General features: G+C 41.1%; 2 protein-coding genes, 1 long non-coding RNA gene, 1 other non-coding gene and 1 pseudogene across 16 annotated transcripts; 3 read left to right on the top strand and 2 right to left on the bottom strand.

The window, feature by feature from the left end:
• Positions 1 to 3,911: 3,911 nt before the first annotated feature.
• Fam83a (family with sequence similarity 83 member A) lies at positions 3,912 to 22,498 on the bottom strand. Of its 2 annotated transcripts, XM_027946160.2 has the most exons (4): positions 21,986 to 22,498; positions 15,549 to 15,716; positions 13,527 to 13,651; positions 3,912 to 5,390 (listed from the first exon to the last, which is right to left on the bottom strand). In XM_027946160.2, exons 1-4 carry the CDS (start codon positions 22,463 to 22,465, stop codon positions 4,856 to 4,858), a joined length of 1,308 nt encoding a protein of 435 aa, XP_027801961.1. In that variant the 5' UTR covers positions 22,466 to 22,498; the 3' UTR covers positions 3,912 to 4,855. The 2 variants fall into 2 exon arrangements, with proteins under 2 accessions (XP_027801961.1, XP_071458509.1); XM_071602408.1 differs by lacking the exon at positions 15,549 to 15,716.
• Positions 22,499 to 40,686: 18,188 nt separating this feature from the next.
• Positions 40,687 to 46,316, top strand: LOC114104867 (uncharacterized). Of its 3 annotated transcripts, none has more exons than XR_011704712.1 (5): positions 40,687 to 40,829; positions 44,172 to 44,321; positions 44,884 to 44,991; positions 45,223 to 45,321; positions 45,831 to 46,316. It is a non-coding gene; the product is annotated as an uncharacterized lncRNA (long non-coding RNA). The 3 variants fall into 3 exon arrangements; XR_011704713.1 differs by lacking the exon at positions 40,687 to 40,829 and adding an exon at positions 43,556 to 43,634; XR_011704711.1 differs by lacking the exon at positions 40,687 to 40,829 and adding an exon at positions 43,726 to 43,858.
• Trnam-cau (transfer RNA methionine (anticodon CAU)) lies at positions 43,527 to 43,599 on the top strand. Its single transcript has one exon. It is a non-coding gene; the product is annotated as a tRNA-Met (tRNA).
• Positions 46,317 to 48,365: 2,049 nt separating the features above from the next.
• Tbc1d31 (TBC1 domain family member 31) lies at positions 48,366 to 115,938 on the bottom strand. 10 transcript variants are annotated; one of them, XM_027949656.2, is made up of 22 exons: positions 115,754 to 115,938; positions 110,156 to 110,302; positions 102,492 to 102,607; positions 100,052 to 100,230; positions 92,665 to 92,816; positions 89,881 to 90,040; positions 88,001 to 88,201; positions 84,101 to 84,277; positions 80,842 to 80,921; positions 80,605 to 80,751; positions 77,286 to 77,419; positions 71,968 to 72,101; positions 71,351 to 71,530; positions 69,811 to 70,043; positions 69,384 to 69,536; positions 68,111 to 68,246; positions 64,018 to 64,110; positions 59,361 to 59,501; positions 58,343 to 58,537; positions 55,324 to 55,462; positions 50,916 to 51,011; positions 48,366 to 48,711 (listed from the first exon to the last, which is right to left on the bottom strand). In XM_027949656.2, exons 1-22 carry the CDS (start codon positions 115,828 to 115,830, stop codon positions 48,578 to 48,580), a joined length of 3,204 nt encoding a protein of 1,067 aa, XP_027805457.2. In that variant the 5' UTR covers positions 115,831 to 115,938; the 3' UTR covers positions 48,366 to 48,577. The 10 variants fall into 10 exon arrangements, with proteins under 10 accessions (XP_027805457.2, XP_027805448.2, XP_027805462.2 ...); XM_027949647.2 differs by having other exon boundaries at positions 50,916 to 51,014; XM_027949661.2 differs by lacking the exon at positions 64,018 to 64,110.
• LOC114103831 (selenoprotein K-like) lies at positions 49,742 to 50,157 on the top strand (annotated as a pseudogene).
• Positions 115,939 to 136,288: the final 20,350 nt, after the last annotated feature.

Raw genomic sequence — 136,288 nt, forward strand, 5'->3', positions numbered from 1 at the left:
ACCTCAGGAAGCTGCCCTGGCCTTGAACCAAGGGCCACTGCATGCTGGAAGACCAGCCACCAGAAGTCACCCCTACTCTGCTAGTGGTGAAATAGGGCTGACCGTGAAGGCTCCATGGTCAGCTCTCCCCACATGGGGCTGGAGAGGGAGGGGTCTGCATCTGCTCAGGTGTTGTGGAGAAGTAGGGCAAGCTGGGTGGGAGGAGCAGCATGGGATGGACATCCAGGGCCCCTCTGGCATCTGAGCCTCTACGGAAGAGCTCCTGACAGGGCTAATTTGTGTGCCTGCCAAATTCACGTGGTGAAGTACTAAACCTAGCACCTCAGAAGGTGACTTTAGTAGGAGATACAGACTTTAATCCCTAGTACCGGATTCTGTATTAGAGTTCTCTGGGGTAAAAGAAACAATGAGATAGCTGAGGTGATAGATAGTTTGTGGGAGGCTGACATAGCATGTGGCCAGTGTTTGCTTCCCCTCCTGATCGGTGTGGCACTGTCATCACCTTGTGATCTGGTTGCTTAAGTAACTGAAGACGGTATCCCCGATCTTGAGGGTAGAGAAATCATAAATGTGTCTCCGTGCATGGATGTGCCTTCCTACAGCCAGCCCATGGGTCGAGCTACGCTCACCTGTTCCTTTGTGATATTACCCCTTGCTCTGTTTGGGATAGAATGTTCCATGAAAATGCCCTTTGTGTGTCCCTTCTCTTACTCTCCCTTGGGTGTGGCCTTCCTAGATGTCAGTCAGCCTGCTGACAGCAGACATCATGAAGCTAGACTTAACCCCTTGAAACCTGACCCCTTGCTTCATTTGAATGGCTTCTCAATAAAAACACTCACTTGCTGTCTCTTTCTGTGGACCCTTAAGGGCAGAGGAGCCACACAGCACCCCCAAAGAAAAAAGTATCTCTGTCTCTTATGTGGTTATTTCATGCAGCCCAGTTCCCCTGGAGTGACCGGGTGTGTTTTAGTCACGTGCAACGTGGCAGGTGGGAGGGCAGGTTTGAGTGTTTAAGTCGCCGGGAACTCGACAATAGTTGATAGATAGATGAGGAGGAATTGGCTCATGTGATTATGGAGGCTGTCTCAAGCTATCTAAGCTGGAGAAAAGGAAGCTCCTGGCATAGTCCCTGTCTGAAGGCTACAGGCTTAGGACTGGAAGAGCTGATGTTTCAGGTCAAGTCTGAAGGCGAGAGAAAAGAGCAGTGTTTTAGGTTGGTAGCCATCAGGCAGGAGGAATCCCTCTTGCCCACAGCAGAGTTGATCTTTTTATTCTATTCAGTCTTTCAGCTGACTGGATGAACCCACCTCTGTTGGGGAGGGCAATCCGCTTTCCCCAGTCTAGGAGCCAAATGTCAATGTCATCCAGAGACACCCTGAATAATGTCTGACCGGATATCTGGGCACAGTCAAATTGACACAAGTCCACTCTTGTCAGCTTGGCACCTGCACACTGCTCCTTATTCTCCTAATCCAATTTGGCTTAAGTGACAGGCTTACAAGAAGAGGAGAGGGGACACTCACGGACACGCATGTGAAGAGGCAGCAGGAAGGGGGCCACCTGCAAGCCAAGGAGAGGCATCCGAGGAGTGTACCCTGCCAGGACCTTGATCTTAGACGTCAGCCTCCAGAACTAGGAGGGAAAAAAAAATCCTGTTGTTCAAGCCGCCTTGTCTGTGGTATCTGGGTTCCAGCAGCTCCAGGAGCCCCCTGTCCCCTGAGGAGACACTCTTCCCTGGCTGCCCTCTTTCCTTGGTCTGTAGCAGATCCCGTGCCTCCAGGGCTTGCCTTGCCTTTTCCTCTTTGATCCTGGAAAGTCAAGGGAGAGGCCTTGCTTGTGTTTTTAGGTGGGACTGAGAGGGTGGGGTTCCAAGAGCTTGGTCTTCTTCATTAACTCCCCTTTCAGGGGAAGGTTCTAGAAATCTGCTCTCAAGCCAGGGCTCCCAGCCTGGGAGGTGTCTCTGCAAAGGGCACCCTGGCCTGTCTTGGGAGCAGCGCGGAGGAAGGCGATCTTGGCACACACCCTTGCAAGTGCCTTTGCCCTGGGTGTGCATCGGGCTGTGGCAGTCGCCTCTGGGCACACTGCCTCCTCATTAGCACATCCTCCTTCACCACCCCTGCTGAGGAAGGAAGGATGGGCACTCTGAGAAACAACACGTCTGTCTCAGAATACACTGAGCGGCCACAAAAAGGAGGTTGTCCATGTGTGTCTGCTATATTTACATTCCTGGTAGCAGTTTTCCTGACACACAGACGCTCTTCAGAAGGAAGCTGAGAAAGTGAGTGGCAGTTTCTCCGTGTCCAACAGTTTCTTGAATTGAGTCCAGAAAAGGAAATATTCAAAGAAGCTTCTCTGGCACTTTCACAGCTGGTCAGCACGAAACCCAAGTAAAGATGGGGCCCCTTCATGCCCTATCAAGGTGGTCCAGGGCTGTCAGAGCAAAGTCCTCACCACTGCTCCATCTGGGAGCCTCGATTGTGCGCTTGGGCCAGCCCTGCCCCATGTCTGGCCTTCTGGGGCCACAGCAGACTGTTGGCCCCTGGGGTCTTACAGTGGGGATGGAGAGACACACAGCCATTATCCTAGGAGGACCAACGAGTGCACAGTGCCCTGGAGAGGGGCTCAGTCTGGGAGCAGCCAACACTTTCAGTTGGTGCTGGCCCATTATCCTGGAAGGAGGCTCTGTGGTCCCCAGCCCTGGTATAGGGGACGCCTTTGCCATGAGTGAAGCACCCTTCCCTCAGGACAAAACCATCGTGCCATGCTGTTTCTTCCATTTTCTCTGGTTCTTTCTGATGGTGTTCATGTGTAGGTCCCTCCCAGCTGACATCATGTTCTTAGGACAGGGAGATGTGTCGCCCAGAGTTGATATGAGCTGGTGCTCAGGTGCCATTGTCGATTTCACATGGTAGAAGATGATATGTCTAAGGACGGCCTCCAGCAAGGCCCCCTGCCAAGGAGGTCCAGGGGCAATTATAACCCTGAGTAGAGTTAGAGATGGAAAGAGACCAGGTTTGTAGGATTTGAAGTTTGGTTAAGGTCTCATTCTGGTTTCCTGCTACTCCATTGCAGACGTGGAAAACCACTCCTGGTCCTCTGGTAGAAATGGGTCTTAGGAAATGAGCCCAAGGCATCCCAAAGGATGTCTCTGCCTTAGGGCAGTGGCCCTTAGAGTCAGCAAAACTGGGTCATGGTGCAAAAAAGAAACACCCATTTCTCAGTGGCTTAAATGACACAGGCTTATTTCTTGTTCCTACTACATATCTGGGTGTAGGATATGTAGTAGGATATGGTTGGGTGGCCATAGTGGTGTCTACTGATTGTGGCCTATTAGGCACCCAGGCTGGTGGGAGAGGGCTTCAGCTTGAGGGTTCCCTCTATGTGGGTCACTGCACCCAGGCTCCCCATGCCTCTGCCTGGAGGTGATTGTTAGACCAGGACGCAAGAAAAGACCAGGTTGGGTCTATCAGTGATCCCAGCACCTCCACTCACGTGTCACTAGCCAAAGTGAAGCACACCCACCTTCCCGGCCAGCAGGCTGTTGCCATGGTCCGAGGACTCAGGAGAGGTGGAATAGCGTATCTGTGAACAGCCCTAAGATGACAGATTGGCCATAGAGGGAAAATGGCTGGTGGGGAGAAGTCAGGATAGAGCTGGGTCTTCCCTTCCCCAGGGCTGAACCCAGCAGGGCGGGCCTTGGAGAGCTGGGCTCAGGACCTTCTGTCACCCAAGAAGCCTTCCCCTTCCCTCAGCTTTCTCAGTTGATGGCTCAGCCAGGCCTGGTAGTTCTACCCCCATCTCAGTCTTGCCTGGGAAACAGCAGCCGCAGGCTGGGGCTGAAATACCATTAGGAACCAAAGGTTTCTTGGTCTCTTTTTATTTTTTTAACTTTCTGGGCGGGGGGAGGGAAGAAGGAAAATGAGATAGGAATAGAATTAAAAAAAAATAAGATAGATGCCATCTGTCTAATTCACTGGGACCAAGGGTAGCCCAGTATTTCTAGGGAAGAGGAGTTTCTCTGACTCTCCCAGAAACATCCAGAATGTCCCCACATCCTCTCCTGACTCTTTCTTATCCAAATCTCCAGGCAGTGGACCGTTCCTGGGAAACAGAAGTACCTACCAGTCATCTACATGTTGGTACCTCAGTTTACCCATTAGTAAAACTTAAGCTGCATATGTGATGAGGACAAAGGGCAAATGCACCCCTAGATCTTGGCTCATGTGCCTCAGTTACCTCCTCAACAGTGGGCATCACTAGAGCTGGGGTGCATTCACGTAGCTCATCAGGGCCACATTCCTGAGCCCCCATCCTGTAAGCAGCCAGTAAAAATAGGCCCTTTTTTGTTCCAGCAAGCCAGCCTGACCTTCCTGTGGGAGCTGTGTCTCCCTTTCCAATTGAAGGCCCCAATAAAGGTTTTTCCTTAATTTTTGTGCTCGTAAGACTCAATTTCACTTCTGTGTGGTAGAGTCTAAAGTTCCCAGGTCTCACACCACATCTGCCCCTTTTTTACATCATGGAGACTTGGGGACTCCATTAACACTGAAGCTCTGGGTGATTTCGGAAGACAGGGGCTCGGTTGTCATGATCTTGTCCTCTAGTTCCCTGCTACCCCCGCCTTCCTGAAACCTTCTGGAAAGGGCTGCATAGGCCAAACCAGTGAGGGGCAACCCAGGGGCTGGTGGGGGTTGCAAGCAGATGGTTTTAGGCCTGGGAACATTCTGACATAGGCGATGATTTTGTCCAAGTGCCTTTGAAGGAATCAGGCTCAACACTCTTAGTTGTTGAGGTGGGGTCTATGAACCAACAAATTCAGAAGTGCCCTGACCTGGCCCTGGGAGCACAGCAGAGCCCTTCAGAAATGAGGTGAGGCCTGTAAAAAGGGTCTCCAGATGTGGGTCACTCTGGGGACTAGGCCAAGCTGCTCAAGCTGCAGCCTAGTGGGCCTGTAGGCATTGAGGTTGTTGTAGGGGGTGGGAGGGCCATCGTGAGGCCTGGGGGAGAAGAGGGCCTGTGGAGACGGGGCTCCCCAAGGCCCATGGTAAGGCTGAAACCTCGGGGGTGGGGGAGGGTTTGGGACCAGGGGACTGCCAGGCCCCGAGGACATGGACACACTCTGGTTGTGGGGGTTGCTGCCTGTCGACGGGCTGCTGAAGAGGTTGGAGGATGTGCGGTCACTGGCAGAGCAGCTGCTGCCACTCAGACGGCCGTTGGGGATGCTGGGACCCTCTCTGGGTTGCAGGAGTGTGGTCAGCCTCGGGGACTTCAGGCCCATCAGGGGCTTGGAGGAGGCGTAGAGGTGGCGGAACTCCTCATCAAACAGCTCTACTGCCTGGCCCGTGAACTTGGAGAGGATGTTCCGGTGGACGTGTCCACAGAGCCAGGAGAAGCTGAAGGACAAGAGGAGAGAGGGGGTGAGGAAGTGGGCGCGAGAGGCAGGACATGTCTGTGAACCAGGGACCTCTCAGGGCAGGAAGGGAGGGGTGCACATAAGGCCCCCAACTCCTGAGCAGGCTCATTTCATCCTGGCGGAAACCCTGTTGTCTGAACCCCCGACTAGCTGTCGTTTTCCCCCTTAACAGAGGCAGACATGGAGGCTCAGAGACCAGGACATGTTTGCAGATGAGCAATTATGAGGGCAATCGAGTCCCCAGCTGTAAGGCTCCCTCCTGGTGCTCAGATCAGGGCCCTTACATACTCCCTGGGGAGGCAGAAAGGAGCTGAGTGGCAGCTGAGTCCCAGCTGCCCCCACTCTGTGCTCAGAGGAGTCACTCAGCAGCTGAGGCCTCAGTCTCTTCACCTGTGAGGTGGGACACCTGCCTCTTGCCACCACTCAGGGGTCTGCAAAGAATGACTGCTAGAAGGTGGCTGCTCCTGGAATGGCCAGCTGTGTTTTTGCGATAATCTGAAGTGCTTGTGAAGAGGACCCAGCCCCATTTTCAAGTCAGGATCTGAGAGACGGGACAGGGAGCCCAGGGCACAGCCACAGGAAGCAAATGCAGACAGCTTGGGTTTATGCAAGAAAGTCATCTAAACACCATGGGAAGACGCCCTCAAAGTCTCGCCCTGGCCCTCCATTTAGAGGGCTTGGGTATTGTGTTTTGTGATTTTTCTGTTTTAAGCAAATTCTTTTCTATCTCTGATGAAAAACTTCTCTCAGCTCACCCCTACCCAAATCCTTAAAAATCCTGACAGCTCTGCCCGGAGGATCAAACAGGGTTACTGGGTCCCTACTCAGAGAGACCAGGTCCAGGTGGGGAGTGCCAAGGGAAGGACAGAGAGGACTTGGGTAACTAGTGGGGACAGTGCCAGAGCTAAACAGAAAGGGGCAACTAAGGATACGGTCTTCAGCTTCCAGCCCTAGTCTGCCTGTCTTGTACCCAAAGGCCTGGTCCCAGCCCTAGAATCCCTGCTCTGTCAGATAGTGTGGGCCCAAATGTGACCAGGATAATCCTGGGAACAAGAATAAGGTTTTGATTAAACCGTTCTCCCCTGCTCAGGAGCACCCACAGCCCCGGAGAGCTGGGTGCTGATGCTGAGCCAGAAGCCAGGCAGGTGATAGGGAAGAGGGCAGATACGGGGACAGTGGGGCTGGGCCGCACGAGAAACCAATCACACCTTGCTGTTCGCAACCAGGCCAGGTCAGGCCACATGGCTGGTGGCTCTGCTTAAAAAGCAGGTCCAAAGCATCCTGGCAACTTCTTAGGCCCCTGTGTTTCTGCATGCATGTGGCTCCCATTTCCCCATACTTATCTGTGACACCCTGGTTACCTCTGTGTGTCCCATTCATTCCCTGCATGCCCATATTTGCTCAGTACATCTGTTTATCACATGCTTTAGCTTTTACCCTCTTTCTTTCTTCCTTTTTTCCCTTTCTTTCTTTCTTCCTTCCTTCCTTCCTTCATTTCTTCTTTCTTTCTTTCTTTCCACAATCCATGGGGAGAAATATGCTTGATTTTTATTGTACATAGCATTCACTGAGTCATGATCTTTGGCTCGTGACTCATCCTCTTCATTGGCCTATTCAAGGCCCATGTTTTATTCATTTATCAATTTTATTAGGTTTTTTAAATAATGTCATCAGTGCCTATGAACCCCCACCTAAATAAAAGCTAGCCTCTTGACCATGACCGGCACCCAGCCACATGGGTGTCCCTGCAATCCATTCCTAGGATCCTAAACTTTAAAATATCAGCTTTGGGCTGGGGGTGTAGCTCAGTGGTAGAGCACTTGCCTAGCATGTGTGAGGTCTTGGGTTTAATCCTCAGCTCTGCAAAAAGAAATAGTGTAAAATAAAATAAATCAGCACCATGAACCCTCTGATCATAACTCCCTGTCTTTTCCTTTTCCATAATTAAAAGCGATGTATAATATACACTTTTTTTTTCCTAAACTGGGGTTGAACCCAGGGTGCTAACCACTGAACAATGCCCCCAGTCCTTTTTAGTTTTTATTTAGATACAGGATCTTGTTAAGTTGCTTAGGGCCTCACTAAGTTGCTGAAGCTGGCTTTGAACTTGAGATTCTCCAGCCTCAGCCTCCGGGGCTGCTGAGATTACAGACATGCCATCACACAATCCCGGCTATAATATACTCTTGAAAGTGAGTATTTTCACTTTAGTTCTTTTTAACATGCATCTAATCTTTGGGGATATTTTTCCACTTAACAGCACCTTGCTAAGGTGTGTTCATATTGTGGCTTGTTGCCACACACGGCACTTGGATTATTTCTGTCGTGAGCAGGGCCGCTGTGAACATTCTCACATGAGCCTTCCACCATGAGTGTGGCCACGTTTCCCTCAGGTGTTTATCTAGGAGTGGAACTGCCGGATCATAAAGGGTGAAGATTCAGCTTTAGGAGAAAATGCCAGACTCTCCAAAGTCATTGTCCCCACTTGCCATCCTATGAGCAATGTGTCTAAGATCCCGGAAATCCAACACTTGGTATTGTCAGTCTTTTTGTTTTTGTGTTGGTTGGAAAAGTATAAAATGTGACAAGAAGGGGAAAAAAAAAACAAAACCCAAACCTCTGAGAGTCTGGAGGAGAGGAGAGATGGGGGAGGTCAGTCAGTCAGCAGCCAGGGCAGAGGACCACGGCCTTTTCACATTGCTGATGTTTGGGGGACTCCCTATCTTGTGCCACCACAGCCTGCTCACACCCAGAAGCTTCCTCTGCGTCACCTCAGAGCCACTGCGGGTCCAGCGTGACCGCCGTGCCTCCCCGGCTTCCACTGGAAAGTGCTTCTCACTCCAGGTCCAGCCACGGACTTCAGCTTTCCTCTGTGTGCCGTTTATTTTTATTCTACTCTATTTCATGTTCACAGAATTCTGGACATCGTCCACTAAGTTGATTTCACACCCCACTAATGGATGGTGACACAGTTTGGAAGACTTTATTCCTTAAGCCACACGGGGTGGCAGGAACCCAACCTGCTTTTATTCACCATTCATTCAACAAAGATTTATGGGCACATGCAACGTGCCAGGAACACAATGGAGGAGGAAACAGAGCAGCCCCTCTCTGAACTCATAGTGTTTACAATTTTGGCCAAACAAGCCTGCACACAAATGATTACAAATTGCCACGAGTCTGAAGCCGGTGAGGGCCACAGGACTCTGGATGGGGTGATCAGAGAAGGTCTCTGAGGCACTGATCTGCAAGCTGCCAGGTCAGTGTCCTAAAGACGAGGGTTTAGCAGAGCAAATGAGCCTCAGCAGAGGCCCTGAGCAGCAAGAGCCAAGGTCTGGGGGTACCAAGGAGCGTGAGGACCTTAGGAGGAGTGGGTGTGGCTCCAACACGGAGGGACAGGAGACAGGCTGCCGAGAGGGAGGCCTGGTAAGGATGGGATTTATAATTTGTTTTCTAAGAACAGCGGCAAGAGTTGAAAGATTTTAAAGATGGGAATGATTTGATCTGGATCTTTCTGTCCCTGGGAGAGAAAAACCCATGGGTGGCATTGGGGTCAGGGCAGGGGCCAATTGGAAGTCCATGCCAGTGTCGTGCTGTTTCTCATGCTGTTCCTGATGCCTGACTTTGCCTACCTTCCCCTCACCCCATGAGAACTTCCTCATCATTCAAGGCCCAACTCTAAGCAATACTGTCAGCCTGCGAGAAGAAGGGCGGCCCCCTCTGGCCCGCCCCAGAGCACATGCTTACTCATGCTGACCTCACAGCACACGTGCCCTCCTCCATGACCACTTCTCCATGCCTCTTTGGATTTTTAAATTTTATTTTGAGACAGGGTCTTGCTAAATTACTGAGGCTGGCCTTGAACTTGGGACCCTCCACCTCAGCCTCCTGAGTAGCTAACTGGGATTAAAGGTGTGCACCACTGCACCTGACTTACATAAACATTTTTGGAGTGTATCTCGTGTGTCAGGTAGCTAAATATTTGCACTTGCTATTTTAGTTAATTCTCACAACAATCTTATAGAGTGTTTCCCATTTTGTTCTGATGAGGAAAACAGCCCAGAGAGAAAAAAATCAGAGAGCAGTTATGAACTAACAAATTCAAATGGTTATTCTCCTGGGGAAAAACATAATATATGATACTCTGTTTGGCTTTGTTCAGAAGTGAAAACAGTTACCAACTTTGGGATCAGAGGGTGAAAAGTTTCCCATTTTGACAAATTGAAGATGAACAGAGCTTTTGTCTCCCCGAGGTGCCTAAGGCAGGTTTATCAGGAGGAACACCCCCCCACCCAGGCCCGGATCTGATCTCCCTGAAATGATCCTTGGGTTCAAAATCTCTCCACCCCCTGAGCTCCCTCATTGGTTTTCACTCTGCACACAGATAACAGGCACTTGCTTCTCTGCATTTTCTTTTCAGCCCCTTGCATTAGTAGTCTCTCAGCAGCAGCGTTCCCAGGCCTCTCCAGTTCACGGAATGCAGAATGTAGATGGTAGCTTCTGGAGGTGCGCAATTGCTCAAAAGTAACAGTCTCCTCATCTTTAACTTTGGGGTGTGGTCTTATAAATAAGAGTTTCTGGGGGAAATCTTTTTTCTTTTAAATGTATCCAAGCTTTGATCTATTGAAAATAGATCATTTTAAAGTGAACTGTTTAGGGGCTGCTGCAGGGAGGGAGCTCAGGTGGCACCTGCTTTGATTTCTTTCCCAAGTTCCAGTCACTCTCAGCTCTTCCAGACATTGGCTCATCTCCTCCTTTCCCTCTGCTGAGGCAAAAACCTGAGTTCCAGAGGAGAAAGTGACTAGAAGTGGGGCTTCAGTCTCTGCAAGAATTCTTAGTCACCGTTCACAATCACCCAAGGGTAGAAATGACCCCTATGTCTATAAGTGGATCAATAGATGAACAAATTGTGGTTCATTCATATAATGGAAGATTGTTCAATAATAAAAAGGAATTAAGTACTGCGATTTGCTCAACTTGAGTGAACCTTGAAAACATCATGTTAAGTGGAAGGAGCCATTCACAAAATGCCATGTACCGTATGATTGTATTTATGTGAAACACCTAGAAAGGTAAACACATGGCAAATGCACATTGGGGAGTGGAGGGTTAGGAAACGACTGTTTAATGGGCATGGGGTTTCTTTTGGGGATGATGAAAATATTTCTGAACTAGGTGATGGTTGTACGATGTCTTGAATGTACTAAATGCCATTGAATGGTGTTTTTTGAAGTGGTTATATTTATGTTATATGAATACTAAAGTGATACTAAAGTGAGAGATAATTTCTCCACACAGACTCCTCACTCCAGTTTGGCTTCTGGGATCAGGGACAATTGCCAAAATCTAACAGAAAGTGTGAAAATAATAGTGCCATGATTTGAATATGGGTGTGCCCCCCAGAGTTCCGTATTGTTAAGGGCTTGGTCCCCAGGGTGGTGTTCTTGGGAGCTGGGGCCTAGGGAGAGGTCCTCAGTCTTTAGGCATGTCCTCAAAAGGGATGTAGGGACCCTGCTGTCCCCTCTCTGCTCTGATTTGAGATATGACCACTTGCTTCTACACACTCCTGCCATGGTGTGCTGCCCTCACCGGAAGTCAAACAAATGAAGTTGCCTGATCTTAGAATAAACCTCCCAAACTGTGAGCTAAATAAAACTTTTCTCTTTATAAAGTTACTTGCCTCAGAAGCAGGTATTTTGTTGAAGTAACACAAAGCTGACTAATGAAAATGGTATGGAAAAATATATATTTTGTGCTAAGTATTCGGTTTTATGTCTCCCAAAATTCAAATGTTGAAAGCCCTAATCCCCAATGAGGTGGTATTAGGAGGTGAGCCTTTGGAAGGTCATTAGTTATAAGGGTGGAGGCCTCATGAATGGGATTAGTGCCTTATAAAGGAGACCCTAGGGAGCTCCCTTATTCCTTTTGCCATAAAGGGGCAAAGACATGCTTTCACCATAAAGACAGTGAGAAGGCATGGGCCTATGAACCAGGCCGTAGACCTTCAGAACTGTGTGAAATCAATATCTGTAGTTCATAAGCCATCCAGTGATGGTATTTTGTTATAGCTGCCCAAATGGATGAAGACACTGTATAAATTTCTGTTTTCAACAGAAAACCAAAGGCGGAAATATTAATATCACAGAAAGTAGGATTTAAGCACAAAGGCATTAATAACCTGAAGAAAGATGGTGCACTTCAGATGTAAGCCTTTGTTTCCTTTTTCTCCCTCCCTTTATGCTCCTCCATCCCTGGATGGGGATTCTGCAGTTGCCTCCCTGTGGCTGTTGGATGGTGTATCGTGCTCTTGCTCTGGGGAAGGAGGGCATGCTGCAGGTCTCCCGATCCCCTGTCCTGCTGTGCTGTAAGCCTACTCTGCTCCCGTCTTTTCCCGGTGTTGTCTTCCTGCTTTTATTTTATTTTATTTTATGAGTTGCTCCTGGGCTCACAGTGTAATAAGGGAGATCCCCACTGCACTCTCTGCTACACTCCTGACCTTCTCAACTCAGTGTTCACAAATGGCCTCAGCTGTTCCTCCCTTCCATGACTGCACCCTCATTGCCTCCCTCCCTGAAACCCACTATCAAATCCCCAGTGCCACCACCAAGGACATTTAGCAGAATGTACTTTAGGATCTGAAGGTAGGTCTCAAAGAGAGACCCAAGCAAGGCAGCATTGTGGAATAAGTGGATGGTCAGACATTTGGATGCAGGGTCTTGATGTAAGTGGTAAAAACAAACATTTCTCCAGAGATGTTCCAAGGGCCAAGAGCACAAGACTTCAGCATCTTTAGCCTCAGAGATGCAAACCAAGCCCACAAAAAGATATCACTTCACACCGCCAGAATGGCTGTAACGACCAGCAACAAGCATTGCTTAGGATCAGAGAAATTGGAACTCTCAGACATTGCTGGGAGAAATGCAAATGATACAGCCACTTTGGAATAAAGAGCTGTCAGTTCCCTGAGAGGTTAAACACAGAATCACTCCATCGCCCAGCAATCCCAGGGAGGCACATACTGAATGAAGAGAGTTAAAAACCTAAGTTGAAGGGAATAGGAGCAGGGGATGGAGGGGGAAAGTGCTGGGGAGTGATAGAGGCCAAATTATATTGTTATATTTTGTATTGTGTGCGTGTACGAATATGTAACAATAAATCCCATATTCTCTACAACTATATGCACCAATTAAAAATGTGGCCAAAAGGGCTGGGGTTGTGGCTCATTGGTGGAGTGCTTGCCTCACACATGTGAGGCACTGGGTTCGATCCTCAGCACCACATTAAAAAAATAAATAAACAAAATAAAGATATTGTGTCCATGTATAACTAAGAAAATTTTTTTAATGTAGCAAAAAAAAAAAACACATAAGTTAACAAAAACATTTTATAGGAGTGTTCTTAGCAGAATTGTTCCCAAGAGTGGACATAGTACAAATGTCTATCAGTTGATGAATGGATAAATAAAATGTGGTGTGTCTCCCCAGTGGTGTGAATCTTGAAAACATTGTGTTGAGTGAAAGAAGACCACATATTATATGATTCTATTCATATGAAATGTCCAAATCAGGAAAAACCTATAGAAACAGGAAGTAGATTGGTGTTTACCTAGGGACCCTCTGTGCTGGGGCCATGGGGAGTGGCTGTGAATGGGCAGGGTGTATCCTTTTGGAGTGAGGATAATATTCTAATTTGGGGTGGTTGCACAACACTGTGCATATTAAAAACTGAATTGTATATTTAAGCAGGTGAACTGTTTGGTGTGTGAATTAATAAATCTTAATAAATTTGTTGTAGTAAAGTAATAAAAATGTAAAGATGAAACAGAGCACATGGGCACGCACAATAAAAGCACCTTGTAGACACACTGAAGAGATCTGAGAAGAGAAAAAGAGCAATCTATATCCTGTTGCAATATCAGGGGAAACTGAGGCACCTGGCAAGCCTTTTCTGCCCTGAATGGATACATATTTTGTGTCTCCCATCCCATCTATGTGATAAGACAAGACACCCTGGTTGCTGCTGGTGTGTGTGAGCAGCTAGATGCTGGTCTGTATCTCACCTGGCCCTTGGCACCGCAAAGTCCCAAAGCCTCACCAGGAGGGAACCCAGTGCTCACCTGTAGGATCCAGACAGGACAACTCTCCAGTCTGAGATGAGGAATTTCTCCTGGATTTGGCCAGCAAATTTCCTGCCTGATTTGGCACAGTACACCTCTCCTTCCACACTCCGGATGGCAATGTTCTGTTGGAAGGAAATATCAATGTGCCACTTAGAATTGCACATTTGCAGATATAGACTGACCTGTAGATTGAATGTGCCCCCCCTAATTCTGTTTAGAAACCTAATACCCAGTGTGATAGTATCAGGAGGTGGAGCCGTTGGGAAGTGATTAGGTCATGAGGGTGGAGCCCTAACCAAGGGGATTGGTGTCCTTTTAAAAGAGATACCAGAGAGCTCCTTCCTCCTTCTGCCAAGTCTCGGAAAAAGTGAGAAGACATCCCTTTATGAACAAGGCAGTGGTCCCGCACTGAACGCTGACCTGCTGGCACCTTCCTGTTGGACTTTCCTGTTTCCAGAACTGTGAGAAATAAATTTCCGCTGTTTATAAGACATCCACTCCATGGTATTCTGTTATAGCAGCATGAACAGACTAAGACAGTCTGAATAGGGAAAAGTCCGGAAGGATGGTCATCAAGTTGTAAACATGTGCTCTCAGGTGGGATTAGGGCCATTTTTTTCTTTTTGCTTGGCTAGACTTTCTAAGTTTTCCTCTTTGTCCTAGCATTAGCTGGCAATGAAAAAGGGATGGGGGGAGAGGGCAAAATTCAAACAAGACAAGGGCCTGACGCCTGTGGAGCCCTCAGCCTAGCTCTCCACAGGCCACAAGAAGTCTGTCACTTACTTAGGGGCAAGCCTCCTAACTGGTTTGGTGACATGTGTTCTTGACCGCAAGCTGGGGAGAGGTTCAGCCCAGAGCAGTCTAAGGGAGTGGTTTTGTGAAGTTCCCAGTGGATCCTGTATGGTCCAGAGAGGGTGTGACCTCTACCCAAATCCTGGCCCTACTTGTCCTTGGCCTCCCCAGCAGCCCCTGCTGCCCGGCCCTAGGTGGAACCCCTCAGAAGCCTGAAAGAAATGAAAAAGCAGGTGAAGCGTGGGGCTCTGTCTCAGGGTTAAGGCTGGGGAGGTGAAACACTGCCAGATGCCACCAATGTCGCCAGGCAGGCTCTGAGGGGCACACCCAGGCTCTCTGTGAGATGGTGGGAGGGGGACACATCCCACTGTCCTGTGGTGAGCAGACGACGGTCAGGTGTGGCCAGTGTGCACCACGGAAGCAAGGCTCGCCCTGACTCCCTTGACCTGATTCCGTGGCCTCCGCAAAGGAGGGATGACCAGGTAATGTCAGGCAGCACCGCCGTGGCACCATCAGCGTGGACAGGAGGGAGGGAGGGAGGAGGCTTCATCCTTGTCTGAGAGGCTCTCCCGGAGGCCAACCTGCCTGAGCTGAGGGGAGTCACCAAAGGAGTCCCGAGGACCACCCATCCTCTGTCCAGCTGAGCTACTCATGAAAGATGCGGGTGGTTTTCCCTATGATCTTGAACTCACTGCCCTCAAGTTTGCGTGGCCAATTAATTCTTGTCTCTGGGTTTCTTTCCCTCCTGCCAGAGACGGAAATGGGAGGCTCAGTGAAGTCCAAGAGCCTTAATTTCCTGTTGGGCCCAGGAGTTCTGCCCGTGTATCCGCAGGTGCTGAGGTTGCCCTGCCCTGGGAGGCACATCCGCTGGGCTCCCCAGCTGGGAGGAGGGGAGGGATACATAGAGAGGGACGCTCACCAGGCACGGCTCCCACTCACTCCAGGCCCAGGCATCCAGGCAGGGGCAATGGGTTACGAGTGCAAGTGATGGAAATCTCTTCTAGGTCAGATCCTAAGAACACCCTGCAGAATTCTCCTGCCATATTTTTTCCCTCTGTCCCTGCTGTTTTGGAGGCCATGTGTTCCTTATGGCGTAGTCACTAGATAGAGGGAGACCATCTGATCCATACAGGGATCATTAAATGGGGGGGCGGGTGTTACCATGGCAAAGCCCATTAGATCCTCACTGATACAAAGTTCCCTTAGGACTCTCATGGGGACCCCTACCTTGAGGTGACTGTCAGAGATCTGGATCTTGTCACACATCTCCTGGAAGAGCTTCACACCTCCCTGGTCCAAGAGCACACAGACGAACACGCCGCGCTTGTTGGCTGCCTCTAGAATGTCACAGAAGATCTCCACATCCGTGAACACATCCATCAGGATGGCCAGGACCTGGGCCAGGGCAGAGGGCTCAGTTACTGGGGAAGTTAGGGCCAGATGCTAACCAGTCTCAGCCAAATTTACTGAGGCCCCAATCCCTGAGAGGGCCAGGGGAGAGGGAAGCAGGGGGTAGGAGGAAGGGTGAGTGAGCAGGGTTCAAGGAGGGGAAAGAAAGAGCTAGAGTGGAGGTCTCTGTCCCTGTCCTGAACCCACCTCCCACTGCACTGTCTAGGTCCCCATGCCCATGTCGGACGAGAATGCAGAGGGGGACGGGGAGAAGGCTGGAAGGGGAGAACAGAGGGGCCAGGCACCTCATGGAGCTGGCTTTCTTCTCAGCCGCCATGGCTGTCTGGACAAGGAGGGAACTGCTCACCCTCCACCGGGTATCACAAAAGGAGTTCTAATAAGACCCATTAGAACTCAGCCCTGTTATCATAGGATTAGGTTTGCATACATTTAAGCTTACGGCACCAAAGATGGCCAGGGCCCTCTCTCTGTGCTGAAAGATAAATGCCTCCACTTCAGAGGTACTGACAAAAGAGACAGCCTCCACTCTGATAGCTCAGTGAATCCTTCCAGTTCTGTGCCCACGAGTCCCTGCTCCTTTGAGACAGCACTGGTGCAGAGATGGTTGACTAGAGACGGGGCAGGTTTGGAAATGACCTGGTGTTCTGATTTAAGAATGTTCAGAAATATGGGTGCACAGTATCTTGTCCTGTTGGCTTCCTGTGGGTTTTGGCTTTCAGCTGGGTTAATTTGAGGTCAATGACTGGTTTGAACTACTCTTTTTCAGTCCCTGGATGGGAGTGCCACCTTGGAGGGTGTAGCAGGATGAACTGTGCTCTCCCCAAATACAAGTCCACATCCTAACCACCACAATCTGTGGGTGAGACCTTATTTGGGAAAAGGTCTTTGCAGATGTAGTTACATAAAGGATCTCAAGGTGAGGTGACTCTGGATTACTCAGTGGGACCTAAGTCCAGTGACAAGCGTCCTTGTAAGAGGTACCAGAAGACTGTGTAAAGACAGAGGTGGAGATTGGAGTTGGGCAGACACAGGCCAAGAAATGCCTGGAGCCGCCAGAAACCAGGAGACTGAAGGAACCCTTGAGCCTTTGGAAGGAACACAGCCCAAATGACACTTTGATTGTGGACTTCTGACTTTTAGAACTGGGAGAGAATAAATTTCTCTTGTTGTAAACCAGCAAACATGTGCCAGTTTGCTCTGGTAGCCCCAGGAAACTAACACAGATGGGTAGTAAAGAGGAATAGAGATGCAGGAGGGATTAGGAAACTTTGACTCCAGTCTTGGAACTTCTGGAAACCAGCTGAATGACTACATAAGTCACTTGACCTCTCTGGGTCTCAGTTTCTTTGCCTAAAAAACACTCTTCAATAATGGAGTTTTAGCCATCATGCAATGTGGGTCTAACTATAACGTAGATAAAAGCTCCACACTCAAGTAAACATGGTTATTTTTACATGTTGTTAAATATGACTATCATTTTTTATATGCATTGTTCATAAGAAAGCACAGACAACGTTAGATAATAACACTGTGCAAGACTGTGGTCTTAACACACGTTATGGAAGAGGGTTAAAAGGACTGTTCATTCCTCTATGGGCATAAACGAAAGGGACGGGGTAGGCAGGGCTGGATCTGGATAGGGCCAATCAGAGGGACCAGCACAGGCAGGTGAGGCTGGCTGAGAAGGAGAAACAAGGAAGACCTTTGTATAACACCTTGCTGAAAGGGAAGAAGCTTTGGAAGCAGAGCCTGGTAGGCCAGCTCCAGGAGTCCACAGCTTCTGAGAGATGAGCCCAGGCAGGGGGTTGCTAGACTGATGGGGCAGACCCTGCACATGGGGCCAGCCTGTGGACGGGGAGCCAATCCTGACACATGGGAGCTCCTCAGGGGCTGGAGATCTGCTGCTTCTGGAAAGGCAGGGTGTGGGAAAGGAAATGGGATTTAGGTCCTGGTGTGACCACCCCCAGTGCTGGGGTCAGCCACTGGGGGCACTCAGCACCCCAACCCCCAATCTGTGCTCACTCCTGCTTTTCCTTTTTCTCTTCTATATTCTAATGTTCCTTTTGTTTTTGTCTTTATTTTGAAGGATGAGTAATAACAATAGCAAGGCTTTGTTATTGGCCTACTACCAGCAATAGGTCTATCTCATGAAATTTCCACAACCAGTCCCCCAGCCTCCCAGGAGAGGAGCCAGGGAACCTTCCCTAGCCAAATAGCTGGACTGGGGTAGACAAGCCCCAGACATCAGCCCAGAACTTGTGCCCCATTATTCTGCTCCAGGTCTATAAGAAGAGTTCTGATGTCTGTCTACATTAGATACAGCCTGAGGGAGAGAAAATGAAGGAGGAATAATCCAGAAAAAAAAAAATTCCAGTTTCCAAGTTCTCTGCCAGACAATATGATTCTATGTTGTCTCCACTCCAAATTCTCCAATGGCCTTAGGCTTGCCTAATAAACTTCCTAGGTTTATTGGTCTCAGGATCCCTTCCTTCTTCTCTTAAAAATCATCGACAATCTCAAAGAGCTTTTACTTATGTGGATTAAAGCTATCAATACTTAGCATATCAGAATCTAAGACTAAGAAATTTTGAATAGTTTTATTAATTATTTTAAGATATCAATAGGCGACCTATTATATATTAACATAAAATGACAGGCTTAATGAAAAGAACTGGCTCTAAGATGGGTGCAGTGGCACACACCTGTAATCCCAGCAGCTCTGGAGGCTGAGGCAGAAGGATCGTGGGTTCAAAGTCAGCCTCGGCAACTTAGTGAGGCCCTAAGCAACTCAGTGAGACTCTGTCTCTAAATAAAATATAAAAAAGGCCTGGGGATGTGGCTCAGTGGTTAATCACCCTGGGTTCAATCCCCAGTACAAAAAAAGAAAACAGAGAAAAAAGAACTAGCTCTAAAAATATGGCGAGAAGAGTGACCTTGTTTCACTTGTTTCACATTTTCACGTGCATATGGTGGAGCTGGGGATGGAACCCAAGGCCTTGTGCGGACTGAACACGTGCTCTACCATGGATCCGCTCTGGGATGCTGATTTCTGTGATGTTTGCCTTCACCAAGGAGTGTGGCTTCTTCTGTCTCCTGCATCAGTCTGCTAGATACCTGGCCTGGGTGGAAGTCTACGAAGATGATCCAGCTTCCCCTGGGTAAGCGGTGAGTAAGGAGAGGCTGGTCCTCAGGGAACCTGTGGAGGGCCTCCGCCTTCTGCAGGGACTGGTGACCACCCTAGGGAGCTGCTGTTCACACCCTTTGGCTCAACACAGAAGGCACAGCGCTGCTGCCCCACCTTCCTTGTCCCCACTGCTCACCCCTCCTCGAGGTCCCACATCCCCAAGCTCTACCCCTCCTCGAGGTCCCATATCCCCAAGCTCAGGTCCTACCAGGGTCCAATGGTGTCTGCCCACATTCAGGACACATGAGACTTTTCAGATACCTGGATGTTTGCATTTGACCCTCCCTAGGACTGGACTTCCTTTCCTCTCCTTCTCTGCCTGGCAAACTCTTACTCAGCTTTAGCGACTCAGCTCTGAGGCCACCTTTTTGGGAAGCCTGCCTTAGTCACCTTCTACCCACTTCCAGGCACTGAGGGCTGCCCAGGCCTGGGGCAGCTTCCTGAAATGTCGTCCGATCCTCTCCCTGCAAGGGGCAAGCGGACGGCAGAAGCTCCCCAAGGACAAGTGACCTCTCCTGTCCCACTCTGCCATCCTGTGCTTTGTGGAGTAAAGGGATTGGAAGGAAGGTGGCTCCTGCTTCTTGGGGAGTGGGAACTGCTCCAGAAGGGCCGGCTCCTCAGCTTGTCCCCTCTCTCCTCCTCTCCAGGGGGATGAGGCCACAGGGGAGGGGAGTTCAACCCACCTTTCCTCCCTCTCTCCTCCTTCTACTTCTGCAGACAGCCTGTGACCGGGCACCAACCCAACCTGCTGCCACAGCTCTGGGAACAGGCCATCCCCAAGCCCTCGCATGTGTGAGTGTGAGTGTGTGCGTGTGTGTGAGTGTGTGTGTGTGTGAGTGAGCATGTGAGTGTGAACGAGTCTATGTGTGTGTGTGTGTGACAGCGATATCACAAACAGCCTGCAGAAGCCTGGTTAGTGATAAACTGGTTGAAGGCCTTAGGGGCCCAAGACAACAGGGAGTAGTGGGGACTGTGTGGCAAAGAGGACCCAAGAGGTGACCACAGCTCAGCACCCTATCTGCCAAGGGGAGCTAGAAATTCTTACTTTTAGGTGAAATCTGCAGGTTTTAGTGTTGTCCTAAATTTATAACATGCTGAGTTGTTCAAAGGGACATGAACAGACCCTAGGGCCACACAGGTGGAGGGGGTGCCTTGTAAGCTGGGCAGTAGGAGGTGAGGGGCTCTAGCAGGGGCTGTGTCTCTCAGGCCCTGACTGGCCTCTTTCCAGGACTCTTGCTCTGCAGCTGCTGCTGTGATGGAGGGTCTCTCTGCGACTCTGGTCTCACCCCCAGAAGGGCACTGGACATCACCCCCAGAAGGGCACTGGACATCTGGCTCCCAAGGCCTGTTCCCAAGTGTGTGAACCCTGGGCTTGAGAAACACACTTGGGAACAGGCCTTGGGAGCCAGAAGGGACCTCTGTCTAGCATGCAGGCTGAGTGCCAGGAGTTCAGGGGACTTGAAAGAGGTGGCGCCGGTGGCCTCAGGCAGCCTAGGCTCCTGGCTGCCTGCCCAGACCTGTCTGTCAATCTGATGCCTCTCTGTCACAGAAACATGAAACACGCTCCAGAGCAGCCCAGTCACACGGAGCCACTCTGCCCATTGCTACCTTCCGTTTGAGTTTCCAGAATCTTCACTCTCCTCCCTTTCTGCATATAGCCTCCCCACCTTGGTGGCCTTCTCTAGAACCTCGAGATTCCACACAGTATTGACCCTGGGAGGGGATTCAGTCATGAAACTGGGACCCTAGCAAAAAATAAGCTAAAATATCAGCATGTATTTTTAAGAGTTTTTTTTTTTTAATTTTTTACTATAACAAAATAAATAGTTTTAGTTACAAAAAGAAAAATAAGACTTTTTTTTTTAAGCAATGAGGATTGAACCCCAGGGGCTCTGCCACTGAGCTACACCCCTGACCCTTTTCATTTTGGGTTTTCAGACAATATCTCCCTATATTGCCCAGGCCAGCCTCAAACTTGCAATCCTCTTGCTTCAGCCTCCCAAGTAGCTAGGATTCCAAATGTATCAACACATTTGGCAAAAATCAATCTCTACAGATGATGAATCTGTCAATCTTTACAGATGTCAGAATTCCTTCCTTAAAGTTTGTTCTTACTTCTGCCCCTCTGCAGCTTCTGGAGGGAGGAGAGGAGATCCATAGCCCTATGCTAAATAGTGCACCTGGGAAGGGTGAGGCCCCGAATGGCAAGTCCTTCCACTTATTCCCCTGCTGACGGAGGTACAGGGCTCTGGAGAACTCCTGGCCTGGCCTGACTGGGCCGATGCATGCTCTGTCTTAAGGACTTCCTATTCTAAAGTCTATATTGGTTAAAATATCAATATCCAGGGAGGGAGAAACTTTCCCTGCTGTGGGCCCCATCTTCTGCCTCTCCACTGGCTTGGTTCAGGTGCCATAGCAGCACCTGTGGGCAGGCAGGTCTAAGCAGGGTCTGAAAGGACCAGGGGCAAGGGTGTGCCTCAATGGAGAGGTCTCCCTCATTAGAGTGGGCTCCTAACCCAGCCTGGGGAATTCAGAACAGTCTTCCCCAAGAAGGAGTAGCATCAGGGACGGTGAGGGGCGCCCAGGCAGAGGGGCGGCATGCAAAGACCTGAAGGCAGAGCTTGGTGGGTGAAGAATCCACAGGGCCCACGGGGTTGAGTGGGAGGAGGTGATGGGGGCTGTGAGCCCCGAGAAGGACTTTGCTCCTCCCATCGTTGCAGACAGAGCTACAGATGGCACTAAACAGGGAAGGGGCCAAGTTAGACTCTCAGGGAAAGGGAAAGGGAAAGGCTCTGCTGCAGCACGGAGACTGGGTGGTTTGGGAACCAGATGGAAGAGCAGGGCCAGGGAGGAAGTGACTGCAAGAGTCCCAGTGATGGCTTTTGGAGGCTTGTGCCCAGGCTGTGACAGGTGACATTGGGAGGTCAGTGATCCACAGCAAGGCAGAGCACAATGTCCCCAACTCCATCCTAAACCCCAATTACCTGGATTCTGTCCCCGAGAGCAGGACACATCCCCTCTCCCTGCTCTACGTGCCATGGCCAAGGGGACACAGGCACCCCGTGAGTACCTGGTTGGTCCGGGTGATGCAGCGGCGTACGAGGTCTCTGATGTTGTTGTGCTTGTCCATCTGGAAGTACACAGTGGCACTGGACTTTTCCTTCAGGTAGGGCTTCTCAGCTGAGGCCCAGGTATGCAGCAGGTCTGGCTCGCTACCCTCTGAGGCCACAGGGAAGTAGGTTCCTGATGGCAGGGAACAGGAGTCGAGTCCCTTGGGGCCTGCTTCAGCCCCTCCTGCAAGATCCGGGGCACAGGGGGGCTCCTTGGCCTGGGTCTGGATGTACTGGGTTTCCACAGAGGACAGGAAGTCCACTTCACCTTCCTGACTGAGCGCTCGCCAATAGGCCTCAGGACCCCCATCCAAGAGGGCATCTGTGGCCAGCCGCACACTCTCGTTGTCACTGAAGTCAGCCCTGGCTGGTCGGACCCACTGGCTCTTGACATCTTCTAGACGTTTCCGGATCTTGCCCACATGCCTTGACCGACTCATGCTCCCCGTCCCTCAGTCGTGGAGGGAGAGGCAGACACTGGAGCTCTTCCAGATGTGGGGAGCACGGAACACACGGAGGAGTGGGGCTCCCGACACTCTTGGAGACCACCTGCTTCCTGGGCTGGGTGCAGGGTACCTGCCACCCCTCCTCTGGCTCAGAGAAGTGACTTACCTCTGTCCCTGAACAATGCTTCTCAGGGATCCTCACCTGCAGCTGAGGGATTGGCTTATCTCCGAGGGCCACCGCCCAGCCCGCAGGCCCGAGGGCTGGCTCAGTCTCCACCTTGGCACAGTCAGCCATGGGATATTTCCTCTCCTCCAGCTGCGGCTGAGCCGGCTCTCCCGCTCGGTTGCACAACTCACCAGGCTGGAGCCCCAGGCCTTTGTTACAAAGCTAGGAACAATTCCCAGCCCATGGACAAGTGGGCCTGAAGGAGGAGGGTACCAGGGCCATAAGGTACCCTCCTGTGCTCCTGGGTTCAAAGGCAAGAGGCAAGAATTTCCCTGGGAGACAGTACTGTGGCCATGGTGAGCCTTGGGAAAAGGAAGGAAAACCAGAATGCAGATTAGAGACCACCAGCCACCAGGGGCTCGATGCACCCCTCCCCGTGGTCCTGTGAATGAGCCCTCCTATCTCTGCTTTGGTTTGTCATTGTCCTGTTTGCAGAGTCCACAAAGAGGCTGAGCCAACACTGACCCATTGGTCTGGAGAAGAATCAGAGGCTGTGTCCTGGCTCAGGAATGGATGACATCTGTCCTGGGGCTGGAGGGCGGGGGGCAGTACTTACGAATGAATCATGTGAACTCAGTTCTGAAGGGAATAAGAATATTTTCCCCTCAGATCAGATCATGGCCTGCCAGTGGAACAGGATGTCTGGAACCTGACTGCCTTGGGTTCTGGAAACAGCTCTGAGACTTGGGTTTGAGCACAGGAACATTGGAAGGTGATTCTAAGAAGCAGGGGGTCGGGTGGATGGTGAGACAGAGGGGAGGAAGCCAGTCCAGGGCAAGTTCATGCGTAGGTTGTATCATGGCCATCTGGGGTTCACAGACATCCCTAGGGGCATCCAGTCCTGTGGGAACCTCTGGGTGATGTGGTAGAACACAACTCGGTTTCCTACCCAAAGGGGGAGAACGCTGCAGCCTCCCTTCCTCATCTGCAGCCTCCCTTCCTCTCTGGTGGAGGGCTGCCCTGGGCTGCTCCCCAGCACTCTGGCCTACCGTGTGATCTGCCCGGCAGCGCTGGAGCGAGCCTGAGGCAGGGAGAATGAGTTAGATGAAGCGGTGCTTCAGGAAGAGAGGAGTGTGACAGTGGGAGGTAGGAGGGACAAGAGCACAGTCCTGGGGCTGGGGCTGGGGCTCAGTGGTAGAGCACTCACCCAGGTTTGATTCTCAGCACTGCATGTAAATAAGTGAAAAAAATAAAGTTCCATCAACATCTAGTCTTCAAGAGCCAGTGTGCAGCAGAGCATGGGTCTCTCTGGGGCATTTCCACTTCTCAGAGGAAATAGCCCAGGGCCCCCAAAGCCCTAAGAAGCGGTGGCCCCCTGGCTTAGTCTGATAGTGTAGCAATGTAGCTTGAAATGCAATCCAAAGAGGAGAAGAGCAGTCTAAAGGGAATTTCTTTTTCTCTTTTGAAAAACATGGAAAGAATCCAGCTCACATTCTCAGGCTAGCTCCTTTTATTCCATGTTTCCTCCCTACAGTCCCTGGAGCCTCAAGGGGGAAAACCCCAACAATCCTTCTCCCTCTATCTCCTCTTTGGCTCTCTGCCCTCTCCCTCTGTCTTCTGCCAACTCCTGCTCATGGAGTTGACTCCATCTCGTCTCCCACAGCCTCCTCCCACTTCCCAACTCTGGTCTAGACTGTGTCCTCTTCAAACCAACCTCTGATTCTGCATCACGTAAGCCCAGTCCCTAGTCTAGTGAGACAGACCTGGGCCGGGAATAATCATCCATGGGATTTGTTCCAGTTTATTCCATGATTCAAGAGCTGTCTATGGTTCCCCACTGCCTGCCAAGTTAAGTACCAAGTCCTAAGCCCAGCTCTTGAGACCCTGCACAAAACGACCCCATCAACACTGCAGTCTGCCCTTCCCCACCCTTGGCCCTCATGGAGGACTCACGGCATGCTGGCTGCCTGCACCAAGGGTGAAATGGGTTACTTGGCTCTGAGTAACCTTTCCCGGATCACACGACTAGTAAATGGCACAGCTCAGGCCGGGAATTCCAGTGCTTCCCCATGCCAGGCTTCACCCTTCCTTCCCTCTCCTGCTTCCCTTTCTACTTCCAGAGCATTGCAAGTTCTCTTATTGGCTTTAGGATGTGTGTAGGGAAGGAAAAAAAGAGGTGGATGTTTATTTGGGGATGTTCCTCTCACCCGCCCTTAATTTTCTTGTTGGATGAATAAATGATGACTGCTCCCTGAGACAGTGGTGGGTCTTTGTCATATATAGGGAACATTTGCTCCCAGTCCTTTCACAGAACAGCTCTTAAAAAAAAAAAAATAAATAAACAAAAAAAACCACTTTGTGTGGAACTTTCCCTTTTGGAACTTGGCTTCTCCTATCCCCAGCTCCTGACCCTCACACAGACCCCAGAGACTTCTAGGATCCTTCAGAAGAGTCAGCAAATACACTATACAGTATTGATACCACCCACAGCTTCCACATCTGCACTCGTGGCAGACATTACTAGTTGATCATAGAACTCTTTCCCAATAAGCTGAAAACTATCCCTTCATTGCCCTTTCTAGGGATCAAAGAGAAGCCCTCACCTGGAATCTTGGCGGTACTACAAGCCTTTGGTTTACTGATGGTGAAACTGTAGCCCAGAAAGGAGTGACTGTCCTCGAGTCACCTGCTGGCCAGTGCTTGTCATCAGCTTAGCTCCTGTCTCTCCTCTGTGGCCCAACCTGGGAAATGTCGTCATTCTTGCTGGATCCGCTGCTGTAGTAACAAACTTCTTCACCTGGGATTGCACCACTGAACCAGGAAGTCTGACCCGTGGTGGACTGAGGTGGACTGAACACTCGTGCACCCAGGAGGCCTCGTCAAAGCCCTCGGCCGCAGGCACTGTGGGATCAGGAGGTCTTGGTGTCCCTGCCTTCTTCTTCCTGTGGGTGACTGAGGTGTAGCTGTGTCCTGCTCCTGGGGCCATCCTACAGTGAGGGAAAGAACGTGAAGCAAAGGCTGGTGCTGGGGCTTCCGGAGAATTCCATTTGTCTAGGGCAATGGTTCTCAACCGTGGGAGATTTTGGCCCAGGGGAGATTTTCCACCCAGGAGTGAGACGTGACTGGTTGTCATATGGGGGGAGGGTTTGCTGTCTGGCACCCTCCAGTGCACAGGTCAGCCCCAACAGCAGACTATCTGACCAGAATGCTGAGAGTGCCAAGGCTCAGGAGCACTGCTCTAGGGCCAGGCCTGTGGGTGACTGACCCTCACCCTGTGATGTCTGGCATGTGGGCGCTCCAGTCCTCTGCCATTGCTCATGCTGTTCCCTCTGCTGGCTCCACCATCACATCCTATTCAAGTCTCTCTCAGCATCCAAGGTCTGTCCCCGACCCCACCTATGCTAGGGAGCTTTTCTCAGCAAGTGCCACCGTCTGGAGTTGCTGCTCCTCTGAGACAGCCCAGAGCTGGGGAACTCGTCTCCATCAGCCTAGCACTAGCCCGGGGTGTCCTGCTTCATCTCCCCCTGCTTTTAGTGGGGGTCTTGGGAAAATACGTGAGCTTTGGAGTTGGGCACCGGTGGGCTCAGACTGTGCCAATGCTGCTGTGTGACCTTGTAGGTAACTTGGGTGACCTCACTGAGCTCCTCTTTCCTCATCCATCTGGTAACAGCTGACATTTCTAGAACACGAGCTGTGTGCTAGGCTCCATTTTAAGTCCTCACGATGCCTCCTCTGAGTAAGTGCTCTTCCCATGGGTGTTTCAGGGATGATGGGTATGGGACACGGAGTAACTGTGAGGGGCAGGGGGTCTGAGGGTGAGTTGTGGCAGACCCGTGATGGAAACTTGCTCTTTCTCTCTTTCCTAGCTCTTCTGCCTGAGACAGCACCAGAGTTTCTTTTTTGGGGGGGAGGGGAAGGGTACTGGGGATTGAACTCAGGGGCACTCGACCACTGAGCCACATCCCCAGCTCTATTTTGTATTTTTTTAGAGACAAAGTCTCACTGAGTTGCTTAGCATTTTGCCATTGCTGAGGTTGGCTTTGAACTTGAGATCCTCCTGCCTCAGGCTCCCGGGCCCCTGGGATAACAGGCATGTGCCACTGTGCCCGGCTCTTCTGAGCTTTTTACATCTTTGCTATTGGATTACATGTGCAATTTCATTTATTTGTTTATTTAGGTATTTACTCACAGTAGTTCTATGGTTGGTTCGGAGGACTCTGTGCCTACTAGGCGAGCACTCAACTGCTGAGCTACATTCCCAGCCCGAAATTTTATTTCTTGCCTTCTCTTTTGCCTTGTTAGTTTTCACATGATTAAAAATATGTACATGCTGGGCGTTCTGACACATGCCTATAATCCCAGCCACTTAGAAGGCTAGGAAGAAGAATTTCAAGTTCAAGGCAACTTGTAAGTCTCAGTAACTTAGCGAGACCTTGTCTAAAAATAAAACATAAAAAAGGCCGGGATGTAGCTCAGGGATAAAGTGACCCTGTGTTCAATCCCCAGTACCAAAACACACACGCGAAAAAGTGTCCACTTTCCCCCTTCATATCTCCGCGTCCCTTTTCTTCCTGAATGATTCAGTCCTAAAGCCACTAGAGTAGAGTGCTCACCTAGCAGCACAGAGCCCTGCGTATCAACCATAGACTACAGCGAGCCAGGTGGGCATCAGTGATGGGGAAGGGGCTTGGCAGCCTAGAGCAGATGTTGGAGCCCAAGTTGAGGGAAGGATATAGGAGAGAGAAGGACCAGGGAGTGTCTTTAAAGGGGACAGCTGAAATTCAAGCAGGGCAAGGAGGGCATCCACACAGGGAGGGGAGAGCCTGCAAAGCTTGAGCTAGAAGAGGTGGCTGGCACGACGGTAGACTGGTACATACAGGGCACTGAGCAAATAAACCAGTGTGCTGGGCAGGGGTACGCACCTGTAATCCCAGCGTGTGGGAAGGCTGAGGCAGGAAGATCACAAGTTCAAAGCCAGACTTAGAAATTGAGCGGGGCCCTAAGCAACTCAGTGAGACCCTGTCTTTAAATTAAAAAAATAATAATAAAAATAAAAAAGGGGCTAGGGATGTGGCTCAGTGGTTAAATATCCCCAGGTTCAACCTCCAATCCCCCCCCCAAAATTAAAATTAATTCTAATATAAATTATAAATAAATGTATTTGTAAATATATCAACTACACTATACAAAAATAAGAACACATGCTGTAAATATGTGGGTCCCCTAGCTGTGCCCGCTGACAGCCCTCTCCAACCACAAGGTGTACACCAGGGCCCAGGGCCTCCTGGGGGAACAGCCACTTTCATGTTCGGGGCCAGGAGAGAGCAAAACAATCCTGGAACCTCTTGTGCCAGAAAGCAAGAAAGAGCCAAACGAAGAAAGGAGGATGTGTCAAAGAGACTCAGAAGCCAACTTGAAAGGGCTCGCACCTGCCAAAACTGGGAAAACTTTTGCATCAAAATAATGGTATTAAAGGATGATAAAGCATTAAATAAAGTGAGAAACCATGATCATATCGATATAAATAAATAGATACCTTAAGAGTTTTAGGAGGAAGGGGACATTAAAATATTGTCAGATAAAAGTGAATCCCCAAAATACTTAGTGATTACAAAGGGGGAATAAAAAACTTCACGATGGAGAAGCTTCTCAGACACTACCCTGATCAAGTGATCAAAAGGACTCCCATCTTTAATGGGACATATTGAAATCTTGAGCCACGTGCTAAGGTGCAATGAGAAGACACCAGACTCTCTTCCATGACATTCCAGGCAAAGATGTGTGACCTGAATCCAATTATAAGAAAATATCAGACAGAGCCAAATGGAGGGACATTCTACAAAGTAACTGCCTCTTATCCTAAAAGTCATGAAAATCCAGGGACCTCTGGGACTGTTCCAGCCTGGAGACCAAAGAATCTTGCTAACTAAATGCAACCTGTGATTCTGAACTGGATTCTTTTGCTTATGAAACATGACTTACTGAGACTGTAGATTGTTGGCAAAATTCCCACAGGACCTGAGGATTAAAGGTAGCAATTTATCACTATTGATTTCCTGATTTTTCTTTTCTTGTTGACAGTACTGAGAGTAGAACCCAGGGGTGTTTACCCCTGAGCTGTATTTCCAACCACCACCACCCTTTTTTTCTGGAGATAGTCTTGCTATATTGCCAAGGCTGGCCTCAAATTTGTAATCCTCCTGCCTTAGCCTCTTGAGTTGCTGGGATTGCAGGCGTGTGTCACCAGGCCTGTCTTGAGTTCCTGATTTTGATGGTTGACCTGTAGTTTGCAGGAGAGAGTCCTAGCTTATAGGAAACAGAGAAAAAAATATTCAGAGGTGATGTGCACTTTGTGCACAGCTCATTCTTGATTGTTCAGAAAGAAGGAAATTCCGTGTACTGTGTTTCAATAACCTTTTGATTTAAAAAAAGTGTGTTTTAGTCAATTCTGTGAATAGGAAACAATCAGACAAACCCAGAATATGGGACCATCTACAAGACAAAGGGGCAACAGGACCACAGTGGGGACGAGGAGGAAGTGTCTAGTCTTGTGACATCTGCTCTGCCTCCTACCACAGCCCTGTCATGTTTCTGTAGATGAGGAAACTGAGGCCCAGTTCCTCAGGGACCAAAGGCAGATCCTGGATTGGGTTTATCCCTGGAGCCCTTGCACCTACGCACAACCAGATTCAGTCATTGCTAGTCTACGCCAGAATCCTCCCCTTCATATTGAGCAATTTGGGCTGGGAGTTGGGGGCAGGCAAAGTATGCCTTGGCTTCTTGGCACCCCAAGGGCCTACCCTAGTTAGTGGCTGGCACCACGGTGGTACTGAATCAATGCTTGTTGGGAGGATGAATGGCCAGGAGCTCTTGAGGGGGAGGCCAGCTCACATGGATAGAATGGACACACATAGGAGGCCTGGGCTTGTGCATGGGGCAGCCAGGGGCTGAAGGCTGTGGCCAGGACCCGGAGGCAAAGGGTGACCTCAGGAGCAGCTGCCACCTTCGCCCCTCTACCTCCCCATCAAGCCTGCAGCAGCAAGAAAATTGTACAGTCTCATTACCCAGTGACCTGAGAAGTGCAATTAAGTTGAAAATTAGTTGGCATAATTAATTAGACAGGTAAATAGCTCCCTGTCAACACCAATCAATCCTTTCTGCATAAAATCAGCTCCGTGAAGGCAGGGCAGGGCGACGAGCTTGGGCAGCTGCCGCATTGCTGGTGGACCAGGGCACAAGGGGTGGGGGCAGGAACAGGCCAGAGTTGTCTAGGTGCCCACCCACTCAGGGCCTCCCACAGCAGCTTTCCAGAGAAGCAGTTGCTCTGGATTCATCCCCATTGATTCCATCCATAGCACCCTATAGAATCACAGCTGGATTCCCAGGGGTCCACAGTTTGCCCTCTTAAAAATTTCTACTTCAGAACCCATTGCTGGAGATTTCTGATCTGCATGAAAAATGATGGGAGAACCTACTTTTTGGTTAGCAAATTTAGAGAAGCCTTTAAAAATTAAGGTACAACTTACTCCTGTCAATGTACAGCTCTGAGTGTGGAAAAATGTGGTCATGTGACCACCACCATCAAGGTACGGGTCACCCCATCACTGAAAAACTTCTGGCAACCTTTGGCAGACACTGCTGCTTCCTCTCCCCTGGTTGCTGGCAACCACTGCTCAGTTATCTGCCCCTTAAGTTTTGCCTGTCCCCAGATGTCACATAAATGGAATCACATAGGCGAAGCCTTCTGAGTCTGACTTCTTTTGCTCAGCATAGTCCCCTGGGGGTTCACCCAGCCTCTGTGTGTGTGTGTGTGTGTGTGTGTGTGTGTGCAGCTGCCATTGTTGTTGCTGAGCAGTATTTCATCACATGGCTGTACCACACTTTCTCTACTTCCTAAAGAAGACACTGGGCTCTTTCTTATTTTGGGTGTTTAACGGTAAAACCACTATAAATATTCATATACAGGTTTTTGCATGAACATAAGTTTACATTTCTCTTAGGTAAATACCTAGGAGTGAGATTGCTGAATCTTATGGTAGGTGTATAGATAACTTTGTAAGAAGCTACCAAACAGTTTTCTAAAGGGCCTGTACCATTTTGTATCCACATCAGCAGTGAACGAGACTTCCAGTTACTCTAAATCTTTGCTAGTGAACAAACTTTAAGAAATGAGGTTGGGCACAGTGGTGCATGCCACTTGGAAGGCTGAGGCAGGAGGATCACAAGTTCAAAGCCAGCCTCAGCAATTTAGCGAAGGCCCTAAGTAACTTAGTGAGAACCTGTCTCAAAATAAAAAGTGTGGAGATGTGGCGCAGTGGTTAAGCCTCTCTGGGTTCAATCCCTGGTACCAAAAAAAAAAAAAAAGAATAGCATGCATTGCTGGTAACTTCAAGACTGTTTACATAATTTGTGGGGCACAACACAAAATAAAAACATGAGGTCCCCCTTCAAAACATAAGGAAAGAAATACCACTAAAGTTACTAAACCAAAAAGCTCTTTTCTTTATTTTTTTTAAGTATTTATTTATTTTTTTAGTTGTAGTTGGACACAATACCTTTATTTATTTATTTGTTTTTATAAGGTGCTGAGGATGGAACCTGGTGCCTCATGCATGCTAGGCAAGCACTCTACCACGGAGCCACAAACCCTGCCCCTGCTCTTTATGTTTTAAGTAATGAAAAATTATAATTTGGAATCATTAGCATAAATTTTGCCATTCTTCTTTAGATTGTGCAATGTTATTTATTTATTTTTTTGTACTGGGGATTGAACCCAGGGGTGCTTTACTACTGAGCTATATCGCTGGTCCTTTTCATTTTACTTTTAAAAAATTTAAGACAAGATCTTACTAAGTTGCTGAGGCTGGCCTTGAACTTGCCCTTCCCCCTCCCCCAGTAGCTGGGACTGCAGGTGTGTGCCACCACACTCAGACTGTGCAATGTCATTTTAAATGCAAATAGGAGAGCATTGAACTTGTATGTAGAATCACTGAAATTGGTATTCCGATGGCCCATGCAGATGTGCTTCATTCTTACCAGAAGGTGGAAATGCTGTTCAAAGCCAGCTCAACTGTTTCTATTTCTCTTCTTGTGGGCTTTCCACCAACACTCCACCTCTGGCTTTATCTATGAATAAAGAAAGGCTGAAGGGAAAAGGAACTAGGGGCAGTCTTCTCTTTCCCTGTTCTTCTATGTTGTCATTTTGAGCACAATGTAACCAATTGGGCATTTCTTTTTTTAAAATATGTATTTATTTTTTTAGTTGTAGTTGCACACAATACCTTTATTTATATGTGGTGCTGAAGATCGAACCCAGGGCCTCACTACATGCTAGACGAGTGCTCTACCGCTGAGCCACAACCTCAGCCCTCCATTATTCTTTTTCTATATTTGAAACCAGTTTTGGTGTGAAGATAAAGTATGGCTTCTCAGTCCATTGGGACTCCCTTTGGTCACAGAGGTCAGACAGTTATACACATTGAGTCTCGGGTCCCAGAAATCAGTTCTCCAGGGCTGAATGGGAATGGGCTGGATCCGGAGGGTTCTGTAGACAGCACAGCACATGCCTCTACTGCCCATCCTGGACTCACAAAACCCAAGTTCAACCATCAACTCGCTGAGATTTTCAAGACACTGACAACAGGGCATTAAAATTAGTTTTCTGGCAGGTGTGATGGCACACACCTGTAATCCCAGTGGCTCTGGAGGCTGAGGCAGGAGGATCGCAAATTCAAAGCCAGCCTCAGCAATGATGAGGCACTAAGCAACTCAGTGAGACCCTGTCTCTAAATAAAATACAAAATAGGGCTGGGATGTGGCTCAGCGGTTGAGTGCTCCTGAGTTCAATCCTCTGTATCCCCCAATTCCCCCAAAAAAGTTTCCTGTAATAGAAAAACATTCAATCCCTGAAGTCTTATGTAATACATTCTTTGGGAAGAGTTTTCTGTTGATCTAACCTGTACTTTGTTTCTTGGTGAAACTGTCTAGATCAAGACTAAACTCTGTTCTTCCATGACCTGCACAGCCAACAGCCCAGGCCAAGGTCCCATGGGAGCTCGGATGATACTGACTGGTTTTCAAAGAGGCCACTAAAACTGCTTCTCTACCCACAGAATGCCTCCGACACCAAATGTGTGGGCTTCCCCACACCAAGCAACTCTCCAGTTCTCTGAAGACACCAAATGAGTGTCCTACAATTTCATTCAGTTCGGACACTATTACCTGGTGAAGGGCTCAGTCCCACAAGTCTGCCCACTTCAGACTCCAGCTGCAAGAGTGGGTCCCCAGGTTACCCCGACTTCTGCCCCACTTGGCTTCCAGTCAGGGCTTCCCTCAACCCCCTGTTCATATTTGATAATTTGCCATGATGCTCTTAGAGCTTGGAGAAACACTTTACTGACATTTCCCAGTGTGTTGTGAAGGATTCAAGTGAAGAACCAGAAGGTATCTAGGGCGAGGTTCAGAGGGACCCCAAACCCAGAAGCTTCTGCCCCCGTGGAGCTGGGCGCACGGCCCTCCCGGCATGTGGGTGTGCTCACCAACCTGCAACCTCTCCACAGTCCCTTAGGGTTTCTCTGGACCCTGATGATGAAATTCCAACCATCAAGATATGGTCCAACCAACAAGAAGAGACTCATCACTCTGGAGATTCCAGGGGACTTAGAAGCTCTGTGTCAGGAACCAGGAGCCCAGGACCAAGACCAAACATAGCGACAGAAGATGTTCCCCTCGTTGCTATCACCCAAGAAATTACAAGGATTTAGGAGTCTGTGCCGGCAACTGCAGACAGAAACCCAAATATGTCTTTTTTATTATATCACAATATCATACTTTCCTGGAACAATCTCTTTGTGCCACCCCAGCTTTGTGTAGGAGCTGGAGTGGGTGAATGAGAGCACTGAAGTTTACCACTCCCCGCCCCCCCCCCGCACACACACAGCTGGGGTCAGAAGGTTGAAGTTATCAGATGGTAAAGGAAGAAATGCCTAAGTAGTTCATATTGGAATCGCCTCTTAGAGAGGATTCTCATGAATGTTGCAATATTCTAGAAGATTCTGGCTTGTGCCCCTCCCTCTTTGGCTCTAGTGACTTAAAGGCTGCAAGAGTGAATCAGCTCATGAGGTCCCTGCTTCCATTCTATGAGCACAGGCTTGCTTTGGTGTGTGGTGTGTGTGTGTGTGTGTGTGTGTGTGTGTGTGTGTGTTGAGTGGAAACAGATTTCTAAATATAAAAAGGCTCAGGCTCAGGATAGCAAGGATTGGAACATTTCTTCACTTTACAAACCCTCAACTGGTGCCTACGTGGGAGTGCTGGAGTGGTTCTGCACCCCTAGAACAAATCTTGAGGGGATTAAACACCACTTTGTAATAAGACCTTCTCCCTGTTGCCTAAATTAATGGAAACCTCTAAGCCTTAAATCATAAGCCAGGTGGTGGAACTCTGTCATAGTGTGATTGTGCAATTTCAGCAACCAACTCAATGTTTGAACCCATGATGATAGAGTAGATTTTAGTGATATGATTTGAAAGGATTGGTGCTTAGGACCCAGCCCCTGTGAGCCTAGCTCTGACATATTAAAAACCACACACCCATGAGCTCTGCAAAGGAGGGGGCCTCATGGCTCTGTGCCCCAACATAGCCTTAGGTTACAGGACACACACGGTGACCCCTGCCATTGCGGTCATACCTGTTTCAACTGTGGGCAAAGCCACTGCCCTGCTCTGGGTCTGAACTTGGAAGGGGCAGGCCTGGATCCGCCTCCAGCTCCTGCTGAGACCACACCCCCCAATGCGGTCTTAAGCTGGGGCTTAAGGGTGGAGTGGGAGGGCCTGTTGTCAGCTGTGTGCTGTAACCCTTTCCTCTCCTCTGCCTAGGGGAGCTTGCTGTCCAACACACCCAGTTTCATGAAGGGAGGACAAAGGCCTATAGTCCATTCCTGGCTGGTTCCTGGAAAGCCCAACCTGGTTAGGGAAGCCAGAGCCTGCATAGCTTTGGAACGAAGTAATAAGTCTTGGTTCACACGGAGAGCTGAGGATACCTGGGTAGATCCCCAGCCCTTCCCTCCAGGGAAGACCAGCCTCTACAGCAAAGTGTGGAAATGTCCCTCACCATCCTGAAAAGTTCTAGGCCCACTGGAGGCTCTGCACAGGGGACACAGCCTGGCCCTGCTGAGGAGGTCCTGTGACCCCATGGAAAAGACAACCATTGAGAATCTACACACTGAGCTGTAACAAGCAGTAAGGCCAGGGACTGTGAGAGGGGAGTACAGAGCAGAGGACTTGGCCTAGTTCAGGGTCCGGGGGCCTCTCTGAGGTCATGGTGGAGACCAGGAGGACAGTAGGGACTAGCTGGGTGCAGCAGAAGGAAGGGGTGTAGGTGGGGGAGGGTGGTGGACAAGAAGAGCTCAGGAGGGCAGACCTGGGGGCACAGGAGGACTGGCCTTCATCTTGTGGACAGTGGGACCTGCTGAGGCTGCTCCTGGGGACACAGACAAGGTCAGCTAGTGGAGTGACAGCTCCTCTGGCCACATGGAGCTTCTCAGTGCACATCTGGAGGGCAGCCTTCTCAGCTCTGTCAACAGGGCTCAGAGAGATGCCTCTTGGAAGCTTCCAACAACAACATGCTGACTCACACCTCCGTGTCCACTCATCGAGTCAAGAATGGAGCTGGGAGGATGGTGGCCTTCTGCCTCCTTGGACAGATGACAAAGGAACAGGCTGCTTCCTGTGGGGCGTCTGAGGAAAGCTCTCCTCACCCACTCTTGGGCTCCCTGGGCCTCCCTCCACTTTCCCAACTGGCTGCTCCCTTCCCTCTGGCTTGTCACAGCTAGAATAATGAAATGAGACACTTGGGCACACGACCAAGTCCGGCCATGTTATCAAGCCCTGGCTGGGAAGGGAGCCAGGCGGGAACCTTGGCCATCTCCCAGAGTGCCAGAGCACAAGGGAAGCCCCACAGGGCTTGTCCTCGGCCCCTGCCCAGTGCTTGCCTCTCTCTCCAGTTAATTTTAGTTTTCCTTTAAGCAGAGAGGGCTGGGAAGGGGATGGAAGTCACAGTGTGCACAGATTTGCAAAGGCTGCCCCTGAAGTCCCGCCAGATGGAGTGGTCACAGCCTGTGTTGTGGCCAGGCCAGATGTGGCCCTCAAGCTGGTTGTGATCCTTGCCAAGCAGATGGGTGCAGTGACCTGGGGGTGGGAAGGAGGTGCAGGGAGAGGTCAGGGGTGGCAAGTCCTGACTGGTAGGTACCAGCTGAGTTCCTGGTCTGTGCCTTCGGGCGAGCGGAGACTTCTGCTAATGAGATCTCCCCAGAGTGCCCCAGCAGATCTGCCAGAGGCCAGGGAAGAACATTTTTGGTTTTGGGTTTTTGGTTGCCCACAAGCTTGTCAGACTTTTGTGATCCAAAACACATACAAGGATGTCCCCTGCAGTATTTGCTACAGTATTTGGGAAGAATTAGAAGTTCTAGAACTAGAAGACCCAGGGCAGCTCAGACTGCCGTAACCAAGAACCATAGACTGGGGGGTCTCAAGCCACAGACATTCCTTGGACAGCACTGGGACTTTCAAGATCAAGGTGGGGACGGGCTGGTGTCTTCAGAGGCCTCTCCTTGGCCTGCATCCTCACGTGTCTTCCTTCTGCACGTGTGGGTCCCCTTCCCCTCTTCTCAGACACTATGTGATTAGAAAGAATGAGGGAGATCTAAGCGCATGGGCAGGAAAAGAGTTCCATTGTTAAATGGAAAAAGTAGGTTGCAGAACTAAAATAAGCACAGTGTGATCCTACTTATGCACTTGAAAACCAAGTGTTTATTTTCATTTTTGTCCATAGAAGGGATACTCATGGTGGGTCCTTCTGGAGAGGGAACATAATTAGAGGTGAGGGTAGGGGAAGGAAATTTATACTTGTGTATGTGAGTATGTGTGGCACCTTGGATTTTGGTTCTCAACTCTTCCCTCCTTTCCTTTGCCTGAGATTCTGTAGTCCCTCCCACTGTGGGCCCAGTATGTCTCTCTGCCCCACTGATGTTGAACTTGGACTCTGTGACTTGCTTGGGCTATTGGATTTTTTTTTTTTTTTTTTTGTACCAGGGATTGAAACCAGGGGAACTTAAAACACTGAGCCACATCCCAACCTTTTTTATATTTTATTTTGAGACAGGGTCTTGCTGAGTTGCTTAGGGCCTACTAAATTGCTGAGGCTGGCTTTGAACTTGTGATCCTCCTGCCTTAGCCTCCCCAGCTGCTGGGATTACAGGTTTTGTGCCACCTTGCCTGGTGGGCTATTGGAATTTTGATGAACAGGCTTCCAAGCAGGTGTTCGATTCCTTGTGGTACCTGGGTATCTCTAATACCAGGGGCTGGGGAAGGGGGTGTGAGGAACTATTAATTAATAAGTATAGGGTTTTTCTGTTTGGGATGACAAAAAAGGTTTTGGAAATAAGTAATGGTTTCAGAACATTGAGAATGTGCTTAATACTACTGAATAATATGGTTTAAAATGGTAAAATTTTTTGTTACATATATTTATAACAACTGAAAAATAATCTAACATTCCCAAACTCATTCAAGGGCACAATTAAAATGGGCTAATTATACATATGTGAATTATATCTCAGTAAAACCTTTTTTAAATAAAGAAAAATGCATATTTATTATTTAAGCCATTAAGTTTTGGATTGTTTGTTAAGCAGCACTACGGTTTCATTAGCTGACTGATACAGTTTGTATGTATGTATATATTTTTATATTTTTTAATGAAAACATATTATTTGTGTAATAGAAAGTATGCAACCCCAGAATTTATCAGGTTCCCAGAAACAGACCTCTTTCCCATTGTCCTCCCTGATGGTGGCACCAGGATGTTTCTGGACATTGCTCATCCCGATCTGGAACAACTCTACCTTCTGCTGATAGTAGGCAAGACCCCAGTCCTGACCCCTGTGCCCACTTGGTGCCTCCTCTTTGTGTCTGCAACCATTTCCCAGGACACGTTCTCATTGCTTGGTGCTGGTGCCAGGACTGTGGTCAGCATTTCCCAGGTAGTCTCCCTGCCTGGGCCCATCCAACACAAAGAACAAATCACTCAACACGTTTCCATTCAGTTACCCTGCCCAGCCAGCCCTGAGCCAGCCTACACACACACACACACACACACACACACACACACACTCCACTTTGTGACATGAGCTTACAACAGCCTCCACTGCCTGTCAGGTCAAATCCAAACCCCATCAAATGCCATCTGGACGTGTACATGGAGCAATCCCACAGAGAGTGTTTCTGAAATTGGTGACCTGGAGAGAGTTGCTGGGGTCAGGCTACTGCTCTTTCCCCATCTACCCTTTTCACCCCCAGCGTCTTCCACCCTGCAGGATCTCAGTACAGACTGCGAAAACCTCCAGCACTGCAAACAAAAGCAATACGCAGAATGCTGGTTTAGAAGCTGGGAAAGTGAATGACTCTAGTGACAATCGTGACTTCCAGTTTAAAGCTGAAAGGGAACCCAGCAAGCTTCTAGACTGATGGAAATAATTTTTGATTATCGATTCTTAGGAAATAACTTGAAATGTATTTAAGGGGTAGAACTTTAGTGTTATAACAGCTTTAACAAAATTCTCTCCACCCCTTTTTACTTCTTCACAGGAACAACTTTCTCAGCCTGTACATTCTATAAATGTGAAAAACAGGAAGAGTTAATAGTGGGCGGGGCGGGTATCAGGGATTGAAACCAGGGGCTTAACTACTGAGCCACATCCTCAGCCCATTTTTATTTTGAGACAAGGTAATACTAGGTTCCTTAGGGCCTCCTATGTTGCTGATGCTGGCTTTCAACTTGCCCTTTCTCCTGCCTCAGCCTCCCCCACCAAGCCTCCCCAACACTGGGATTACAGGCTAGTGGTATTGCACCTGACTTCATGGATATTCATTTTTGATTGATTTATATTTTTCCATGTAATACTTATTTTAAAAATATATACATATATTTATGATTGAGTACTTATAAAAGTAATGATATGTTAATTTAGAAGAAAATTTTGACATTCAGTATTAGATATGGAAAATGAAAAACCCCAAAATAGTGAGGCCTGGGAAAGGGAATGAAAAAGAAAGCCATACGTTGATAGCTTTCATCTCTTTCAAGACAAACAGCTTTCCAGAGAGTGGCCGCTGATGGGGAGAAAGTGTTTTATCAAACCTAGAATGATAGTCTCTAGGAAACACTAATCTCTTCCAAGATAAATCCTGGCTACCACCCGTAACCCCAAAACCCAAATTCCTGAGTGCCCAAATTGACATGCTCACCAAATCACCTCTATAAGCCCAAACTCCTTCTGTGGCCAGGGGCTCATTTTCCACAAGGAGGATGGGGCCATTCCCGTGGGTGTAATCCTGCTTCTGAATAAAAGGCTGAAATGATTCGTCAAGTTTGCCATTGGCCTGGTCCTTTCGCCCGAACACTCAGGGACTTATGGTCCCAAGAAAAAGTGTCCATTTATGAAATATTTGTATTGCTGAGGGGCACACTAAGTGATCAATAAATGCTGAGGGTCACACTAAGTGATCAATAAATGCATTCGAGCATAAAATATGTATTATATGAAGAAAGATTTTGGAGGGGGGAATAGTATGAAAATATGAGTTCAAGTGGGAAATAAAATGTAAACTTTCCAAATGTTAAAGAGAAGCTTATTGTGGATGTGTAACGGATGTGATTCTGCAATCTGTATTTGGGGTAAAAATGGGAGTTCATAACCCACTTGAATCTAATGTATGAAATATGATATGTCAAGAGCTTTGTAATATTTTGAACAACCAATAAAAAAGAAAAAAAAGAGAAGCTTATTTGTGTTCGTTCAACACAGATTCTGGTTTATGTGGTATCCATGGGGGGTGGTGTGTGTCTAGATTTCATTCAGAACACTTTAGAACACCTTATACTCAGTTATTCTTTAAATTAGCATTTACAAAATACACTGAAATCACATCTTTTGCAGCTGCTTGAACTTACAATGAGAAAGTTTAGATGACATTAGGAGAAGGAGGTTCATAGGTAAATTATTTTAAGAAATGCGCGAGAGGAGAACTGCTGGGCTCTTTGCCTAACTCTTGGAATTACTTTGCGCTTCTGTAAGAGAAGGGTCAAGGGCGTTGGTAGTCTGACCCCCCAGGGCCTTTTGAGAAAGGGTTCAGGGAGATGACCTCATCAGGAGGACAGGAGGACATAGGGGAGAAGGCAGATAGGGAAGGAAATGCGGGTCAGGTTTCACAGGGAGCTGACCTTTGACGGGATTGACCTGGCGCGAGGAAGCGACCTGATCGCAATAAGCTGCCCAAGGGTGGAAGGGGCCAGGCAAGCCCAGGCCGAGAGGGCAACCCTTGCAAAGGCCTCAAGGCGGGAAGGGCTGGGGGCGGGAAGGGCCTGTTCAGGGTGCTCCCCTGCGGGCTCAGCCAGAGAGTCCTGGCCAACAGTTACTAGTCAGATCTGGGGTCGCCGCCTGCAGACACCTCTCTGCGCAGTCTCACCCCTGCGCCTTCGACCCGCTGGGGACGTGCACAGACCACCTGTCTTCCCGACTCAGGAGGGATTCCTCCAGAGCTTCCGCGAGGTGCCAGGAGCGCCCGCCGGGGTCCTGCAGGAGCCTGGGCTTCCTCAAGGCAGTGAGTGTTTCAGTATATTCAATGGTTAAAAAAAAAAAAAAAAAAAAAATCTTTGATAATTAGAGGCATTTGTATTTAAAAGTTAGAAATACTTTAAAAAAATTTTTTTAGTTGTAGATGGGCACAATACCTTTATTTTGTTTACTCAGTTCTTTTATGTGGTGCTGGAGATCAAACCCATGCCTCATGCATGCTAAGACAAGTGCTCTACACTGAGCCACAACCCAGCCCTAGAAACACATTTTTGTTGTTGTTGTTTTTAGCAGAATATTTGCTCCGCCCACCACTCTGTTCCTTCCGTCATCGGTCATCCACGAACCGGTCTAAATTGTGCTGGCTACCCTTGCTCTGGGCTGCATCTGGCACCCTGCACGTGCTCTAGCCCTGTGGGGAGTCGGTCCGAGTGGCCAGGTCAAAAACCCAAGCCCTCAGGCTTTCCCAACCTCTAAACCAGCTTTCTCCGTCTTGCTTTTATTTGCAGTGCTGGAGGTTTTCACAGTCACGTAGGGAGATCCTGGGTGAAGGGGTAGCTGGGGTAAGTAGCCTCGGGTAGAGTTCATTGCAAATTACATTTTATCTTTACCGCCCTCCTGCTCCTCTTCTTCCCTCCTTTCTTGCCCTCCCTCTCCTTTCCCTTCTTCCTAGTTTCTGCAGATTGTCTTTTAATTAATTTAAACAGGTAACAGATTCATATAGTTCAGGTAGTTTAAAGAATAAACTATTCAAAGGCATACAGTAAAAAGTGTGCATTCTAGCAAACGGTTTAGGCAGGTTCCAACACGGAGGAACATTCTACAAAACCCTGCCCAGTGCTCTTCAAAACTAGGGAAAGTCTGAGAAACACACAGCCAAGAAGGGCCTGAGACAAGACCATTAAATGTGCTGTGGTCTCTTTGATATGATCCTGGAACAGAAGGGACACTTGGTAAAAGCCAAGGAAATCTGAATCAAGATGTATCAACACTGGATCGTTTGTTGTAATAAACATATTTCAATGTAGGATGTTAATAATAGGGGAAACTGGGTGTGGACTTTATGGAGAGTCTTAGTTTTTGCATTTTCTCTATGAATCTAAAATTGTTCAAAAATAAAGTTTATTTTTTAAAAAAGTCTTCATATCACCTCTGCCCCCAATTGTGCAGTTTCCACACCTGTACGTATTAATTATTGGTCTTGTGTGTGTGTGTGCACGTGTGCACGTGTGTACCTTTCAGAGATTTAGTGTGCAAACAGCAGCAAATTTAAATATCCCTGCCCCTTTTACAGAAATGATAGCTCACCAATGCTCAGTTCTGTGATTGCTTTCTTCTCTTGTTTCCTGGAACAACACAGTGTTTCTTCTTGTTAACAGCCTGGTCCTCATTCCTGTGGCCTGTTGATGTCTTGCCCTTGAGGTTGATGGAGTTGGGCTGTTTCTTTTCTTTTTTTATTTTATTTTTTATTATTAATTGTTCAAAACATTACAAAGCTCTTGACATATCATATTTCATACATTTGATTCAAGCGGATTATGAACTCCCATTTTTACCCCGTTTCCCCCCCCCCCAACCACAACTTTAGGGAATACCCCTGGACATGTGGTAATTTATTGGACAACTTCTCAGTCGCTGGACTGCCAGGTCCTGAGTGGGTCCGTTTGTAACTGCGGTAGACGGGGCAGCTGAGATTTAATCCTCACGACACTGGGCGCCTTCTCAGGCCTGGCGATCTGGGTATCAGGGTGAGCCTGCAAGATCTGTGTGACACCGGGGTGACACCCCGAGTCTGCCTTCTCAGGGCCGCTCCAGCGACCTTATCCCCAGCATTGCCCGAGGACTGGGCAGGTGGGAGCTTCCCGAGGTTGGGGTAGGTCAGAGCTTTCCCAGCACCGGGTGTCCCGACTCCTCTCTCCTTCCTCACTCCGGGGGCCACCCGGCTGCACCCTCCCTGGACTGGAACTCCTGGTCCAGCCCCCTCTAGGAGGCCTGGCAACCCCCTGACCATCCTCCAGGGCTCCCCTTCCCCAGCAACTCTAGTCCTGCTGTCAAATATTTCCCCAACTCCTTACACTAATTCATACCCCCTTCTCTTTCCAATTCTGGGTAATTTTTAAAATTTTCGTTCTAAGCATTTTCTAAGGACAATTTTCAGGTAAAGAGAAAAATTGACAACTGCACAGTGACTATCCCTATCCTCCCCACCTAGGGCTAGGTTAAGACCCTGCTCCTCTCGCTGTGGCCCGAGCCACCTCCCAGTTCCTAAGTCTGTGTGTCCCTCAAACTGTCTCGTCTTTGTCACCTTCAGCCTGCGGGTTTCGGAGCACTTCCCGGAGAGCTGTGCCCGTCCTCGGCTGGAGTTCCTTTCAATGTACCTTTCAGAGAGAAAATCTACATACGCCGAAATACACACATCTTTGGTGTGCCTTAGTCTGGTTGGGTTTAGATGGTACGCGAAAATGTCTTTTTTTTTTTTTTTTAACAGTTAAGTATTTGTAACGCGAGTGAGAGAAGACCCCCACCTGTTTTCCATTTGTACTAGTGACACGAAGTTCCCTTTAAGGGTGGGTGTATCTAAATGAGCCGATATAAAGAACTGGGGGTGGGGGAGGGTAGAGAGGGGAGGGCGGAGGGGAGGAGAGGAGGCGACCCTGATGCTGAGGCTGTGGCGATGGGACACCTCGAAGCCTGGTCTCGGCGGGGACCTTTGTGTGGCGGTGGAAACCTGGGGACCGGGCAGGACTTGGGGTCTGCGGTGGGGCGCGCGCGTGCGCCTGCAGATAGATCATGACCATCCTGTTCCCGCAGCTCTATTCCCTAGGCCGAGCGTCCCTGTGAACGCAGCACCCAGTACAGGGCCAGGAACACAGTAGGTGCCTAATGTTTCAAAAGATCACGAGTGTGCCAACGCTTTGTTAGCATTGTACAAAATAAGAGTTCACAACAGCAGGAAGAATTCCCCTCTCCCTGGGGCTTCTCTTCCTAACTCCACTGTGCTGCTCAGCTGACTTGCTCCAGCTTCACAGCCCCTCAGAGTGCAGTATTTGTTGATTGGCAAACAGCAGGGCAGGCGGAGAAGGGCGCTAGGCAGGTGGACAGGTTTCACCCGTCTCGGAGGCTAAGAGCATCGACAATTTCAGGCTGGAAATAGCCCACGGAGACAAGAAAACCAAACCAAACCGAACGGTATCTTCTGAGCGTGCGCATTGAGTTCGTCACTAGCCTCATTCTTCTGTAGTCTAAAGCAGCTTCTAGGTGCCTCGTTAGCGCAGTAGGTAGCGCGTCAGTCTCATAATCTGAAGGTCGTGAGTTCGATCCTCACACGGGGCACAATACTTTTGATCTCAGTTTCTTCATCCTTGCGGGTAAACCCGGGTTTTATTTGCTTGTCTGTCTGGGGCCGACCTTAAGAAGGGACGTAACGGGAAATATTGCCCACGCTAGGTAGCTCGGGACTAGAGCCTGGAGTCGCACCGCTGCCTACCCACTACTCCGAGTTCCCTGCCCTTGCGGTTGAGCGTTGACTGTCGCGGGGCACAGGGACACCTCTGGCCTGAGCCGGGACCACCCTGTGCGCAGAATACAGAAGGTGGATGGGTCGCAGCAGAGTAGGGCCCCTGGGACCGAGTCCCGGGCGTAGTGACCCCGGAGCACCGTGAGGCGGGGAGCGAGGGCGACGTGTGAACAGATGCTGGACAGCAGAGAGCATCGAACACTATGGCGGGGAGTTGGGGCTGTGGAAGGGGGAGTGACCGGCTGTGATGGGACCCGGAGAAGGGACCTCAGGAATCACGGAGGCAGCTGCTAGGGCGCAGCAGGCCAGGGGCTGTGTCATGGCTGCATCGAGAGCTGCTGCAGCTACTGTGTCACTCATTCTCAAAGATCATCTCCCCTCTCCACAGGTGAATTGCAAATTACAGGAGATGTGACAGCGGTTCCCTGCTCCTCATCTTCCAGTCTCTGCAAGTCCCTGGGAAGACTGCGGTGATACTTCCGGTTTACTGTCCTGGCATGGAGGTCCTCCCAGGAGCTCTCACTTGGCTCTTTCTAGGGTAATAGCCCTTACTCAGTGGATCACAGGCCGCGGTGCAGATTCTGTCATTTACCGGTCTATGTTTATTTCCAGTTATTTGGATACTCGGGGAAATAGGCACAGGTTAGTTCTGTGACCCTATTCACCTGCGGGTAATGCAAATTTTGCCCACGACTCCTTGATCACCTGAGCCCATTACCTCTGAATTTCCTTGATGGGCCACAGTAGTGAGCATCAATTCGGGGTCTAGAAATCCCTGTAAGGTCTGGGTGTTTTCTTTAGTATACAATCATTCAAGTAAAGGGCCACAGGTCCCCTCAGGAAACCTTAAAGAACACTTACAGCATGCAGTAAGGTCTTTTCTCAAGGGGATCTGGACTCTTTCAATCAAGTGGCTTTTTTTTTTTTTTTTAATACTTTCTTTTAACTTGTGAGACAAGTGCTCTACCAGTGAACCACAACTCTAGCCCCAAGAAATGCTTTTTTTAAAAAATATTTTTTAGTTGTTGATAGACCTTTTTTTTAAAAAAATTATTTATATGTGGTACTGAGAATCGAACCCAGTGTCTCACACCTGCCAGGCAAGTGCGCTGCTGCTGAGCCACAGCCCCTCCTCTCAAGTGGCTTTAGGTCTGGAAACTGGGTGGCAGGCATGACTCCAGTTAACTCATCAGGCTTTTGGCCATCAGGTTGGTGTTTATCCTGTTATGTATATGGAATTTCATTTAATAGGCTTCTTATGTATTTCATTCTTTGTGACACTAATCAATTATCAACAAAGACCCCTTAATGCTACTAGTTCCATGCTGCCCTTTGCTGTAGATAGTTGTCTTTGGCAATTCAACGCTGCTACTTGGCTTCACTAGCATGGAATCTCATTATCAGAGGTGGCCTCCCTTACTGTCACATATTGTCTGCAGAGGGGAGCCACCATGGAGCTTTCTGGTTTGCAGATGCTTCCTTCACTCACTGCCTTAAAGAAGGAAGAGTCTTTTAGGACCAGAGTACATAGTTTGAAGGTATGGAGGTCCATATGTGATAAATCCTTTCTGTCTAAGCTTTGGCTATATTCATCGACATCATACCAGTGAAATCCTGTCATTCTTATCAAATAGAGGCCAATATCGAGTCCACATTTGTCAGCCAACCATGTAAACTGTAGAGCCACTTCCAATTGCACAAGGGTGCTGGTTATCCACTGACTGCCTCTCAGTCCCTGCTCTGCAGTAATGGCCTGGACTCTTCCGCATTTCTTTTCTTAGTGTGCATGCTATTCAGCTGTCAATAGAGGGTGCTGGAGGGACACTGCGGGAATGGGGCTTCTCTTCCTAACTCCACGGTGCTGCTCAGCTGACTTGCTCCAGCTTCATAGCCCCTCAGAGTTAGCATGGGTGGGAGATCCAGGGGTGCTCTTCTGTAGTCATGTGCCCCAGGGAAGTGCAGTCTGCTCCTTTACTCCATTGCTCTTGACTGCCCCAGTTCGATGACCACTTCACTGCAGTCCTTTGATGACACTGGCATGTTCCAGGTGAGCAGCAGCATCCTGATGCACTCTGAGCACCTGCACATCAGCCTTGGACTGCCTGTGGCTGAGGATTGTTTCCTGTGGTCCTCTTGATTGCACAGTGCACACACCAGGCCACACTCCAGCCTGAGGAGGGGTCCTGATACCTTATGCACTTTTACCCACCAGCTTTGGATGATGTGCTGTGGATGTGGACTAGCTCTGGCCTGGACAACCCGCGAACCACTCCATTCTCCACCCCTTCTTGGACATGTCTGACCCTGAGCCTTGGAACAGAAGGGGGCTCCCTTTCCAAAGCCGTCCTTCCTTGAGAGCTCCCCCTCCATCTGTGGCACCCTTTAGAGTTCTCTTTACTTCTTCATAGTTGCTTCCCATCAGCTTAACAAGTCTTTTATGTTATACCTCCCTCATTGTGTGGTTTGTCTCCTGAATGGACCTAGACTGATATGATGAGATTAAACATTAAATTCAGAATTTCTGATAAGTTCATCTGTATTCATAAACCAAGCCTTATACACAGTTCTGTTGTGGTCAACATGTACCACTGTGGAAACATTCAAATCTTGCTCAACATTACAGAATTCATACTGGAGAAAAACTCTGTGAATGTAAAATATGAAAAGGCCTCAACTCGAGTAATTATCCCATTCAATACCATTTAATTCACTGAAAAACCCCCTCAAGTGTAGACAGAGATGGAGAGAGATTTAGCTGAAGCCCAACACTTATCTAACATGGTCCAGTTTGCACAAGATGGAAACCTTCTGAAGGTAAAAAACATGAAAAGGCGTTTAGGTATTGCTCTTCTTACACAAATTCAAGGGAGTATCGGAGAGAAACTTTCTGAATATAGCCATTGTGTCAGGCTCAACCCTTATTCGATCCCAGAGAATTCTCATTTTAAAGTAACTGGGGTAAGATTGAGGCTGTGATGCCAAGAAGACATAATCAGAAACATACTTTATGTACTTCAGCAGACATGATAGTCTTAGAAATGCCAACCAAGCACATATGACTAGAGACTCAGCCAAATATCTGAAATCTGCTAAGGCAGTGACTTTATCAAGATCGTTGTTGGGAGAAACGTAGCCCAGAGAAAACTGGAAGAATGTGATTCAAAAGAACTTCATTTGGTTGAGCAATCAGAACTCATTTTTAAAAATCAACTTTTTAAGAAACAATTGTGATACATTATAAAGCCGTACATGTGTATAGTTGCAAAACCAATCTGAGTAGTATAAATTTTAGAAAAAGAGGACCTGGGAGAGAGGTAAAAGTTGGCAATACACAGCTGATTCCTGCAGGCAGAGTCACAACATTTTTAGACTCTGCATGCTTTTAGGTGAACAAGCAATTTCTAGTTCATCCAAGTTCCCATCACACCCTATATATTTCATACCCTGTGACTCCTGTTGCAAAACACATCAGCCTGACCCATGAAGGCATATATTATAACCACTGAAAATGCACAGAAAATCAGGTTGAAGAAACTACTCTTGGGAAACCAATGCCTTGCAGTGACAGGATATTATTTTAGTACTTTGATAAGAGAACCCGACTAAGAGGATTGGTTCACTGTAAGCTTATGTGTTGAGACCCCAGGGGAAAAAAAATGACTACTGTGCTGCACACGCATTGTATGCTGAGCACTGGGTAAAGAACTGCACACGCCTCATCTATGTAGTCCTCACATAAAGGCTGGGAGCTATTTCTATTCTTCCTTTAAAAATGGGAGAGCAAGGTTCATGAAATCTTGGGTAGCCCTGCTGGGAGCGAGGAGATGAGGAGGACCAGCAGACAGCTCTGCTGAGAGCAGCACGCAGAGGGCCAGGGAAGCAGAGCTTGAGATGTCTGTGGTTGTGGTGGGGTCACTGGCAGACGAGATTCTGCTGTGGTGACACGGGGGCAGGAGGGCTGTCATTCAGGCCAAGTCCACGCTGATGGAGCCTCCAGCTGCTGCTGAGTTCTCTCAGTCCTGGTTGCATGTTGCTGAGATGGTTTTGTGGGCTTTATTTCTCCATTTATTTTAAAAATATTTTTAAAATGTTGATGGATCTTTATTCTATTCATTTATTTATATGCGGTGCTGAGAATCAAATCCAGTGCCTCACACGTTAGGAAAGCGCTCTACATTGGGCCACACCCCCAACCCTCTCCTTTTATCTTTTTTTTTTTTTTTTTTTAATTTTTAGCTTTTAGTTGTAGTTGGACATAATATCTTTATTTTATTTATTTATTTTTATGTGGTTCTGAGGATTGGACCCAGGGCCTCGCATGTGCTAGGTGAGTGCGCTACTGCTGAGCCACAACCCCAGCTCTATCCATTTATCTTTCTTATTTTTTTTTATTTGTAGTTGAACACAATACCTTTATTTATTCATTTTTATGTGGTGCTGAGGATTGAACCCAGTGCCCCTGTCCGTGCCAGGTGAGCGCTCCACCCCTGAGCCCCAGCCCCAGCCCCTTCATTTATCTTTAAAGTAAACTTTCATTGCTAAAGTTGCTGAAGCTGGTCTTTGCAATTGAGAGCCGAACAGCTTTAAGAGTTTCCAAAAACCTTTTACTGTGAAAAGTTCAAGAAGTCATTTATAAGTCAAAAAGTATTAGAATTAAATAGAAAACATAATTTTTATGAACACATTCTTTCTATACAGAAGGATGGTCTCCATAGGAATTTAAAATAAACAATATAAAAATCAGTGTCATTGATTGCAAATAGGTATCTCCCTCTATCTTGAGGTGACATGTCTCTACGTAGCTAAAAGGTGAGGGGTCCGACATCTCTCACGAGCTTGCTCAGTGAGCCTCTGGCGGAGATTTCTTACTTTCTTGATAAGATTCTGCTCCATGCTGTCCCATTCTCTTGTTTTCCTATTTAAAGAAACTTGAAAACAAGATTTGATATTACTAGCAGTTGAATTTTCTGATGTTAGCAATGATAGAGTAATTATTTTGAAGGTAATGTGCTGCAAACCTTAATAATAAAATGAATATTGTAAAAACAAGGCTTCTTAAACAAAAAGCTGAATGAATTACCTGCCCCTAAGTAGTTCTATTTACAATTCAAATATTTATTTATAGAACTGAAGAAATGCTATCAGCAAACTTGTATATTTTAAGTGATTTAGCATTTATAAAATTTATACATTAGGAACCAAGCATGACTAAGAATTTGTGTTCTTCAAAACAGTAAGCTTCCTCACTATGATGTCAATGATAACGAGAAAAGTCATTTCTAGTCACTGTGAAGTGTGTTCCATGACTGCTTTCCCAATAACAAAATAAACAAACCAATGTTCTTAATTAATAGCAAAGATTAAAATACAACAATTTGTCTAAGAGTAATGGCCATTTCAAGTGGACTAAGGGGTTAGTAAATATGGAATTTGGGAGGAAAATCCACAACTTAAAAATACACTTCTGAAATTTAGTTTCATAACCAGTCAGCTTCAATTCCTGAAAAACTATTTTCTTCTCTCAAAGAACTTTCATTTTTTTTTTTTTTTTCCAAACGACCTAGACTGAGCCAGTTCTTTCACTCCAGTTTGAAATTTAGAATTGTCTGGTTAAAGCTGAAGTTGTAGTTGGGCGAGAAGCACAGGCCTGCGCTCCCAGCTGCTCTGCAGGCTGAAGCAGGAGGCCAGTGCCAGCCCAAGGGGTGTGAAGGCTGCCTGTGAAACGTGGTAAGGAAGAAAAAGAGGGAGTTCTGAGGTGTCAGAATAAGAACAGTTGAGAATCTCTGTATTTCATTTGATTCACAAATGATTCTTAGTCTAATTCATATCCTGGCATAGAATATATAGGTGCATATATAACTATGAGTTACAAAAACATTTCACATAATACTGGAATCTTATGACTTATTATTAGAAATATTTCTTGTAAGTCACTGGGAAGCCAAGAACCAAGCCATGATGGTTTACAGCTCGAATGGACAAGTGCCGGAGCAGTCCTCAGGGACACTGTCTTTGATAACACATTTCTTTTGGGGAACAGTTGAATTTGTGATTTTGTTCTTCAAAATTTCCTCAAGAAGATGTGAAAACAAAAGAGGCTACAGAAACTCATTTGATTCCAGATTCGACAATGGAAGACGGTCAATAGGAAACCCTCCCTGAAGAATGGGTCAAATCAATCATCTTCGTGGTCCCAGCCCTCCTCCCATGGGTGGTGTATGAGGAAGGTAAATGTCTGCTCTAAGAGGGAGACAACTAGATGTACACATTCACGGCAGAAGGAACCTTTTGCAGGGATCTGGCCTTACCAACATGCAATTCCACAAATGCACATTTGTCTCATCTTTTTTGTATAATTTATTAAAATATTATTATAGTTTAAAAAAGAGAAATATTTCTTTAAAAGCTCATTTTTTGGAGACCTTGCATAAAATTTTGTTCTTTTAAAAGAACTCAAAGACCTCCTTAAATTCTGCTTCATCTATTGAAAACGTCAGCTGAAAGAATGTCTAACATTACAGTTTCCTGTCCCTTCTCCCCTTTTCACAGTTAGTAATATACTTGTTAGCTCCTTTATGGGTTAGTGTGACTATACTGCTGTAAGATGCCACCCTGTCCCTTCCAAAAATAAACATGATCCCCCAGGGCATCAAGCCAAGGGATCTGAAGTCACCCACTAGCGAGCACAAAGCCTTTCATTGGCAGCAGCGCACCTGATATAGCATGGACTCCCTCCCAATGGCTGCAGAGGAAGACACAAGACAATTCACATATGTGGTAGTGCTGAAGTTTTCTTTTTGAAAGGATGTGAAAGCAGTTACAAACCTCATATTATTAATTTAGGGCCTTCAGTTAGGGCCTCTACCTCTTTTGGGGCAGCAATACTGATATAAAGAAATGGAGTGGCATGAATGCATTCAGCAGACTTTCTTTATCTGGAGTTGGTCTGTATCTGGTTTTTTCCTCTAGCTGGAAACCCGTGGGATTCTTGCTGACTCCATTTTAGGTTTTCTGCTATCAGGGACCTAAGAACCAGCACTGACATTCTATAAATATCATTGCAACCACAATTTTGCTTAAATATTGTTAAATAAAAAATGACAGAAGAAATCTTTCTTGCTTATCAACTTACTCTGTGTTGAGGAATCCATATCAGAAATGTCATTTAATTCTGAGGTTCTAGGCAAACTGCTCAACGTAACCCGTTCATTTTGCAACTGGAGCACTTCTGCTGCAAAAATGAGGTAGAGAGGATGTTCAGGAAGGAGCAGAAAGCCTTTACTAATGCCAGTGGTCCCTAGTAAATTAAAATTGTCAGACTGGGGATATAGCTCAGTTGGTAGAGTGCTTGCCTTGCATGCACAAGGCCCTGGGTTCAATCCCCAGCACACACACACACACACACACACACACACACACACAAATTGTCAGGATGGTTAAACCCTTTCTTTTCTATTCTGAAAACATGCTACCACCATTAAATGTTGGCGTAGGATCTGTCTTCCTTAACAAGAATCCTAAAGTGCAAGAAGCAAAATCAAGAATCAATAAATGAGGTGGCATCAACCTAAGAAACTTCTTCTCAACAAAGGAAACAATAACATGAAGAGAGAGCCTACAGAATGGGAGAAAATCTTTACCACATGAACCTCAGAGCATTAATCTCTAGGATATACAAAGAACTCAAAGGACTTAAAGTCAGCATATTACAGTGATGCAGCCACATCAATGTTTACAGCAGCTCATCTCACAATAAATAAACTATGGAACCAACCTAAATGCCCTTAAACAGATGAATGGATAAAGAAAATGTGATGTAGAACTAATTAGAATAAATTAAAAAATGCTACCATCAGCCAGAAGGCAAGTAAAGCACAGTGAGAATTAAGAGCCCAGCTGAAATTTTCATAACATCTTTTAAAAACACCACTAGCTAAAACAAAAAGCCAACAGATAGCTAAAAAATACAGATGTTAGGGTAGAGATCCCCAATGTTTACTGGAAGTGCTTATGAAAGCCCTTGCCGAGCACTGCCGGGGCCGCACCAGCCTCGCCCACGCGGCCCGACCACAGGCCCACCCCGCGAGGCCCAGCCAGCTCTGGAGCCCAGGGGCGCCTCCCACTTTCATCAAGTGCTCTCACTGGCTGTTTTGAACTTGGGTGGCTGGGACTATAGTGTTTATATAATGAATTGTTATTATATATACTGAAAGTTCCTTGCCTAGGAAGCAGACTTACAGCAACAGGAGAAGGACACCCCCCTCAGGCTGGCATTGAAGTCCTTATTATCTATCTTTTCTGAGATAGCTAGGGCTAGAGTGTACCAAGTTCTTTGCTCCAGCTTGCCTAACTTAAATCACTAAGACAGGCAACTTCCTACCATTGTTTAATCACAATTAACAAGTTCTTCATGAACAACTGAAATTCATGGAAGTTTTTGGTTGACCAATTCACATAAACATAAGGAAAAATTTTGTTTGCGTATGTGTATGTGCATGTTTTGGGAGATGTTTCCCAAAGAGGTCCAGAAACAATAAGTGGTTACAAAACAGTATAACGCAATGTTAGGATTGTAACAAAATTAAAGATCACCAAGTCTGTAATCTTCTCATTTCACAAATACAAAACCGAAGATAATCTTCTCATTTCACAAATACAAAACCGAAGACCAGTAAATGTTCCTGAGTTAATCCAAATTCAAGTGGTTAAATAAACTAACCAGAAGCACACAGCTCAGTGACAGCAGCTGAGTGTACTGAGACCCTCCTGTCCACACCCACACAGTGGGCGTGTCCTGAGTGGGGTGCACCCTCTCTGTCTCAAGTGTCATCCTGCTTCTCTACACTCTCCCCTTTCTTCAAGGCCCAGTGATTTTGAAACCTGGTCCAGTGGCCTTACTCAGCAACAGCATTTACTGATGTCTTTCTTTAAGCAACAGTCTCATTAATATATAATCCATACCCCCCACACAAACTGGATACTTTCCCAGTGCACAATTCAGTGTTATTAATATATTCAGAGTTATTCAGAGTTGTACAACTGTCACCACTAATTCTAGAACATTTTCATCACCCCAAAAGAAACTCCACATCCTTTTCACTTCCAGCCAACCACTAACTACTCTGATCTCCACAGATTTTCCAATTCTGTACATTTTATATGAACAGGATCACATAATACGTGGCCTTTTAGGTCTGTTTTTTTTTTTTTTTTAATGTATCATGGGGTTTAAGGTTCAGTTTTCTTTTTTTTTGGTGGTATTGGGAATGAAACCTAGAGCCCTGTGCATGCTAGGCAAGCACCCACCCCTCCGTGAGCTGCCGCCACAGTCCTGAAGTTCACCCATTTTGTACCATGGATCAGCACTCACTCGTCTTTATAAATGAGTAAGATTCTGTTCTATGGATATATCCCATTGTTTATCCATTCCTCATTTAAAGGATCTCTGGGTTGTTTCTATTTTGACTGTTTCAAATAATGATGCCACGAAATTCACGAATAAGTTTTTACACAAACACATGCTTTTGATTCTCTGGGAGACATACCTAGGGGATGCACTACTTGGGTTAACCTTCTGAGGAACTGTCAAACTAACTTCCAAAGTGACGGCACCATTTTACACTCCCTGCAGCACTGTCCTCATCTCTCAGCCTTTACTATTTGTCTTTTTGACTATAGCCAACCTAGAGGGTGTGGAGTGGTATCCCATTGTGGTTTTTATTTCATTTCCCTTTCCCTAACGATTAATAAAGTGGACATGTTTTCCATGTGCATCTAGCCATTTTTTCTATCTTCTCTGGAGAAATGTCTATTCACATGCTTTGCCATTTTAAAATTAAGTTTCTAGGCCTGGGATTTTAGGGACGTCCAGGCAAGAACCAGAAAGTTCTGTCTTCTGAAAGATAGTAAGAATTTCCTGACATTGCTGATAAAGTTTCAATACTAGGCAAAAATGTTAAGTAAATCTTCTGTCCCTAGCACATGCGGACTGTTTGCTACGTCTTGGTACCTGTCTTCTGGGGCCTGAGTGAAAAACCAATGCTGAGCATCTCCAATCAAAATGCTTTCCTAACTGTAGCCAATTATCTTCTGGTTTTAGGGTCACATGATTATGACTAAATTATACATCCTGATTAAAGAAATGACTGACAGTTCTTTAGGGGTTTACCTTTTAAAAACTGGATGCTTATTAACAAATTCTCTCATTGGTAAAATTTAGGAGGGTTAAACTTTAGGTAGCAGGAGGGGAGCCATTACGGAGGCAGATGGAAGTATGTTGTTAGACCGATGATGATGGAAGCTTCCTGAAGTTTCCCACATTTTTCTATTTCTAAATATGTAGGTTCTTGAAAAGATTCAAAAAGTTTTTCCTTTCTAAAACAGGAGTAAGTATGAAAGGGTCAGGGAGAAAAGATAGCTCCAGAAGACAGTATCTTTTGTGAGCCAGTTTTAAATATTTAATTTGTGCAAAGTCACATTCTCTCCCCAGTTTCTCCCAACTACTATTTTTGATGCAACTGAGACCACTAAATCTCAAGCATGAGAGGTAATGAGGGGTTGCCAAAGTAGGAATGAGTAACTGATGACAGCATCTAACCTAGATTTTTACTTTTCAGATTTGTGGTTGAAGCTCAAAACATTATGCCAAGTAAAAGAACAAGACACAAAAGACCATATATTGTAGGACTCCATTTACATGAAATCTCCTGAAGAGAAAAATCTAGTGACCACAAGTAGATCAGTAGTTGCCAGCGGCTGGTGGGGAGTGAGGGGAAGAGGGGAATAACTTTTAATTGGTACAGAGTTTATTTTGAGGTGTCAAAAAAAGTTCTAAAATTGCTTGTGGTGATAGTTGCACAGCTCTGAATAGATTTCTTAACATACAGTAATACAACACATTGTACACTATAAAATAGGTAAATTGTATGGTATGTGAATTATACATCAGCAAAGCTGTGATTTTAAAAATAATGCATATACATTATAAAAGACTGAAACAATACAACATAATAAAATTTTCCTGTATCTGTACTCTACTTTAGAATTTTAAAATTATAATATATAAATTATGATTTTCATTTTTTCAGTTGATTTTGTAGTCCTTGTAACAAAAGCCTAATGTCTGATTAGATCCTATAGGAAGATCTCTAAGATATACATTAATATACTATTATTCTGAGGGCCAGATATTGGCAAAGCACATATTTTTACTAAAATAATTATAAGTAGCACTTTGGGAACAAATCACATTCTAGAAGACTAAGAGGATCAAGGGGCCATGGATCTACGGAAAGTCCTACAGGAAACAGTCCTACAGGAAAGGCAAAACACTGTTCTTGATCAGAGCTTTGTTTTTAAACATAACCACCTCCTCAGCTCACCCTTTCCTGCTCCTCCCCCAAAAGAAAAAAGGTAACTAGTGATTACCTCTTAGCAGTGCATAGTTTGAATGAAAGTGCCAAAATACACCTCTATGAGTTATTCATGAGAACAGAAAAGAGGAATGTGTGACAGTATGAAGGATACTCAATGACACTCACCTTTATTACATGGATTTTCAGCATGTTCTAAGGCAGCACTCATCTCCTGCTGTAAAAACCACTTTCTGGATTCATCCGAAAGGGCAGAAGCTTTCTTTTCTGATCTCAAATGAAACCCTTTTTCTTCAGCTTCCTTCCACTACATAAAAGTAAGTGGTGAAAACAGATCACATAAAAATTGTGGTAACACAAACTCTTACCTTTTCCTCTACTCTTCCTCCTTCACAGTCTCAGGGTGCACGCTATCTGCTTGGTATTATGGGATCTGGGGCGGGTGTGGTGTTCCACAGCTATGGAAGAACTCTGGGAACAGAGGCACATTCTGTGTAGTACTCAGCACCTCTGAGGGCCATGGAACCCATAGCCAGGTCCCAACCATTGTAGAAACAACCATTCATTTCCATGTGCTTCAAATCTTAGGAGTCTAAGCTGGTTTTGTATTAATGGTGATTAATTTTATTTAATTTTAATGCTATGCCTTAGTAAAAAAAAGTCAACAAAATTCAGAGAATTAATTCTTTGTCCAGCTCTGGCATATACCTTGACCACAAGGAAGTCAAGTAATTTCTATTAGTCCCCTGATTTCTTCCCAAGAAAATGACCATCACCTTAAAATCAGCTCAGAGGATAACTAAAATAACAGATTTAAAATATTATAATATTTGCTAATGTTCTAGAAATGCTACAGCTTTTATATGGAAACACTCATATCATTTTCATGAAGAGAACACCAATGTACTAAATAAAAGCTTTAAAGAATCATAAAACACAACCAGAGACCCATCCCTTTGGTGTTCCTGATGATGGCACTGAGTCTGGGGATTCCCCAAGGTTACATAAAAGTCAAGTTAGCTTTAGAACCCAGGATCCAAACACAAAGAATTTCTACATAATGTGAGAAGCCCTTACAACGATTCCATCTACTCTCAAATGTACTATTTTACCCAAGTATAAGAGCACCAAATTTCACAGTCCAGCCATAGTATCAGCAATCCTACGGGAGGGCGGGTGGGGGCTTCCACCACAGTACTCCTGAGACAACGGCCTCAGTGTCCTGGACAGTACTCCTCCCCACACCCCCTTCCCTGTTCCTGAAAGGAAGGGTTCTACACAGGACCCCTTGCCACTGGGAGGTGGTAGGACACTCTGGAATAGCGACTTGCCTGAAATACGTGGTAAGCAGCTTTCAGAATAGACACCTGAGGCAGCTGCAGAAGGAGGAAGGAACTAAAGCCAGTTATCTAGAGCCTCATCTCTCCCCAGCTGCAGAACCCTTAGGGAAGTCCACGGTATCTGTGATAGAGTCTACAGAGCACAGGGCCTCCAGGTGTTAGGAGAAGTCACCAAAAGATACATCTGTGTGACATACACTCTTGGCTGTCTCTTCAAAATCCATTTTGAATCTACTTTCAGAATAAATCTTAATTTTATTTAGGTTCATAATAAACCCTGTTAAAAACTACATTTCCCAGAATCTTTTGCAACCAAATTGGTTAGAAATATGATATGGGACTACTATGGTTTGGATGTGAGGGGGTCCCCCAGAAGCTCCCATGTGAGACAATACAATAAGGTTCACAGGAGAAATGACTGGATTTTAAGAGTCTTAACCCAATCAGTGAATTTATACCCTGACTGGGATTAACCAAGTGGTGACTGAAGCGATAAGGTGTGGCTGGAGGAGGTGGGAAATGGGATGTGGCTTTGGGATTTATATTTGTATCTGGCAAGTGGAGTGTGTGTCTGTCTCTCTCTCTCTCTCTCTCTCTCTCTCTCTCTCTCTCCTTCCTAATCACTAATCACTATGTGAGCTGTTTCCCTCTGCTACATTCTTCTTCCATGAGGCCTCACCTTGAGCCCTGAGGAATGGAGTTGGCCTTCTATGGACTAAGACCTCTGAAACCATGTGCCCTCAAATACACTTTTCCTCCTCTACAATTGTTCTGGTTGGGTCTTTCAGTCATAGTAGTGAAAGAGGTGACTAAAATAGGGACCCTGAGAAAGAGCTGACTCTGATGGGAGGTAGAAGATGCTGTACTTCTTTCTGTTGTCTGGCGTATACATGTGATGGCTGGAACTCTAGCAGTCAACTTGGATGATAAGGTATCATTGAGAATGAAAACCATACACCAGGAAGCAGTACAGAAAAGTCCAAGAAACATGGTAGCCTTGAAGTCTCAGTAGCTTGAAACTGTTTATCTCCAAAATTGTGAGAAAGAAAAGCATTTCTATCTTGTCACTACTATTTTGAGTTTTGTTATTAGCAGCTCCAAACATTTTCTATTTATTCAAAATCTTTTGTAAGTATAAAGAATGAGGTAAAGCTGGGCATGATGGTGGCATGCCTATAATCCCAACTACTTGGGAGGCTAGTGTAGGACCATTGCAAATTTGAGGCCAGCCTCAGTAACTTAGCAAGACACTGTCTCAAAGTAAAAAAATTTAAAAAGGGCTAGGTATATAGCTCAGAGGTAGAATGTTCCTGGGTTCAATCCTTAGTACCCCAAATCAAAAACCAAAACTCTAAAACCAAAAAATTCCCAAACAAAAAAATTAAAATGAGGGGCTAGGATTATAGCTCAGTGGTAAAGCACTTGCCTAGCATGTGTGATTCAATTCTCAGCACCACATATAAATAAATAAAATAAAGGTCCACTGGCAACTAAAAACAAATTTTTTTTTTGAAAAAAAAAAAAAGTATAATAATATTACCACAGACTTAAAAAACAAACAACCAAACAAAAAACGAAAAGCAGGTAAATTAAAGTGGTAATACCACCCAATTAGCCAGAACAAATCCAGGAGCTAACAAATTGAGACACACTAAAATAAATGAGAAAAATGCTTAACAATTTTTAGGTAGCATCAATATTAGATAACTTCTCTGAGAAACAACCATTAAAATTAGATAATTTTTCCCAACTAAAATTACTTGGTTTGATGCTTTTGTCATCTGATTATGTATTATTCTGATATTTAAATGCTTCATCTAATAAAAAATTTATAATACGATTCTTACCTTCTTAGCTTCCTCCTCCATCATTGCATTTAATACCTCTGATTCTTTCCTTCTGTTCTTCCGAAGGAGGTTGGCTACTTCTCGGTATCCTTCATTTCGTTGTAGATCATTACATTTTTGTCTATGTAAATTTTGAATCTGCCAGTCAGTATTTAAGCATGCTTGTTCAGCTTTTGCCAAATTTTCTTCAATTATCTAAGAAAAGTTGTAAAAATTCAGAAACAATGTCAGACTCTAAAATCATGTGTCCAGGTATCTAGGACAGCTGTTCATGAGCCTATTTTTACAGATTCACAAAAGTCTACAATTAAAAAAAAATAGTGGAATATTTTCGGTGAATAAGCTAAGGGACTGTTGCAGAACAGAAGGTCTCTACACCATTCCTGATTCTTGAAAGAGGACCAACCCTCGACATACACTCATTTAACATTTTGCTAAAGGTATAATAGAGAAAGTTTTTTTTTAATGCCTCAAGTTTTATTTCAATTCATTTAAATCATCATTTCTGAAAGGATACTCTGTAAGAAATTCTATAAAATAAGTCTGGAAATGTTTCTTAATGATACAGAATGTACAAAACTCTCAAATTTGGCATTTAAAAAACCCCCTATTTTAGGACAGCATTTCCAATACTTGGTCATCCCCCACTTCACTGAATAACAGTTATTAGAATTCCACAAATATACTCTGGAAGTGCTGGCTTCCATACGAGACAGGGACCTCAACCATTTAGGGGAAATCTCTGAGACACAGCATGACAGAAGAGCATAATTTGTAAAAGTTTCTATTTCCTTTGAAACGGTAGTTATAAAGAGTCTGACAGAGACTCATATATGACTTTCAATGAAGCAAGCACCCTGTAAATAAATACAGCAATGTGAGGCTCTAGGAACCTGGATTAATGAAGCAAAGTAATGAATTATCTCAATTTCACAATTTATTCTAAATTTGTTCTCTTAAAAGAACTATGGATGGAAAATTACCTCCTATGTACACACTAAATTTGCCATATGTTTACCTTCTGGGTCTTTCTGCTCTGAGTCTGACCAGTTTCTATTAGCTTATGAAACATGTGTTCTTCAAGATCCACTTTTCGCCTATAGGCATCAGCATCTTCCTTAATTTCTTTTGCAATAGCTTCTTGATGTCTAGTAAGATTCTGTTAAAAAAATTGCTGATTTATATAATAATACTAAAACACAAAGTGGCTTTTCTTTTTGCAAAATACTAATACATATACAAATAAAAACTGTAACCATTTAATTTTCAAAGTAAAAAGCAAGTAGTAGAATATCAGTGAAAACCACAAAGCAAGTAACTCTGAAAATTCTCTCCTTCCTAAAAGCAAAAACTGTCAGAATCAACTTCTTCAAAATTATGGAAATTGACTGAAGCCTTACAGCAATCTGGAGAGCATTTACTCATTAAAATGGCTAAACCTCAGTAAGAAACAGCAAGCTCTCTGCTATTTTATCTTGTGTATTCTGATTCCCACCCAGCCCCAAACTCAGGTTAGCCCTGAAAACCAGCAGCCTGGTAACCTATGGGGCAGGCGAGAGGGGGCTGGAGCTCCTTCAAGCCATTCCCTGAGAGTCACATTACTTGACCTTACTGGCGGGTCTCTGCAAGACCCCACTGCCTACGTTGTCTTCACATCACCTCACTCAGAACTCAGTGTGCGCAGCCAGTTTCTCAGGGACATTTGTAGAAAACAATTAGAAATTGAACATCCTGGCTGTGGAGGCAGTAGATCGTGGTTGACAGCACACAACAGGATAATTCCAGCAGCTCAGGAGGCTGAGGCAGAAGGATGGTGAGTTCAAAGCCAGCAAAAGTGAGGCATTAAACAACTCAGTGAGACTCTGTCTTCAAATAAAATACAAAATAGAGCTGGGATGTGGCTTAGTGGTCGAGTGCCCCTGAAAATTGCAACTAAGCGAGGCCCTAAGCAACTTAGTGAGACCCTGTCTCTAAATAAAAAATAAAAGGGCCGGGGATGTGGCTCAGGGGTAAAGTACTCCTGGGTTCAATTCCTAACACCAAAAAAGAACTAGGAGAAAAGAATGAAAATCCACAGTGAAGAGGAATGAAGACGGGTTAGTGGTGTGACGCAGCATATTGGGTAAAGGAAGTTGTCAATTCATTTTTTTTTATTATAGTTTTCTTAGGCCATGGAGGAAAAGGGAAACTATTATCCCCCCAGCAGGCGGCATGTATCAGACATTGTGCAGGAAAGGTTTTACTCAGTATGTCTGAGTTATTCAAACCCTGCACATTTCAAAGAAAAGACTAGCCCTTGGCCAGCTCCTGGAAGATAAGCTCTCGGGCCTGGATCACTCTGCCTGAGGCCTTTGCATTACTGGGGATTTGGCCACGCCATGGGCTTATGTGAACAATGGGATTTGGTAGGAGCTGCGGGCCAGACTACATTAGCCTGACTTCTGGAGGGGCTGAAGAAAGACATCTAAGGCAGCCTCCTGTGTGCTCCTTTCCTACGCTGACCCCCTGTGATACCCAAGACAACGAGGCTTGCGCAAGCCTCCTGGTGGCAGTTCTCTGTGCAACTGTCCCACATCTACGCCAGGAGAATTCAGTGTTGTCTGCACAACCCCACGGGAGATGCCAGCTGCAAGATCTGCCTGCTCTGGAGTCCACCTACATGACCCTTAAGTTTACTGGATTTAATTTCCTTCTACTTCAATAAAATGAAACCACAGGTGTAAGAGTTCTTACTGAATTCTGTGAGTCCTAATGAATCAATGAACCCAAGGGTGGTCTTGGGGACCCTGCGACATATACATATTAGTTCATTTATAATCCTCATAACAATCTTTTCAAGGATGCTGTTATTCCACAGAGAAGGTGCTTACATGTGAAAGATAGAGAGAAGGACAAAACCCACTTCATTAAAACAAGGTCCTGGAAGGTGAAGGGAAGGGATCTGGATCACAGGTCAGAATTTACTTGTTGGTCTTTATGCTTAGTTTTCTTATTTTTCTTCTTTTTTAATTAGGGTTGGGGGTGTAGCTCAGTGGTAGAGGGCTTGCCTAGCACGTACAAGACTCTGGGCTCCATACCCAGCACTGCCAAAAAACCAAACCAAATGAAATCAAACCAAACCAAACCAAAACAAAAATACCAATCAAATTAGGTGTATATAGAATGTTGAGCTCGTATTTCCCATTGAGCTAATAATGATATTTTCTGGAACAAAATGTCTTTAGAAACCAGGTACAATGGAGCATACCTATAATCCCAGCAATTTGGGAGGCTGAGGCAGAAGGACTGAAAATTTAAGGCCAGCCTCGGCAACTTGGTGAGGCCCTGAGCAATTTAGTGAAATGCTGTCTCAAAATAAAAAACAGAAAGACTTGGGGATGTGGCTCAGTGGTAAAGCACATCTAGGTTCAATGCCCAGTCTCCTGTACCTGCCCCCCAGCCCAAAGTCTTTGGAAATAGACATTTTTTGGGGGTAGGTAATGGGGAATGAACTCAGGGGCACTTGACCACTGAGCAACACTCCCAGCCCTATTTTGTATTTTATTTAGAGACAGGGTCTCATTGAGTTGATCAGCACCTTGCTGTTGCTAAGGCTGGCTTTGAACTTGCGATCCTCCTGCCTCAGCCTCCCAAAACGCTGGGACTACAGGTGTGCAACACCACACCTGGTTGGAAATAGATATTTAATTGATGTGTAATGTAAGAGAGAAATTTGGCAGGTTAAGTGTTGGTCACTAAAGCCACTTTTAAAAAGGTGAGAGCAATATATCTGTAGCTAAATGAACAGATAAATTTTAGGATTTTATGTTAGTTTTAATTTAATTCTTCTCTAACCCTGTAGGTTTCCTTAAATATTTCCTTCAAAAGATAGCAAAAAGGGATTAATAAATATTTGCCTCCTAATCTGATACTCAGAAAGCAACTCAGTATTAATTAAGTGGCATTCCTGCCCAAAGTGCATCATTAGAATCGTTCCATGAAAACACAATGGGTAAATGCTGAGGGACATTCTGTAACATATCTAGCCTATATGCTTCAATAAACATGAGTGTCATGACATACAAAGGAAATTCAGGAGGAGTTTAAATAGGAGTAAAGAAGACATGAGACACCTGGAAATATGGATCTTAGATTTTTCTTTTGCTCTAAAGAATGTTTTTGAGATAACTGATCAAATCTGAAAAAGGGTATTTATAGATCAGATAATATTATGTTGACTTCCTGGTTTTGATAATATACTGCAACTAAATAATAGGATTCCTTGTATACTGAAATGCTGAGGGGTAAAGGAGTGTCATGTTTACAACTTACCCTTAAATAGTCCAGAGAAGAAAATATGTATGTGTACAGATGGAAAGAAAAATTTAGTAAAACATTAATATTTGAGAATCTGAGAGAAAAATATCTTTTTTTTTGGTATCAGTGATTGAACTGAGGGGCGCTTTACCACCGAGCCACATCCCCAGCCCTTTTTTACATTTTATTTAGAGGCAGGGCCTCGCTGAGTTGTTTAGGGCCTCACTAAGTTACTGAAACTGGCTTTGAACTCATGATCCTACTGCCTCAGCCTCCAGAACTGCTGGTTATAGGCATGTGCCACTGTGCCCAGCTGAGAGAAAAATATCTTGAAAATTTTAGGATTTTTCTTGCAAAATTTCTATTAATTCTGAAATTATGTCCCCTAATTGCCACCTCTTATTTCTAGAGGAAAGACAGCAAAAGTAAACTCTAGCTTAGTCCAAGTTAATTACATCTAATTTAAAATTACTGGAAATTCCTTGTTCAGTTCTAGAAGAAACTTAAAAAGTATTACAGATATAATGGATGCTGTTTTAAATATTAATGTAGATAACAATCTTGTGTATGTTACCTGTTATGAACCTGCAGTCAACTTTAAACTCAAAGTCTGATTTTAAGGGGCTGAAGGAAATAAAAACCTATGGTTTCAACATAAATGAGTAACAAAACATTTTCCTCCAATAAAAATTATGTTAACATAGCTTTCCCCAGTGGTATAAAAACTGAGTTGTAGGTTCTAAGCAAATATTTGCCGATCTAATTCCAGAAGATTTAAATTTAAAGTACTTTACAGTTACTGCCATGTTGCCTCACAAGATCCTTAGAAGGCTCAGGGTGAGTATTCCTTATTCCAAATGCTCAAGGCCAGAAGTATTTCTGATTTTGGAATTTTCTTGGGAGTTTGAAATACTGCATAATCTTTACTGGTTGAGCATCCTTAATCTGAAAGCCTGAAATTCAAAATGCTCCAAAATTTGAAATTTTGGGGCATCAAGTTGGCACTTCAAATGTTTTGGCTATCAGAGCACTTCAGATTTTGACTTTTCAGATTAAGAATGATCAACTTGTATTGGGATAATTTCACAGTTAGTTGCACAAATGTAGGAAAACTTAGTAAACTGGTAAAGATCCTGAGGCAATGTCTGGGGCTTACATCTGGTGCTTCAGACACCAGGCTAAGCTGCTACAGAAACATGAATTAAAGAATTACAACAAACTGTACATTCAGACATTCTGGCTACTTTACAATCCTGGATGACACTATATGCTGTTTCAAAAGTGATTAAAATGAACATTAAGAAACCATGAATAAATACAGCCTAAAAAGGGTTCGTACAAACTCTGCTTTTCTTACACTGGAAATAACTGACTTCTACCTTCTCATAAAGTCTTTTTTGTGATTCGAGTTCCAGCTGCCTCATTTCTAGGTCTTTGGTTGTGGTAGCAATTTCTTGATCTCTCATTTGTACCTACGGCCAAACAACAAACACAAGTATTAAAAATAATTTACAAATTCATTTCTAAGAAATTTAGTAATCTTATATAGTGAAAACTCAATGACAGTATTTAAAATAACAGGAATTGGGACTGGGGTTGTGGCTCAGTGGTAGAGCACTTGCATCGCACATGTGAGGTACTGGGTTCGAGCCTCAGAACCACATAAAAACAAATAAAAGTAAAGATATATAAAAAAAATAACAGGAATTGGTTTCAGGAACCAGAGTAACTGATAATATGTTAATATTCACTGTGGAATCTAGGACTAATCTCTGAGTTAAAGTTATGCTTAATTTTTTAAAAAAGATCACATAGTTACCATAGACTCATTTGGATAGACTGGAAAAAGAGGCAGCAGTTTTTACCATGCTACAGTAACCAACACTGAGTTAGAAAAACTTGAACAACTTAAATTTGGGGTTTACAGAAATACAGAATGTTTAATCTTATGAAATATAATGGTTATTTAATGTTCTTTTTGATTTATACTTTTTATAAATCAATTTGACAATAACTTCAGGTTGGACTTTACTGTGGATTATTCAACTTGTGTTTTGATCAGACAGACATAGCTCATTTAGAATTCTCCATTCTCTAGAATTGGATTTCTTGAAAGCTTTTCCCTCCTATATACTAGAGGGTTCAGACAAGATACTTTGAGAGAATCTTAGAAATCATCTTAACTATTTGGTTGCCTAAAGCCCCAATTATTTTTAGCAGTGAGAATAAAATACACTGTATGTATTTCAAACAAAACAACAAACTGTAACCAATCAGTTGTCAATCCCCATTCATTTATTTTTTATTTTATTTTTTAAATTTTTTTAGTTGTAGTTGGACACAATACCTTTATTTTACTTATTTATTTTTATGTGGTGCTGAGGATCAAATCCAGGGTCTCACATGTGCTAGGTGAGTGCTCCACCACTGAGCCACAACCCCAGCCCCCCCCCCCATTCATTTATTCAACAAACATATGATGATTGAATTACCACCTTCAACTACTGAGGGTTAGATACTGTTGATTAAAAGACATGCTATAAAATAGCATGTAATAGGAGAAGCAATAAAAATGAGAATATAGTGGGACTTGCAAAAATACACATCCTAGGGGTCAAAGAAGCTGGTCCACCTTAAGGCTGTAAGTGGGAAAGCAGCTGGCTCAAAGGTGGGGGGCTTGAGTCTAGGAAGCAAGAGCAGTGATGAAGCCAAAGGGTGAAGGAGCTGTCGGGCACAGTACAGTGTGCCTTTTAAGGATTTTAGCTACAGAAGCTCACTGCTTATGAATTTTCAGTGACATAAACAGCCACGTGCCAGAACAAAAACAGATCACTTTGCTGCTAACAGATGTCTGAAGTCACATATACATGTCACTTTGGACTTTGAGGCAGTCTTTCCTGCTGGAGTCGGAGAGGAGCGTTTGCAGTTGGGAAGGGTGAGAGCATGTTAGAACAGGCACCTGGCAGAGTAGGGGGCTAGAAGGGCAGGCAGATGCCTGACCATGCTGCTGAAAGGACATTAAGATACTCTGACCACAAAACGCTTTGCCTCGCCTCAAGAACTGGAAATATAGGCTGGGGCCATGGCTCAGTGGTAGAGCGCTCGCCTAGCATGCGTGAGGCACTGGGTTCGATCCTCAGCACCACATATTAACAAAATAAAGATATTGTGCCCACCTATAGCTAAAAAATAAATATTAAAAAAAAAACCTGGAAATAAAGATTTAAGAGTTCTAAGCCTGCCTTACTTTTGGGGAAGAACATATACTCTTTGAGAATAATGAAATATTAATTTGATCCACTAGATAAGAGAATAAAAAAAGCCAATTAAAAATTAATTAGCCTTAGCCAGACGCCATGGTGCCTGCCTGTAATCCCAGCCGCTTGGGAGGATCATAAGGAGAATCTCAAGTTCGAAGCCAGCCTTAGCAATTTAGTGTGGCCCTCAGTAATTTTTTTAAATTAGCTTTAAACAAAAGTATTATGCTATAAAAAAAGAGAAAATAGATTTCTAATACAGATGAATTAAAAATAGGACCAAAGACTTAAAAATATTTAGTATTTTATAAAAAACAAGTTTGAAATTCCCTAAAGTAAATTAAATTCAGTGTAATCCTAATAAAAATTTCAATAGGGTGTGGGGAGATGGGGATTCAGAGTGTGATAAAATTCTCAGTCTGTTTGGAATGCTAAACATCTAGGAATACTGAAGAAACTCTTGAAAAGGAAGACTGATGAGTGAGAATCAGGCCTAGGTAGTAGAGCATCACAATTATTACACATTGAAACTGCATGGCACTGACTTAGGAACAGACAGAGCAAGAGAGAAGGTCAACTACATGAGGGAATTCAATATGTAATAACCACTGGCAGATGACTACTAACATTCGACAGTGCTGGGACAAGGGATGAGCCTTTTGCACAGAAAAAAGCTTAGTACCTAACTCATACCTTACACTCAATTTTCAGACAAACTAGGGGTTGGCAATTTTTTTCTGTTCAGGGCCAGATAGTAAATCCTTTAGGCTTTGTGGGTCATTAGGTTTCTGTCACAATCACTGGCCTCTGCCATCGTAGTACAAATGCATCCACAGACAATATGGAAACAAATGGATGCACCAATGTTCCAATAAAGTTTCATCTATAGACCCTGAAGTCTGAAATTCATATATATTTTAAAAAATGTAATATCATGAAATGCCATTGTCTGAGTTTTATTTCTGCTTTTCTTTCGTTTTTCTAGTACTAGGGTCTAAATCCAGGGCCACACACATTGCCAGACAAGTGTTCTAAAACTGAGCTATATCCCCAGACCTACTGATTTTTACTTTATTTATTTATTTATTTTTTGGTACTATGGATTGAATCCTCAGGGGCCCTTTACCACTGAGCTACATCCCTAGCCTATTTTACTTTTTAATTTGAGAGAGGGTCTTACTAAGTTGCTTAGAGCCTCACTAAATTGCTGAGGCTGGCCTCAACAGACAAACAGGTTAGTTTCCCCCAACCTACACTGTATAAGCAGCCACTAGCTGTTGGTTGTTGAACTTTTAAAATGTGACTTGTCCAAATTGTGGTGTTCTGTTTAGTGTAAAATGAATAGTGGATTTCAAAGCCTTAGTACAAAAAAAAGTAAACAAATAGTCCACCAAAAATGTTTTTATACCAGTTGAATACTGAAGTATTGATGTACAACATACTGAGTTGAATAATTAAAATAACTAAAATTAAGATAATTAAAATTAATTTCATTTTTTTCTTCTTACTAGAAATGCTTAAGGCTGAGGCAGGAAGATGGCGAGTTCAAAGCCAGTCTCAGCAAAGAAGGGAGCTGCTAAGAAACTCAGTGAAACCCTATCTCTAAATACAATACAAACTAGGGCTGGGGATGTGGCTCAGTGGTTGAGCGCTTGCCTCACATGCAAGAGGCACTGGGTTCGGTCCTCAGCATCACATAAATAAATAAATTAATAAAATAAAGATATTAAAAAGAAAAAGAGATGTTAAATACTTAAAAAAAGAAATAGTAGCAATCACACACAAAAAAAGAGAAATACAGCAATAGGAAAAGATATTCAACATATATCATTTTTAAAGGCATGGTATAAAAACAAGTTGTAGGGAAAATAATCCCATTTTTAAAAAAATATAAGTGTGATTACTTTTCATGTATAGAAACAAACCCAAAAAGCTGTGCAATCAATTTATTTTTTAACAGTTTATCTCTGAAGATGAAAACATGAAGCATGGAAAAGGTCCATTTTTAACTCTATATATTTTATACTGGAAATTCTACATTGATGATACATAAATATTTACATTAAAAAGGAACCTTTCCCCAAATCACAATTAACTTCATGATTAACTGATACGGATACATTTTTATTTTGGAGAAATAGTCATCAAGAATACTAGTCAATTTGACTAGTTACTACAACTAAAATTAAATATATAAAAAAACAGAATACTAAACCTTTCTCTCAATTTCATCATCCAGTCTTTGTAGTTCCATTTCACGTTGATCTTGCTGAAGCTTCAGAAAACGCCTTCTAGCAGCATCTTGTAAGTATAATTCCTTTATCTTCAGCTCTCTTTTCACAGCAGCTAATCTTAGGTACAAAATACATCAAAGGGAACATTTCCCAATACAGACTTAATTTTTTCACAATAACAACCTGCAACTTATTTTGATGCCACTTGCCCATTTAACTGGTGCCATGGTAACACAACGGTGTTTATAACACATAAATGAACAATGCCCAACTATACAAGTCCACATGTCGGCATGTAGATGATAAATGGCCCACACACAATGGGCTATTCTTCTTACACTCACATTTCGAACAGGTCTACCAGTTAGATTGTTTCAACGTGAGCTGATAAACTTTATATGAAGGAAAAATGCCAAAAAATACTCCAATGTTACCAAACATGACGTATGCTTATTCTTTTAGAATTTTAATAGAATGCTAAAAGCTCAGTTCTGTAATTCCTTTTAACCTAGAATTTTGTTTCATAAAGTTTCACCCCAAAATAAAAATCAATAAACACAGAAACAAGTTTCCAAACAGGCTTAGTCTAATTGTTTATCCAATAATCGTAATTAAACATTTTTACCTCATTAACATACTCCTGAAAAAGCATTTAATATTTCTTCCCTTGTTCTCCAAAGCATTAGATGAATAATGAGAATTATTTTATGTTTCAATTGTCAGGTCACATCCTTATGTTCAAAACACAATTTAAAAAATTATACTCCAGGGGCTGGGGTTGTGGTTCACTGGCAAAGTGCTTGCCTTGCACATGTGAGGCACTGGGTTCAATCCTCAGCATCACATAAAAAATAAATAAACAAAATAAAGATATTGTGTCCCTCTATAAAAAAAATTGAAAAAAAAATTATACAATTATACTCCACCTAATGTGATTTACCCAGTATTCTATTACAAAGCATTTCTGCCTACTGTAATGTTTCTAGGAAATCTTCTTCAAGGTACATTAGATCTCATATGAATTCTGAGTAATCAGTGCAAAGTTATATCATATTCAGCATAGCTTTAAAATTATATTTTATTTTATACCTTTTTTGAAAGGTGGTATAAATTTTTTTATTAACTTACACATTTGCTTAATGGAAACTAAACTGATAATTCTGCATATAGCATTGTTCCTATATAAGAAATGGAAGAAAAGAAAAGTTATTCAACTGACTCATGTGCATAGTTTTCTTTCAGATGCAAACATACCTCTTTCTTTGCTGCATCATCTTTTCCTCCTCTTGCAAGAGCATTTCTCTTCTTGTTTCTTCAGCTTTACGGAGCAGCTCTTGTTTCTGGTACCATGCTTCATCTTTGATTCTTTGCTGGTCCACTTCAGCATGCATATCTTCAACTGCCTGCCTTAAGGAGACAATATTTATTATTATGAAAACACAAACAAGAAAGCTTAGTGATTTAGTCCAAAGACAATCAAAACACAAAATGTATACTTGATTAATATGCAGTAACTGATTTTACTTCCAGATTAAGAATTAAATGTTTAAAGATACCTCCAGCCTTCAAACTTTGATTTTGCAAAAATACTTAAAATTTAATAGATTTTTCATTAAAAATTTTCTGGCTTATATTTATAACAGATTTCATTTCTATCAAAGAACAAGTATTTCATGATTACCTCTCTCTCAAGTAATCCAATTCATCTTTCCTTATTCGTTCTCGTTCCTGTGTCTGATAGTCCACAATAAACTTCGGATATTGATTAAATATTGGATATTGTCCTTTTGTCAGTGCAACAAAAACATCCAGCACATTGTCTGGGTGAATGTGAGCAGGCGTGGTCTCCATGAGATGATAAACTTCTCTAATCACAACATTTATATCCAGGTTATTCCGATGGTGAAAAAAATACTGTAAAAAAACTTGATGTTTAAATCAAGATTTACCTAACAAAACAATTTTGAGGCAGAGTTAAAACAAGATTTCAGAAATATAAATGTGAATTTAAACATTTTTTTTTGGCAAATTCACTGAAGGCTTTCTTAATCCAAGTTTTAAAATAAAGATTCAATTTTGTATTTTCAAAATATAATAAGATGCCACAACTATATTATGAAATTTTGAAATCAAACAGTTTACATTTTAACTGAATATGAAGACTTTCATTATAGTAGAAAAAGAATGCTTTAACAAATGAGACCATTTCCACTGTTTGGATTTTTAAAAATTCAAAATCCAAAATAAATATATTAGAAAATAAATTAGTTGGGTGGCTTAAAGATATCTGAAATAGTTCTATATTATCTTGTTCTGGCAGATCCAATTTCTAAAATACATACGTATGTACTATGTAACCAAAAAGTAAAAGTAAAGTTTAATTTGGTAGAAATCACAAAATCGGTTACAAATACACACAAAAACCTGAACGAATTCATCCAATCCACCAAAAGAGACTCTCCTTTTTAAAACCACCCCCATTCTGTACAATGCCCACATTCAGATTTTCATTTTTTTTTAAGTCAATGTCTTACTGACAACAACTAAATGGTGTTTACAGCATTTTTATCATGTGGTAGATTCCACCTATTCACTATATTTTCTAAATTGTCCTACATGTAAATACATTTTTGATATCGTCTATCTTATAAGTTTACTATTAAAGTACATTAAACTATTAAAAAAAAACAACCCACTTCCAATGCCTTCTTTCAGTCACTTTCCTAGCAAGCCCCTGGACCCTCAGTCACCATTTTGCATGTGTAATAAGCATCCCAACCACGGCTAGTCAGATAGGTCACTGATAAGATCATTACAGAATAACTGACTACTGAAGTGGTCAACATCTTTTACAAAGGCTAAAAAAAAAAAAAAAAAAGAAAAAGAAAAAAAAAATCACAAAACCAGGGGCTGTAGCTTAGTAGCAGAACACTTGCCTGCTCATAAACCCAGTGCTGATTTTTTTTTAATTAAAGAAAAACAAATATAAGTACAAAACCCCAACGTTATCATAATTTTCTTCTGACACCATGACCGTAAGACTCAGAGCCTGCTGTCATTGTTTAATCACATACAAACTACAGGGATGCAGTCCAACTTGTTATCCATTATATTCCTGCCACCTAGCACCACAGCCTAACATACAGTAGTAGGTGCTCAATTATATTTTTCAACTGAAATAGTTAAAATTTGAAAACCTTCTCTTAAGAATAGATATTTACCTCAAAATCATCCTTAAGAGTACAATTGAGCAAAGGAGCTCTAGAACATATGTTGTAGGCTACCACAGTCATCAGCAGAAAGGAGGGATGGTTGGAAAAGACGTTGTCAAATAATTTGAGCCATTCCTCTCTTGTCAGTACTTCTGAGAACACAGTTTCAAGAAGAGGCCAAGCATACAGCTAAAATAAGTGTGGAAAAAATTCATTAGTTTTCTAATGAAAAATCAAAATGAAGTCATTGATAATATTCTCTGATATTCAAGCTATGAAAATAATTATATTAAATACATAATTATGAAAAAAACTACCTCTTCGTAGACTTTAAGGAAGGCAGTTTAAATATAAAGAATGGTTTACTGTTTTATTTTTTGAAGTACTGGGGATTGAGCCCAGAGGTGCTCTATCATTGAGCTACATCCCCACCACTTTTTATTTTTTACTTTGAGATAGGGTCTTAGACCACCCCCAACTAGCTAGGATTACAGGTGTAGGCCACTGCACCTGGCTTACTATGCTTTTTATTATATGCCTTCACAAAAATACTGTTCCATTTATACCAGAATCAACGTTAACTCCTCAAATAAGTTATGTTATTCTAAAACTCTTATACCTCTTACCTGAGATGTTATATCATGAGCTATGAAGTGCTGCAGCAGTTCCTTGTCATGAAATGCTAAAATGTTTTCTATTATACTAAGAATATTGATAGGAGGATTAGGAAAGTATTCAAACCAGTGTTGACACCAATTGACTACAAAGGAAAAAGAAAAACAGAAAATTCATGTTTAAATACTTTTCTATATTATCAAAGGTCTTTATAACTCTTAAATGTATCCACTGTTTCTGTCCTCAATATATCCATGAATAAAAACATAACCTTTTACATTTGTTCTTAGAATAAGCGATTTTTAAAATTCTATGTTAAAATAGAATCTTAGGTGCAAACTTTTTCAGAGTAGTAAATGAAAATATGTCAATTAGAAAATGTGTCAATTTTTTAAAATATATATATATTTTAGTTGTCAATGGACCTTTTTATTTTATCTATTTTATTTATTTATATGTGGTGCTGAGGATCAAACCCAGGGCCTCACACATGCCAGGCAAGCATTCTATCACTGATCTACAACTCCAGCCCCTTTCCAAGGTATTTCTGATCTTAGTTACAGGATATAGGATATTCTGGTTTCTGGGACCTCCTGTTTTATCCTTCTCTTGAGTAAAGGATCCCTTTTGTAAAAGGTTCCTATGCAGGTGTTCCTTAAATGTGCTCAATGTTAATATGCCTACTTCCTTAAATCTATTAAAATTTATGCATTATCAAAGTTAGAAAAGCTTTGCGAGGTGCGATAGTGCGTGCCTGTAATTCCAGCTCCTTGGAAGGAGGACTGCAAGCTTGAGGCCAGCCTCAGCCAATTAGTATCTCAAAACAAAAGGTTGACACTAGTATGGCAATATGTAAATCAATGGATGTGTAACTGATGTGAGTCTGCAATCTGTATACGGGGTAAAAATGGGAGTTCATAACCCACTTGAATCAAAGTGTGAAATATGATATATCAAGAACTATATAATGTTTTGAACAACCAACAATAAAAATTAAAAAAAAAAAAAAAGAAAAGGCTGGGAAAAACAAAAGGTTAAAAGGGCTGGGAATGTGCTCCGTGATAGAGTGCCTCTGGGTTAAATTTTCAGTACCAAAAAAAAAAAAAAAAGTTAGAAAAGTTTAGGAAAAATGCTCACAATTACATTCTTACATATTCATACACACATACTTAAAACAGATGTCTATATATTGTAGCCTTTATCCATTAAATGACAATTAAAAAGTCCCCATTCCCAGGAAAAGACTGATTGTTTATAACCATAATAACAAGTACCATAGGAACTAGTTTTAAATTTCATTAATCAATGACATTTTGTTTCAGTAAACCTGAATTTCATAACCAACCAGCAGTACTCTCTGAAAGTCAGCTAGTCCAAATTAGACTCCATTTCACTGAAAAGGTTTCTAAGGCTGACTTAAACTCACTGCCCTGTGTAATCAGTGTAGCTAAAAAAGGTCTTCTCAAAAGATAATTGGTTAGTTTTGCTTAATGCTTCAACTGTCCTTTAGATATTAAATTCATATATATATATATATATATATATATATATATATATATATACACACACACACATTTTAAATTTTTTTTTAATGGTAGTTGGACACAATACCTTTATTTATTTATTTATTTTTATGTGGTGCTGAGGATCAAACCCAGGACCTTGCATGTGCGAGGCAAGCACTCTACCGCTAAGCCACAACCCCAGCCCCATATTAAATTCTTTTTTAAAAATTAATTAATTGATTTTAATTAGGTATATATGACAGCAGAATGCATTTTGATTCATCGTACACAAATGCACCACAACTTTTCATTTCTCTGCACATGACGTAGCGTTGCACCATATTTGTAGTCATTCACATACCTAGGGTAATGATGTCCATCTCATTCCACCATCTTTCCTGTCCCCACACTCCCTCCCCTGCCCTCTGGACTGTAAGTTCCAAAGCCACACAGACACATAGCAGAGTAAAGAGAAAGGATAATGGTATGGAGTGTCTATGTATTCCAAATAATACAGAGAAGTGACTGTTTGCTTTCAAATTTTCTTCTAGGCACCATCTGGACTGTAAGTTCCAAAGCCATACAGACACATATAAAGTCAGGGTTCTTCAACTCTATTAATTATACAATTTATATAATTAAATATATAAATTATATATATATATATATATATATATAAATGTATATATATATATAAATTCTGCTTTTTAATTTTAAATACAGGCTGAGTCTCCCCTATCTGAAATGTCTGGAACCAAAAGTGTTTCAGATTTCAGAGTTTTTTGGGTTTTGGAATATTTGCAAAACTTTACCAGGTGAGCATCCTTAATCCCAAAGTTCTGCTCCAAAATCTGAAAATCTGAAAGTGTCATGTTGGCACTCAAAATTTTAGTTTCTGAATTTAGAATTTTCAGATTAGGAATGTTCAACCTGTATTGAGTTGTGGTTTCGTCCTTTGATAGTAAGCTCTCCTATTTAAAATTAGCAAAAGAAGTCTTTATTAACAGAATATTGTATTACATGTGGTTTGTAGGGACTTTCTAATTTTGGGTTTTATTATATTACTGAGCATTTAAATGTGAGCTAGATTATTAAGTCATAAATACAATCTTCCAAAGACTAAGTTTGAAAAGAAATATTTCAATTTTTCTAAATTGCTGTTTTAAAATAAGTTAATTTAAAAAGGAAAATTGGGTTCAGCAGCATTTTACCAAGTACCTTTTATGTCTCAGACACTACAATGTCACTCTATGCCACAACACACACAAAGCTCTTATCCTCCCCGTAACATTAATAGAATACTGTTTTCAAACAAGAGAAAAATCCTATCTACATTAACCATTTGCCTTAAATACTTTTATTCCACTTTGGTACCACCACAAAAGACATATGACACAGACACAAATAAAGTCAGAGTTCTATTTAGCCCCAAAATTAACCACCTGCAGTGACTCTTTGCATTCATATTGATTCTTTACATTGCCTCTTTAAATCCTATGACCTCTTTACCATTCTTCAGCTTTTTTGGTAACCTACAGATATATAATTGTGTAAAGTATGATATATAATTTGAGCGCCATACATATAAGTCATTTCATTGGAAAGGAATAAAAAATTTTGTAATTACCAAGTGAAACCAGGAAGACTTAGTGAAATAAAGCCAATGAAACTGATGTACTCTGAGAATCTATTAAAGCCCTTCAATAAATACTGACACTATGGCCAGGCACTATTGTGCCTTTTGTAATCCCAGTGACTAGGAGGTTGAGACAGAAAGATAGCAAATTCAAGTCCAGCCTCAGAAACTTAGTAAGGCTCTAAGCAACTTAGTGAGACCCTGTCTCAAAATAAAAAAATAAAAAGGGCTGGGGGTGTGGCTCAGTGGTAAAATGATCCTGGGTTCAATCCCTGACACCAAAAACAAAACAAAACTTGACATGGTAAAGACACAGGGTGGCAATCTATGCTATTGGCATAGCACACTCGTGTGTGTGTGTGTGTGTGTGTGTGTTACTAGAAATAAATGTATAGTCTTGTATACTTACTTAAATTATGTTTCTTTCTTTTTTTAATAGGTTATGCTAGTATATGCACACTATGAAATATTACAATCAATAAAAACACCTAAGAAATTTATAAAAATTAGGGAAATTTACACAATATTAAATATTAAATAAAACCATGATTAAATAACAAACTGCTTAAAGCACAGAAAAAGTAGAAAGGTAAATAAGATATGGTATACCTATAAGTTGAAATATTATATTATACAGGCAATAAATAATGCTTTCCAAGCATATGTAGAAATTTGGAAGGAAATACCCATTAGAAATTTATCAATATATTACCAAATATTGTTTCTGGAGAGGAAAAATACTGAATTTTCTTCTGTATACTTTCTCTAATGATCAACAAAAATATTATCAAAATAAGTACAATGTAATAAAAAAGTATGGAGGGAATTATAATATCATAATATGTATGCTTGAATTTTAATTTAATTTAATTTAATCCAATTTAACAGACATGATTTTACTAATATGAAAATAATGACCCATTTGCTGGCATAGATGATGGTGGTGGGCAATGACCTTAATGGCAGCAGATTATGGAATGTGACTGCCTGGGTCAGATGCTTGCTGCCACCAACCTAACCTTGGATAACCTAAGTACTCTGTGTTTCAGTCTCCTCATTTGTAAAAAGGAGGTAATATCTACCAAATAGAATTATTGTGAAGATTAAATGCATTAACAAAGTAAAACATCTTTGATCTACACATCAGGCACCTAAGAACAGTGTCTGGTACACAGAAAGTGCTCAAATAAATGTTAGCCACAGATGACGAAGATAAACAACAGGCACCGTGTGCAAAGTGCTTTACAAACTCACCAATCCAATGAAGAATAACTGCCTTTCAGTAAGTGGGGGATCTGCTTCTTTCTTCACAACCAAATCCAGTGTGAATATCTTCTAAAATTTATCCACCCAAATTTCCCCTGTTTTTGGTGGGTGGTGGTGGTTGTATGAGGGATTGAACTCAGGGGCATTCGACCACTGAGCCACATCCTCAGCCCTATTTTGTATTTTATTTAGAGACAGGGCCTCACTAAGTAGCTTAGCACCTTGCCTTTGCTGAGGCTGGTTTGAATTCATGATCCTCCAGCCTCAGCCTCCGGAGCTGCTGGGATTACAGGTGTGTACCACAGCTCCTGACCCAAATTTTCTTGTAAATAAAATGTTTTTTTTTTTAATTTAATTGCTTTTATTTTTTAAATACATGACATCGGAATGCATCACTATTCTTATTACACATATAGAACATAATTTTTCATATCTCTGTTTGTATATAAAGTATGTTCACACCAATTCATGTCTTCATATATGTATTTTGGATAATGATGTCCATTACATTCCACCATCATTCCTAACTCCCTGCCCCCTCCCACCCCTCTGTCCTATCTAGAGTTCGTCTATTCCTCCCATGTTCCCCCTCCCTACCCCACTATGGGTCAGTCACCTTATATCAGAGAAAACATTCATCATTTGTATTTTTGGGATGGGCTAACTTCACTTAGCATTATCTTCTCCAACTGTATCCATTTACCTGCAAATGCCATGATTTTATTCTCTTTTATTGCTGAGTAATATTCCATTACATGTTTGAAATGTCCATTTTGTGTAAAACCTGATTGTTCCACACTTTCCTGACTTAAATAAGTAGAGAAATCTAGGATTGTTGTTAGGTGTCACAAAGGTGCCAAATCATCAGGAAAATGTTTTAAGAATCCATTCTTGGTTCATTCTGTAATCATTATCTACTTACTTATGAGAGTAGCAACGACTTCAAAACAGATAAGCTGGTTGTTCTGGAATAATTTCACAAACGGAAATGCCAAAAGTGGAAGATAGGGTGTGTCGCTAAAGATGGCAGACCAATGAGCTAAAGCAGACAGGGTTCTGTGAATAAAATAAGAAAATAAAGACCAGAAAACAATAATGTCATTAAAATTTGTGAATAAAAAATACCGTCACATGATAAAAATTTCAATACAGAAGGTATATTTGGTGAAAATTGTTCCTTTTACCTATCATCTAGATCCTTTCCTCTAAAGCAATTTAATTATAAAACCTCTTTTTAAAAGCACAAATCATGGTATATTATAAACATTCTTCTGTACCTTGCATTTTACAAATAATAATCTGTTGGAAATAGTCAATATCAGGCACTTTTTTTTTTTAAATGATCCCCATTCTTGGGCCTTTAAGAGTCTTCTAATCTTTTATAAACAATGCTGTGCTGAGTATGAGTATATGTCCATCATTCTTCATGTGGTAATACAAATTTGGATAAATTCCCAGAAGTGGAATTGATGGGTCAAAGGATGTGTATGTTTGTAATTTCAATAGCCAGACCAGGCACAGTGGGGCATGGCTGGAACCCCAGTGACTTGGAAGCTGAGGCAGAAGGATTATAAATTGGAGGCCAGTCTCACCAAATTAGTGAGACCCTAAAAATAAAAATCAAATAAATAAAAATGGCAGAGGATGTAATTTAGCGGTAAAGTGCTCCTGAGTTAACTCCCAGTTTAAAAAAAAAAAAAATCCACAACCACTACCAAATTGTCATCCACAAAGTACTTACATTCCCATCACTTGTGTAAAAGGATGCCTGTTTTCTCATACTCTTGTCAACATAATTTATTATCAACCATTTATTTCTAGGTGAGAAATGACACTTTTATTATGAGGAAGATCAACAGCATCTTTTCATGTTTAAGAACAATTTCCAGTGCTGTGATCTGTATGTTAAATTCTTTATCTATTTTTCATTGATCAGTTTTTTTCACAATTATTTATATGAATATTTCATATGTTAGAGAAATGAGCCTTTCATCTGTCATGTTTTACCTGTATTTTCTCCATTTCACGTCTTTGTGTAGAATTTTTTTTCACATGTTGAGATATTGTATTCATATCAATCTCTTTGATATGTCAAGCTTATTATACTTTGGATTATAATTCTCCAATATTTACTTCTAATACCTTTAAGGTTTCTTTTAAACTTTGTATTTTGAAATAATTTTGTATTTAAAAATCACAAAAATAGAGACTGGGGTTGTAGCTCAGTTGGTACAGTGTTTGCCTTGCATGTGTTGTTGTTGTTTTTAACCTTTATTTTATTTATTTATTTTTATGTGGTGCTGAGGATTGAACCCAGAGCCTTGTATGTGCTAGGTGAGCGCTCTATTGCTGAGCCACACCCCAGCACCTGGGGTAAGGTTTTAAGATAATCAATTTAGTATTTGGAAAACTGATAAATAAAAAAAAAAAAAAAAGTACTATGCATTTAACCTGCCTTTCCTATGTGGATTCTATCCTAGAGTAGCCAAATAACAGAAATTTTCCTTTAAAAAATTTCCCAGTTTAGGGTCTGGGGTTGTGGCTCAGCAGTAGAGTGCTCGCCTAGCACATGCAAGACACTGGGTTCAATCCTTAGCACCACACAAAAATAAATGAAATAAAGGTATTGTGTCCAACTACAACTAAAAAAAAATATTTAAAAAATTTCCCAGTTCATAAAAAGAGAAGAAATGATAGAACTAGATTTTGTCAGTGTTTTGCTGATCTCTGGGGAAGTAACAGGCCTATTGGATGATCATTAATAACCATTAACATCTCCAAAAGAGAGACAATCAGTAAACTTCCTAACAGATGTACATAAGGCCACCTACAAAGTTTTCTTGAAAAACAAAAAAACAAACATCAAAGGGTAAAAAATAAAAATCTTGTACCAGAGCAGGACCCTAGCTTGATTATCACTTTATAGTAAATTCGGGACAAAATGGAACATGGTAAATAACACCATGGGAACAAATCAGAAAACTCCAAAATATGGACAATTCATATTGTAAGTTAACTCCTGGTTTCTTCAACAACTAAATCGGAAAAAAAGAAGGAATCAGAATTGGTAGATTAAAACAAAAGCTCAAAAAGAATAACAACAAAATGTAATGTGTGCACCTTGTTTGGACCCTGATTTACCATAAAAAATTTCCTAAGACAGTCAGAGTACTGGAAAAGATGATGGGGTACTTAAGGATACTGAAGAATTTGTTAATTCTTTTTTTGGTGTGATAATGGTAAAGTGCTTGCTTATCTTAAAGGAGCCCCTATCCTTTAGAGATATGTGTACAACTATTTAGTAGGGTGTGTGAAAGTGAATTGAGACAAGGCAGGTGGTGTGAGAGGGGTGTGGAGTGAGTGGAAGTACTAACACAATAAGACTTGCCTGAATGGGCAGCTACTGAGCTGGGTGACAGGCCCCACTGAGATATTCCTTATATTCCTACGCATACTTATGCTTACAACTTTTCATAAAAAAAGCTTAATTTAGTAAGTCTTGCACTTACATGACTGGGTCATATTTCCTAACTTCTCCATTCTTGCTTGCTTGCTCTATCTCTCTATCGCTCTATCTATCGCTCTATCTATCTATCTATCTATCTATTTATATGTGGTGCTGAGGATCGAACCCAGGGCCTTGCATGTACGAGGGAGTGCTCTACTGCTAAGCCATAGCCCTAGCCCCTATGCTTCTATGTTTTTTTTATTTGTAAAATAAGTTAAGTATATATATTTGTAGTGCTTAAAACATGAGAAGTACTTTAAAGGGTTATATTATTGATATTTGTTGAGTACTTAATATGAAATATACACTAGCATAAGCATTCTAAAAGAGGTTCTCATCTAATTACTCCAATAATCTTATGATGTTGGTATTGTTAGACCCATTTTCAGATAACTGAAGGGTGAGAAGTAAAATAGCATCTCCTACATCACAGTTGTCAAGTGGTGGAACAAGGACTTAAAACTGGGTGTTTTGCCTCCAAATTCAAAACTCTTTTTACCATGCAGCTCTGTTCCTGAAGATCATTTGAAAGATTCCTATTTTCTAGAACACAATGCAAACTAATTTTCATATATATATATATATATATATATATATCTGTTTTATTTTTACTAGTATGTAACACAGGCTAATCAAAGCTGACTGAACAATACAAAGGGAGGATTATAAAACATTGCAGTTTTGAGTTACAGGTTTTATATATACACATATTTCTGCAATCTTCGGAACATACCTCTGTAATACTCTGAGTAGTTTCCTACTTTTGATGGGGTATTGCTTCTGAAGGTTGATAAATGCCTCATGAATACCTTTATCTATTAGGCTACTAAATGCTGTATGATTTTCCGGCAGTTGTAGTAGAGCACGCCAAATGAACATTCTGAAATTAAAATATATTTTTAAATAAATTTTTTTTTGAAAATTTTGAAATTTTAAAAATGATTTAACAATAAAAGATTTAAAACTTTACCTGTATTTTGTTGGATATTCACCATAGCCTTTTAATAAGATTTGTAAACGTTTTTTGTTTAATCCATCTGACAATTCATTCTAAAAAAAGAAAAAAAAGAAGTGACATAATCATGAAACTGAAAACATGGTCATCTTGTCCACGGTGGCTTTCCAACTTTAGAATACACACACAGTAAGAAATATTATTCACATCACCAGATTCTATATCACACACACTCTCTCCCTCCTTCCTTTTAAGCACAGACAGATACACAGCAAATATAGTTTATTATGTATTCTTTTCCCAGGAGAGGACTTTTTTAAAAAGTTAGTAAATTCTTCAGGTTTTGGGAGCCAACGGAAAAGATAAAAAAAATATTGTGTAGATATTTACATAGCCATTAAAAATGTAGCCATTTTAAAATGTAAAAATTATTCTTAGCTTGAATAGCCTGACTGGGGCCATGGTTGTAATTTTCTTTCTTCCCTCACCATCTCTCTCTCTTTTTCTTAAAATTCTCAACAGTTCCCTCAAATGAAAGCACGAAGGCCAACTCTGGTGGAAAATCTTATCTAGTTCAGCCTTTTATCCTCAGTAACTTCTGACAGCTCCTTACATCTAAAACTTTCAAGTCAATTTTTAATCTTAGTAGAAAAATAATTTTTATGGGCTTTAGCTATTTTCATAAACTATCTCATTTGATGCTAACAACTACATAAAGGAGGTGGGATGTTATCTTCCTTTATTCATGAAAATGGGAAGATTAGAGTTCAGTGACTTGCTCATGGTCAGGAATCTGCAAGTCCTGGCTCAAACCTGACACCCGATTCTGTTTTAGTTCAGTGATCTTTTTGCTACAAGAAACTAAATATTCAAGAAAGTAGTGAAGGAAAGCCCAGATGATGATGAAAGAAGATTCCCATTCAAGAACCAGACACCAGACACAGAGTGCAACCAGTCCAGTCAGGAGCAAAGTGATCCAGGAAGGAGAAACGCTGACTACTGCCAACAAGATACTGGCCACCGCTGATTCCTCTTGTTAAACAAACTATAGAACACTCTGGGGAGTTGGGGCTGAATTTTATCTGTTCTTGTCTTGGCCATCAGCTTCTGGTGCCAAGCCTCGTTGAAGACATGCATTTCTTCCCACAGCTGTGTTTCACTGAACTTCTTCCTTAGGGCTGGCTCTGGGTTCCTCAGAAGCAGCTCACTCCCTGACATCATTTGGTAGGAGATCCACATTGGTCCACTAGAGGACTGCCAGAAACTCTGATTGTGATAAGCCTTTTATTTTCATAAGTCACCTGTGATCATATTCATTAGTTTTCCCAGAAAAGACTCTTGTAAATTCCCTGGAATGCTGAATCAAACAAAGCACCAAATCCGAAGACAGTATTACAACCATCCGACACAGGGTTCATATGTAAGACTTCCAGGTCAAGTCTCGGGTAGCACTCAGCTCATCTTCTTCTAGAGCGTTCACTGAATAGGAGCAATACCACCCAATCTTCACACAGCTTTAGCTTTGTGCTGGCTATTCAATTTTTTTTAAAACTAAGTGATAGTTTCTAGGGTTACATGAAGAGAAGTCATAAAAATATAAAGCAAATCAATGACATCATTAATATACAAGAGAGAACAACAGTTACATCTATGGGGTGAAGATAAAAGTGTGATAAGCACTTAGAAGGCTCCAAAGTTCCTGCTAATGCTTTATATCTTAATGTAGAAATGGGTATGTGCAGAAAAAAGTAAATATAGCATGTCTAGTCCTGTTACCCTTAGAAGGCTTGTTTGTAAGTTTGGCTCATGTTTGTGTCTAGAAGATAGAATTTGGAAGAATTTCTATCATCCTCACAACCAATAAGAATTGTTCAATGTGCCTAAATTGTATAATGTGGTTTATGATGAACACTTAAGAGTGTTCACTTTTCTCTCAAAGTCTGGAACTTAAAACATGTTAAGCAGGTGCCTATATAACCAGCAAAAGCCTTGGGCACTGAGTCTAATGATTTCCTTGATAGACAATACTTCACATATGCCTTCAGAATTTACCGCTGGAGGAATCAAGTATGCCCTGTGACCCAGGGGGAGAGTACTCAGGGAAGCATGTGGCCTGCTTTTCTCTAGACTTCACCTTTGCTAATTGTGCTTTGGATCTTTTCACTGTTACATGTGTGTAACAAAGCACCAAATATGAAGACAGTACTAGAGCCACCCAACACAGGGTACATATGTGATCTTTTTATTTATTTTTATTAAGTTGTAATATGCTTTATACATTCTTCTGTGTGTGTGTGTTTCATATTTTTAAAAGGCTTCAAGATAAAGTTATTTAAACTAATGTGAAAAATACCAAATGTTGGTGAGAACATGGAGCAACTAGAACTCTCAAATACTGCTCGTGGGCATGTAAATTTGCTTCAACCAGTTGGCAAGGTGCTGGTAAAGTTCCTTTTTTTTTTTTAATATGTGTCATGGTAACACTGGTGTGTCTGGTTTGTGAAAATTCATTGTATACTCGTGTACTCTGCAAGTGTGCGTATTTATTTATCATCAATAAAGAGCTTAAAAATTCCTCTAAAATGACATAACTTCTCTATTCATATTTATATTCTCTTTCTATTCCAAAGTACTATCAGTGCTTTAGAGGAAGTTAGGAAAACACACAAAAATTTATATAAGAAGAAAACTCACTGAAATTTCTACCCTCAAAGGTAAGTCTACTATTAGCATCCCAGCTACTTCTAGGAGGATAAAGATGGGACAATGAGCAAGGAGAAAGAAAGGCATACTTGAATTTCCCCCCTTTATTATTTTCTGTATCAGCATTGTCTAAAAGGTACAACATGGGCTACAAAATTAAAAATTTTCTAGGAATCACATTCAAAACATAGAGAAATAGGGAAAATTCAGCTTAATATTGATTGTAAGTTTTCACACCTTCTTACTGTGAAAGTGTTTTAATTTAGAGTGTGTTTTAGAAAGTGTTTTAATTCAGACTAGCCACACCTCAAGTATTCAGTCACATGCTAGTGGCTAGCATATTAGACAGTACAGTTCTGTACTGTCTTTTTAAAGTACTTAAACATGTGCTACATTTATGTCAAAACATAAAATGCATAAAAGCACAATGTAATTTCAGTTACCATGTTCTTCTCTTCATATAATATTCCTTTAGGTTCCAGGACAGGGAAGTGATAGTGGCCTACAAATCACAAAATTTGCCTACAATGGTGTTATGATAAAACAGAATTTAATGATAAAATATTCTTACCTCTTTATTTTCAAAAGTACCAGTGAGGTCTTGTTTTAATATTCTAGTCTGAATTTTGCTATCTCTGGATTTTGTTGGCCGCTGTATTCTTCCTGAAGGAACCATCATCTTAACATCACTGGCATTCAGTTTATTCTTGGGCAAATCTTCGATTACTTTCACTAAAGGAGGTGGTGGCTGAAAGGAGAAAAAAAAACTATATGTACACACACAGTGGATATCCTTGGAAAATAGGTCTTTATATATGATTTCTGAAATTATGTATAATTATTCTTCAGGTAAAAAGTATAAGTAAAATGTCTAACAATGTTTTCTTTTCCTTCTTCTTCTTCTTTTTTTTTTTTTTTGTACAAGGGATTGAACCCAGGAGCGCTTTTAAATTCTTTTAAATTTTGGGACAGGGTCTCATTAGATTGCTGAGGGCCTTACTAATTTGCTGAGGCTGGCCATGAACTTGTGATCCTCCTGCTTTAGCTTCCCAAGCCACTGGATTACAAGAGTGTGCCATAGCACCCAGCTTTAAGATTATTGACTAATAAAGCAAATTTCTGCCATATTTCTTTGAAAAAGAATGATACATGATTAATATCAGCAATAGGGAGAATTTAATTATTCCTTGAAAGCTGGCCTAAAACCATACAATGCAAACCCATTTCCATGCTTGCATGACAAGGTTAGTAGTACAGTGACACTCTACTCCAGAGAAGGTATAGCTGCCCACGTGGTCATCAAAACTCTGAGAGAACCACCCTAGCAGTCTTCAGGCTCAAGTGATATCCAAGGGAGAGGAAACTGCCAAATGACTTTCCTCTGACAGCACAGGACCCCCACCTCTCTGTCCAGACTCAAGGCTATAATCCACACAGTGAGGACTGTCAGTTCTTTACTATATCAACTGCTTTGAGGCAGCTCAGATGGCATGACTTAGGACCCAAACCCTTATTTTTATGGGGTATATCAAATGGGAAAATAACCGACAACTTCCATGTATGCAAGGTAAAAGGACTCATTAGAATCTGTTCTCCATACATCAGATTCTCTTTGAAATCAGAAGATACTCCTTATTCAAAAGAAATAAGCAGATAAGGTCACTGAGACTTTCCACATTCTAAACACAATTAAAGCACAACGACCATTTATATTCTATGATTCAGTTCTTTAATTCTTCATCTATGGAATAGAATTAAAAGTAGTCTTGACTTAAATATTATGCTCATCTTTAATATCCTTAGTTTATCTGCTCTCTGACTTCAACCCTTTCTTCTAAATTTGTATCAAACTTTTTTTTTTTATTCTAATGTTGTTTTCCCCTAGTTGTACTTCATCGTCCACCTGAATTACAACCTCCAAGAGTCAGGGCCTGAGATGTGACCTGATTTGACATACCTTTGTACTGTTACAATTTCAACACATAAGAATCCGTTTACTTATTATTAGCCCAGTATCAGAAATTCTCTCAGGACAAGGAAAGTGCAGAAACAAAATGTGGAAGGAATGGTACACAGGTGGGTTCAGGTTTTTAGAGAATATGCAGCTGAAGATCCATAAAGACAATGATGGTGCAGGGGATGTACCCAAAACTTGGAAAGAGTATTCCACCTTGTTTAAATTAAGCTGGGTTTTCTGTTCAATGTCATCTCAATTTGCTCAATAAATAAGAGCATGGAGGAACTCTATGAGTCACTCCTACCACAGTTGTTCTCAGATACCTCCCTGCCTCTTTCTATGGTTTAGTTAGTACTGAAAAACTAACTAATAAGGCTGAAAAGTCTCTCACTAAGGATAGATAATGTACAAATATTTTTAAATATATTAATATATAATAAATATTATAATACATAAAATATTGCTATATGTTATGTGTAAACATAATAATCTAAATAAGAACCACAGAGTATAATCCAATGTTAGAGAAGATGCATGTTTATAGACACCTACACATACACATGTTTAGATGATTATTTGCAGCTCTGTGGATTTACTTCAAACACTGAATGAGTGAATATTGAATCCTGATTCTAGGGGAAAAGAGTTAAATTCCTGGGAGCCTCTGGCCACAACATTTTCATCAACTGATCAATAATATAACCTTGTTTTATGTGTGCTTCTGTTTAAAGAAAGAACTTCATTCAATATACATTGTTGATTCATTATCATTGAACCCAGAGCCCAAAGCAGTGTGACAATGACTAAATGAGTTTTTCTAACATACATATTTTCATTTAAGGCACAGCACAGCCTTCTTGTGCTCAGAAACACCACAGACAACTCTATAGCACTATGACTAGGCTTCAGTTTAAACCATGAAATCACAACAGAAAGCCCCAAAGTGCAGAAACATGACACTAAAAGGACCACGAAAAAGAGACAAGATTAGAATACAAGAGCTGCAACAAGAAAGCAAAGCACTGCCTTGTTCAACTTTAGGGCACAGAGCAACTCAAAATTTTCACTACATCTGCAAATGACTATAAAAGCTCCGCAAGAAATGATTTTGGCATTACAAATAAATTTTAGTGAATAGGCAAATTCTCAAATATACCCACAAATAGCAAGGGGTGACTGCATATATTTATACAAAAAAGACAAAAGACTGAGAATGCAAACATTAAAGTCATCTGAGAATGCTGAGACATTAAGTAATTTTTATTTATTTGTTATCGGTAGTTTTTGATTTTTTTCCTGAAATGAGACACTTATTACTTGTATAATGTTTTTAAAAAGGTAAAGGCAAAAAAGAGACACACACACACACACAAATACTGTGTTAAGAATCAGACACCTGCTCTACTAGTGACTAGCTGTGTGACTAGGCTGGGGCACAAACTTCCCTAGGACGACTAGGAGTCTGCATACAATCTAACTTGTTAGCTGGAGGGCTTTTAGAGAACCACAGCAGAGGGCTGGGAGTGTATCTGATGTAGGTACCAGATGCAGAAATAAAAATGGTTCCAACAAGGGACCATGAATATGTACGAATACATTCAGACTTCATTTTCCATAATAGATGCAATGTATCATCCATGTGGGCTGATTACTGATTATGGACAATAAGAAAAGTTTTAAGTATGGGAAAATAAGTGAGGTAAAAGGATTAGAGAGGACATTGAGAGCCAAGTAGAAGAGTCTGGACAGAATGCAAAAGAAGGAAGTCACTAAAGTGTCATTATTTAAGAAATAATGATGAAAGTATTTTAGAAAAATGTTGTACAGGAGATAAGACTGATGGGCAGGGATAGCACCGTGGGCTCTAAGGTTAGGGTATTTGTTTAAATTACTGCTATTCATGGGTACTTTATGAGGAAAAAAAACAAGTACAGTTATTATGGAGACAGAGAAGCAGCACACAGATATTTCAAATTTAAGAAATTATATGACTTAGTATTAACAAGATTTAGGAAATAAAGAAACAGTCACAGAGCTTCAATTTTTCTAGCCACAAGATGGGAAGAAAGAGGAGACAGAAATAAAGAAACTAAGATTAAATACCTCTTGTGGGAAGGAGATCATGAATGATATCTTGCATGAGACAAGGACACCAAACAGGTCATTTAAAAAGGCAACCACTTAAGCAAGGAACATTGGTGAGAAATCACAACTGGAAATGTGGCTCTGGGAATAAGAGCAACAAAATACACCAAAAAAATAGGTGGTAAATTCCAAATCAGAAAAGAGGAGCATGGATATTCTTCTTCTTCTTCTTCTTTTTTTTTTTTTGGTTCTAGTTAGTTATACATGACAGCAGAATGCATTTCAATTCATTGTACACAAATAGAGCACAACATTTCAATTCTCTGATTGTACATGATGTAGAGTTGCACTGTTCGTGCAATGGATTTTATTCTTGATACAATACTGAAATGTTTTTAAAAAACTGATGTTGTTTACTTGATATCATACCTTATTTATTTCTTGTGTTAAAGCCTGAACTGAATATATATTCAGACTTCCATTTTCCATAATAGATGCAATGTATCGTCCATGTGGGCTAATTACTGATGTGCTAATTCCTTCATCAAGGCTTCCAATTTCAAAGAGAAGTTTACAAGTCTGTACATTGATAAATCTCATAATACCATCTTGACTTAGCACTCCAAGAACCTAAAGGTAGAAAGAAACAAAGAATTATTAAAAAACATTTCCAATGTCTAAAAGTCAAACTGTATATTCGTATACTTTACTAGGCATGTGTGTATTCATATATGAATATAATTTTTGGTAGGGGGACAAGTGAAGATCCATTCTCAGTGAGACATTATACATTTTAAAAGCACTAATTATGGTTCATGTTGATTTGCTCTGTTCAAGCCCAAATCTGGCTTTAACCAGGAATGCATCCTGGGAGACTATGAAAGGTGACACAAGAATCTTCCCTCCCCACAGGTATGCCATGTCCACTGATGACATACAGAGGGGATACATGACTAACAGTTTCAAACCTTTACCTCCACTGCTGTCAGAAGCAGAGAAGACAGGGTTTATCTACCAATTCCCCTCTACCTGCACCCATGTCTCCTGGTGAGGCTCCCCACTGTTTACCTGTCTTCTGCAATTGTAACTAATATTTGGGGAGTGGAGAAAGATTTGGGGTTGCAAAACATCTTTGTTGTAGATGAGTTAGAGGGAAGCTAGTCTTTTAAGAGAAAAAAATTAATTTGAATTCGAAACATTAAAAGCATGTAATAAAAAAGTTTAAGCAAACAAACTCTCTGCTCTCTGGGCCTTAGGCATAGGCTCTTTCTCAGAGCAGGTAGCTATAAGTGGTAACACCAACTGATTCCTCAAAATGCAGATGCTGCTTGTTATACAAAAACTAGTTTGGAGGGGACAGTCTCAAAAATGTGTTTTTCTCTTCATCAGCTGGTAGAGAACAAACTCCCTCATCTGCAGCTAATGGAAACCTTTTGGTAAGATCCTATCCAAATTATAGATGCACATGATCTTTATGCCATTATTTCAATTCTGGAATTTTATCTTACAAATAGGATGTGTAAAATGGCATTTGCTACAAGCTGTTCTGTGCTATATTATTTGTAACAGGAAAGGACTAAAATTAACTAAGGAGCCCAATAATAAAACTGATTTAAAAAAATAAGTATGAAACACTACTCAGCTATAAAAAAGAAGTTCTATACTAATAGAGAATAATCTCCAAATTAAGTGAAGGATAAAAGGTGCAAGGATTGTATAAAAAGAGGGGAAAACATGATGTTATATATAAAAACAGTGGTTATAGGGGATCAGACCCATGGGAGAGAGGGCTGAGGCCCTTACCACTACCTGCTTTTTATAAGTTTTATAATTTCAACCATGTGAATGCATTATCTATTAAAAAATGTATGTATAATAGATATGATATATATATGCAAACATTCTGTATACATATGTATGTATGTACGTATGCATAAAACATAATGAGTGTAATTTGTTAAAGTGTGAGGTCCATGATGGTCAATTAAAATAAGAAAGTTAAGGTAAATATTTGTGAGAAATATAAAGAACATAAGATTTTGCAATTTTTTCAAGTCTAGCCTCTTCACAAAAATAATATACTTTAGGGGCTAGAGTTGTGGCTCAGAGGTAGAGTGCTCGCCAAGCATGCGTGAGGCACTGGGTTCGATCCTCAGCACCACATAAAAATAAAGATATTGTGTCGACCTATAAGCAAAAAATAAATATTAAAAAAAATATACTTAGAATTTCAGATTCTTGTCCGTCAGGGTATAAGTTAAATAAGTATAAGCTAAAATAGTTTAATGTCCTACAATTCCATTACTAACCTGATTAGAACCAGCATCAAAACTATCAGGAAGAAATTCCAGATGGCGAATGGCTCTAACTTTAGTTGGCATTTGGATAATTCTGAAGAGCTGTGTAGCTTCCAAGCACCACAAATGAAGGTGATTTGATTTGCCTCCAGCAGCCAGGATTCGACCATCTCTATATTACCAAAAAGATGAAAAAGTAAGACCAGCTGACCTGTCAACAGCATTACGGTTCCACAGAACTTTCTGTGATGACAGAAATGCTCTCTATGCTGTCTAAAGTAGTGACCACTAGCCACATGATTACTGACTGCTTGAATTGTGACCAGTGCTACTGAGGAAATTAATTTTTATTTTTATTAATTTAAATAATCACATGTGGCCAGTGGCTACCAGACAGGACAGTTTACATTTACAGGGGTGTGTATATGCATACATTTTTTTCACCTTTTGTGTTAAGGCATCAGCTTAACAAACACTTGTGTGACCACTTGATCAGGGATTTTCTGAGTAACATTTACATTTTAGAGCATAATCTCTCACTATACAACTATACAACTTTTATATTTCACATACAATTATACAGAATTGATAGTGCATTGCTATACATATAAAAACATTAAAAAAGGCCAAACTTTTCCTACTCAAAGAAGGAAAGGTGCAAAAAGGATAAGTAGTATTGGTTTGCAAGGCTATTGCTTATTTATTCGAGGACTTATCAAGTTCCTACTAAAAGGCAGCTACCACTGTAGCAGCCAGGGACAGAGGAGGAAATAAAGCTCTTTGAAGAGAGCTATATAGGAAAGTGACAGGACTTGACAATGATTTTTTTTTTTTTAATTAGTACTGGGGATTGAACCCAGGGCCTTATGCATGCTAGGCAAGCACTCTACCAACTGAACTATATCGCCAGCGTCACTGACAATGATTTAAAAGATCACTCTATCTGCTTGTGCAGAGACTGATGTTAGGAAATGGAAGTGAAAATAAGTAGACTAAATAAGGAGGCTAGTACAGCAGTCTGAAAAGAGACTAAAGTTGCTTGGGCTAGGGTAAGATCAGTGACAATGGACAAAAAATTTGAACAACTCGATTTGATGAGTGTAATTTGTTAAAGTGTGAGATCCATGATGGTTTGATAGTTGGTGGGATTTACTGATGACCTAGACGAAGAGTGAGAGAAAAGAGGAATTGACCCCAATTTCCCAGCTCTTCCATTGAAGAGGCCTAGAAATACTGATCAACCCAATCACAACAAGATTAGGGGCTCAAAATACCATCTTCCAATAAACTGAACTCACATTCTTTAGAGAAATAGCCGATTCCAGGCTTGGGACAAAATGTACAAGATAGACATGGAATATCTAGACCTATCAGAAAGCATAACAGCTACTATAGGCAACTGGGGTGGTATCAAAAGGGATTCAAGAACAAACTTGAAAAGGATCCCACTGGTCAAAGATGAAAGAACCAATGCACCACCAAGGCTATTAATGGCAAGCTGGGCACAGTGAAGTATGCCTGTAATCCCAGCGACTCTGGAGGCTAAGCAGGAGGATCACAAGTTCAAGGCCAGCCCCAGCAACTTATCAAGAGACCTGTCTCATAACAAAAAACAAGAAGGACAGGATGTAGGTGGGTGTTAAAGCACCCCTGGGTTCAATCTACACACACAACAACAAACAAAAACCCCTAAAACTACATTGCATTAAAATGTACCAACTATGTTAAATCTATGAGTCTACAAAGATTAAATATAAAAAACTTCAATGACCACCTTTGAAAAATGCCAATAAATCAATTTTTACATAGAAAACTGGCTGAAAAAAGAAAGAGAAGAAAATCAAGCATTTTCCTGTTTTTCCTTTACAAACTATATATCAAAGTAATCAGGGTGGACGAGTGGAAGTGTTTCTATGAAAGGGTTCTAATTAATAAGTGAAGAAATGACAGAATTAGAACTAGTTAATAAGTGAAGAAGGAAAGTCAAAATAGCACCATTGTGCTAACCACTTGTCCAATAGTGGATCTAGGTAATGATTATTAATGGCCATTAAAATCAGAAGAGAAAGGGTTCTAGATTGCTCCTGAAGAAAGTACACAAACCACTTATAAGATTTTCTTGCTTCTTGCTCAGATAAAGTCTCCAGTTTTTAGATATACAAATATAATCAGCGTACAGGAAATACATACATAATAGGAACATATTAATAATACAACATAGACATAAAGAGTAAAATCCACAATACATAAAACTGCAGGAGAGATGATCAGTTAACAAATACATATCCACCAAATCCAATGTGTGAACCTTGTTCTGTGGCTGATTTAAACAATTCAGTCATAAAAAAGACAAATCAGGGAAATTTTAACAATGATGTACGGCAATATTAAGAAATATTTAATTTTTAAAACGTGATAATGACTCTATGGTTATGTTCTTAAAATAGCCCTTATCTCTTTTTAGAGGTATGCATTGAAATATTTATGGATGAAATGATATACTTAATCTTTGTTCAAAACAATACAGTAGGAGCAATAGATACAGACAAAAACAGGAGTAGCCATTAGTTGATTACTGTAGCTGGTCAGAGTACTTAAGAGTTCATGCACCTTTTTATTTTTGTGTATTTTTGAAATTTTGCAAAAATAAAGTAAAAAAAAAAAAGCCTGCAGACCACGTCTAAATTTGAAGAAAACTGTTCCTTACTCGACAAGAAGGTAATCAATGAAAATTTGTAATTTTCAGCTGAAATTACATTTCTTTAAAAATTCCCAGTGTATTAAAATGCACGTTACCTGGTCACAGCAAACACTTTATATATAATACTTGAGCTTTCAGGTGGAGCTGGCAATTGATATTTGCAAAAAAGAGTATCACATTCCCAGGCAAAGATGGAATTATCTTTAAAACAGCTGAGGATGGTATTACTTAAAGGAAGAAAGAAAACCTAAAGAGCAATAGAACAAGTTATCTTTTATGTAAGGTTCAGATAGTCCTCTTAAAATTATAAATTTTCCTTTTTTAAAAAAATTACCTTTTTTTAAACTAGAGAAAAATACATTTCTAACACATGACAGGATAATACTGATATTTCATAAATTATAATACACTAAAAAAGAAATGGTAAAACCTTTTCAACTAAAAGATTATGTGACTGTAATGACTAGACAATTCACAAAATTCTAAGTAAAAATCTAAAACTTTTTATCTTTTATTAAAGGACTCAAATGAAAATAACATTCTGAGCATCAAATTTATTCAAAAACCAATGACAGACACATAAACAAACTGATGTTCACACAATATACAATAATGAAATCACCAAACCACATATCTCTCAGAACATATCCTTCACACACACACACACACACACCCAACACATATTTATAAATTAACTATCAGTCATCTGCCACATAATGTTTCATTGTTTCTTTTCGGTCAACATCGTTGTCTCCTAAATCATAATAGAGCTTTAAAGTTACTATCACCTAGTGAGGTGGTAGCACAACTCATTACTCAAGTGTGTGGGTGATGCTGGTGTAAACAAACCTAATGCACTGTCAGTTGTGAGAGTATAGTTCACACGATAATGTACAGTACATGCTAGCTGATAATAATAAATGACTATGTTTCTGCTCTATGTTTTTATTATACTATATTTTTTATCATTACTTTAGACTGTACTCACTCTACTCATTAAAAAAAAAAAAAAAAAAGAAGTATGCTATGTTGCCCTGGAAACAGCCTCATATATGTCATGCTCACCCCATCTCTTGATCACATCAAGAGGCCACATAGGGTGAGTGACCTATGCCATCAGGGTTTGTGTTAAGTACACTCACTCTCTGATGTTCACACAACATACAACTGTGAAATCACCAAACGACATGTCTCTCAGAACATGACCCTTGTCAGTCAGCAGTAGTTCCAATACTAAATGCTGATAAATATTAAAAATACCAGTGAAAGTGCAGGGAAAGGGCAGTGTCACACACTGCTGCAGGGAGTGAACACTAGCTAAAGACATTACACAACCTGTCTCAGCAGTCTTAAAATACATCTCTCAGGTAGTTAATTCATTTCCTAGAGTTAGCCCTTCAGGCAGCCAGGCGCAGTGGTGCACGCCTATAGTCTCAGCAACTTGAGAAGTAGGAGGATCCCAAGTTCAAGGCCAATTTTGACAACTTAGTGAGACCCTGTTTCAAATTAAAAAATAAAAAGGGCTGGGGATGTAGCTCAGTGGTTGAGCACCCCTGGTTTCTACCCCTACTCCCCAATCACCACAACTACCAAAAAAAAAAAGAGAGAGAGACAGTCCTTTGAGAATAGTTGGAAATCATTTTAAGATAAATATAAGCATTATTTATAAGACTAAAAAGGTGAAAAGGCATACATGATCATATTTTATTACAGATTTGATTTATATAAAGAACTGAGAGAGAAATTCATTAATAGCAGAGTTAAAATGTCTTTATTTTACTCTCTTAATTTCCATTTTATACAAGCATTAATAATACTTCCTTTTGATAGTACAAAATTTTAATTAAAATTGACCACCATTTTCTCACCAGAGCTTAAACGGCCTCAAATTCAATTCTATGAATACATCTGCTCAATATTTTTTTTTTTTTTGAGAGAGAGAGAGAGAGAGAGAATTTTTTAATATTTATTTTTTAGTTTCGGTGGACACAACATCTTTATTTTATTTTTATGTGGTGCTGAGGTTTGAACCCAGTGCCCCGCACATGCCAGACAAGCTTGTTACTTCTTGAGCCACATCCACAGCCCTGCACAATATTTACACATATACAACACACCATGAAATATATTGGTTAATTAAAACCATCTATTCTGGATTAATGTCAATCAGACACAATAAAAATGCTAATAACTACATAAAATTCTGGTAGATCATACAAGGATCTGATCCACCTTGTCACTTTTTGTGTTTGGCTCACTTGCTAAACACAACTCCTAGTAGTCTGCTAAGAGATTGATTATGTTAGGAAAATTTATAATATAAAGGTCTTATAGAAGATATTTACAATAGATACATTATAATCTATAATAAATACATTAAGAAACTGTTTGAAAGGCTGGGGCTATGGCTCAGCAGTAGAGTGCTTGCCCAACACATGCAAGGCCCTGGGTTCAATCCTCAGCACCAAGTAAAAATAAATAAAATAAAGGTATTATGTCCAACTAAAAAATAAATATTTTTTAAAAATATCAAAAATGACATAATAAAATTCTTATTATAATTTGCAGTCATTTTTTCTAGAAAAGTAATAAAGTTTATTCCAACTGGAGAAGCAAAAGCTTAAAAGTTAATGAGCATCAATTGCTATTTTAGGGGAATAGTTGTGATAGATTAGTGCCTGCATGATTATTCATTACTAGATTTGTGATTTTAATTGCCAGATTTTAATGATTACAAAATTGTTCTTAATGAATCATATGTCACTATTATTTAGATAGTGTCATCTATTGATACCATAAAAAACTTAGGAAAAACATTAACAATATATATTGGGGGTGTTGAATTCAGGGATGGGGTTGCAGTTTTTCCTTGTAGAATGTGAAAATCCTAAACTTTCTGTGTTAGTCTTTTTTTCTGTTTCCATAATAAAATACCTGAGATTAGGGAATCTGTAAAAGAGGTTTACATAGTTTACATTTATAGAGGTCTAAGAGTGTGGTACCTCCTCTTGCTCAGCCCTGATGAGGGCTTTCTGGAGACAGTATAGCAGCAACACTCTGGAAGGGTAAGAGAGAGGGAGAAACCACAAGGCAAGAAGCCAGAGGAATTCAGGGGCCAGGCTTGCTCTTTTCACAATCTCTTTCTCCTTTACCAGAGTCCCCCAAGAACTGCATTGATTCCTTCTAAGTGTGGAGCCTCAATGAAGGCCCCATCTCCCAACACTGCCACATTAAGGACCAGCACTTGCACCTCTGAGGGACAAAACACAAATTATATCCAAATCAGAACTTTCCAATTCAATTTTGAGATGTATGTAAGCTATTCTTAAAGTCTGAAGACTTTAGGATAGTTACATTAGCAAGTTAAGGTCAAATGCATAATTTAGCAAGTTCTCATTGTAAGGAGACCCAGAATTAAGCTTGGCAACACTATTAAACATGTCCTGATATCCATCATAAAGCTTTTTCTGGCTGGGTGTGGTGATGCATGCCTATTATAATCCTAGCAGCTCAGGAGGCTGAGGCAGGTGGATTGCAAGTTCAATGCCAGCCTCAGGAACAAAGTGAGGCTCTAAGCAACTTAGTGAGAACCTGTCTCAAAATGAAAAATTTTAAAAAAGGGGCTGGGGATATGGCTCAGTGGGTACACACCCCTGGGTTCAATCTCTAGTACCTAAATAAATGAATAAAATTAAAAACTTTTTCTGATACATACTAAACCACAGGAATCATAAAGCCAGGATTTATTCCTAAATCCATGAAGAACTGAATATCTTACTTTGAAGCTTCAACAAAAGAATCACAATGTAATAATTTGAAGAGGTGTAACTGGTTTACCTGAGAAGCAATATGGTGTGATGGAAAGCTTTTCGGAAAGACAGGTTTGAATTCAAACTGCAACTCTTTTTGCAAACAATGCAACACAGGACAAGTTACTTGATGTTTCTGAACTTCAGTTTATCCTTTTATAAAAACAAATTACTTCATGTTTCTGAACTTCAGTTTATCCTTTTATAAAAACAAGTTACTTCATGTTTCTGAACTTCAGTTCATCCTTTTATAAAAAACAAGTTACTTCATGTTTCTGAACTTCAGTTTATCCTTTTATAAAAACAAGTTACTTCATGTTTCTGAACTTCAGTTTATCCTTTTATAAAAACAAAGTGCCAGTTACATTGTATGTAAGCAACTGGCATCTATTGCTATTAGTATTTCTGCTCCTAATACATACCAAAAGAAAAAAGAAAAAAAATCAGTGGAAAGGGGTTAGAGTCCTTTTAAAAATACTTTGAAGGCTAGGTTTGTAGCTCAGTGAGCACTTGCCTCATGTGCGTGAGGCACTGGGTTCAATACTCAGCACCACATTAAAAAAATAAATAAATAAAATAAAGATACTGTGTCCATCTACAACTAAAAAAAATTAAAAAAAAAAAACCACTTTGAAAGTCAGACATAGTGGCTCATATCTATAATCCCAGCGATTTGGTAGGCTGAGGCAGGAAGATCTCAAGTTCATGGCCACCTAGGCAATTTAGTGAGACTCTGTCTCAAAATAAGAAACAAAAAGGACTAGGGATATATCTCAATGGAAAAGCACCCCTGGGTTCAATCCCCAGTAGCAAATAAATAAATAAAAACACTTTGAAACAAAGATCCATAGTTCTTTGTCTGAAACCTTTGAGGCCAGATGTATTTCAGAATTATTTTCAACTTAAGTACTGCAATGTAACACATATTCCATAGCATCATATGACCTATGCCAACAGCTTATACTCAAATATGTTATTACAACCTCACATCAATTCAGTTCAAATTTTTGCTGCCCTATTAACCAAGGTCAAAACATATTTTGCCACCGAGTTAAACACTTCTGGGCAACCAGCACTGTGCTAAGTGATTTGCATTGGTAAATATTTTGTTGAAAAGTTTAACATGACTCTATCGCAAAGTCTTTAGATTTAACTTCTAGTTCATAAGAAATGCACAGTAGCAAAAAACAAGTTAAACAACAATGATGAAACACTAAGACAAATACAGAATGTGGGGCATTTTCCAAAACAACTGGCCTGATATCTCCAAAAAGTTAATGTCATGGAGAAAAAAAATGGAACATTTTTAGACTAAAAAGTGGAATATTTTATGATGGCACTAAAAGTGCCATCATAAAATGAACTTCATATGGGAGGGGAGGGAAGGGAAGGGGGAATAGGAAGGACAGCAGAATAAAATAGACATAGTATTGCTGTATGTATATACGTGACTGTATGATCAATGTGATTCTGCAACCTATATACTCAGAGTAATGAGAAATTATACCCCATTTGATTCAAAGGTATGATATGTCAAGATCATTGTACTGTCATGTGTAACTAATTAAAACAAATTTTAAAAAAGAATCTGGAAAAAAATTATGTCATTTAAATGAAAATGGATGGATCTTGACACCTATGTTAAGCAAAATAAACCAAACTCAGAAGGCCAAAAAAAAAAAAAAAAAAATGAACTTCATAGCAAAAGACCCAAAGAAAGTTACTTCAAGGATTTCATGCATCAGCAAAATAAAAAAATATTTCAAAGTTCTACTTAAAATTTAGAAATCAGAACCTAGAATAAAAATCCAGGATTAGTAAAAATTTAAAAAGACTTAAATTTTACTTTAAGAGTAGGATATTTATTTCCTATTTTCAACAGTGTAAGCCAGTGGTAGAACTGTCTAGCCCACCTCTAATTTTTGTATAGCCCAGGAACTAAGAATGTTTTACATTTTTAAGGGGCTACATAATTTTACTCTTGGCCTGAAAAGACAAAAACATTTACAATCTAGTTCTTTAAGAAAGAGTTTGCTGGTAATTTATAGACTATGGCGTTCTATTCTTAAAATAGTACACTTATATGCATATATCATACATATACATTTTTCCCCCAAATTTAATTTTATTCTTATACCACTAATATTTGGAATCATACTTTTTTAAACTAAAATGTCTAAATTACCAAGGAAGGTTAGCATTGGCAACTATCTAGTGTGTATAATTTTAATTTCATGGTAAAAGGAACAGATGGTCTTTGTGTTGTTGTTTTATAACTCTATTTCCATTGTGGGCTCCAATTCCCAATGCTCTTTTCTTTGGAATTTAAAATTCAATTTAAGTGCTAAAGCAATTAAAGAAGAAAAGACCTACTAAGACATTTAGTCTAAAGCCCTACTGAATAAGCTGGCTATAACTTTATCTCTTTTTAATTATTAAAGGCACACAAAGGAACTCTGGGATTTCCAGGGGGACTACAAAACAAATTTTTGGTTTGACATGCATTACTAGCTGTTCCTGTTAATAACAAAGAAATTAAAAGCAATACTGCAAATACAATATAACCTCAAGCAAAGTAAACTATCACATGGGAGACCTAGATACTCCTGAAAACAGTACTTAGCTAATCAAAAAGAAAAAAATTAAACTTAAAAGCAAAAGAAATGGATTTGTGAGTCTGTCTGTATAGTTCTGGGGATTGAACCCAAGGGTAATCTATAACTGAGCTACACCCTGAGCACTTTTAATTTTTCATATATATAAGGTTTTTTAAAAAATATTTTTTTAGTTGTCGATGGACCTTTATTTTATTCATTTATTTATTTATATGCACTTCTGAGAATTAAACCTAGTGCCTCCCACATTCCAGGCAAGCGCTCTACCACTGAGCCACAACCCCAGACCATATAGTTTTTATTTTGAGATAGGGTCTTGCTAAGTTGCTGAGCTTGGACTTGAACTTGTGGTCCTTCCACCCCAGTCTCCCAAGTCACTGGCATTACAGGCATCTGTCACCATTCCCAGTTAAGAAATTGAAAATTTTTTAAAAAGGTAGTATATTTATACAATGGAATACTAATAAGTAATAAAATGGACAAGCTATTGATACCTAAAATATAGATGAAATCTCAAACATTATGCTGAGTGAAAAAACCTTACATAAACTATTACTGAGTAATTTAATTTGTATGAAATTTTAGAAAAGGCAAAACCAACCTATGGTGGAAAACATTATACTAGTGCTTACCCAGGAAGGATATGTTGGAAATTTCTGGGATAATGGTAATGATAGGGCTATATAGGTTATATGGTTGTATGCATTTGTTGAACTTAACAAATGAATACTTAAGACCTATGTATTTCATCATATAAAAATCTTACATTAATAAATATTGAACTATAGTCAATTAAACACAGGCTCAAGTACACTGATGTCTATGATTTAAAACACACTACAAAGAATTAATGAACAGAAGGATGGGAAGATGGATAAATCCATAATACAGACAAATTGCTATATGATTGAAGTTGCTCATAACAAAATTATGGGGCTGCAGCTAGAAACTGAAACCATCACATTGTGAGAGTTGGGTTTTCACAGCTGTAATTATAATAAAACTTTAAAAAAGAAAACTTAGTCTGAAAAGCACATGCCAAGATGCCTATCACTCACCTTCTGTATGCCCACTGACTGGCGAATATTCAGTTTTCTTTTTCTCTGAAAGGTATCCAAGTCCCACAGTTGTGCTGTATCAGAAGAAGTGGTGATGGCATATCTCCCTGATGCATGCACAGAGATTGAAAATACTGATGATTCATGTCCTCTCATCCAGCTAACTAGCTCCTTGGTGACTATGGTAAAAATAAAATTGTTGCACAAGTGAAGCACTATACATTCTACATGTTCACCTATACATACTACTGTACGTAAACACTATGCATGAACTGATTTAACTGATAACTACATATTACATAAGGCACCTCCACCAATATCCACGAAAAGGGAAGCCCGCATGGCTGGCTGATAAAGTGTACCATGGGACATGTTAGTAACATGTGTCTGATGGAGGTATCAGAGGATGAGGCCTACAAAGAGTTTGAGAATAGCCTCAAATGTGACACTGAGTCTGGGAATTCTCTTGTGGGTAATAGTTTTATGTAGAAGAGTAGCATATATGGTCCATATTTTACAAAGAATACTTTGAGCACATATGGAGTATGTACTGGAAGAAGGGAAGATATTGAACAAGACTCCTTTATGTGTTGCTATAAAAATCCAGGCAGGAGATGAGGTAAACTAAGAAAGGATAATGGAAAAATGAAATAAATTCAAAAGCTATGAAGGAGAAATATCAAAGGACTTAGTGATCAAATTAATGTATTGAGATAAAGGAGGAATTATGACTCCAGTGGTTCTAGTTATGGAAGTAGATACTGATACTATTATGTAAGAAAAACAAGAGGAAGAACAGATTTTGCAGCATGGGAAAGAGAAAAGTTTGATTTTAAAAATTGATTTTGAGGTGTGTGTATTTGTGTAAGCAGAGAAACTGCCTGGTAAGGAAAACACCAAAAACTATCCATGATAATTATCACTAAGTAGTAAAAGTATAATAATTTTTATTTTATCCTCACATTTCTCTGTAATGTTTCCAAATTTTCTACAGTGGGCAAGCTTTACTTTTATGACCAGAATCCTTCCTCCATAAAGATGGAACTGAGAATAGTCAGAAAGCAAGACAACAACATGGAAACATTCAAACTGGGTCAAAACTGAAGCTACAGGAACAAATTTCTTAGGAAAACAGTTGTGGCTTCCAAACACCAATGGAAAGTCTGGTATTAGTTAATGACTAATTTTTCACTGGTCTTCAGTAAAATGAAAAAAGGATAATACTGTAAGTTTTTCATAAAGCTAATGTTAAAATATTATTCTTTAATGTCCCTGCTTTATTAAATGAAATTATGTTTTTTCAATGTCAATTAGCAAAATTAAAAATTGATACATTAAGTGGTTCAGCTACTTAGAGAGGTCCTAAGCAACTTAGTGAGACCCTGTCTTAAAGTAAAAAAAAATTTAAAAGGGCTGAAGATATAGCTCAGTGGTAAAGCACCTCTGGATTCGATCTCCAGTAACCCCTCCAATATGTATATGTATATGTATACATATTACAGTAAAATTATAATTTTTATTTTATCCTCATACTTTTCTGTTGTTTCCAAATTTTCTACAGTGAATACACTTTTTCATATTATATATATACACATGTACATACGTATATATATTACATATATATATATAACATAAATAGTATATATAATACATTTTATATATGTATATATTATATATAATGTGGTATAAAACATACCAGTTATTATACATATATTTTATTTTCTTTTTAATATATACCTATAGAATAAGGAGTTTTTCCTCCAAAGAGAGGTCTGGTTTTTGTTTAGGCTCCTATGAGGTAATTTCCCAACCCATTATTCATGGTGGTCCCTCAGGCAACATAAAAATGGTTTATGTTAAGAGAACTCAGTAGGGCCTGACTGCACAGAAAGACCAATCACATCATTAGAAGGTCTATGAGTCTAGCCTCTTGGGAGGGCAGGAGCACTAGAAATTTATTCTACCACATGGGCGATATTTCAATCAATCATGCCTTTTTAGTGATAAAACCTGACACCAGGCTTGGTGAACTTCCGGGGTTAGCAACATTGGTGCTGACTGCTACAGGTCAGTGCTGGGAGGGTAATGTGTCCCCGAGGACAAAGGAAGCTTCCCTTTTAGAAGATTCCCAGATTATATTATACCTCTCCTTCCTTTGGCTGGCTCTAATTTTTGCTACGTTATGACTATAATCACAAGTATAATGCTTTTCTAAATTCTGTGAGTTGTTCTAATGAATCACCGAACCTGAAGGTAGTTGGGGAACCATGAGTTGGGAAGCAGCCTATCTGAAGTGAAGAGGGTCCTGGGTCTGTTCCCTACTCTCACCCCACAGCTTGCCACTGTGTCTGAAGTGATGGCAGTCTTATGGGTTAATTCTTTGCAGTTCTTCAGTCTATGATTTGCTCTGGTTCAAAACTCAAAGAAGAGGACTTCTTACCTATATCAAAGCATTTAACAGAATAATCAGCCAATGCCACAAGGAATTCAGATTTCCTATGAAGATTAAAGGCCAGAGCCGTGCAAGCTTGTGTTGTTCGCTGAACAAGATTAAACCTATGAAGAGATCACTTAGTTATAATCAGAAATTCTATATATAAATCCACAAATTTTATGCTGGAGGAGTCTTTAGAAATGAGGAAAATGAGGCCCAGAAAAATGAGCCATTTTGATAGACAAAAAGTAGGTTATGAAAAGTGCTACGTGTCATATTAAAGAGTTTGAATTTTACTTACACAAAATGGGAAGCCACCATTAAGTTAGTTTTTTTAAATTTTTTTTTTTAGTTGTAGATGGACACAATACCTTTATTTTATTTATTTTTGTGGTGCTGAAGATTGAACCCAGTGCCTCTTGCGTGCTAGGTAAGCGCACTACCCCTGAGCCACAACCCCAGCACCCACCATTAGTTTTTAGCAAAGCAAAATCAGGATCAGGCATGTCTTTTAGGAAGATGTTCCTGGCAGCAATGGCAAATGAATGGAGGGAGAGGCAAGGAAGAAAAGGAATTCATTAAGAAAAGGAGCTCAGTGGTAAAGCACCTCTGGATTCAATCAAAGAATACTGGTTATATTAACTTTCATCATTTGTTGTTGTTTTCCTTCAGTACTAGGGATTAAACCCAGGGGTGCTCTACCACTGAGCTACATCCTCTGCCATTTTTATTTTTATTTCTTACTATGATGTCTGTCATTTAACAACAGGATGCAATACATGAGTGTTAACACATAAACAAATATTCAGTTATAAAGACATATTGCACACATAAGGTAAATATAGGTTAAAAAAATGCACTGTAAACCTGGCATGATGGTCCATGCTTGTAATCCAAGCAAACTGGGAAGCTGAGTAATTTCAGAAATTTAAATTCAGCCTCAGCAACTTAGTGTGGTTTCAAGCAATTTAGCAAGACAGTCTCAAAATTTGAAAAAGTGGAGAGAGGGCTTAGGAATGTGGCTCAGTGTATAAAAATACCTAAACTTAAACTGAAATACAAAAAAAAAAAAGTTTAAAATATTACACTTGAGTGTTACACATCAAAAATAGATTTCATATAATTCTTTTCTCAGTATTCAAAAGTGAAAATAGTAATTTTTGATTTAGAAAAACAATTATATTCTTTGAAAGATGAGGTTTCTTCACTATGCATATGATATTTATGACTGATATTTCTACAAAATAACTTGATAATGCTTAATAAATTTAAGCAAAATTTAAAGACAACTACTTGTTTTCTAAATTTAAATGAGTTAAGTATTTTACTGATACTCATATACACCAAGGTGTAACATATAGATAATAAGTTTACTATACTCTCACATTTATTATAAATGTTTCATTGTTATATGAGGCATACATTTTGGACAAAATCTGTTCAATGTTCACTACTAGTATGAGTTTTCAGAAGTTTAATGAATTTAAAATTTAAATACATTTTAGATATATTATTTAACTTTTTAGGGTTTCTGGGCACAATGAATTCTCCAAAAATAAGCAGTGTTTAAGAAACATGTAGCTACAATTTTTTTTCCATTTGTATTTTCTCTAACCAGTATGCATCCACAGGCGCTGAGTATTGCTGAATAAATTTTGGAGGCATTGTCACATTGTCAATTTTCACATTTCAAAATTTTCTCTACGCTATGTTTATCGTGGTGAGGATTAAATGTTGTCCCTTTCTTAGAGTAATGGTAATACAATGGTCTCATTTGTAGAGCTTCTCTCCAGTGTGTTTTCTCTGATGTCTAGTAATATATGATATATAATTAAAATGTTTCTACATTCTCTACATTTAGATGTCTTCTTTCCAGAATAAGTAGCCTAGTGGTGAAAAGAATTGATTTCTTATTAAAAGCTTTGCTGCATTGTTTCAACTTGTAGGGGTTCTTTTCTGTATAAATTCTGTTAATAAGGTTTAGTCTTTCTTTTTTTTAATGTTTACTTTTTAGTTGTAGTTGGACACAATACCTTTATTTCACTTATTTATTTTTATGTGGTGCTGAGGATCGAACCCAGGATCTCAAACATGAAAGGCTAGCATGTTGCAGTAATTCACTTGCAGGTCAGCATGGGAAAAGAAAGAAGAAGCAGAGCAAGCAAAGCAGCAGCAGAAAAAAAGTTCTTTATTGTGTACAAGCAATCTTTTTATAGTATTGTGAACAAAGAAGTCAGCCTTCCAACATCAATAAATCAGGTCTTTCAGCTAATTAAACATAGCATACAGAAGTTTTACTTTCTAATCAGAAGTGACCCGCTTCTCATGGCTAATCTATTCTCGGCCTGGAGTATGTTGAGCTCTGCTCTTTGTTAAGAACAGATAATAAAATTTTTCTCAGCGCCTTCTTAGCCCACTTGGCAGAACATCCCGTTTGCAGGCAAGTCCTCCCAAGGACAGTAGACACCTTGTTTTCAAGCATGTCCGTAGTTACCTTATCTAAACCTTGAAGGTGTCTCTAGTTTGCAAGTAGGCCCTCCCAAGGACAGTAGACACCTCGTTTTCAAGCATGTCTGCTGTTACCTATCTATACCTTGACAGAATATCCTGTTTGCAGGCAGACTCCATCAAGGACAGTAATAGTAACGCAGTTACATCTGATTCTTTACACTAGCACTCTACCACGGAACTACAACCCCAGCCCCAAGGTTTAGTCTTTCTTTAAAAGTATTATTACTTTATTCACATTTCACATTCACCAGGATGTCTTCTGCTGTGGTGAATACAGTTTTATTTTTTATTAAAACTTTTCCACATTATTCACTTTTGTAGGGCTATTCTCCAGTGTGAGTTCTGTTGTGGTGAATAAGGCCTGTTTTATTGCTAAAAGCTTTGCCACATTCCTTATATTTGTAAGGCTTCTCTCCAGTGTAAATTCTACTGTGGCAAATAAGGTGTAATATTTGAGTAAAAACTTTGTCACATACTTTGCATTTGTGAGGCTTCTCTCCAGTGTGAGTTCTGTTATGGCAAATAAGGTGTGATTTTTGACTGAACGCTTTGCCACATTCTTTACATTTGTAAGGCTTCTCTCTAGTGTGAGTACTTCTGTGGCAAATAAAGCCTGTTTTTTGAGTAAAAGCTTTGCCACATTCTTTACATTTGTAGGGTTTCTCTCCAGTGAGTTCTGCTGTGGTCAAGGTCTATTTTTTTACCAAAAGCTTTGCCACATTTTTTACATTTGTAGGGCATCTCTCCAGTGTGATTTCTCCTGTGGCGAATAAGGTTTGATGTGTCACCAAAAGCTCTGCCACCTTCTGTACATTTGTAGGGCTTCTCTCCAATGTGAGTTCTACTGTGGTAAATAAGGTCTGATTTTCGACCAAAAGGTTGGCCACAATCTTTACATTTGTAGGGCTTCTCTCCAGTGTGAGTTCTCCTGTGGCAAATAAGGTGTGATTTGTGACCAAAAGCTTTGCAACATTCTGTACATTTGTAGGGCTTCTCTCCAGTGTGAGTTTTTCTGTGGCAAATAAGGTTTGATTTTTCACCAAAAGCTTTGACACATTCTTTACATTTGTAGGGTTTCTCTCCAGTGTGAGTTCTGCTATGGTAAATAAGGTCTGATAATTGACCAAAAGCTTTGCCACAATCTTTACATTTGTAGGGCTTCTATCCAGTGTGAGTTCTCCTGTGGCAAATAAGGTGTGATTTTTGACCAAAAGCTTTGCCACATTCTGTACATTTGTAGGGCTTCTCTCCAGTGTGAGTTCTGATGTGGCAAGCAAGGTATGATTTTCGACCAAAAGCTTTGCCACATTCTGTACATTTGTAGGGCTTCTCTCCAGTGTGAGTTCTTCTGTGGCAAATAAGGTCTGATTTTAGACCAAAAGCTTTGTCACAATCTTTACATTTGTAGGGCTTCTCTCCAGTGTGAATTCTACTGTGGCGAATAAGGTGTGATTTTTGACCAAAAGCTTTGCTACATTCTGTACATTTGTAGGGCTTCTCTCCAGTGTGAGTTCTCCTGTGGCGAATAAGGTCTGATTTTTGACCCAAAGCTTTTCCACATTCTTTACATTTGTAGGGCTTCTCTCCAGTGTGAGTTCTGCTGTGGCAAATAAGGTCTGATTTTCGACCAAAAGGTTTGCCACAATCTTTACATTTGTAGGGCTTCTCTCCAGTGTGAGTTCTGCTGTGGCAAATAAGGTTTGATTTTTTACCAAAAGCTTTGCCACAATCTTTACATTTGTAGGGCTTCTCTCCAGTGTGAGTTCTGATGTGCCAAATAAGGTTTGATTTTTTACCAAAAGCTTTGCCACAATCTTTACATTTGTAGGGCTTCTCTCCAGTGTGAGTTCTGCTATGGCAAATAAGGTGTGATTTTCGACCAAAAGCTTTGCCACAATCTTTACATTTGTAGGGCTTCTCTCTAGTGTGAGTTCTTCTGTGGCAAATTAGGAGTGATTTTTGACTGAACGCTTTGCCACATTCTTTACATTTGTAAGGCTTCTCTCCAGTGTGAGTTCTGATGTGGCAAGTAAGGTGTGATTTTTGACCGAAAGCTTTGCTACAATCTTTACATTTGTAGGGCTTCTCTCCAGTGTGAGTTCTCCTGTGGCAAATTAGGAGTGATTTGTGACCAAAAGCTTTGCCACAATCTTTACATTTGTAGGGCTTCTCTCCAGTGTGAGTTCTGCTGTGGTAAATAAGGTGTGATTTTTTACCAAAAGCTTTGCCACAATCTTTACATTTGTAGGGCTTCTCTCCAGTGTGAGTTCTCCTGTGGCAAATAAGGTCTGATTTTTGACCCAAAGCTTTGCCACAATCTTTACATTTGTAGGGCTTCTCTCCAGTGTGAGTTTTGATGTGCCAAATAAGGTTTGATTTTTGACCAAAAGCTTTGCCACAATCTTTACATTTGTAGGGCTTCTCTCCAGTGTGAGTTCTGCTGTGGCAAATAAGGTGTGATTTTTGACCAAAAGCTTTGCCACAATCTTTACATTTGTAGGGCTTCTCTCCAGTGTGAGTTCTACTGTGGCAAATAAGGTGTGATTTTTGACCAAAAGGTTTGCCACAATCTTTACATTTATAGGGCTTCTCTCTAGAGTGAGTTCTGCTGTGGCAAATTAGGAGTGATTTTTGACCAAAAGCTTTGCCACAATCTTTACATTTGTAAGGCTTCTCTCCAGTGTGAGTTCTGATGTGGGAAGTAAGGTGTGATTTTTGACCGAAAGCTTTGCCACATTCTGTACATTTGTAGGGCTTCTCTCCAGTGTGAGTTCTTCTGTGGCAAATTAGGAGTGATTTTCGACCAAAAGCTTTGCCACAATCTTTACATTTGTAGGGCTTCTCTCCATTGTGGGTTCCTCTGTGGTAAATAAGACCTTTTTTTTTACTAAAAGCTTTGCAACATTCTTTATATTTGTAGGGCTTCTCTCCAGTATAAATTCTCTGGTGATGAACAAGGCCTGATTTTTTATATGATTTCTGGTGTTCACTCTCAGTTGTAGTTTTCCATATTTTCTTTTGTGGTAAATAGTCAAGATCACAACTTCCATATTTTGCACTTATCACTTCATGTAATATATGTTTTAGGCCCTTGTCTGGTGAATATTCTTGGATATGATTAGGAGTCATGGCCAGGAAGGCCAAGTTTCTATAGTTCTCTAGCATCACATCTCTATATAAATTTTTCTGAGCAGGCTGAAGGCATTCCCACTCCTCTTCAGTAAAATCAATGGCTATATCCATAAATGTTAACAGTTCCATTTCCTGGCTCTCAGGGTTCTCAGCGTTCTCCCTGTGGTTTGTTTTCAGATTCTGCATAGCACAGACACCTGGGCTCCGGATCAGGACAGAAGCCTACAAAAAGATTTTAAAAAATGCCATTTTTATTTTGAGACAGGGTCTCACTAAGTTGCTAAGGCTGGCCTTGAACTTGTGATCCTCCTGTTTCAGCCTCCTGAGTTGTTGGTATTATAGCTGTGGGCCACTCTGCCTGACAACTTCAATCATTTCATTAAGGTAGTATCTACTATGCCTCTTTACTGTAAAATCATTATTTTTTCTTCTGTAATTAATAATAATTTGGGGGGAGGCACTTTATGACTACACAATATCTAATTCCTCATTAAATTGTTACAGGAATTTGTGGATTTTTATCTTAATGGATTATCATCCGTTATTATTTATTTAATCATTTTTGTTCACTATTATTTTGACATTCAAATTATGTCCAATTTGACTAGAGGGAGCTCCTACAAGCTGGCATCTATGTCCTACTTATACAGTCCCATCATTCTTTGAAAAATTTCCTCTTTCTGGCAATATATGTTATAGGCTCATCCTGTATTTCCCTGCCCCAGTTCTGAAACTGTCCATTTCTTCAAGGCTCCCTGATTTCTTTTGGTAAACAATGGTGTTTAGAAAACAAAAAATAGGTTGGGTATAGTGGCACACACCTGTAACCCCAGAGACTCAGGAGGCTAAGGCAGAAGGATCACAAGTTTTAGGCCTGCCAAGGCAACTCAGCAAGGCCTTCAGCAACAGAGTGGGACTCTGTCTCAAAATAAAAAACAAAAAAAGATGAGGATGTGGCTCAGTGGTAAAATGCCTTGGGGTTCAATCCCTGGTACCAAAAAGCAAAATAAGAAATAGGCAGTAGGGTACATTCATTGTTACCAGTGTGATGGTGTTCCCAAGATCTCTGAGTGGCCAAAGCTCAGGAATATATGCACATAAAATTTACTTATTCTTACACACATACTCTATTTCTTCCTCTTTCTCTCTCTCCCCCTCCATATACACACACATATATTTATATCTATACCCAAACCAGGGGTTCACACTCATATTTCCAACTCTAATCTAATACCACAAGGTTCATCCTAGTTTTCTCCCCTTCCCATATTTATAAGTTCCTTTTCCAACAGTGAGAAAGCTGGCTCTCATACCTCCAATATATTTACTTACTGATCAAATCCCTACATAATAACCACTTGCCATCACTGCCCCATTTCACCCTCAGATTTCCTCTGATTTGGGCTGCAGCTCTCCACCACTCACTCTGATATGGAAACCCACCTTGATCAATCCTATCTAACTGCTTCTGGACTAAACTGTTCTATAAGGAAAGAGAAAAATTAAGAAGAAAAAGAGTACATTTTTAAAAAATATTTATTTATTTTTTAGTTGTAGTTGCCCACAATACCTTTACTTATATGTGGTGCTGAGGATAGAACCCAGGACCTCGCCTATGCTAGGCGAGCACTTTACCACTGACCACGACCCCAGCCAAGAGTACAGATTTTTAATGCTTTAAATTTTCACATCTAGTTCATAATAATAATAATGTACAAAGGAAATTATGTTCTTTCTAAGTTGACTATTGGAGTACCAGAAATTAGCTGACAAACTGGCAGTAACGAAAACTTAAATTTAAGAAAGAATAAGCTACTAGAGATATTGTTAAAACCAAAGCTGTAAATCTCTAAAAAAAATTGAACAGTATCTATCCTTTCCTACTGTCTCCTCTCAGTACTTACAAATAAGGTACCTAAAATGTAGTAGAATAAAGCTTTCTGAACCAATAATGAATGGAAGTTACTAAAATAGTGACTGAATTAATAACTTGTTAAATAAGGTAGATGTCAAAAACATCTGCTTACCTGTTTGATTGCAAGTCAAAAACATAGATATTTCCTTGATGGTCCGCAGCAATTAAGCAATCGCCTGAGCCATCAAAAGCCACATTCAGAAATCTTAAAGTTTTTGAATGATAATCAGAAGTGTTATGAATGATGTTCACTATAATTCTGTCAAAACAAAACAAAACAAAAATATTAAATTCTACATCAAGTATTATCTGACATATGAAAAAGATTTATAGTATATATTATATTATATATAAAATGTAATATATATATGTACAAACTTTGAAGTTTTTTTGCCTACCTACTCTTCTCCTGTTGCAATTCCTTCTCTACCCTAGAACCAATCTTACAATTTTTTTTTCTTTTTTTGGTACCAGTGACTGACCCCAGAGGTGCTTAACCACTAAGCCACATCCCAGCCCTTTTTATTTTTTTGAGACAGGGTCTCACTGAGCTGCTTAGGGCCTTGCTAAGATGCTAAGGCTGACTTTGAACTTGCTAAGATGCCTCAGCCTCCCCAGCTGCCAGGATTACAGGTGTGTGCCACTTGGCTACTTAAAAGTGATTTCTGAAAAGAATTCAGAAAATTATTCAATATCAAAGTAGTTACTATGCATTTATTCATCAAACACTTGAAAATTTACTTTATGACAGACACTGAATAAGCCAGGAATTAAGAATATCTGATAGACATGACTCCTGTTATCATGGAACTGAATTTAGTAGTAAAAACAGGCATTTAAAAAATACATATAAACAATATTTATAAGTTATGATAATATGACAGACAATAGGATATATTTTTTGTTGTTTTTGTAACAGAAAACGGTCCAAAGTAAATTAAATGTACATGAGTTCTATTTTCACTTCTAACAGATCTACCATAATACCTAAGCAGGTGTGTTCCAAAAGGATATGGATCACTGCTGCTTCATTACTATATCCCAGCACCTGGCGCTGAATACCTGGCCCACAACACACAACAAGCACCCAATATATGCCTGCTGAGGCAACTGGGGGCATAGCTCAGTGGCACTGAGTGGGGTTTGGGGAAAATAACTGCTAAATGAATGAAGGCTTAAGACATTCTTTTAAAACCCACATTAATCAGACTCTTAGTCCAAAGATTAAATTTATTTTTTTAAAAGTATACTATAAAAATATACAAAATGCTTAAGAGGTTATATGAAAAACATTTTAACCTCAGATTTTAAACAGATGATATATGCATACATGTAAACACACAATTAAAAGAAAAAAATGGAAGAAAAGAAAAGGAAAAACCTATATATAGGAAAAAAGGATGAACACATCCAAATAATAGCAGTCATTGGCAGTTAACAGAAGTATGAATGATTTCCCTCTTCTTTCTACTTTCCTATATTTTATACATATTAGTTAGTGATCACATGCTATTTTCATAGACAACCTTATTAAGAATGTACAGCTATATTGTCTAAAGTTACTATTTTTTGAGAGGAGGATTCTGTATAATAAAGAAAGCCATTTATAAAACTTCCATCATGAAATAACTCAAGACAATATTATGTGTGCAAATTCTGATCCTGAAGACCAAAACAATCACATTCTTTACTGCAACAATAATTTTTAATCATGTAATTTTATCTTAATTGATTTTTACAAAATTTTTAATTTTAATTAGAAATATCTATCTTCATAAACCTCATTAAAGTATACTAAATTGAATTATGTGAAAATATTTTCTTCATGTTTATCTAAACACCAGCTTTTAAAACACATTAGAAGCAACAACAAAATTCTTTTTTTTGTAATAGCTATAAAGCAAGAAAAATGACTTTTATAATCTTGAACCTTTACTTAGTTATACGTTTTATCCCCTGTTTGAGATCACAGTAGTCTTTACAACAAAAATCAATCTTTTTAACACAACTTTAAATGAGCTGAAGTCTAGTCTATTTTGGAGCCATTCTAACATGGAGTAAGGTGGGAGGCAGAGCCTTATCTCAGGTAAGACATAGCTCTTCACAAATAACACAATACAATATTACATCTGAAACATGAATCAAAGAAAGGCTAAGAGAGCTTTTTAAACTTTCTTTTTGTGGAAAAAGTGGCAGAATGCTTCCATGTTTTACAATGTCACCTTTAAACAGATCAGGCACTCCTTATTACCTTCCAAAAATACATTTAAATTCCTGTTTCAGTGTAAAGAGCAACACAAAGTTGTATATATAACTGACTGACAATAGGTTACTTTATCCAGTTATAAAACATCAAATGACATGAATAAATACCAATCAAATTTTTTATTTCTATGCAAATCTGAGGCTTTTGCTACAGATAATTTTGGTTTAAAGAACACCAACTTGTCAAAGTAACTAAGTTTAACTTCTGAAGTACAATTTAGAATACATATTGTACGGTAACAATAATCACAGGTCTGCATGGGTTAACAAAAAAAAAAAAAAATCAAAGGATAGCCTTAAATCTCTTATACATTTAGGAAACAGTGTTAATGATCAGAAATTGACTTAGACAAAGCAAACAGATATAAGACAGGTCTTCAAATGATAGTGTGGCCCTTCTATGTCAGATACATTGTATAAAAGAGAGCACTTATTGTTTATCTTGCTAGTAAACTTACATAAACTTTCATTTTATATACTTTTTCATAGCACTTAAACAAGGCTAAGACAGATATAGTTATCAAATGCATACATATACCTAGTTACATATATTTTGGGTATCAACTATTATTATAACCTAAATAACACTAGTTTGTTTAACCTGTTACAAAGCAAACATTTAAGACTTTAAAACAGGTAAAAACCCTTTAAGATTTCCTTTCGCCAAGTAACAAAAACCTAACAAATACAAGAAAATTATCTCAATAGATAGGAGCAGATCATTGTTTCAGACTTTGCTTCATATTAGTACATTAAAGTTCAAATAACTTTAACTGTGCTAATTATAGCCAATTTAATCACAAACACAAACTTTTTGAGATTTACCTTCTGTAATATATTTTAACATTCACAACTTTACATCCTTAGTTTTGTCCTCTTTCATCTTGGACTCTACCCCAAGAATATTACTTTGCCAGATAAAATACTTTCTCCTCCAGAAACATTTCTTTAACCTTCTAATTTTCCATACTAAAATATATTTCCATACCTATAACTTTCTTCTATTTTTTCTAGTTTGGGACCCTTTCTTAAATCTATATTATGAAACAGTCCTTATGAATATTATCTGTGCATTTAATTAACACAACAAATTTCTTCCCAGGAGAGGGATGGACAACCTAGCATATACCAAAGAAAAACAAAAAACAAAACAAACAAACAAACAAAAAACCCTGTGACTTAATCTTTTTTCCCCCAGAGTCATTCAAGGGGTTGGAGTCCAGGATCTTTCTGAGCCTGACCTTCTCCCTTATCATTATCACACTGCCATCAACTTTAAGTGAATTCCCCACTATCAACTGTATATAGAGACTCCTTTGGGGCCTTTTTAGATACTAGGTATATTGACATGCAATGAAAGAGGCCCTTTCTATCCTTTTCTGTAGGCTTCCTTAAAGATGCAACAGCAGACTTCTTACACTGCTTATTTTTGTATATTCCCCAAGGGATTAAAAACACAAAATTGTGTAGTAAAATAACTTCAAAATACTTCCTGGCCATCAAAATTCAGAGAGAAGGAGCTGAGGCTGTGGCTCAGTGGTAGAGCACTTGGTAGAGCATGTGTGAGGCACTGGGTTCGATTCTCAGTACCACATATAAGTAAATAAATAAAATAAAGGTCTATACATCTAAAAAATATTAAAAAAAAAAAAAACCTCAGAGGGCAGACAACTTTCTCCTCCAGTCTTTTTTCTATAGCATTACATCTTCTGATGACAAAATTAAATGACCATTGTTCAAAATATGGGGAAAAAAAACCACGAATCCTACCATCTAAATGTAACTCAGGACTAATAGCACCATTTTGTCCCTGATTCTTCATTTAAATCATACACAAAAGCTACTCAGGAGGCTGAGGCAGGAGGATCTCAAGTACCAGGCCAGTTTGGGCAACTCAGCAATACTGTTTCAAAATAAAAATTTTAAAGAGCTGGGGACATAGCTCATTGGTTTAAGTGCCCCTAGGTTCATTTTTTCTTTCCTGGAAAGAAAAAAAAAAAAAAATCACACATCACTATCCATTTTCAAGCAATTTCAATTGCTCATAGGTTGCCTGACAGTTTCCCAGTTCATGAACATAAGAACATCAAGTTTTTACTGACCATCAAACTTATAAGACAACAGTGTCTAGTAAATCTGCCTGATTGGGCTTACAGTGATAACTGGTCTAAAATCACAGAAGGTGCACATCAACACTTCCTTCAGCTAAATGCCTCTACCTCCATACTCAGTGCTCTCTTCCTCTTTCAACTCCATAAACAATGGGTTTTAATAAACAACAACAACAACAAAAAAAAAAGAAAGCCATGTTTTGATGGAATAAACAACAAGGAGGTGTGAAAATCTTGCATGCATATCTACTTGATAACAGCAAGAAAAAGAACAGGTGGATTGGCTCTAACTCTTGGAACACTTAGAAACTACCAGAGGAAGGGGTGGTATTTATATAAACTCCAAAACTAGAAAGGAAAAACCTCTCCACTTTAAGCAAAATTTTTTATCCCACGGAGTGAACAGGACAGAGGAATTGATAAAAAGGATAGACAGCAACTGGAAACCAAACAAGTGGCTGCTCCAGCACTGTGCAGTGGACATACAAAGTAAGCCAGTGTGTTGATCTGCTGAGGAGCAACCAAAATCAACAAAAAACCTACTAGAATAAGAAACACTGAAACATGAATCCAAGCGTTACTGCAAAGTCCGCGACAATCTTAGGACATCTCCCTGACGCAAGAAGTAATGGGAACCCAAATGGTCCCACTTCCACTGAAGTCATGCAAGAGAGCTGGGCCCTCAAACAGCGCAGAAAACTGGGAAAAGAATGAAAAGTATCGCTGGCTGTACTAGAAGGCTCTCGGCATTATAGAAGCAACCCTCTGCCCCTCATGTACACATCTATACCTAAACTCCAGACAACTGTTAGTTTGTTTTGCTCCACTGCTCTCCTAGAGTGTTTAGAAGTGTACTTGGCACACAGCAGGTGCTCAACAAATAGCTAATGAATGCATGAGCATCTAATACATGCAATGATTTGAGGATGGATAAACTTCAATTTCTGTACTAAAGGGTACGTTCTCCTTCCCTCATCCCTCCTGGAGTTCTTTTCCAGCGGTGACAAATATTTACTGAGCACGCACTACAAGCCAGAAGTGCTATCAGGACACTATAATTAAAGCAGGACAGCGCTGGCTCTCTCATCAGCGGAGCAAATTCCCTTAGGTAAATCTGAGAACTTCCTGCTCCAGCTGCACGGTGGCCGGGACCAAATCCGGAAGGGTGTTAGAGAGGACCACTCCTCCTGAGGTCCCCCAACCCAGGGATTCTGGGCAGGATCAGGGTCAGGGTCAGGGTCAGAACCCGAACCCCTGCCCGGCCCTCGTGTCCCTTCCCAAGGCGGCTCCTCAAACTCCCCTCCAGACACGGACCCGCGCCCTCCCGCCTTTACCCGTCCCGAGTGAGCGGCGACGGCTTGCGGTGCCATATCTTGCCGCTCTCCTTGTTGCCCAGCTCGGTGCTCTGCATGTCCAAGCCTACTTTCGGCCGCCGCCGATCGGCTCAGTAACTGTCCCGGCACCTTCCCGGCAGGCTCCGCGCTCCCGGCCCGGGAAATTCGAGCGCCCGCCGCGGCGTTCCGGGTCCCCGTGGACCGTTCCAACCGCGTGTGGGACGCCCCTTTCTATTTACAACTAATCGGGAGGCGGATTCCTCCTAAACTCCACACAGGCTACCCCTCCAGACAATGGGATGGCCCAACGACCTTCTCGCTTAGGCTCCGCCCCCTACAGAGGTCGGCCCCCAGGACCCCAAAGCCTTCTGGGAATGGTAGTTTTCTGCAGATGAAGCGTGGGAATGCTTTTCTTTTGGGACCCTTGAGGGGGTTTTAGGCTGCCAACAGAGGCAAGGTCCCTCTCTTCCATTATAAACTGCATTTAGGGATTGTACAGAGATAAACGCATTGAGGATTGAAGAGTTTATTTCCTAGGACTTTGAGGCTCCAAAGCATCCTATAGATGAATAGTTTATTGTTCTTCACCTTTTCATCATCCGTATTATTTTTTCAATTCCACAATCTGACAAGAGGTTTCCATATGGTGATGTACAGTCCACCCCTGGCAGTCCAGCAAAACAATGTCATCAACGGCCGGTTGTGTTAACGTCAGAGTTATTTTTTTGTTTTGTTTTGTTAAGTTTTCTTAGCCCTTCTGTAGTGCATAATAGGTATGGGGTATTCTTTTATGTATTATACCAATATATTGACTCATTTAATTATCATACCAAACTTACAATTTAGGTAGCACTATTATCCCACTTTTATGTAAATTTTCCTGAGGCTGTCCCAACAAATAACCACACACTTGCTGGTGTAAATCAACAGAAATTTATTCTCTTAGAATTCTAGGCACCTTAAATCCAAAATCTCAGTTTCAGCAGCCTCTCCAAGAGGCTCTAGGCAAGGTTCCTCCCATGCCTATTTTAGCTTCATGTGGAGGCTCGCTTAGTTGGCTTGTGACCACATCACTCCATTGTCTGCTTCCATGGTGACATAGCTTTCTCTTCCAGGATATTCATCTTCTTTTCCGTCACCTTCAGCTTTTATCTATGTAAAAATAAAAAGGAAAGTCATGATGAAAGCAACATTAAAAGAGCTTTTCAGCATGGTGCCTGGAGAAGCCATTAAGAGGCAGGGCTGTGTATCTCCCATTGCTGGATCCCTGGGAACACAAACTATGGCTCATCCTCACACTTAACTGAGATATAATTGATATTTGGTAAATTTCATATATTTGAAATGTGCAGTTTTGTAAGTTTTAACATAAGTCCCCCCCCCAAAAAAAAATCACTAAAACCAGATAATGAAGATAGCCATCACCCCTGAAAATTTCCTCATATATCTGAGGGAGATATAGAAGGGCAGTCAGGGTAAAATGGGAAGTGAGGAGATCAGGGTCAGGGGCCAGAATAAAGGAGCACAGGGAGGGTCTTCTGACAAGGTCAATTTCCTGCTGACGAAAATGCTTGTGTACACAAGCATGGGACCCAATCAGACAGACACTTCCATACTCATGCTTCTAAGCGGGGGATTCAATAGAAAAGAGATGAGTGGACAGAGGGGGCACCAATCACTAACAAGTGAGGAGTACATGGACATGGGAGGAAATAAAGAGAGATGGAAAGTCAAAAGACCATAAAAAGAAGTCAAAAGTTCCCCACCAGACTTCCGCTCTGGACAAGTCTCTCTCAATCTCTGTCACTTTTTCGATAATCCTACTTCTTACTTGCTATCTCTGTGTCCTGTTCTTCAAATTTTTTGCTGAACAGAGACAACAAACCCAGCACCTCCAGACAGTAACATAGCTTTGTAACCTGTTTATATTGCCACCCCTCCTATCCCACAAGCAACTGCTGATTTGTTATACATCTCTTAAATTAGTTAATATTTTCTAGAAATATATATGAGTTCATAAACCTTTCCTTCTCTGTCTCTCTCCTCTCTCCCTTTCTCTCTTCTCTCTGTGTCAATCTTCAGGCTTCATTCCTTCACTATGAACTTGAGATCATTATTTTGAGATTCATTTGTATTGTTGGGGTACTAATAGTTCATGTTTTTATTGCTGAGTAATATTTCATAGTACTGATAACTTGTTTATCATTCACCTACTGATGAACCTTGGAGTTGTTTCCTGTTTGGGGCTATTCCACATAAAGCTGCTATGAATATTTCTATGTAAATCTTGGTATGAATGTATGCTTTCATTTCTCTTGGGCAAATTACTAGAAGTGGAATAGTTGGGTCATGCATAGGCCTAGATTTAACATTTTAAGAAACTGTCAAATGAACTATAATGAACCTTTATCATTTGACCACTCTAGGAGTATAGTGGTATCTGCTGATTTTAATTTCCATTTCTGAACTGATAAATGATGTTCAGCATCTTTTCATGTGATTATTTGTCTTTTGATATATCCTTGGTGAGACATCTGGTCCACTCTTTTGCCTAATTTTTAATTGGGATGTTTGGTTTCCTTATTATTGAGTTTTGAGGGTTCTATATATATATATATCCTAGATACAAACCCTTCATCATACGTGTGCTTTATAAATATCTTTTCTCAGTCTGTGGCTTGTTTTTTCCTTCTCTTAGCAGTGATTGTCCAAAAAAATGTTTATCAACTGATCTTCATCAGTATTAATCTTTCTTTCCCTTTATGGATTGTGCTTTTTGGTGTCATATTTAAGACATCATTACCTAGATTAAGATCACAAAGATTTCCTCACTGTTTTCTTATTTGGATGTATTTCAAACACACCCTTAGAGGGTTGGAAAATTGTACATAGAAGGGATTTTCAGTTGTTTTTTTGCAAAGTCCTCTATCCTTGCCGTCTCACCGACTATACTTTGACTATGGAAGGATGCTTTCTTTTTTGTTGTGATGATATATAGTTGGGAGAGAGAAGTATTGCCAATTTGTTGAAGCTTAATTGACATTTTGATTGCCCAACATCTAAGCATCTTTTCTGTTTGGGAAAGTTCCAAGATATTTGGAAAGTAAAGAAAGACAGCTTATTCTCTTTCCCAATTCCTTGGCAACCGTTTCTATGCTTCCCCCAAAGCAAAGGCCAGTCAAATGTTAGTAAGCAAATTAAGTAGCACACTAACAAAAACTATTAAAATATAATTAAAGAATTTTACTGCAATCTCTCTGAGAACATCAAAGAGGAAGTAATTAATAACCTTTCAGCAACCGTCTTAAAATGCCCTTTCCCACCTCCTTCAGGCAGGCTGAACTGTTATGCCACAATAATTAAGAACTCAAATTCTCAATGGCCTAAAACAACTCCTTATATCTGGGTGTTGAGCTCACCTTTGTCTCTTGTGGACCCAGGCTAATGGAGTTGCCATTATTTCAGAGTTTTTTGTTTATATGCCAGGAGGAAAAAAAATGGTTTTAGAGAGTTTCACACAAGCAATGAAATGCTCTAGAACAGAAATGTCATCATTATTTTTGCATTCACTACCAGAACTATGGCCCCATCTAAACACAAAAGGCAAGGAAGTGCAATCCCACTAAATCAGTTATGTGCAGTTACATTAATGCTGTAAAAACAAAAACAAAAACAAAAAACAAGACAAAGCAAAACAAAACAAAACAAAAACAGCAAAAAAAAAAAAAACACCAAAAAACAAAAAAAAAACCCCACCAAAACTCTGCAGCATTCAATGATAAACATTTATTACTCATGTATCTGGACCAGCCAGCTGTCCCTCCTGATCTTGGCTAGTCTCACTTACATGTCTGGGGGGCTTCTGATTGATAGTTTTATAAGCTGGCCTCATTTAGGGAAACTGGGGCTACTTGACTCTGTCCCAAGTGTCTCTCACCTCGTGCCTCATCCTCGTGCAGGCTAGTCAAGGTGTGTTTTCATGGCAGTGACAATAGTGTGGATGAGCAAACAGGCACGAAATTCGTATAGGCTTGGAGCTGGCATGTTATCACTTGTACCTCTTTCAAATGGCCAAGTAAGTGGCTGGCTGAGTCCAGGGACAGAGTACTATGTTCTCCTCATTTCAGGAAAGCATTAAGAATTTCCACAGTGGTCATAGATCTGGGCAGGAGTGGAGAATGGGGACCATCATGCAACCTACAATAACTACTAAGTGTTTAGGCAGAGGAAGAACCCAAATATTTGGTGAACAGAACTGACAACTCTTACATCATCCTTGTTTCCCAGTATCTAAAGTACACCTCCACAAACCTCTGGGCTTCTCTCCTTCTCTTCTCTTCTAAAAGCTTCCTTAAAGCCCATAGAGCACCAGGGTTCCTATCTCTCACTTTTCTGTTATATGATTCAACTTTGTCTTTCTTTAAACCCCCACCCCTATTAACAGCAGTTGCAGACAAAAGAATCCAGAGGCTAACCCAGAGCTATCATCTTTCCTCTTTAAAATGTGGAAAAGATGATAGACTCACGGAATTTAATCTTTCTCTTCTATCCCTGTCACATACTCACTAGTTGTGTGATTCACTGATTAATGTAACCTGCCCGTGTTTGATTGTTAACTCCATAAAAGCAAGGAGCTCTCCAGAATGTAGCATAGAGCCTGACACAAAAAAAAGAGGACAAAATAAATTTGTTGAGGGGAGGCATTCACTTGTTTTATGCCTCCTGGCATCTGACACAGTGCCAGACACATGGTAAACACTGAAAACATGTTTTTTAAAAATACTTACTTGAGCTATGATTTAAACTTAAACTACTCCAGACTATGTTTTTAAAATTAAAAGAATGCCAAGTAGCAGTTAAAAAGGGGAAAGCAATAAGAAGATTGAGTTTATGATCCTTGCTCAGCCACTAAATAGTTGCATGATCTTAGGTAAGTCAAAACTTCCTGAGTTCCAACTTTCTCATATGCAAATAGCAGGAATGGGATAGTTCCTTGTTAACCCCCTTCTACATCCATTTCTATATAATACACAGTTTGGAAGCTTATCTGTGCCTTTCTTGAAATTCTTATGTGCACTTATAAAGAAAATACCATTTTATATTTTCAGATAGGCATCCAGAGGACCACAACCAGACACCTTTACACATATTATTTCCTACTGACACACATAATAACTTGGATGCACTTCATTATAATCAATGTCAAGTTCAGGATTTCTGAATAAGATTTCTGTTTTGTGGGAGACAGGCTCTTCTCCTTACTTATTTCACAATTTCCTTTGCGATTTCTTACAACACACATCTGACATGTCACTTTATTTTGACTTTTGTAACAAACATAAACAAACCCTGACCACCTATTCTTTATACCTCTACTCTTGTGTTCCCCCAATACAACCAATTTTTGATATCACAATTTGAGGACAGTTATGCAACTCAATGACTCTTCAAATACTGGCTTTTGAACTATTCTTTAAAGACCTAAGGCTTACAAATGACGTGTCTTTAAATTTCTTCCCATCACATTTGGTAAAGAGCCTGGATTAGACCTTCTGTCCACAGGCAGGCCATGTCTTGCTCTTATCATTCATCTTTGATTCAATCATCAGCTGGTCTTTATCTATTATTTTGAATGCCAATTAGTTGTCAGACACTGTACAAGGAGCTGAGCTGCAGTGGACAAATAAGATGAGTTCTTTGTCCTTGGAAAAATCACAGCTTTCAATGTAATAAGAGGTACATGGAGAAATAGATGTGTAAATGTAACGCCGTGTGATCAGTGCTACAATTAAGGTATGGGTACATTTGAGAGAAGGGAGCAATGAATTCTCTGGGAAAAAAGAGAGCTGTGAAAAAGAGGGGTGACATTCAAGTTGGGCCTGGAAAGATGAGGTGAAAAAGGCTTTCTGCACAAAAGGAAGACTTAGTTTTATAGGCTTCTTATTTCCACAATATAAAGTAGTTACTGGAACTCAGAAAGTAAAAACCCAAAGTGTGACATGTTTGTTGTTGCTCATTCGTTTTAATTTTTTTTTTTTTTAGTTGTAGATGGACAAAATACCTCTATTTATTTATTTATTTTTATGTGGTGCTGAGGATCAAACCCAGTGCCTTACACATGCTAGGCAAGTGCTCACTAGCAAGTGCTCACAACCTCAGCCCAAAGTGTGACTTCTTGACACGTGGAGCTGAAAAACTATCTCAGAATCCAGGTCTCTCTAATGTTCCCTTGTTTCTCTCCTAAGCATAGGTGGGGTTTTCTCTGAAGTGCTCTTACCTGAGAAAAATTAATTCCAAAAGAAATACAATTTCTTAAAGTCCCACCCTAGGAATCTCATTAAATACTGTAACCAGGAAAGATTTAGACACCTGGGAACAGAGGAAACTAAAAGTTGTCACCATGGGCTGAAGAGTGTAACTCAATGGTAGAGCACTTGCCTAGCGTGTGCAAAGCCCTGGGTTCCATCCCCAGCACTGCAAAATTGTCTCTGTATTCATACAGGCTTTTTAAAAAATTTGTTTACTTAATTATACATGACAGCAGAATGCATTTCAATTCATTGTACACAAATAGAGCACAACATTTTAATTCTCTGGTTGTACACGATGTAGACTCACACCATTTGTGTAATCATATATGTACTTAAGATAATGATGTCCGTCTCATTCCACCATCTTTCCTGCCCCATTCCTCCTCTCCTCCCCACCCTTCCCTTTGTCCAATCCAAATTTCCTCCATTCTTCCCATTTGTGCCCCCCCCCCATTATGGATCAGCATCCAGTAATCAGAGAAAACATTTGGCCTTTGGTTTTTTAGGATTAGCTTACTTGGCTTAGCATGATGTTCTCCGACTCCATCCATATACCTGCAAATGCCATAATTTTATTCTCTTTTAATGCTGAGTAATATTCTACTGTGTATATGTATCACAGTTTCTTTATCCATTCATCTATTGATGGGCATCTAGGTTGTTTCAAACAGGTTTTTCATCAGTTCTTCTGAAGGCAGCTCCCAGAATTTATCTGAGAGACTTTATTTGCAAAAGAAGACAAATTTTGTTTGTTGTGGAGTTCCTCACCTTCCTTTTCCAGAACTTGTTGACGCCTGCCTCCCCATTTCTCCCTTATGAAGCATTTTTTGAGTTTTTGTATTTTGCATGGCTCCTATATACATATGAATGTAAATATGTTTAACATTATTCTTGTCTCTTTCTAAGCCTAGCATTGTTGTAGGGGTGTTGGCAATGGTTTGAGCAGGAAAGGATTTCCCCCGACTTTTTCTGCAATCTACATATCCTATCCCGCATAATACAATAATTTTGTCCTCATTTTACTAATGAGGAAGCTGAGCCTTGCCAAGGTCACACAGCTAAAAAGCCAAGATTCAAATGTAGACCTAGCTGGCTGCCTTATCTCAGCCTGCCTCTCTGCCCTTTTGGGGGCCAGGTTGGTGTGATTCTATGTCTTCCAAAGACCCATTGCCCAAACCAGAAAAGAATTTATCACTAGCCTGGGTTAAAATTCTCTAGGAACCTTTATAAGAAGATTTTGTTTCATCCTCTGCTAAAAAATAATTTATTTGCATATTAAAAGGAATCTTGTTGGTAAACAGAGGATTTCAATTTTAAAATAATAACAAAGCACAAAGCAAGTCGGGCTGTGGAAGAGCGTGGGAGGATTATAATGACAGTCTACTCCCTGTACAACCCTCCAGCCCATCCCCGAGAAATACTGCTTTCTCCCAAACACTTGCAGAAACTGGCACCGTAGCCTCCCCCTCACTGGTCATATGATTGGTCCAGGGGTGGAGCCTGACTCGAATGAGTCAATCAGAACCCTCCCTGAGATTTTTTTTTGCGTGAGACGGAAGAATGTAAGTCTCAGCCCAGGAGCTCCCAGAATAACTTCAATTTCGTAGTGAGGGTCAGTTTAAGAGAGAATTTCTGATGCTCAAGGGAAAGCAGGAAAGAAAAAAAAAAAAAAGCCATGGTAAGTGGTCATCTTGGCCGTATTTATGTCCCTTGTACTGATTGTCCCAGAAGCTCACCTGACCTCCTGTCTTTGCTGTACTCTGGTTACCTGAGCTAGGACTGGCCTTGTATTTCTAAAGTAGGAACTGGAGGGGGGAAAAGAGCGAGAGATGGCTTCAGGAGATGATGATGCAAGGGGGCAAGGCTGGAAGGATGAAAAGGGGCTGGCAAGGGAGAGGAGAAGTGGGAGGAGGAAACGGCATCTGCAGAAAGGCAGGGGGTTGTGCAGCAAAGTGGTACCTTCCAGAAGCCAGAGTTACTCTGTTCATCACGAGCACAGGAGGCACAGGCATTATACAAAGTACACACAAAGTGCTTAGCACTTAGAAACCGCCAATGACAACAATAATAATGGTGATAACAATGACTATTATCACTGTGTGGGTAAATGGCGAGAGAATAAGAATAAGAGACAGGAAAACTTCAGGACATAAAACGACTCAGACTGCCATTCTAAGGATTTGGGGGTGTTATCCGGAAAGGTTCTAGGGAAACTCTGGATACCTCCTTCAGACTGCAGCGGTGTTAAAATTAGTTCCAGGCTTGAGGCAGAAAGAGGATGAGGAGTCTGGGTTGGGGGGAGGAGCTGTTGTTCCAATTGAGACAAAAAGTCATAAAGAGCTGTTGAAGGAAAGGCAACAGAAGGCAACAGCTGGATGACAAGCAGAGCTGACGCTGCAGAAGAAACTTCTGTTTCATCCGTGCTGCAGAAATATGTGTCATGCTGCCAGCTGATGCAAACCCAGGCAATGTTTTCCATTTCCTAGATGACTTAGCTAGTTGGCCTTATGAGAGGGAGGACAGAGGCAGAAGCCACTGCAGGTGAATATGACATAGGGCACCTCCCTCCAGCTTTAATATGAGTCAGAACTGAGAAAAAAAAATCAAAGGGATGTGTTCCAAACTGCTTAAATAAATATTCATGCCCAGGTGTTCTCATAAAACATACATGAAAGCAACCAAGGGCAGTTTTTCATGTTTAATCAAAAGGATTTGGCACCTTCAGCTGAAATAGTACAATATCAGAAGAGAGGGAAAATGTGATGTTGATCTTGACTGGCAGCAAGTTCATGCCCACATCCAATGAGAAAACTGCTGACATAGACTAGTGTTTCTAAAAGGCCTTCTCCACACCAAAGGAAGGAGGAAGCTCTCTAGTCTATGACAGAATGGGCTGTGCCTGCAATTGCCAACCTTTACAGCCCTTCTAGGTGGCCAGAGAGGAAAAGGGTGTGGAGTTAGTGGACTGTGCACATCTGAAGTTGTCTTGAGGAGCCTGGTCACTCTATGGACACTTGGGCTTGGTCGCTACTGCATACTCCATCTTATGGAGGAGGCATAATTTTATAATTCCCTAGTTGTTGACAATTAGATTAAAAAATATTTACAATCTTTGTGCCAGACAAATTAATTTCTGATTGTGTTATTGCAGGCATTAGTATACCCAGTTTGGGAAGGTTCTGTTGGCTAAGTTAAACATGCAGTATTATACTGTGCAGGTGCGCGCCTGCCCTCAGGACTTTCCTGGGCAGAGGGCTGTGGAGTCAGAGAACACTGGGAATATCTCCTGCGGCCTTGATAATCAGCCTTGATTCATAGGCTTCTAATAACATTTGTGGGCTCAGAGGACAGGCTATCAATCAAGTGTGACATGATGCCAGTAAACCATGAATAAAAGGCCTCTACTTGCTATAAAGCAGGAAGAGAAACTGATTGAACTAAGCATTTATTGTCCAGTAAAATGTTCCAGGGCAGCATAGCATCTTCCCTTGAGTGGCCATCCTGAACAGTGTGTGAGAGAGAGGCCACAGACCGATGTAAGGATGATCAGTAAGAAATCAGCACCTAACGGGCCCCTTCTCAGCCAAATTTCATCATATAATTGCACAGTTACAAGACACAACCTCAGGAGTACAGATAAAAATAAAATGCAGTATGATAATTAAGCATTTATTACCTTTTTAAGCCATAATTTATTTTTTAATTTTTAAAATTAATTTATTTGTTCTAATTTGTAATACATGACACCAGATTCATTCATAGTACACAAATGGAACACACGTAATTTATTTTTAATGTAAGTTTATATAATTTAATTTTAAATAACAACTGTGTTTAATAATTGACTCGGAAAATTCCTGAAAATTTAGCGGTTGGCTCCTATAAGCCAATAGGAGCTGGTTCCTACATTGTATCTCTTACTTGCTTTCACCAACTTAAACATTTGATGATTTGATAATGTTCTGTTGTCTACCTCTGTGTAGTAAACCACCTCAAAACTTTTGACTTAAAGCAATGATGATTTCCTGTTTGTCTCGATTCTGGGCTCAGGTGAGCAGTTCTGCTCCACATGGTATAGCTTAGGTCACTCATGGTTGCATTTAACAGAAGCTCAGCTGGAGCTAAAACATCTGAAATGGCTCTTCATCCATCAGTGCCTCTTATCATTAAGTAGTCTAGCCTGAGCTGATGCTGCTTCTACTTCTTTTTTTTTTATAATTTTTAATGTAGATGGATACAATGCCTTTATTTTATTTATTTATTTTTATGTGGTGCTGAGGATCGAACCCAGTGCTTCACACATGCTAGGCAAGCTCTCTACCACTGAGCTACAGCCCCTGCCCTAGCCTGAGCTTCTTTATATGACATTGGCTTCTAAGAAAAGATGCTATCATAGGACATGCCTGAATGTGTATGTGTTTACCAAGCCTCTGCTTGCATTGCCAGGTCTGCTAAGGCCATATTGGCTGAAGAAGTCATGTGATCAAGACCAGACTCAGTGTAGGAAGAAACTTTATTAGTGCATAAATCCTGGGAGAGATTAGAGGCTACTCAGGTAATGGTTGATCATAGATGTCATATAACTCAGTGGTTCTCAACTAGGGGTGATTTCATCCCACAAAGGACATTTGACAATATCTGCAGACATTACCAGGGTGCTGGAATCATGTGGTGACCCAGGATGCACAGAACAGCTCCTCACAAGCAAAGAACAAGCCAACCCAAAGTGTCCCAGCGTCTGTGTGGAGAAACCCTGAAGGCATCCACACACACATGCACCATTCTGGCTGTTTAGCATGTGTTCTCTCTCTTCCCAACACATTTTCCCCCTATTGCTTTTGACAGAATGTACAAGATATAAAATTCTCTCAGAGCTCTCTCAGTGACTGCTTGGATTGGCTTCAGATGAATATGACAGGTACAGCATCTCCGGCTCATATGCCTTGCCAGTCAAACATATGCACATCACGTCTAGAGCAACGGCGGTAATATTCTATGGCTAAAAGAAGTTGCACATCCAACTTCCACTAAAACATCTCAAACTACTTTCTCTTAAGCCTTCTGGTTTTCAGGTGTTCTTTGTGCATCTCTTCTCCAGGTAAATTGTTCTATTCCTCATGATACCAAGATTACATTTGCTCTTTTTACAAAGGGAATTTTCTTTCAACAGTTCAATAAATTCTAACTGTGCACCTACTTGTAGACAAGAACTGTCCCGGGTGCTGGGCTATAATGGTGAACAAAACAATACTGTTCATGCGTGGAGCTTCCTTTCTAGTTAGAGAGACAGACAGTAAGCAAATCAGAGAATAAGTGAAAGATGCTGTTAGGTAACAAAAAGCTCTGTATGTGAGATCCCTCATTCTTTGTTTACAGCTGCATGTTATTCCAGTATGTAAAGCTGCTGTTGTTTATTCAACCAGTCTCGTAAGTATGGTCACTTCGTTTCTTTCTAATATGTTGTAATTATAAATAATGCATTAATCTCCCCGATATACAGAGAACTAAAAAAAAAACTCAACACCAGAAAAAAAATAATCCAATCAATAAATGGGCTAAGGAACTGAACAGACACTTTACAGAAGAAATAGGAATGATCAACAAATATATAAAAAAATGTTCAACATCTCTAGCAATTAGAGAAATGCAAATTAAAACTACACTGAGATTCCATCTTACTCCAGTCAGAATGGCAATTATCAAGAATACAAGCAACAATAAGTGTTGGTGAGGATGTGGGGAAAAAGGTACACTCATAATGTTGCTGGTGGGACTGCAAATTGATGCACCCACTCTGGAAAGCAGTATGGAGATTCCTCAGAAAACTTGGAATGGAACCATCATTTGACCCAGTTATCTCACTTCTTAATATATACCCAAAGGACTTTAAATCAGCATACTACAGTGACACAGTCACATCACTGTTTATAGTAGCTCAATTCAAAATAGCTAAGCTATGGAATCAACCTAGGTGTCCTTCAACAGATGAATGGATAAAGAAAATGTAGTACAGGGCTGGAGATGTGGCTCAAGTGGTAGCGCGCTCGCCTGGCATGCATGCGGCCCAGGTTCGATCCTCAGCACCACATACAAACAAAGATGTTGTGTTCACTGAAAACTAAAAAAAATAAATAAATATTAAAATTCTAAAAAAAGAAAATGTAGTACATATACATAATGGAATGTTACTCAGCCATAAAGAAGAATGAAATTATGGCACTTGCCAGTAAATGGATGAAACTGGAGACTATCATGCTTAGTGAAATGAGCCAATTCCAAAAAACCAAAGGCCAAATGCTCTTTGATATGTGGATGCTAACACACAATAAGGGTCGGGGAGAGGGGAGGAAAGATTAGAAGTTCATTGGATTAGACAGAGGTGGATGAAGGGAAGGCAGGGAGGATGGGAACAGGAGACAGTAGAATGAATCGGCATAACTTTCCTGTGTTCAAATGTGAATACATGAGCAGTAAAACTCCACACCATGTAAGAGTGGCATTCTAATTAGAATAAGTTATCCTAATTAGAATGAGTTATACATTTGTATGTATGTCAAAATACACTCCACTATCATGTATATCTGAAAGGAACAAATAAAAATAAATAAATAATGCAATATTAAACAACCCTGTATCTGACTTTTTTGTATAATATTTTATACTCTTAATAGGTTTATCTTTGGGGTAAAGTATAAATGTATATCTTGGTTTTATTGTTATAAATTCCCCATCTGGAGGTTAGTTTTGTTATCTTTTGCCAAACTAAGAGGTGAGAAATAGTATCTAGTATAATGTTAATTATTATTTCTTTTATTACAAGAAAAGTTTAAAATATTTTAATATGGGCTAGGGTAAAAATATCTTATTTTTTGAATTGTCTGTTCAAAGATTTTGTTCATTTTTATTGAATTTTTGTCCTTCCCCCCCCCCACTCATTTTTCACGTTCTTTATATACTTGGGGGATATTAGCCTTTTTCTGTGATGTATTTTGTGGTACTGGGGATCAAACCCATGGGTTCTTTACCACTAAAATCCCACACCTCCCCCCTTTTTGGTACTGGGGATTGAACTGAATGATATCGCCAGGTTTTTAAATTTGGGGGGCTGGGGGTTGTGGCTCAGTGGTAGAGTGCTCACCTCGCAGTTGTGAGACCCTAAATTCGATCCTCAGCACCACATAATGCCGCAGTCTGGCTGGGGACGAAATAACCGAGCTGCCACAAAGCCTTGTAGGTTCAAACAGCAACTCTTTATTCCGGAACTCTCACCAGCACTCTACACACACTTCCCAGGAATACACTCCCTCCACCGGGAGCCAATTCTCCTGGAACCCCGTGAGAACTAAATGGGAACTCCAAAGTAGTGGGCACCCAAGGCAGCAGGATCCGCCCTAATCCTGGAGCCGCCCTATTCCTGGAGCAGGGTCACCTTTTAACCATTCCCTCTAGCAAAATGCCAGGTGTCATTTCGACTAAACTGTGGCTCTCAACAACATAAAAATAAATAAACAAAATAAAGACATTGTGCCCATGGGAAAAAAAAAATTTTTGTGACAGGGTCTCCCTAATTTGCTGAGTCTTGCCAATTTGATGAGGCTGGCCTAGAACTTGTGATCCTCCTGCCTAAGCCGTCTGAGTAACTGGAATTACAGATGTGCCTCACCCCACCTGGCTCTGTGATATCTTTTGAAAACATTTTCCCCCACTTTCTCACTTATCTTCTGACTTTAGGATTTTTTTGGTCATGCGTACATATTTTTTATTATTTTCTTTTATTATATTTGAATTTTGATGCACTCTGTTACATTGAGAACTTTCCTGAGTGGTCCACCATTTGGAGAATCATGTCATCAGACAATGTAACTGGTGGTGTTGTTTGAATCATGGCTACAACACACAGGTGTCCGTCTGCATCTGTACTTCTTTATTCATTGTGACTCTATTTTTAATGCAAGAATCATTCAGACTATTTCACTACATCAGCTAATAGTTGTGCCTGGGCATTAACATAACGCATATAGTAAAAAATAAATATTCTGCAATTTCCTGCTTCTATGGCAATCTGAGCATTCTATTTATTTGGGGGGAATTGTGATTCATCACCTGTTTTCCATTTTGGAATAGCAGGTATTTGTTTTAAAAATGTTTGATAGAGTTGAGTACCACTCTTCTGGGATACAGCAATCATGTTGAATTTTAACTGGAACCACTTGGATTGAGATGAAAAGTCAATCAAAAAGATTGCCTAGGGAATGGGCACATCTATGCAGGAGATCAAGAGTTACCGAAAACCTTGAATTTCCCACCACGTGTAAAGGATGACAGTATTACAGAAATGATCATGGATGAATGATCATTGGATGAATGCAGGCTGGTTGAAAGAAGGCTTCCCATTTTATTTCTTCCAGTGTTGCAAAACCTATGCTCTATGTATGTTGTTTATTGACACAGTTGCTAGGATTATCTTGCAAAAGACTAGAGGGAGATGCAGTCTATGAGGATGAGGTAGAGACTGGGTGACTAGACTAGCTAGGGAGCTAATTGTACTCAATTCTGTGTTCTCTGGGTAGAGGTCTTCTTTCTGTGAACCCCAGGCCAGCTGCCCTAAAGTGAACAGAAGGCCTTTCCGCCTTTCCAGGAAGGAAGGCAATCCCACACTGACACCTCACTGTGGCATATGCCTAATCTGGGTGTAGCTTGTTTTCTTCACTCTCCTGGGTTTTTATTGAATCATGACAACAAAACGCCTCTTACTTTTCATTAATCTCCTTGTGTTATGAGGCAGTTTGCATTTACAGTACTTAGTGAGATAATAAATATTTGGTAATAATAAAAAGAAAAAAATCATGAATACATGGAATGCCTAGAATCATGGCAGTGCCTATTCGAATTTAGGTTTGGGGGCCCTGTAACCTAAATTGGATTGGGTTCACAGAAACTGTCTGGGAGTATCAGTCAAAATGAAGCCAGATTTAAAGTTAGGTAGTCAGTGTAGTTAGGTAAATCGGGTCTAATATCGAGTAAGATCTAAAATAGAGGCCATGTTGAGAATGAATTCTGGAAAAAGTTGAACAACTCTTGGAATGTTAATGAAGTCTGGGAAAAGCCCAAGGCCCAGAGCCCATCCCAAAGAAGTATTAATGAACAGCCCCCAGCAAACTAGAAAATGCTGACTCAGAAGTCCTTCCTGCCCAGATTCCTCCTTTGGCCCACCTGTGCCCCACCCTTGACAGAACAAAGGAAAAGAATGTGACAGGAATGAGGGAAAGCTAAATGAAGACTTCAGCTATAAAAATGGGAGACAACCTTGCTTCCACGGATTCCATCTCTTGGGGTTCCCTTCTTCCTCCGGGAGAAGTCTTTTCTGCTGTCCTTTAATAAACTTCTACTTTCCACTCTGAGCTTGCCTCAGCGTGCTTCTCTGGTGTTATTCTTCAACATTGGGGAAGCAAGGACTCACCAGTCAACAGTGGTAACAATTAGGCTGTTCATATATCCTAATTTTTAAATCCGATTCCTAGAAATCAGTTCAACAGAATTATTAAGAGGCCGTGTGGACTAGACGGCAGGCATAGATAAAATGTGAGGTCCTTTTAATCATCTGTGATGTCCTCCAGGATTCCTGGTGACCTTCTCCTTGTCTCCACTCTTGACCCTTTTCTCCACTCTCACTCTTCTTAGCCACACTGGTCTTCATGTTGGTGGCCTTCAGGTGAGCACCCTGCCACTTCATGGCTTTTTCTCTGCCTTCTTGCTGAACTGCTCTTCTCCCAGAGAGCCACATTGCCTGCTTTTTCACCCCCTTGAGGTCTTGGCTCTAGTATCTCCTGAAATTGTAGGGAGGCTCTTATGATTTGGATGTGGAATGTCCCCCAAGGCTCAGGTGCTGAAAGCTTGGTCCCCAATGCAATCATGTTCACAGGTGAGGCTTTGGGAAGTGATCGGATCATTATGGCACTAATCTCATCAGTGGATTAATTATGAATGAAGGGGTTCTTGGTGGAGTATGCCCTTGGGGACTATATGTTGTCCCCAATCTTTTCCTCTTTCTCTCTCTGCTTCGTGGCTCCCATGAGTAAAGAAGGTTTCCTCCATCACATCCTTCCATGATGTTTCTGCCTTGGAGCCAGCTGATCTTGGACTCTGCTAAAACTATTGTAAAGGTCAGGCGAACCACCAAGAGACTGTCTCATGCAACAGCAAAGGGTTTATTGGGGGTCCAGCATGCTGGGGCTCCAAGCCTACCTCGAAGAGGTAAAGAGCAAAGAGCCCCGAGAACAGCTTGAGCAGAGCTTATATACATTCTTATATACATTCTTTGAAAAGGGCAGGGACTTCACATACAGCATAACAAATTACCTCATGCTGCGTGAAAATCAAACAACAACTCTAAAACATGATTAGCACATTCACTGGCGGGAACAAGTTAGGTAGGGGTGATTGGTCAATACAAAAAGGGTATTCGTTTGAACTGATTGGTTTAAGCCAAGAGGGGTGTACGTGCTGAACTACATGGTTTCCCAACACGTTATCAACTACCATAAACTATTGGGAGGGTTATCTGGCATCCCAGGTATTTCCCTGTCTCATGCTGATTGGTGGCTGCTAGGGGGCTGCTATGGATCCCCACCTAGCCTGACTGAGTCAGGGACACCTGGCGCAGCAGATCTCTCCTGTTATTTGTAGATAAACAACTTAGCAGGGTGGGAATGTGCCTAGGAACGCTCTGTGGGTTTTTCCAAGGACAAAGGCCATGTCCCTTCCTTGGACAGCTTTGCTCTGAGATAGAGGCTGGTTTTTCACTATGAGCCAAAATTACCCTTTAAGTTGTTTTCTCAGGAATTTTGTCACAGTGATAAAAAATAGATTCACACAGAGGTCTTCCCTAACAGCCCAAACCATATCCTCTTATTTTCTCAGTGTTTATCACCATAATCTTACTTTTTACCCTATTCCAATTTCTTTCTGCCTCTTTTAGAGGGTAAGCACAGAGAGGACAAAAATACAGTTAATTTGATTTTCTTTCTAGCAGAGTGTCTGCTACAGTGTTTTCTGTTGACTGAATGAAAGATCATCACTTTGGCTTTAGTGTTTTAGTCAGCTTTGTGTTCTGTGTCCAATATATCCAACAAGAACAAGTCAGAACAGGAAAAGTTTGGGTTTAAGGTTTCAGAAGTTCAGTCCATTGTTGGTCAACTCCATAGCTCTGAGCCCAAGGTGAGGCAGAATATCATGGCGGAAGGGCATGGAGAAAGAGTGCAGCTCAGGACTTGGCAACCAGGAAGCAGAGAGAATGATAAAATATGACCCCTAAAGGTATGCCCCCAGTGACCTAGTTCTCCCAGCCACATGAAACCTGCCTACAGCTATCACCCAGTTAATCCATTCAAGTGGATTAGTCTTCTGATTAGGTTAAAGCTCCTATAATCTAATCATATCACCTCTGAACTAGCTTGCATTGTCTTAAACGCGAGCTTCTGGGGTACATCTCCTGTCTAAACCACAACAGATTGACTTAGGTTTAGGTCTCATGTGTTCTGGCTAATAAGTGGTAAATTACTTAACTATCCTGAAGTTGTATTGTTATGCTCGAATTCGGGACCCCCAAAGACTGAAGCCAGATTTAAAGTTAGGTAGTGAGTGTAGTTAGATAAATCCGGGTCTAATACCGAGTGAAATCTAAAATGGAGGCCATGCTGGCAATGATTCCGGGAAATGCAGGACAACTCAAGGAATGTTAATGAAGTCCCGAAAAGGCCCTAGGCCAAAGTCCACCTCAAAGAAATGTTAATGAACAGCCCCCAGCAAAAAGGTGCTGACTCAAGTCCTTCCTGACCAGATTACTTCTTTGGCCCACCTGTGTCCCACCCCTCGGTCCTTCCCACCTACATTCCATCACTGAAAGAACTATAAAAAGGGGAGACAACATCCCTTCCACGGATTCCACCTCTTGGGTCCCCTTCTTCCTCCAGGAGAAGTCTTTTCTGCTGTCCTTTAATAAACTTCTAATTTCTACTCTGACCTTGCCTCGTTGTGCTTCTTTGGTATTATTCTTCAACATTGGGGAAGCAAGAACTCGTCACCGGTCAACAGCGGTAACAAGACCACCAGAGACCCAAGATCGATGTAAGCAGCAAAGAGGTGTTTATTGCGAGCTAGCTCAGTCCTCTGCATGCACACACAGCAACTGGTGACGCTGAGAGGCCCCGAGCCCAGGGTTTGCAGCAGTTTTATACATTCTTTGGAGAGGGCAGGAACTTCACATACATCATAGCAAATCATTACACACCGCGGGAAAATCAAATAACAATTCTAAAACATGATTAACACATTCACTGGCGGGAACAACTTGGGTAGGGGTGATTGGTCAGTACAAAATGGGTATTCATTTGAACTGATTGGTTTGAGCCAAGAGGGGTGTACGTGCTGAACTTCATGGTTTCCCAACTTGTTATCAACCACCATAAAATACTGGGAGGGTCATCTGGCATCCCAGGTATTTCCCTGTCTCATGCTGATTGGTGGCTGCTAGGGGGCTGCTATGGATCCCCACCTAGCCTGACTGAGTCAGGGACACCTGGCTCAGCAGATCTCTCCTGTTATTTGTAGATAAACAACTTAGCAGGGAGGGGATGTGCTTAGGAGTGCTCTGTGGGTTTTTCCAAGGACAAAGGCCATTTCCCTTCCTTGGACAGGCTTTGCTCTGAGATAGAGGCTGGTTTTTCAGTATCTTCCTTTGTGAATGAAATAAAAGTACCACGTTGTTGTAAAGACTAATTAAAACCATGCCCATAAAAGGAATAGCTCAGTGCCAAACTGTAAACACTCAACAAATGTTAGCTATTTGGAAAATAAGATTTATTAGTAACAAAAGCATGTGTGCATAATGACCTTTGTTGTAGAACTATATACGGTATTGAAAATGAAGTCCCAGAAACAGAAAAATAGCCACAGGATTATGCCACATCCCTGGTAGAATATGAGACATCAAACTGATGATTATTAAGACTACATAGAAACAGAGAATGTCTTTTTTATGTAAAGTTAAACGAAAAGACCAGACAATAGTTATGTATAGGGACAAACACTAGGAGATAGCACAATGAAAAAAAAAAAAAAAACCTCTATTTTGAGATAGCAAAATTTAAAAAAAAAAACTCTAGTTTTTGATAAGTATCACTTTGCCCCTAGATCCTCCTCTAATACTCTGCCCCTAAAGTTTTGAATCCCAAAACTCATTTTTACATTTTGATTAGCAGCTGTCTTCTGACAATGTAAATAGGCCTCATGTCTTTGTGGGGTCCTGCCTGGTTAATGTGCTTTTCTTCAGCTGTGTCAGCAGCTGAAGACCTTTTGTGAATTTTACCTATACCTTAATTTCAGAGGAATGTCCACCCCATGGGTGATGACTTAGATCCAAGTTCAACTCTAAAAAGAGTCCTGCATGTGAATACACCTGACCTTAAAACACTGACATTAACTTAAACAAATTCCCTTTGATTTTTCTTTAGATACTTACAGGCCTTACTCAAGGCATACCTTCCTTGAGTGAATATCATTAACTATTATGCTGATTATGGGTATTAACTATGAGTTGGTGAAGATGTTATGAATATCAATAATTATTGCTCAGACTTTTGTTATTATGATTATCTTGATTCACAGATTTCCCAATTAACTTTCGTTCTTTTCAAGAAAGTACAGCAATGACTAACCTTGTACAGTAAAAAAATGTTGGCATCTAAAATTTGAATTTTTAAATGCGTGTTTAAATATTTGCTGTAGAGGTAGTACCAATGTAGAGTCTCAACAATTACTTATGAGACTGCTCATTTGCCCTACCTCTCCACATTTTTTGTTTCTAGTATCTAGTCTGGTATCATTTACCTATGTGCTTTTAAATGATGGCTTGGATTGATGACGGAAACAAAGGAACTTCCTTATAAGGTGATTAAATTATAGGTGCCGCAGTCGGCTCGGCCAAATAACCAAGAGGTGACAAGCAACTTGAAGGCTGAATGGGGAACTGCTTTATTAGGGAACAACAGCGGTATATATACCTAACTGAGTACACACAGCTTGACTCAATTAGCATCATCCAGATACAGCAATCAGCCAATAAGGAATCTCCAGCATCTTAATGGCTCCGTGGGGTTGCCTCACAAACCACTCCTCCTGGCAAACTGCCAGGCGCCATCTTGACTTGATTGCAGCCCTCAACATT

Source organism: Marmota flaviventris, chromosome 15 (genome assembly GCF_047511675.1).
Source record: "Marmota flaviventris isolate mMarFla1 chromosome 15, mMarFla1.hap1, whole genome shotgun sequence".
In the NCBI taxonomy this organism is placed as follows: Eukaryota; Metazoa; Chordata; class Mammalia; order Rodentia; family Sciuridae; genus Marmota; species Marmota flaviventris.

Coding starts and splice junctions, on each gene's coding strand:
- Fam83a (XM_027946160.2), bottom strand. CDS start 22,465: ATGAGTCGGTCAAGGCATGTGGGCAAGATCCGGAAACGTCTAGAAGAT. Junction 13,652..15,548: donor TCTCTGACAGTCACCTCAAG/GTAGGGGTCCCC, acceptor TCCTTCCAACAG/AACATTGCCATCCGGAGTGT. Junction 5,391..13,526: donor GTCCTGTCTGGATCCTACAG/GTGAGCACTGGG, acceptor CTTGTCCTTCAG/CTTCTCCTGGCTCTGTGGAC.
- Tbc1d31 (XM_027949647.2), bottom strand. CDS start 115,830: ATGCAGAGCACCGAGCTGGGCAACAAGGAGAGCGGCAAGATATGGCAC. Junction 90,041..92,664: donor AAAGTGTTTGCTGTGACCAG/GTAACGTGCATT, acceptor TTGGTAATATAG/AGATGGTCGAATCCTGGCTG. Junction 69,537..69,810: donor TTGGATTACTTGAGAGAGAG/GTAATCATGAAA, acceptor TGTCTCCTTAAG/GCAGGCAGTTGAAGATATGC.